We start from the raw sequence: 109,273 nt of genomic DNA on the forward strand, positions 1-109,273 counted from the left end.
TACTGATCGCCTTGTGGTCGAAGGTTTTTTTTGCATAAATTTTTCGACGAGGGACAGGTGGGGCGGAACGGTCCAACTGGACGGAGCGTTCTGTGGCAGTGTGGCCAGGCCCATCCTTCTCAACACCGGGGACAGGTAGAACCTCAGCACGTAGTGACACTTTGTGTTTGCGTACCAAGGGTCCACGCAAAGCTTGATGCAGCCGCACAGGAAAGTGGCCCTCAGGATGTGGGCCACGTTCGGCACGCCTTTCCCCCCTTTCTCCGGAGATTTGTACATCGTGTCCCTGCGGACACGGTCCATTTTTGATCTCCAGATAAAGCGGAAGATGGCTCGGGTGACTGTCACGGCGCAGGAGCGAGGTATGGGCCAGACCTGTGCCAAGTACAGCAACACTGAGAGCGCCTCGCACCTGATGACCAGGTTTTTGCCCACGATCGAGAGGGATCGTCAATCCCACAGTCCCAGTTTCTGCTTCACCTTGGCAATATGCTCCTTCCGGTTCTTGGTGCATGCCCCAGCACCCCCCGAACCAGATCCCCAGCACCTTCAGGTAATCCGACCTGACGGTGAAGGGGACAAAGGATCAGTCGGTGCAGTTCCCAAAGAACATGGCCTCGCTCTTGGTACGATTTACCCTGCCTGGCCCCCGAGGCCAGTTCTAATTGGTCGCAGATGCTCATCAATCTGCAGACCGACAGCTGATCCGAGCAAAAGAAGGTGACGTCGTCCATTTACAGGGAGGCCTTGACCTGAGTGCCTCCGCTGCCTGGGATCGTCATCCCTCTTATGCCCGCATCCCTCCTGATGGACTCAGCAAAGGGTTTGATGTAGCACACGAGCAAGACGGAGCAGAAAGGACAGCCCTGCCTGACTCCATATTTGATTGGAAAGCTTTCTGATTCCCGCCCGTTGATTGAAACGGCGCTACTGATGTTTGTGTAGAGCAGTTGGATCCAATTGCAGACTCCCTCCCCAAACCCCAATTTGGGGAGCACGTCCATCATGTACGTGTGGGATATTCTGTCAAAGGCCTTCTTCTGGTCCAGGCTGATCAGGCAGGTGTTCACCCCCCTGTCCTGTACGTAGGCAATCGTATCTCTGAGTAGCGCCAGGCTATCAGAGATCTTCCTGCCGGGTACAGCGCAGGTCTGATCGGGGTGAATCACCACCTCCAGGGCTGACTTGACCCGATTGGCGATGACCTTGGACAGAATTTTGTAGTCCACGTTAAGTTGTGAGATGGGTCGACAATTTTTGATTTCTTCCCTCTCCCCCTTCCGCTTGTAGATGAGGGTGATGATGCCTTTCCGCATGGAGTCTGACATGCGCCTTCTCTAACTTGGCGTGAAGTAGAAGGCCCAGGAATCCCGGGTTAAATTGGAGGCCCCGCAGCCTCCTTGAAAGCTTTTAGTGACCGACCCGCCTCCTAAGAGCGGGTTGGTCGCCTCTGTTAAAACCAGAAATGGGCAGGTTGAAGGCAGGTTTTAGATTTTAAAAATTTTTACTGTTCCCCCCCCCTGCCCCCAACCCACCCATTTTCCAAGTTAAAGTTTAGGCCTTCATGACTGATTTGTGCACCATTTGCATTAATCAGATTTAGACAATCATTCCCTTCCTCAACCATTTCTTACCTAAGCAGCAGTGTTAGCTCTTCAATCCCCTTACCTTTCATTCAGCAATTGAAAACCAGGCACTAATGTAAACAATCTACAAGACACAGACAGCATTAATATTCACAGTGCAATTAATATTCAGAACAGCTGGCATGTATTGTATGATGAATAGTGGTAATTCCTAAGAGAACAGCAATAAATTTACTTAGCAAAATGTAGGCAATTTATCAGCCCCACTGGCGCATGTACAATCACACAAAAAGGTTATGGATTGTTATCCATAAACAACTGTTCCCTATTCTCCATTGGTCATGCCGATGGCCAGTGCTGAAAAAGACAGCAGTATATTTGGAGTAAAGTCAGAATGTTCCTTTACATAAATTTGATACAAGAGCAGTGAAGTCTTAGACAGCATTCCTATATAAATCACAATTGTAATCTATGATTCAGCAACACTCCACATTATGTCAGGATTTTGATTATTCTTTTTTTTAAACACAGAATAGTACAAACACAGGAACCTGTTTCAATTGTGTAACAATCTTTGTATACAGGTGACATCATAGACCATGATCAAACAGCCAAAGTTCTGAAGTTTGAGCGCTTTATAAATGTTATTTGAACGTGACTTTCTACTGCACTTTAAAAACACTCCTATCTACGTCTTTATGTTATATGAAGTGTAGACACTGGATTTTAAAAGGAAATTGTTTTTTTCCCCATGTGGTTAGTGGGGAATCTGGCTGAAGAGGTAAAGAGAATCAGTGACAGTGTTGGGGTAGATTAATTGTTGGTATCCTGATAGGTGGCCCTTGCATGTGTACATTTGTTTTTATTGATTTACTTGGCGTCTTGCATAAACTCAACATCTAAAATAACCTGATATATTGCAAGGTCCTGCATCATTGCCCAATGTCCTGTGATATCTCACATTATGTGACATTAATCTACAATCGGAAAAAAAAATCCATTTTAAACAAAAGAATTGCTTATATTATAAAGCATTGGAAGCAGTAATCCAACTAGTGTTCAGCCAGTGATGAACAACCCACATAAGTTACGCATTAAGCTCAACCCAGTTGGGCTTTGCTCTCACCGTTGAGAACATTAGAACCTCATTGAACTAGTTATAATTCACTGTCAGCCATCGAGTACCTAGTTTCCTGTACTCAGCACATGCAGGTTTTGAAAAAGTTTTTTTCCCCACACACAGTCAGTCCTTCGCCATTTCCTTCTCAGTGAAACCTGTTCAATGTTTTGGGTAGTGTATAGTTTCTGTCACATTACAATTGATGAAGCAGAAATATTTACTGGATGTATTGTGCGACCTGTTGAAACAGGACTAAATATATGCATTGTCATGAACGCCCCCAGTATTCCATGCGGCCTAGCTGAACTGACTGCATCTCAATAAACTGCTTTTGTTTTATCCATCTAGATGCAGCATACCAGCTGAACTTGGTAACAAACAGGCAGCCTAGGAGGAAGGCTGTAAGACTTCTACATCATCAGGAACTTTCACAGAACCAGCATCAGTGTGAAGTGGCCACAGTGGCAGATGAAGCTGTCCCTCAATCTTATGATGCTAGTTATTTTAGAGCCTTCCCGCCATTGTATACCGTAGGGGCTGCAATCAGGGAAAAAAAACCCCGGGCAGAACGTAAAAATTCAAATTGCTATAATGTACCTGTAATGCACCTGTAATGAATCTGAAATCAATAATCTGTATTGAGTGTAATGCAATGAGGTACCCTAGAGTGTCATGAACTGTAATTATGTGCAATGTGTTCATTGAACTGTACTTGATTTAACCTGCAAATTGTATAATCTGTATTGTGTACAATTGGAATGTGATATGACAAATGTATTGTATGTTTTTGCTACAAATTTTATGAATAAAGTATATTTTTTGGAAAAAAGTGATAACATCTGGAGTTTTGTACCAGTGCAGCTGGCAAATTTGCTACGGAGCTGATCTGCTCACATAACTGTACCCAACTATTTGCATATTGCGATGTCTTTGTTTCGTTCTGGTCAGGCAGATTGCACAACATTAAGGACACAGGGCACTGGAAACGTTAAAGAAAGAACAAATTTCCATTTATATTAGGGCAATTATTTCTTGGTGACCGTGGTTCAACTAGCTAAGGGAACTCCTGACCTCTGTAGCTATGTGCCACTTCATGGGTTTTGAATTGCTCTTTAGATGACATCCTTTGAGGTATCTCTGTGGAAAAATCACAGGATGGAAATGATATCCTCTACGTACTTGCTCAGACTTTGAATCCGCAAAGCTGACAGATTTCATTACCATCTCTTTTTCTTAAGACTTAGGGCTCCTTTTGCTCCTCAGACAAAACAATGAATTCTTCATTCAAAGATTCAACCATTGTTTGGAATGTAGATAAATCATGTGTAGCTTTGAAGAATGGAAATATGAATCATGATTTTCTAATGCAGCTCTGCAAGCCGAGTGATTGAATGATCTTCCTGGCAGTCGTCTTGTCATCATTCTAGCACTCTGACATCCTGCCTAGTTCTTGTATTGTAATAGATTGTACTCAATCATTCTGCAGAGGCTTTGTATGCCTTTTTATGGCTGTAGAGTTTAATGAATTTGTGGTGGTCTCAAAGATGGAGGGCTTGGTGAAAACAGGGGTGATGGGTAGTTGGGCGAGAACAGAGACAGTGGCACTTCTAGTTTAGGGAGGCTGGCAAGCAGAGCATTGGAGAAATTTAGTCATGAGGTGATATAAGCATGGACTAAGGTTCAGTAATGGGGGGGGGGGGTGGGGAAGAGGGGTAGTGGCAAGGTGGGCAATGTTGCAGAAATGAAAGAACACAGTTTTAGTGTTGGATCATAACTGCAGGAGGAAGCTGAACTCAAACTTAAACAGTGCACCAAGATCCACATCTTAGTTTGAGGTGGCATCTGGGGAGATAACTGGAGTCTGTATTGTGATGCAAACTTCAAATTCAATCTCCTTTAGTACCTCCTCTCCAATCCACAGCTAAATATTTTTTTAAAAACTGGATTATCTTTAAAAAAGTCTTGCAAAACAGAATACCCACCGAGCCAATTTGATATTATGACAATCATAAAATCTGCCTTGAATTTTTTCAAAAACAGTCCCTCTATATGATCTGGAATATCAAGCTCCAGGCCTCTTCAATCTTGAATACCATCATTTAATTTCCAAGTTGATTCATTCTCTTTTATATTTAATATTTATTTTAATTTGTAGCATTTAGTAAAATAGAAAATCCCATCTCTTAGGACATATCAAGCCTGAACTTCAGAGACTACTGGGGGTTGTTCTATAGGCTGATACATCACTGGTTATTATTTTGAAACAGCTTTAAAAATATAATTTACTTAATTAAAAAAATAATCTTCAAACCCACAAGAAAAGTAACAGAGTGATTGCAATTTATAAACCAAAACCAAAAGATGTTTGGGTTCTAGCCAGGCAAATCACTGTTCTCATTGCTTAACTCCTGACTGACTGGAACTTTAATTATCCAGCTTAGGAGAGAGCTCTGTACATGCCTATACTGTGTAAACGTGTGCACAGGGCTCTCTCTAAACAGTTAGAAGTTTAGAGAGGGTGAGGGGAGAATCTCTGCACGTTAAATATTTAACTTAGAGTCAGATAGGTTTACACATTGTCTGACTGAGTACTTTTCCACTAGGTTTGACACTGCATTGGATTTAAACTGCAAGGGGGTAATTTTCACCTTCATCACTTGGGTGGCAAACTGGTGGAGCCAATGGCCCGTCTGTTATAGAACCCGCCCGATTGTGGAAATGAAAATCGAGCAAGTTCTATAACAAGCGGACGATCCGCTCCCCCATTTTACCTCCCAAGCAGTGAAGGTACAAATTACCCCCAAGTGGTAAGAGCAGGTCAGAGGCTGGGTATTCTGCGGCGAGTGACTCACCTCCTGACTCCCCAAAGCCTTTCCACCATCGACAAGGCACAAGTCAGGAGTGTGATGGAATACTCTCCACTTGCCTGGATGAGTGCAGCTCCAACAACACTCAAGAAGCTCGACACCATCCAAGATAAAGCAGCCCGCTTGATTGGCACCCCATCCACCACCCTAAACATTCACTCCCTTCACCACCGGCGCACTGTGGCTGCAGTGTGCACCATCCACAGGATGCACTGCAGCAACTCGCCAAGGCTTCTTCGACAGCACCTCCCAAACCCGCGACCTCTACCACCTAGAAGGACAAGAGCAGCAGGTACATGGGAACAACACCACCTGCACGTTCCCCTCCAAGTCACACACCATCCCGACTTGGAAATATATCGCCGTTCCTTCATTGTCGCTGGGTCAAAATCCTGGAACTCCCTTCCTAACAGCACTGTGGGAGAACCGTCACCACACGGACTGCAGCGGTTCAAGAAGGCGGCTCACCACCACCTTCTCAAGGGCAATTAGGGATGGGCAATAAATGCTGGCCTCACCAGCGACGCCCACATCCCGTGAACGAATAAAAAAAAAAAAATGGTTTGAGGCTGTCTTCTCTGTGGTTTACACCATCAGTTTATCATTGGTACAAAGCTAAAATTGCTTTTCACCACACTAAACTTCCAATGCAAATGCATTCTTATTAATTACAAATCTTTGTTCTTTTTAAAAGTACAGTTAAGCTCCCACTTTGGGCAAAAATGACATTTACATGTTATGATACATCCACATTGCTGGCATATCCAGTTTGTGGTAAGTAATTGACAACACTGATCATGTAACATCCTCCTGCGTAAAACAGATCAACTTCAACCACTCTTCCTTTTTAAACACAATTTTTCCAAACGTCATCTTTCATCAAATTTCCTGGACACCTCATACCTGAGCACATTTACTGAAGAACAAAGAAGCACCTGTAGTTGGAGGTGTCAAGCGTTTCCTATGACATTTATTAAATGACACTTAATGACATTCGATTACGGGGGAAAAGAGCAGCTGCGGTAGCAGACTGGGTAATCTCAGACTCTGCATTCCAAACAGTCACGAGCTGTCCAGGAGCCTTACTGCTGCAAAATGGAGTAAGTGACAATACTGGAGGCACCTTTTGATTTGAAATTCAACAAAAGGGCAATTAGCAAAACATTTGCCTTCTTCGCTCAGCCTTCTAAATCTGCCTTCCATCTGTCAAACTGCAGGTTTGCGCCAAGCACCTGACAACACTAATCTGTTCTGAAGAACCTTTGATGATTTGAACCCTCCTCCTGCTGTCACCACAGTGCTGGCTACAGATCTGTAGCTAATGTCCACCTATCACTGTCACCCACAAGGCACAAACAACCAGATTCTAAAATTGGAAGTGGATAGAGGGAGAAAATGGCATTTGAAAGTGCCTTTAAACTTGTATGTTCTCAAGATTAACTTGGTAATGAGATTGTCACACTGACTTGTTTGATTTTACGGTGCACTGGCAGATGAGATGAAAGATTAAACTTGCCAAATAACTTTACTATTTCCCCACAGACAATGAATGTTTTTGTTCTTGAAATATTTTATCTTATTTCTGGATTATACAGGAGTATATAGTCGACTACAGTAAAAGCAGTTTAAAGAAATTACAAGTAAGCCCTGTGATGGTTCTGTTGGTAATTGCAGTACCTAGTGCGGAACTGAGCCATATAAATGAAGGTCCCAGGTTGAGTCGCCCATCTGCCTTACGTTAGCCAGAACAGTGATAAGCATGCTACAATAAAAACAGAAAATGCTGGAAAAGCTCAGCAAGTGAGGCAGCATCTGTGGAGAAAGAAACAGTTAACATTTCAGGTCAAAGACCTTTCGTCAGAACTGACGTGAAACGTTAACTCTGTTTCTTTCTCCACAGATGCTGCCTGACTTGCTGAGCTTCTCCAGCATTTTCTGTTTTTATTTCAGATTTTCAGCATCCGCAGTATTTTGCTTTTGAAATGGTTTGCTTCTTTATGCATTACAGTTGTATTTCATTGCACTTCCCTGACATGAGAGTGAAATGATGCCATTTCATCACTGAATTGTCAGTTATATTTTCACCACTGTCTCATCAGATCTCAGACTAAGCCTTTAAGGGAATTAATGTCTTTGCCTCCACTGGCTGGACATGGAGCTAGATTAAATTTCATAATATTTCTGAAAGATTCTTCTAGATTTAGTAGCTATGTTCAAGCTCCCCTGTAACTTGTTCTCATGGTTTACTGTATGTACAGGCATGTTTAATTTACTTTTTTTTTTAAATGCTACTGGTTCGGGACTGTTTGACCTTCATTCTCTGTCTCCCTTTTTAACATTTCTGTCTGTGTATTGGATGGATACTGATGTAAGACCCGATTGCAGGTAAAATGCAAATGTCTAAAACTGACTATCCACGTTAAGTATGCTGGAAGAGGAGCTTTGATCTAATGGAAAATTTATAGAACCACATAATGTGTGTCTACAATGCTATTGTTACACTACAGATCCAGCTATTTATACTTAAGAATGCAGCTGAGGGTATCTGCAGTTCACTAACATAAGAGCTTTATACTTATAAATGAAAGGCATCATGATGTAGGGTACAGTAGAATCCACTTGTAGTGATCATGAAGATATAAGGTTCAAATCCTGGTTATCAAAACCTTTGTTAATCGGTTGTAGTGATTAACACAAGTCGATTACTCTGCCAAGCACTTTAAACATTAATTAACTGCCTTCTGATGTCATCCACTTCTCTTATTTAGGGAAATTAATTTAAGAGTAGTGATTTACTCCCATTCATTCAGTTTGAAACTGGCACTCTATACATATATAGTTGATAAACAGTCACATAACCACTAAATTGTTTACTATCCTTAACCTATTAACCAATGCATGTCCTCTAAGAATATAACTAGAGGCACTGCACTTTGAGATGTTGTAACCTGAAAATGTGCTATATAAATGTGAGCATTATTTATTATAATGGCACAACGACTCATTTAAACTGAGGTCCTTATATAAAAAAAACATTCCCTTTCTAACTCAAAATAAATTAATGTAAATTTCTTTAAAACTAAAAAGACTTTATAAAATATTTTGATGAGTTTCTGGTCATAGAGTTTAAGCAATTCAAAATGGAACATTTTCTATGAAGTTTTAGCATCAAGTGCTCCTAGGTTAGGAATGGTACGGTTATTGCAGGGTTAACTTCATTTAACTCTGCCCCAACAATGAAACCTCAGAGCAGCATTCCACACTCACCAATTTGCCATTTCCATTAGCTATGTGAGTCATTATTGTGGTCATAGTGCGACTGCCAATTTCATTACATACCTGACATGAAGAATCATATTGGGCTTGTTACCATCAACCTTTAGTAAACTGTACAAATTGCAGGCAAGCAACATCATCAGTAAAACCAAGGTCCAATTGTGTGACACCCTTGTTGTGTTAGTGCTACATTATGATAGTGGGATTGTTGGACACTGAAGAAAAATGCAAGCTAAAAATAAGGCATTTCGGCATTTATGGTTAGAAATGCATCCATGTTTACATTAATCATAGGGGCACATACTATAACTTTGCTTATAAGATAAATGTGCCCCTATGATTAATGTAAACATGGAGTAATTTCTAACCATTGCAATGTTAAGGAAACATGTTTCCATGAGGATGGTGACTAACTCTGAAAGCTAGTCCTCTTTTTGCTTATGTTGAAATAAAAAAGTGGAAACATAAATACTGCAGGGACAACGTATTAGATGATGTGCACAGAAGAGCAACATTCAACTTGGAATAAATGGGATATCAACCAGAGGCCTCATGACTGAGAAACAGAAATGTGCTGAATAATGAACCGTTGTGTGATGGATTCAAACCCATTGGACAACTAGGTTGAGACTGACCAAACTCATTTCACCTTGGATCCTTACAGCCAGACATCAGAAGGAGAAAATGACATATTATGAATACTTCTAGGATATGATTTATATTCTACGCGTGGCTAGCTTGACAGTTCAGAGTTATTCGCAGCACCACAAATGAGACACAAACCATCAGCTGTGGGTCTTTCAGGGCTGATCTGTTAAAATCAAATAGGTAAAATTAATTAGGTAAGCAAATGAAAAAAAACTATGTTTAATGGCACACTATATTACGTTGTGCTTTTGTTTCAGTTGGTGCCATTGCGAATCCTGATTAAGCCATTGCTGCGTGATGTGGATTGAGCATATTTATGGTTTGAACATTTGCTGTGAATGAATTTTTTTTTAAAAAAGTTCCAGAAATTTGATGTCAATTATCATGGGTTAAATATGAAAAAAAAACACTATGCTGTTTCCTCAGAATTTCTGCTGCTGTTACACCAGGATATAGGGAGAACCACTGTGGAAGTTCTACCCCGTTATGTTCTACTCGCTTGCATTATGCCCCTTTGTGTAGTTCTGTTGAAATGCCTACTTTACCATACTTTTAGGAGATCCCTTTTTGGTTCTTCTGAATCAATTGAAGATTTAAGACCTAATTAGTCACATTCATCCAAGCATTTGCAGGTAATGAACCATTGGGTTGACATTTATCTAACATAATCAAACAAAGGTAAAACATTATGGCTGACCTTTATCTCTATGCACAATAGTTATTAAAAGGTGTTAATGGAAACCTTAAATTCATGTCTAGCAATAAGCTCTATTTTTGAATACTTAATATTCACATTAAAGAACAGAAGTGCCTTTTTTCCCCCCGATGCCTCAGCAAATTTACACAGTGAGCAGCTGAGCTATACAGTACGGAAGATCCAAGTTTGGTCAGCAGCCTATAAAGGATTAGCTGATCTTAAACGGCAGGGGTATGAACACTACAGTGGGCTTCAGCCTCCAGTTACTTGGATAAAATAGAAATGCTGTTATGGTTTTGTTGCTGTATGAAGTGAGACAGAGTTTATTAAATAGCTGCATTCTTAAAGCAGAGAATCATTGTTTTAGTGGGGATAAAGAATTAAACCTATCTTGAGCAAATTAAGAAACGATTACCTAATATTGAAGTATTATATGAAACTATAAAATTGCGCTATTAGAGCCATAGTCGTCATAGCAACACCACCCACTGTTCTGAGTCATCCTCTATTCCTGTTCACTATAATGGTATCCAGTTTTCTAATGACATCTTGGCAACCGTGCATGAAGATTAATCTCCTTGTTTTGTGTTTTACTTAGAAACGGAACATGCAAGCACAACAGAGTTAGCAAAGAGCCAGGGAAGCATTCTTGCCTCTCCACTGTTGCAGATTGTGTAGACCACTCCATAATCCTGGCAGGTATATAGCTCCTCCCTCCTCCCCCACGCCCCCCCACCATACCATATGATGCCTTAGAATGTTCTTCAATGCCTCTATCAGATTTATTTTTCCCCGAGAACATTTTTCTCCCCCTCGAATTTAGTGGGTTCGGTGTTAGATCCTTATTGGTTTATTTATAATTTTTTTTAAATGCTTGCAATTGCCTACCATTCTTTCTATTATCACTTGACATTGAACTCCCAACAAAAAAGTGGAACTATATTTTGTGTGCTAACTTTGCAATGGATTTGGATACCATGCTGCATGGAAAATCTGTACCAAGTATTGTTTACCACATTGGAACTTTAAGAGGTGGAGGGGTTAGTATTTTATCTGTAGCTCTAATAAAAATACCGTACCAATTTACATTATTGTAATGATCCAGCACTGTGCTTGGTGCTTTCAAAATCACTGACGAAGAGAGAAATTAAGCATCATCTGAAAAGTAAAAATGGTACAGATAGAGACTATACAACTGTCTGCGCAACATGGAGGTTCCTCAGCTGCAGGGGCCATGGAAATGTCACAGCAAGGAAGGCTGGTCTAGGATGTATATGTGGAAGCCTTATTCCAGGGAGAACCGGGCAAAGATAGGGTTACAACATTGATCCAAGCTCCCTATGAGCATGGTTCCCCGCTGGAAGCATAGGATCACAGAATTAGCCCAAGTGTTCCAGTCCTTCTTAACTAGATTTTGGGATATTTTGCAAAGAAAGAGCTGTAACTTGATAGTTTAAATTTTAACCCCACTTTTAAGACTAGGATTTTGTGCCTTGTGTCCTACAGTATGAAGGATTAATCTACAGCATCTAATATTACCATATTCTGTACTGGGTTGCCCTCTGGAGGTTCAATAATGTAAAGCACCATATTCTTCCTTCAAATAAATTACAAACTCACGTAGGTGGTGTTGAACATACTCTAATAGAAAACATTTTAAGTATGCAATATTTCATGTCTGTCACATTTTGGATGTCAGGCAGACTTTAGAGGTCACAAACTTGTTTGTCACACTTTAAAAAAGTAAAAAGAACGGCGGTCATTTGCAACGCGGAAGAAAAATCTGGAGGAACATGCTGAAGTCACAATGTCTACAAGCTCCTCAATGACCTCTCCACGAACAAAGCCAGGGTTCCACCTCCAATTAACTTCAGAATGAACTAACCCAGTGTTTACTTACCAATTAGAATTTGTAGCCTACAAGAGACACACATTTTAGCAGTAGCAGAATACATTGTGTTTTACATGGTAAAATATTCCTATCCTTATAAAATAGATTAACCTCCAACTTACTGTGAGCAATGCCATGGGAGATTCACTAGTTTTTAAAAATGGTAATTCACACAAGATCTCAGAAAAAGCAATATTTGTGTTGACCTGTCCAATTATACAATCAAACCAAAATCCACAGTTGCTATTATGTTGTCTAAAGAATTCTAACAGAAGTGGAAAATGTACATTTATGTGGATACGTTGATATTCTCTCGACAAAGTGAATGGAACCTGAAGGATTTTTTTTCAGTATATGATGCTACTCAGTGATAAACTGTATGTAAATATAATCTATTAAAGGTCTCAGAGGTTTGACAAATTACCTGAACAACAGTGTTCTTAGAGATGTCAAAATGTTTGCTATTTGAGCAAATTCAGCCATTCTGCAAAAGCCCACTGCAGAGTAACTAAGCAGCTGATGAAGGTAGCAGTTCTGCGGCCAATGCTGGCAAATTGAAGAAAATACATGTGCAAGAAGGCTCTGCATGGGGAAAGACCAGATACGAGAACAAATGGAGCCCCTCTCCTGAGCTGATATTCAGACAGAACATGGAATTTACACTGCTGCTTGTGGCAATTGTTTCAAAAAAGATGCCATGGAGAGATGCATTACTTCTAGCAAAGAAGGAAATAAATATATATAAATCCCGCCCCATCCCCGGGCAAAAAACATATTTTTCATTCAACTTGTCCTCGGGAGAAGTGCTGAGCTATCCGCCTTTCCTTCTAAGAACAATCCCTACCTAGGACTTGTGGTTCTGAACAAGAGTCAGTCAACATCACAAATGGCAGCTCTTGGACTTTATTATTAACTGCTTATCTGGGATTTTCTACCACTAATTATAAGAAATTCTATCAATCTGTTATGTTAGCCATTTAGTAACTTTGAGGCTAAACTGTAACATTGCAGTATAGTCCTTTTAATTCAAAGGTTTTTTTTGCACTAAAAATACATTACTGGAGAATTTGAATTTGGTGACTGATTTCAAAGGACTAGCCTGTATTAAGGTCAATGATGGAAACCTGCACATTCTGACATCAAACAGGAGCTGTTTTTAATCCAGGAGCAGATAGCAGTTAATAAATACACCACTTTTCTAAAAGAGGAAATAAGTTAGTTTTGCTAACACTCCTCTCAACCATATCCTTTAATTAAAATAGCACCTATTGAGTGACAATGTACTGTAATACAAAAACTGACTAATGATTACTGACAACAGGGAAAGATGGACATGCTAATAGTTAGCTCCATTTCTATAAGTAAAATGAGGTTGCTTTGTGTACTTTTGCTTTAATGATGGCCTTAGTTCTGTCTCAATTACAGTATAATACAGCCTGGATCAGTGTGTGTAGAGAAACTTGAGTTGACAGATAAAAAGCTCCTTCCCAATGCAATGAAATCTATTAGATTGTTTTCATATCTAGTGCATATCTGTTCCTTGTTAGACAATCAGACACATCTATTCTGATATTGAAACCTTTTTGTAGCAAAACTCAAAATAAGGCTTTTTGAGGTTTGAGATATGTTCTTAGTCCCCAAAACAATGCACCCATGGCCTAATGGATAAGGATACTCCCCAATGTTACATCGAGTCTACAGCACAGAAACAGGCCATTCAGCCCAACTGGTCTATGCCAGCGTTTATGCTCCACTCAAGCCACCTCCCTCCCTACTTCAATGTAGTACTAACCCATAAAGATCAACAACAAATTGCATTTCCATAGCGCGTTTAATGTGGAAAAATGTCCAAAGCGCTTCACACAGACAATCAAAAAATGGATGCCGAGCCAAAGGAGATATTAGGATGGTGACAAAAAATGTCAAAAAGGTGGGTTTTAACAACTTGCATTTATATAGCACCTATTACATAGTAAAACATCCCAAGGTGCTTCACAGGACCGTAATCAGACAAAAATTGACACCGAGCAAAAGGAGATATTAGGAAAGGTGATTAAAAGCTTGGTCAAAGAGGTGGGTTTTAAGGAGGATTTTAAAGGAGGAGAGAGAGGTGGAAAGGCAGAGAGGTTTAGGGAGGGTCTTAAAAAGGAGAGGTGCTTTCATCTTTGGTTGTACTATTCACTTTCCCCCCATCTCAATTTATAAACTCAATTATGACAAAAGTTTAAACACTAGCATTCATGGCCTTGCCAACATTGCCCTCACCCCAAGAACAAACTTTTAAAAACTACGAACACTGGAGACAGGTGCATTCAGTGTGTCAGCCCTGGTTCAATGGGAGCACTCTCACCTCAAAATCAGAAGTATGTGGGTTCAAGTCCCACTCCAGAGACCCGAGCACAAAATCTAAGCTGACACTTCAGTGCAGTACTGAGGGAGTGCTACAGTATCATGAGACATTAAACCAAGGCCACATCTCAGGTGGATGTAAAACATCCCATGGCACTATTTTGAAGAAAAGCAGGGAAGTTCTCCCAGTGTCCTGTCCTATATTTATCCCTCAACTAACATCACAAATCGATTTTCTGATCATTATCTCATTGCTGTTTTTGGGATCCTGCTGTGTACAAATTGGCTGCCCGTTATCTACATTTCCACAGTGACTACACTTCAAAAGTACTTCATTGGCTGTAAAGCATTTTGCAACATCCCAAGGTCATGAATGGCACTATTATAAATGAAAGTTCTTTCTTTCTTTACACAGCCCAGGAGGTAATAGAGTTCAACACACACAAAATACAGCCAGCACCCATTAGCAGTCGTGCTCCAGCACTTTGCAGTGCTTATCTTTGCAAAGCCAATTCAGCAAATACCCTTCAAGGATGGGACAATAGCGAGAGTAATGCCGTCTACTGGCAAAGTTATTCAATGTACATTGTACATTGTACTGTCAGAAAGGAACTGTAGATCCCATTCAGGATTTCAAAAACAGTGAATTTTCCACAATTGAGACAGTGAAAAACAAATCACATATTCTACTAGTGAAATGACACCTATAGCTTCAGTACAAATATGAGTAAAATTGTCAGGATTAAATATTGCAATGTTCATGGGAACACCACCTGCACGTTCCCCACCAAGTCTCACACCATCCCGACTTGGAAATATATTACTGTTCCTTCATCGTCGCTGGGTCAAAATCCTGGAACTCCCTACCTAGCAGCACTGTGGGAAAACCTTCACCACACAGACTGCAGCGGTTCAAGAAGGGGGCTCACCACCACCTTCTCAAGGGCAATTAGGGATGGGCAATAAATGCTGGCCTCGCCAGCGACGCCCACATCCCATGAACGAATAAAAAAAAGTCAGGTGGGTGTGGATAACATGATCCTGAAGGTGGCGATGTAGCACAGTAAGGACGGACACCTAAACAGGTATGGCCTTTTCTGCCTTCAGTAATCCAATAATATGCAGTGAATGCGTTTAGACGATAGAGCAGAGTTAAACACCGGTTGAAAACAATTGTGGGAGTCAAGAGGAACTGAAATTTAAGTCAGGAAGAAAATGGGGCAAAACTGATTGCTAAAAACACCTATTACCTATGCTGAGCTAGCTGATTTCAGCCAGGACAGTACCTACATTCCAGAATGAGCTACGGCATACCTGGGTGATGAAAAAGAAAATCGGCTAAGTTATCTGCTCTTTTCCCTCCCTCATCCTTTCTCTTTCTTCACATTGACACACACCCAGGAACTGCCTGCAAATATTGACACACTCTTAACATTCCCAGAGGCCCCTGTCCTAACTTCTAATACCCAAGGAAAAGTGCTATATTTGCAAAAAAACATGTTTTCATTAGTATACAGCACCACAAATAATGTACCAGTAAGTCAGCAATTACAGAAATCTGATAAGATGGATAGAAATCTGATGATTTTGGACACAGACCAAACCACAGCCATGGATGATGGAAAGCCTGTTTATGTTGATGGGGAGGAAGGTTAAAGAATAACTGCAGCCTGTTTGCATGCTATAACCCCATTAACTGATTTGTAGATCTGTCAGGGAAGTTTACATCACAGTAACTAAAAATAATCAGAACTTCAAGCTGATTAGGGTCCAAATTCAAAATAAAGTAGCTGTAAAGGAAGTTTTGCTATGTACAGTTGCCGTTGGACTGTGTAAAACTGAGATCCCCTCCCACACTCCCTGGGAACCCGTCTGAAAACCATAAATTCAGACAATGCACTTATACAAGACTAACACTTCCACAGCCCTGCCTCCTACCTCCCAGCTGAACAGCAAATTAAAAACAATGAACTGGATGAACATTTGAGTGAGCTCTTCAGATTGTTTCACTGATTCTATATTGTCTTTTGAGAGTGGTTTTAAAAATACTGCGATTAAAATCTAATGCACATTCCAACTTTAAAATTGATCATAGCTTAGATACTCTAAGATGCATTTTTTTGCTTTGGATGTTGAATCTGAAACCCTAATCAGTTTGAAATTCTGATTATTTTAGCAATTAGGATGTAAAGTTTACCGTAATAATTTATGTGGAGATCAATAATGGAGTTATGGCATGGGAATGAGCTGCAATTAATCAACACTAATTAATTTTACATCATTCATCACTGCAGTCTGGTCTGCATCCAAGTCAAATCTATCATGACTAGTTGACAGGTCTCAATGCAGTTAGTAAAGAACTGGTAGGAGATATGACAGAACATTTTACTCAAAGTATCTAAAAGATATACGGAATTCTTGTTTCAATTTTCTCTACAAATCCAAAAACAAAATATTTGGTGTCCATTACCAGTATTTGATCTTAATCTTAGCTGGTGGGATGGGGGGGTGGGAACAGAAGGGAAGGGTGAGAGCACTGAGTGGAGGGTACTTAACACAGAAGAACAGACTGATGTATCATTGCAGTTTGGGAGATGCCACAAGAATTAATGGTTATTCAAAGCCTTGATGAAAGAGGCCTGAAAAGAAGTTGTTTGTCCATACTCAGCATGGGGTGAGGGTGAAACGGATATGTGGCATGGTGAGACCTAAGGCACAGATAGAAAGCAATTTAATCTTTCCCAGACCTCATAAAATAGTAATGAAGTGACATCATTTCTATCTAGGGCTTTTCTTGGCATCTCATTTGCATTGAGATCATGATCGCATAATATCTCAAAATTTTAGCTGTGCCACATAACTCAGCCCATCAAAGTGCCTTCTTCCCTGGGGTTGTTAGACCAACACATGCTTAGGTTAAATCTTAGGCTTTTGAATTCATGACCAATTACCAACAGTATCGCATCATTTCCACCACACAAAGCTTATTTTAACCTACTCTTCAGTCACTTGTATTTACCTTTGGATCTCCACATACATTTGATTTCGAGCTTTTGGAATTTCTGCTCAACTTTTCAGATTGTTCCAGCACTCTGCAAAACACTAACTGCAATGTTAGCGTTGCCTTCACCATCATCTTCAGAACTCCATAACTTGCTGAGTTTCCTGGAGCCGACTGCTGCTTTCCAAGGAAGATATTTCCTGATCATGTATGTCTCTATACAATTGTATTTCAACTCCCAGAACTGTAAAACTATCCATATATCAACTTATCAGCAGTTTGTTTCTTCATAAAATACATTCAAAAAGACGTGCGAAAGGGTGAGGTTAAAGTAACCAAAACAAATTAGGCAATGCCACTTCAAAAGAGCTAAAGAAACAATGAGGCAAATGCTAAATTTTAGTGCTTCCAGTGAGGAAATTCTCGTGTCAGGGGGTGCATATTGGGAATTTGGGTTGGAAGGTCATCCCACGTGAAACGTGACCCACATGACCATTCATTTTTGCGAGATCACTGAGGGCGTGGGGGCCAAAAAAAATTATCTCCAGCCGACACCGGGGTATACTTTTGGTTCAGGTGCGATATCAGCGATGAGCCCATGGCGCCTGCTCAAAGCGATGGTCAGGGGGCCCAAACTTCTTTCAGGTTCAAGCCCCTAACATTTTATCAGCGAGCTGCAGGCATCAAAAAGGCACACTGCTGCAACCCAGTTTCCTGAGGTGGCAGCAGGGGGTGGAGGGGGGTAGAAGCGGATGCTAGGTAGGGTGCAGAGAGAGGCTGGCAACATGCTGGAAGATTTTTGTGGAACTAGGAGTGCTCTTCCTGGGCCCACAAAAGTGTTTTTAAAAAATCATATCTATTGGGAAGCCTCCAGCAATCCCTTTAAAGATCAGTTAGGCCTCACAATGCGTGAAGAAATGGGGCAAGGATGCATTGTGCATACTGCGCCCATTTCTCCTTTAGAGTTTCTACAGGTATTCAAAAAGGAAAAGAGTAAGTAAAGTGAGTGTTGGTCCTCTAGAGAGTGTCTGGGGAATTAATAATGGAGACTAAGGAAACGGAGGATGAATTGAACAGATATTTTGCGTCTGTCTTCACTGTAGAGGATACAAATAACATGCCAGAAATAAATTGTGAATCAAGAGGGGAAAGGGAGGGAGGAACTTAAAACATTTACAATCACCAGGGAAAGGATTCTGAAAAAATTATTAGAACTAAAAGCTGACAAGTCCCCAGGTCCTGACAGGCTTCACCCTAGGGTCTTAAAAGAAGTGGCTGCAGTGATAGTAGATGCATTGGTATTAATTTTCCAAAATTCCCTAGATGCTGGAAGGGTCCCATCAGATTGGAAAACAGCAAATGTAACTCCTCTATTCAAGAAAGGAGGGAGACAGAAAGCAGGAAACTACAGGCCAGTTAGCTTAACATCTGTCATAGGGAAAATGCTAGAATCTATTAAGGAGGTTATAGCAGGGCACTTAGAAAATCACAATGCAATCAGGCAGAGTCAACAAGGATTTGTGAAAAGGAAATAGTGTTTGACTAATTTATTAGAGTTCTTTGAGGAAGTAACAAGCAACGTGAATAAAGGGAATCCTATGGATGTGGTGTACTTGGATTTCCAGAAGGCTTTTGACAAGGTGCCACATCAATGGCTACTACACAAAATAAGAGCTCATGGTGTACGGGGTAACATGGATAAAGGATTGGTTAGCTAACAGGAAACAGAGAGCAGGCATAAATGGGTCATTTTCAGGTTGGCAAGATGTAACGAGTGGAGTGCCACAGAGATCAGTGCTTGGGCCTCAACTATTTACAATCTATATCAATGACTTGGATGAAGGGACCGATTGTATGGTTGCTAAATTTGCTGATGACACAAAGGTAGGTAGGAAAGTAAGTTGTGAAGAGGACATATGTCTGCAAAGGGATATAGATAGGTTAAATGAGTGGGCAAAAAATTAGCAGATGGAGTATAATGTGGGAAAATGTGAACTTGTTCACTTTGGCAGGAGGAATAGAAAAGCAGTATATTATTTAAATGGAGATTGCAGAACTCTGAGGTACATAAGGATCTGGGTGTCCTTGTACATGAATCACAAAAAGTTAGTATGCAGGTACAGCAAGTGATTAGGAAGGCAAATGGAATGTTGTCATTTATTGCAAGGGGAATGGAATATAAATGTAGAGATGTTTTGCTACAGTTGCACAGGGCATTGGTGAGACCACATCTAGAATACTGTGCGCAGTTTTGGTCTCCTTACTTAAGGACGGACATAATTGCTGTGGAGGTGGTTCACTCGACTGATTCCTGGGATGAGGGGGATATCTTATGAGAAAAGGTTGGACAAGTTGGGCCTGAATATACTGGAGTTGAGAAGAATGAGAGGTGATCTTATTGAAACATAAGATCCTGAGGGGATTAGAAGGGGTAGATGCTGAGGGATGTTTCCCTTTGTGGGAGAGACTAGAACTCGGGGCCAGAATTTATAAATAAGGGGTCTCCCATTTACGGCAGAGATGAGGCGAAATTTTTTCTGAGGGTGGTGAGTTTGTGGAACTCCCTTCCCCAGAGAGCGGTGGCGGCAGGGTCATTGAATATTTTTAAGGCCGAGTTAGATAGATTCCTGATTAACAAGGGAGGCAAAGGTTATAGTAGATAGATGGGAAAGTAGGGTTGAGGTCACAATCAGATCAGCCATGATCTGATCAAATGGCGGAGCAGGCTCGAGGGGCCGAATGGCCTACTCCTGCTCTTAATTCGTATGTTTGTATGTAAAATTGTAATCAGGGTCCTACAACAGGCTCTGATTTGCATAACTATGAGGGGCACAGATAGGATGGATACTAAGGAGCTTTTTCCCTTCATTGAGGGTTCTATAACAAGGGGACATAGATTCAAGGTAAAAGGCGGGAGGTTTAGAGGGGATTTGAGAAAGAACTTTTTCACCCAGAGGGTGGTTGGAGTCTGGAACTCACTGCCTGAAAGGGTTGTGGAGGCAGGAACCCTCAACATTCAAGAAGCATTTGGATGAGCACTTGAAATGCCATAGCATACAAGGCTACGGACCAAATGCTGGAATATGGGATTAGAGTCGACAGGGCTTGATGGCCGGCGCGGACACGATGGGCCGAAGGGCCTCTATCCGTGCTGTATAACTCTATGACTCTAACTAAACAGCCTTCTGATGGCTTTTGGGTGGGAGCGCTGGGTGTCTACTTAAAGGCCTGCCTGAAATTTGATTCAGGCAGGCAAATGGACACACAAGGCCCCTACCAGACTTTTAACTGCCAGTCGCCCAGTTTTCAGGCGAGCAATGGGCAGCCAACAGTTAAAAGTCTCCCCCACTGTTTATGGTATTAGCTTCAGTAAAACTGGTTCTGCTTTCCCAACCAGCAACAGGAGATAGATATATTTCTTAATGCTAAAGGGATCAAGGGATATATGGGGAAAAAGCAGGAACAGGGTACTGGAGTTAGACAATTAGCCATGATCATTTTGAGTGGCGGAGCAGGCCCAAATGGCCTACTCTTGCTCCTATTTTCTATGTTTCTATAATGAAACTAGGGGATAAAAGAAAATAGGAGCTAACTCAATGTGTACATATAAACTAACTTCTACCTAATACAATGCTTACATGAGATAAATCAACATGCATTCTACTGTGGAACTAAGCAATTCAATCCCATCATGCAGACAGTGGTATTGTGGTGACTGAGGATAATCTTTTAAATAAATTTGCTCAGAATTAGCAGAGGTTAGGTACTTCTTGGACTAATCCTATTAAATAGTATTTTCTGTGGGAAAGGACATTACAACAGCCCTAATTATCTAACTTAAAGCATCACTTGTTTCCATTTTTTTTTACAAAAAAAGTTATATGCTTGTAAAGTTTATATATTTTCACTTACAGAACTTTTCCAGATCCATTTACCTCACATGAAGATGTTCATCCTATATAGTGATATCTTATTCAATGAAAGAGCTACACTCCTAATCTGAATGTAAATGCAAGGGATTAAAATCTATTCACTCCAATGGACATTTAGTGTTCTAAGCAAAATATGTTTGAACAGTCTATGTAAAGTTGCAGCTAGATAGGAGCACACAGTACATACATCCTTCACATTCTAGACAGTCAGTACAAACTCAGAAATCCTGCTTGGAGACACCCAGCACAGAGTAGAAAAGGAGGTAATTACTTATCTTTAGCTTGTGATCGTATTATCTTTAATGTTCTGAAAGCTATTTTGCACAGGTGTTGATAAGTATTTAGTTTCCATATAAAGACTTAGGTAGCCTTATTATCTTCGCTAATTCCCACTTAACAAGCATGTGTGCTATACGCATTATCTGGTCAAGGAGGCAAAAAGGAATATTGAAAATACTCTTCTCTGACTACAACATTATACATCTCCCGTCTGGTTAAACAGAGATGCAAATTCCTTATACCAAGCATTGCCTTCCCCTAATCAGAACACTAGCATTACTTTTCCATCATCTTATCTTTACCTCAGAACAGCTCTTGATTAACCCTTCAACAATTGAGTTTGATGAATGACTTTAAATCATTTGAAGCACTTGTTCTTTTACATACTTTACCCTTTTCTGGCCAAATTGAAAATGATCTTTGAGACTCTCATTCTTGGAGTAATTTCAACCTGCATAACTGAGTACGCACAATTACCAGAGCTCACTCTGCTAAGAAACGATGATCAATAAAGTTGAGGAGAGAAATACCATACTTGGAGAAGAAAGTACAGAACTTGTAAGTACACAAATCAAAATCAGACTCAGCAGTTCATACTGTGCAAGTGTAATAAATCAAGTTATGACATGTTACATTTATAAGTCATTGTCCGTGCAGTTACCTCATTTCTAGAGAATCTAACAATCTCTGTTGAAACAGAAACCAGTGTGAGGTCATCGAAATGATTTGACAAACCATACAAGGAACTGTTTAATGTACAGGTTTTGATCTCCTAGCAGTGTAAGGGGCAAAAATCAATCAAACCCTTTTATATAGGCAAAGTGATCACTCTCATTAAAACTACAAACCACATATCTTACATGACAAGTTATTTTAGGATTATACTGCTTTTAATTTACATTTTTGTAATGTAATTTAAGCTTCTTTCCAGAGACCAAAAAGAGTAGTTCATTTGCTTTTAGATAATCATTATTCTTCAGGTTAAAGTACACTTCGTATATACTCTGAATCAGGTAGCCTAACAAATGAGGCAAAAAGGACATGTCTGTCCCTTTAAAAACTTCAATCAGAAATCATGCGACCATCCATTCTGACACTCTTAAGAATATCACTTTGTTTTTGACCACAGATGGTATCACAACATAAAAGTTTAATAGGAATAATGTCCAGGGTCTATTCCAGTTTGGGAAAAAAACAAAAAAGATTTATTCAACTCTTTAAACAAAAATGTTTTTTTTTTAATAAAAATTGTTTAGCAATTTTTTTTTTTGGGGGGGGGGGGGGTGGGAAGAGACTAAGCAAATGTACATAAATCGAACTACACATCAGACCATGATTCATCTAAAAGAAAACCCCAAGTGAGGAACAGCAAGACAGGGAAATAGAACAAGAGGATTGCATTTCCATTCATAGATTGATGAGAACTGCTCTTAACACATACTCCACTTTTCATGAATACCTATTCTGTTACCATTCTACCTGTTACAGTAATTCAAGAGGAAACTGGAGGACAATGGAAGACAATTGAGTATGAGAGAGTAAAGGATGAAGACAAACTACATAACCTCTCTCTACCAGGAAGATTGTAAACAATTTTACAACACCAAGTTATAGTCCAGCAATTTTATTTTAAATTCACAAGCTTTCGGAGGCTACCGTTTTTCACATCGTTCACCTGAGGAAGGAGGTAGCCTCCGAAAGCTTGTGAATTTAAAATAAAATTGCTGGACTATAACTTGGTGTTGTAAAATTGTTTACAATTGTCAACCCCAGTCCATCACCGGCATCGCCACATCATGACTACCAGGAAGATGTGTCACAGTTGTGCTTGAAGGTGAAGAGTGCCTCAGAGTTGCTTTGCTCTTGAAGGTAGCACAGGTAGTGTCATAGAATGCCCCCAGGCTGATCAGGTATCTTGTGCTCTGCAAGCTGATACCAAAGGTGGAGGCAGTCCTTCAACTATTCTGTCTGGTTTGAAGGCCAAGTCATCAAAGAGTTTGTCAGAACAAAAATAACTTTTAAGTACTGTACTGATAGAATGTTTGTCTATTAAGTTAAATACAATTCTGACTGAATTCTGGTACAGGATTATAGGATGAGAGTCAAAGACAGAACTATTACCTTGTCATGAGATACAGTGGATCATCTATCAGTAGGTAAATCTGAGATCAGTGCAACAAACAGAGTTGCCAACTGGGACACATTGAAATTGATAGTGATCGTGATTCTGAAGGAGATTATGTCAGCTATACTAGGTTTAGATCCTGAGCCAAGAGGAGATCTGACAAGTGGGAGGCCTCGTCCATTAAATGATACTTTCCCAAATGATTCTTCCATCCACCATTTGATACAAGAGTTGGATTTTCCAACACATTAAAAAGTTAAAACAAGTACAGAATTTTCTTGACGTTTGCAGATTACGATCTGGTTTTTATTGGCCCAGAACTTGCTATAACAGTGCCCGCTGTTAGTTAGACTTGCCCGTACCTGTTTAATTTCCAAGAGATTTTGCACTGCAAGTTGCTGTAAGTGGGAGATGGAAACAGCGTGGTGCCCCATACAGGGCATCTGGGCCCTGAGTGAACAGAGCAAGCAACTGTGTATCTCCTTAACCAATCAGGTTGAAGGATTATTAAATGAACAGCGCAGAGGATGAACAAGGAAGTGTAAGTCAGAACAGTGAATTCAACGTCAAATCAGGTACAGAAAGAAAAATAATGGGAGGGAAAGAAAGATTGGATTGAGAAAAAAAAAGTAAAAAAATTTAATTTTTAAAAAAATCTCCAACAATTAAAACCTGAAGGAATGAGACTCTACACTTGTAGTAATTAATTTTCAGAACTGAGGGGTTGTTTGGCAGTAATTAACTCTTACTGTTAAAAAAGGTACTTAAACTGAAATGGACAAGCCCTAACTTTCTGTGGTGAGTGTAATTCATATCTACCATGCAAGTACAGGAACTTCACGCCATTCAATGCATTTCAATGGTGAGTCAGACAGCGAGATACCGTTTTTGCAAAGCTAACGGTACAGCAGCGCATCTGACAGCAATTTCTGGATTTTCACATGTAACTACGCATTTGCCCTTGTCTAAAGTTGCTGTGCGATTTGTGCATAAACAACGGTGAGCGCTGTTAGCTTCATTGTTATTTTGACAGCAAATTCTGGGCCATTATCTTTAAAAGCTAGAAGATACAGGTGGATTCTTAAATTTATAAAATGCAACTTTTTGGCAGTCAAAAGGTAATAAATGTGCACTTTAAAAAAATAGAAGCCTGTCCCTATAAAATCTCAAATTAAAGTTAAAATGAACCATTTTTTGGGTAAACTAACTAACTACATATTACTCTTCGATTGAATCACAGTAACGGTGGTGCTTGATCAAACAGTAGAATGGATTTGCCAAGTATGTAGAAGTAAAAATATATTTGGAAACAAGCTGTTTTATGCTTATAATAGGACAGCTGAAATAATTCAGAGTATGAGGTTTGCAGTGGCTAGATGATAGCAAAAACATGAACAATTAATAAATTCACATGTAATCCTTACCTCTCCAGGAAAATGTGTACATCTTGAGAACATTTTATCTTATGCCCTTTGAGGACTGAGGTTGCTTATTGAAGTAATGCTACCTAGATGCTAAAATAGTTCCATAATATAAATATATTTTAAAAAATCTTCCATTTCTTGTTGCAATTTTTGGTTATGCTTTAGTCAATATTTACCATTCCATGGTTGCTATGTCAACATTTCTCATTCAATTTTGCCGTGCCAATTGTCACAATGTAGTTCCAGGCTATGGCCAATAGGTGGCACCATGTAGCAAGTTTCTAAAGTTTGTCCCTCCCAATTCATCATCTTGTATATAGAAAAAGCGTTTATTAATCAAGTTACCATGGGTAAAGTCACAGGCAATTTAATTGTACCGAATAAAAATCCTAAACAAAAAATAAAGTTCTAAAACCATTACTTATGCCTCCCTCCATTTTTGCTTCCCTATTTCCTCTTCTATTTTAGTTTCCGTTACACCTGATCTGAGCACTCTTATTTCATTCTTTATTTTCTATTATTCCTCAAACTTACTTGCTTTCCTCTGTCTCCAGCGACTTAACTATCAAGTTCAGTGTCAGGTGTCCTTTGCTTAAAATCCACCTCTAATTGCCTGAAACATTGGACTGATTGAGTCAGCAGTGATCGGCTTTTTCTCATAATTTTTAATGGATATGGCAGAAATAAAGAATGATGTAATTCATCAGAGACCCACAACGAAGGAGGTGCAAAAATTGGTTATCCCATCAGTGGCAATGGAGATGTGGAGGGGGTAGCACTGCAGAATTATACAACTACAAATACCAATAATGGAACGCTATACAAAAAAGCTGAGGAAAGGAAGACAAATGGAAGGATGATCAAACAGTTTAGCCAGTCTGCTTATTTCAATTACCCTATATTGTACAGATGGCAAACATTAAAAAAAGCATGGAATGAAAAAATACGATTCAGTCCATCAAGTCTGCTAACTACACAAAGCTATCTAAATAATTGTGGACTCTTATCCCATCTCTGCCCAAGCTGTAAATTGAGGCTCTGAGACACATAGCACAGCAGGTCTGCTGAGGAATACAGGTAAGGACAACATGGGCTATATTATGAGTACACTTGATCTAAAGCAATCCTACAGGGCCCTGCCTCACTTTGTAAATACAGCAGAAAAGTGGAAAACTAACAAAGGTTGAGACAATTAAATTTGCTTTGCCACAAATCTTGTAATATTCATCTACCTTAATTTGAAGACTAACAACAATGACACCAGTATGTTGAGTAATGTACATTCATTACACTCTACAGAAACAAATGGAAGAAAATCCAGTCATCCCCGAACCAAAGCAAAATTAAGTACCACCACATCTTTTTACAGAAAGATGCAGCAAACTACAGGTGATGAAATTGTGTGGATTATTCCAAGCAATTGCATTGCCAGTTTGCAGTTCCCTTTGAGACCAATTGTTAAAAGTTGATCCAAGTCATGGCTTCCACTGTGAGTGACCATCATAATGTGAAGCTCAGACCCTGAGCGACATCAAAGGGCAATGCAATTTGCCAAAACATTATGCACGAACCAGTTTTTAAATTGGTCAACCTTGAACAGAAAGAACATGAACATTTGTTTCAAATATATTCATCGGGAAAGGTTTATATTTTTGATGGTTGACTACTTTTTCCTTACCTTTGCATATGGCGGCATGAAAGTAATCAATACATTTTAACTGGCAATTTTAGTGTTCTTTATTGGACAAAAAGTAAAGAAATGTCATCTCACAATTAGATTCAGAAATACAAAGCAAAAATTAGATTCATATTTGGCTTTTACAGAATTAATACTGTTCAAAACTTTTACTTGTACCATGTAGAGTCAGCTCAACTATTTTTATACAGTGATGTATTCAATCTGAGGGAGTTGTCTCAAACCATCAGCCAACTAAGTTTTCATTGAAACATAATTCAATTTGCAAGCGGTTCAATTCGTCCATTTATACATTAGGCCGACATCCAAGCTTAAATTGCCACACTGCATATTCTATTTGGCTCCAAATCTATATAAGCCTAGAATAATGACTGGTAAAAGTATTGTTCCAAGTAGCCATCTTGTAGGTGCAGAGATAACTTTCTTGAAATTAACTCAAGTATGTCATAGCTCTAGCCTAATCGCGTCCTCTGACTGATCAAACAATGCTTGACAAGATCATTCAAAAACAACATCGGGTGATCAAAGTGGGATGAGATCAAACCCTGAAGTAGAATCAATACTCAACTATATTGCATTTCAAACACACAATTTAAAGTAGTGGTATTTGAACAATGCAACCTACATAAATACTGAAATATGTAATTTTATGCAAGTCTGGGATTGTACTACTTAAGAACAGCCAGATCCAATGCTTTTTGCATTTTGCAAATGCATAAATTAGCATTCCAAATCAAAGACCTGATTTAAACAAAAGATTAAAGAAAAGCCTTTCTTAGTTTCCCAGACAGGCAGCTATTTTTGGATTTCTTTAAATAGACCCAAAGATTTTTTTTGTGTTTGTCACTACCCTTAAAAAGCGATTCCAAGATCTTTCACTCAAGGTACAACGGAAATTTGTTAAAAATAAATCAGGGTTTTTTTTTCAAAATGTACAGTTCTAGGAGGCAAATCTATGTAAAGATTTAGCAACCAATGTAAACACTCAGCCACCAACTTAGTTACAGTTCAGTGAGGAAAGATGACTTCTCACAGCTTAAACGTTAACTGTTTATTTTTTGAGGCAAGTCAGTGAAAAAAAAAATCGGACAGCAAAAAGGGTAGAAGATTTTCAAAATCTTTTTCTTCATGTAGGCTATAAAAAGTCAGAGAAACACACGAATTGTTGCTAATCGGGAAGGCTCATATTTGCATGAGTGCAAGTAGTAGGGTACTTAAGATCAGAATTTCTTTGCATATCACCCTGCCTTGCAGGGGCTCAGTGCTTTTTGCCTCGCTTGCAGCAGGCTGTTTATAAGGTAATACTGTAAACTACGATATTGAACAAAATTAAATCTGCACTCAAGGGGGAAGACTTTACTTGCCTATAAGCATATTAACTGCTGCATGTAAAACCCGTACCTAGCTGCATGCTGAACCCATCTTACACCAAGGATATTCCTGCATTAACCGTGTCTCTGTGCAGTGCCCAATTTATTGCTACATTGAAGCCCCGTTGGCACAGCACTTGCTTCCTCTGAAAAACTGAACCACTGCGGTTCACTGGGTTTGTCTTCAATTCCACCATAAGTGAATCCGAATGCAGCTGTTTAAGAATGCAAAGGAATATTTTTTGGGTATGAGAAAGCACTGAAGAATTTGCAATGGGTAAAGCTTTACCCTCCTCTCCCCAACCTACATGTGGTCTGTTACACCATGACATACCACAACATTCACTCTTGCAGTTATACTTTTAGCAGTGCAGCACTAACAGAATTATGTGGTGCAGCAGGAGCATACAGTCATATTGCCCATCTCTCAGCACTGTGGAGTGATGGCGACAGGTCTCCATAAATGCATGCCTACTATTGCGCACAACAGGCGAAATAGCTACCAAGAGATAGGAGCAGGAGTAGGCCATTTGGCCCTTCGAGCCTGCTCCGCCATTCAATGAGATCATGGCTGATCTGATTCTGGCCTCAACTCCACTTTCCCGCTTGTTCCCCATATCCTTTGACTCCTTTGCTGATCAAAAATTTGTCTAACTCAGCCTTGAATATATTCAATGACTCAGCCTCCACCGCTCTTTGAGGCAAAGAATTCCAAAGGTTCACAACCCTCAGAAGAAATTTCTCCTCATCTCCGTCTTAAATGGGCGATCAGTTATTCTGAGGCTATGCCCCCCTAGTTCTAATTCCCTTATGAGGGGAAGCATACTCTCAGCATTTACCCTGTCAAGCCCCCTCAGAAATAGCTCTTGAAAATCATTAAAAATAGAATGGCTGTACAGCAGGTCTCAGGTTTTGTACAATAAAAATGTAGGCTTCAGGCCAGCTTGTTGTACTGTCACTGATGTGATGTAAACCAGTGATGTAAAGTGGATACAAGACCTATCAGACAAATTCTTACATCAATAAGGGCTGGCCACAGTTGCTTTGTGTATTCAAATTTCCCATGAAATTACCATTTAAACAATAACTTAATGAGAAACAAACAAGATGAGAACTTTTAAGTATTAAAAACTTTATTATCCCACAGGTTTCATTGTAGAATGCTGTACATTTTAAATATACACAGCACTTTTTACATAAACTTCCCTCATTTAACAGATTAATTCTTATATGCACTTTACTTCATAGGTTGTAACCAATTATTTAATACGACACAAAACAACCTAATACCTTTTGTAAGGATGAGTGTTTTGCCAGTTCAGTTATAAGGGTAGGCTATATAAATACTTTCAACATCCAATGTTTATTTGTGAGCATTTACTACCACAAATCTGATTTCCATTGATGATTAATCTTTGTTTGATGGAGAAGCTTAAATGTTAACAGTTAAGCATTTATAACAATTTTCTTTACATAATCCCATGTTAATTGCATGTTTGAAAGAATCAATAAGTCAATGCAATATATTAGCTGACGGGGCAGACATTATACATGGGCCTACGAACACTGACACAGCTATTCATCATGTTATCATAATATAGCTTAACTACACAAACACTTAAGCCTGGACTTTCAGACAACATTCACAACAGCTTGGTACTTTAAGCGTACTATACAAGATGCTGGCATGCGCATGGATTTTCGAGCATCCAGAATATTTCCTGCAATATTAGTCATGCTGCCACATAATTTTCTATATAAGTGAAGTTAGACAAACTCCTAAAATAATCAGCAAATAAAAACGTCATTAAAGGGGGACATAAAAAGTTAAAATATTTTTAACTACTGCACGCACCTTTATCAGTGCGGGTTGGTATGGATTCCACAAACCATTAACACTTGGTGTAAGGAATGGTTCACATTTGTTTCCCCAATACCTAGTACTCCAGTACTCCATAGAATCCAACTTGCTTTACTGGAAATGTCTGCAGGCTTCACTATTTAATACATTAGGAGAACAAAACTGCAAAGAATCCAGATTTACAGATCTTTGGTTAAACAGTTATGACTATTGCCAACGAACATATTCCTTTCAGAACATAATCTGCAAGTGTTTTATTACTTTGCTCTAATAGAGTTTCCATTGATACAAAAATCATTTTGGTAATAAAATGCAGTTTGCAGCAAAAGGAGTACAGATGAATTTAAGAATTGCAAGTGGCTTTTTTGGCAGAAAGTCTGAAGAAATATCCCTGTGTTAAACCTTGATTTGAACTGGCCTCACCACAGAGCAATCATGTGGAAGAGCAACAGCTACCTGCAATGGCCATGGTTCAGTGCTGCACAGCATGGCCAAATCGGCAAAATAAATCTAAGTCCCAAGACAAACTTCATAGTAGTTTTTAGTTAATACAAAATTTTAAGAAAAAGTTTGTAAGTTTGTCTTAGTCCAGATACACTGGAACATTAAGTGCAGTACAAAAATGACACTTAACTGCACAACACACTACAATTTAGCACGATTTTCATTACAGTTTATAAAAGGTTAAAAAATACTTGACGTTGGGCACAGTGCAAATTTCAAGTCAAACATTTTTCCTGTCCTGGATATCTTAATATCTAACATATTTTCAAATCACAACATAGTTTGGTGCTACTCATGAGGTCCCCTGAAAAATTAAAGAGAAAAATGTGATGTTTGTGGGTAAAAATTATTACTAAATTACAATTACTGCTAGAACAGTGGAGGGGTTAAATTCCAGTCTTTTCCCTTCTACCCAGACAGCAAAAGTGTGAGAATGCCTTCACCTAGGCTTGGCAACGTGCCCAATGCATTGTAGTGGATCTTCCATAGGATGAAATACAGCACCAGGCAGGCACAGACTCCAGATTACCGTTAATATGCGTCTCGTTCGACTCGCTTTTTGCGAACTGTATTAAAATAAGAGAAATAACTTAATAGGCTTAAAATGGCAGTCAACAAGTAGTTTAGAATACATGTCAAACAGACACACATACACAGCACCCTCTTGGAAATCCAGAAATTTCCTCGCCCACTATAAATTTGGGAGCATGCATTCAAAGAACATCCAGTATTACAAGTTCTAACAGGCCAGACATTAGAAGAAAAGCAGTGAAGTAAATAAGATAAAGGCAAAACTCTGAAAACAGAAGTTAGTGCAATGCAGAAAGCTGGTGATAATTAGTTCAGCAGTTTCAGTTTTCCATGCTCATCACACTTAATACCGTTCAAAACTTCATGGCCGGACAGCTGGCAAGGTGTATGAAGAATTTACTCATACTCCAGACTGAAGAAGCAATATGACAGCAATTAGCAGGAATCAAAAACAACTCTAGCATGTAGCCTTGAAACTGAAATTACAGTAGTCAATGCTCTCAAACAGTTGCCTTGCGGCATTTGAGTGGATATCAAACATATAGTACAAGAAAAATCTAAAACTGAATGAACCAAAAATCCGAAAGGAAGATGGATAGTTGAAGCAGATATAAAACAGCAAAGAATCTTCACATCAAGAGGTTTCTCACTGAAGAAATCAGAACTAATGCTATTGTTACAAAGAAGCTCTAAATTTATAGCAATAAAAAGTTAAAAATCATGACTACAGTACTTTTTTTTTCTATTATAGGCATGTCAAGAAAGCTTCCATATTTTGAACTGGTTTAAGAGGTTTACCTTTAATCATTTTTCAGGAAGTAAACCATTTGTATTAAAGCAATGTTATCTGTTCTGCTATTCTGGCTCGGTGATTGGAAGCAATTGGGTCAGCAGTAATTACATAAACCATGTGCTCCTCACCGTCACTATTGGGACATCAACCTTGAGTTGAATTTTCTTCACATGGGACCCGTTTTAGTTCACACCTATACATGGAAATATCGGAGTTCTGCTGCATTAATTGAAGTGTCAATGCTTGCCAACACCTCGTTAATGTTTATTACAGTGGTTGGACAATTAATATTTCAATCAATGCCATAGGCCTGATCTGGTGGCAGAGAACATACAGAAATGCAAAAAATTGTGCAGGCAAGTGGGGGTGTGGGGGAAGGTCTACTCTAAACGCAAAAATAAAGGTGGGCAGGTCAAACCAAAGTCAAACCAGAATGAGATGCAATAATCAGATACTCTGTACTCCTAAAAATGAAGTGCATTACTTGCAATAAAAAGCAAGGATAACACACTTATCTAATTAAAAATAAACTTACAAAATAACAAATCTAACTTTTACCAGGGTGCAGATTATGGCTGTGTGGAGGGAGCAGTAAATATCTTGTTTGCCCATTTCTTCCTGAAGCTGCTGACTTGAACTGGGTTGTGGCTCCACAGGTGCCGACACCTCTCTGAAACCTCACCCGCTAGAGCAAGCATCAATATTCTAATGAGAGAAGGCACAAGTACCAAGCCTGATCCTATTCAGCTGACCTCATTACTCGTGCACTATTCAGCAAGGGTCACTGAATAATTAGAAGCAGAAACACGACTGACATTTTTCTCCTCCTCGTCCAGGGCACCTCAACTGCTGTTCCATCGGAGATCAGCTAACTTAACCTTGAATGTTCTGATCTGTATAGTTCAGTGCTTCACCACGTGACACATTTATCCAAGATATCGGGGGTGGAAACAGCCTGGTCTGTTATTTCCAATCGGAATTTAATTCTACTGCAATAGTCTGGAATACAATACCTATATGTGACTACTAAGTTTATCTTAAAAAAAAGTATTCCAATTGTTTCATATTTCACATCAAAATTGTAAAGGCTCATCTAAAACTTACAATACTTGGTTTTTACCAAATGCTATCAATATTTAAATTGCAACCATTAAAACTAAAAGTACTATTGTTAATATCCAGTTAAAAGACTGTGTGGTCAGCCTTTCCATGTTCAGCATCTTCCAGAGGCTTTTATGATTTTTTTTTTATTAGTGTAGTCTAAATGAAGCCTTGAAAATCCAAACATTCAGGATTCCCTGATGGCTCAGTGAGGTAGCAGGACGTGGCGTGGTGCTGAATTACACCAGAAAGTTCCAAGTTTGATTCCCTCTCTGTGTTAAGCTAGTTGATCTCAGCTGAAACAGTTGCAGGAGTGCCACAATTGGCCTCAGCAAGTAACTCAACTATACAGACTTGAAAAGTCCCAGCTTCAATCTCCGGTTTGTACAGAGTTAGCTGATATCAATAACGGCTGGCAATAGGGGTGCTACAGCTGACCTCCCCGGGGTGGGAGTGGGAAAGATGTAATCAAATTGGCCAAGACTCCCACTCCTAATGGTCAGTGACCCCGGTGTATGTGCACATAGAATGAAGACAGGATTGGCTTGGCTGTGATGTCCTGATGCCATGGCTGCTGTGCATGCCCCCTCCATCCTCAAAGTGGAATAGTCTGCTAACATTCACCAGCAAGGCTCACATAAACAATGATCACTTAGGCAAGATACTGGAGGGAGACTGGAGCCCTTGAAACTATATTCCAATAAGTCAGCACCTTCAGGGAGGGGATAAAATTGGTGAAGGGGAAATACAAAATTCTCTTTGGAAATTGGATTACTGGGACAAGACTGAAAGGAGTTGTAGATCTTACCTAAATCATTGTTCTTGGTTATGGCTGCAGCCGCTCTTGTTCGTGGTCCTTGTTGCGTGAACTGATATCCAATTTTCAAGACTGAGGTGTTTGTCTCCAGCATTTGAGCTATTTCCATTTCGACTGTGGCACCTAACTGTTGGCGCTGTGAGCAAAACACAATCAATGCACCCAATCTAGTGCAAGTTTACATTGCAACTTCCTTTTTGTCTTAAATCGTCAATTTGACAGATTCAAATAGAATTTGACTGGACATTTTTAGGGGATGGGGTGCTGAAGGAGGTTTTGGAAATCATTTATAAAGCACTTCAAGTGCAATAACTGCATGTAATTATTAATGCTTTTCAACTTTACAACAGATTAGCAGTTATTTTTCAGAACATTACATACACAATCAGTGAAGTTATTATACATTTTGTTCTTTCATACAGTATATAAAGCAGCATTCCAGAATAAGGCCTTATCTGCAAATATTTAAACTACACATTTTTTTGAAACTACACAAAGATGAGAGGGTTGTCATATGAGGAGAGATTGAGTAGAATGGGCCTATGTTCTCTGGAGTTTAGGAGAGGTGATCTCATTGAAACGTATAAAATTCTTAGAGGGTTTGACAGGGTAGATGCTGAGAGTCTGTTTCCCCTGGCTGAAGAGTCTAGAACTAGAGGTCATAGTCTCAAGATAAGGGGTCGGCCATTTAGGACAGAGATGAGGAAAAATTTCTTCACTTCGAGGGTTGTGAATCTTTGGAATTCTCTACCCCAGAGGGCTGTGGATGCTCAGTCGTATAGTACATTCAAGACTGTTGGGACTAAGGGAACCAAGGGATATGGGGATAGGGCGGGAAAGTGGAGTTGAGGTAAAAGTTCAGCCATAATCTTATTGAATGGCAGAGCAGGTTCGAGGGGCCGTATGGCCTACTCTTGCTCCTATTTCTTACGTTCTTAAAGATATGACGATGTGCATCCTTCCATATCTTCGTAACTTTAAATCAGTAGAATTAAGAACAAGGTATCTTGGGGGCTTCTTGGTAATAAATTTGAATACTTAAAAGATGTTAAAAAAGTTACACAGCAGAGAGATGTGTCACTAATTAAACAGAGCAGCAAAGGTACTGGGCGCTCAGACCACATGCAGACCTGTTTCAGGTTAATTCAATTAAGATGCAAGAGGACTCATACGACATTTCAGTGTCTTGGCCTGAGGGCTGTTTTATATCTAGAACATTAAACTGTTTCTAGTATCAGTGCCAAAGATAGACTAGTGGTGATTTACTAGATCATTTCAGGCACAATACAACTTACCTGATTATCAATCTTAATCTCCACTAAGGTTTCATTCTCTTTCAGTGCATCTACAATTGCCTGTATACCAACACCAGTAATGAAGTTCGATTCAATATTGAGACTCCTAAGTGTCGTATTTATTCGTAGCATTTCTGCAAAAGCCTTTAAAACAAAAACTTGATTTAAACGCGAATAGGTAATGTTTCCAAAATCAAGAATTTAAAAAAACTAATGATAATATGATGCAACACTGAAACAAAAGCAGAATTATTTAAATAGAGATCAATTCTGACATTTTCACAAGCCAACTGGCTGAAACACTTCTGTCAGAGGTGGATTTTAAAGAGGATCTTGAAGATGGAGGGAGTTGGACAGGCAGAGAGGTGTAGGTATGGAATTTCAGAACTTAGGACCGAGATGGCTGAAGGCAAGGCTGGCAATGGTGAGGGGAAAGGTATTTTGGGATACACAAGAGGCCATAGTTGGAGGGATGCAGAGCTCTTGGAAGGTCGTAGCACCGGAGATAATTACAGAGATAAGCAGAGGCGACGCCATGAACATATGGATAAGAATTTTAAATTTGAGGCGCTGGGGGATCAGGAGCAAATATAGGTCAGTGAGCATAGGGGTGATGGATGAGTGGGACTTGGTGTGGGATAAGATACGAGGGGAAGAGTTTTGGATGGGCTGGTGATTATGGAGTTGGAGGATGGGAGGCCGGCCAGGAGTGCATTGGAATAATCAAGTCTGGAGGTGACAGATGCATGGCTGGGTGTTTTGGCATCAGATGGGCGATATTAAAGGTAGAAGTACACAGGCTTCTTAATGGAGAGGATATGGGATTGGAAAGTCATCCCAGAGTCAAAAAAGACACGGATGCTTTTATATTCCTTTAATTCAAATTCTAGGAGCTTGGCATTCATGAACCAATTCCCCTTGTTTATGTTATTAAATCCACTTTCAAAGCCTGGCTGCAGACTTGGAAGCCCAGATAAAAGTGGGTCAAGTGAGTTTGCTGCCAGGCTACAGAAAATGGATTTAACAAATATCGTGAGCCGGCTCACAGATGCCACTCTCCCAGAATCTGATTAAAATATATTTAAAAAAAGCTTTACCCACAACTCAAGAATAATATTAAAGCAACAACTTTCATGTGCCCATCCATGATCAAATGACAATATGAACCAAACTGTGGCTATTTGAGTTTGGGTTTAACTCTCATCTGATCTCAATTAACACTTCATTGACTGAAGGATGATGGATACTACATTAAACCAGTATGCAGATTTTCAAAGAAATCCACCAACTCAGGAGGGAAAGTCACTAACAAAAGTTGTTTAAAAGCACGTGTCCCCCAAACTGCCGACACCACAATGTCAAATATTATCTTCCAAATGTCCAGGCCGACAAATTTCAAAAAACAGCAAACCAGCAGATAAGTGAGCACAAGTAGGACAGAGCTGCCTGGGTTTTGATGCCTTATTGCCAGGGGTGTACGGCTCACTGTTTTGATATTCCTGCTCTACCATAATTCCAAGTTAAAACACTCAAAAACAAAAAAGAACACTTCTCAAAAGACAGAATCAGAGCAAAATTAAACTTACAAGAGCTATGGGGTCATTGCTCCGAGACGCTGCCAAGCTAAATTTCTTCAGGTGAGTGTTTTTTTTCAAAGCTTCCGCAAAGTCTTTTAACATTGGAATTGGAATGTTCTGAGGACAAATTCAAGATAACAATAAGTGTACATTGGAACCCCAACTATCCCCTTCATGTGCTTCTACTAACCCCAAAGCAGTCACTAGTTTCCCATGTGCACCGTTGACTGACTCGCTTTTCTTCAAACAGCTTAACTGAGGTTAGAGCTTCCTATGTGGGAAACTGCAGGAAAGAACGTGTCCTATGGACTCTCAGGATCGCAACCAGATCTTTTGAACAAATCAATTTCCCCCATTTATTGACCACTTTTAAAGCTCTTTACCCCCTCTCCTTTTACAAGGTTCTGTAATTATAGTACCTGTACCAACCACTAGGAGGTGCAGGAGAGAAGATAGTCAATCCAATTTGCCTTCCTGCTGGAATGCAAAAATAGTCATAACCAAGATGCCTCAATTTGCTCCATTTTGCATTACCAAAGATACCTTGATGCGCGAAGCTTAAATAACTCTGACCTAGTCAAATCTATTATTCAGAGATTAAACTGCTGAAAAACTTGCCCTTGAAGCGACTTATATAATGAAGAAAAGTCCAATGGTGGCACAGTACAAAATACTAAAAGAGGTAAAGTATTAAAATTATAAATTAAAAGAGTGAATACAAGAAAAGGCAAGGTGGAGAGAATGGGGGAATAAAGAAGCGAAGAAGATTTTAAAACAGAATTTAAGTCTTAATTTGAGTAGCAGTTCATTACTATAAATGAGGCTATTGACCTCATGGCAGCGATAAGGGATTTTTAGCATCACAGATCATGAGCTGAAATCTTTCACTGGTCCTCCAGAAGTGGCAGAATTCCTTGCAACTGTTGATGCTAAGTATTTTGTTACACAAAGCACTTAGATTCTTTTAAAATGGTGCAAATATAATAAGGTTATGAAAGTTAATCAATCATACAAACGGAAAGTACCACTGAGCTAATCCAATGGTTGATTACAGAATGCAATAAAACAGCATTTAAATAAGACAACAGTATTCAATTAGAAGTCTTCTACCTTTATGTTATTAAGATTAACCTCCACAAGCCCAGGATCATTGGCTTTTATTCGCTGTAAACTCTCTTCTACATTTGTTGGGTTGGGAGGTTCATCGAAAACTGGTTTGACATTCTCGCCTTTGACGACATCTGGAAATTACCATTTACAGTAGTTAGCAACACCTTGCAGTAACAAATTATCCTGAATCTTCAAAAATATTAAAAGACATCTCTCAAGGAGCTTAAATCTACATGTAATATGTAATGTTATTAACACTCAGCTTTACCACAACTAGTTGAAGTAGCAACACTTGTGCTGAATTAGTGGTCAGCTTTCAGATATCAGCACTATTGACACGATATTTATACATGGTCGTAACATGTATTGGCTTAAGTCTCACTTCACTGAAGAAGCCAGTATGTGTGTTTAGCACTAAGTCAACATGTGGAAATGTAGTTTGAAAATGAACATATTTTAAGTGAAGCGCTAAGTGAAATTTCACCCTATTAAGCCAGACAATCTTAGTAAACAACAAATCTATATGCAATACTAAAGGCTGATCAATTCTCATTTTTAGTGCAACATACAAGTGCACTGCTAAAATAGCACTATCTTTTAGTTCAACTTGCCATTATCTAGAGGGGATGGGGGAAAAGGTTGGAAAGAGAAAGACACCACAGTTATTCGGCGTTGTTACCAGGATTTCAGTAAAACTTAAATGATGGACCAGTGAAAGTTTTGGTACCATGCCCGAAATACCTAGTCAGGAGAGAGCATTTTGAGCAGTACAACACCAGGGTGAAGTATTGGTGGTTACAGGTCTATCACCAATGATGGAAAAAATTGTTGTGAATCAAGAATGCCGTACAAAAAATACATTGGCTTAATACAAATTTTCCTTTCTCTACAGTGTACTGGTACCAACACAAAATAACCCTAGTAATTAACATGTTCCATAACATGGTGTTAACTTGTTACATAAAATATTAGTCCTCTAGCTATGATCTGAATACTTCAGTATACTTGCTCATTTTAGATTATAGAGAATCCCATCAACGAGAAGAACTCCTTTTAAACTAGTATCAGCCAACATGACCTTTATTTACTATTGCTGGTTTGCATGCATCTCTGGAATATGACTCAACAGATTACACATTTGAAAAAAGATCAGATTTTAACCTAACTGAACATATTAATCTCACGCTGACTAAATTCTTCAGTTTCAAGCATTTGACCCCCTCTCAAGTATACGTTTAAATGACTGATTTTCTGCCCAGGCAAATCAAAATCTTCACATTCACTCCACTCCCAGCCATCTTAATGTTAACAGCAGCAAAGTGAGCATTCATTAGCCTCAGAATGGCACTATTCCAGAAATAGATTGGTAGATAATATTTTCTAACATTTGAATGTAAAGAACTTTAATTATTTTCTTGAATAGAAAATGACAAACAGCAATGCTATTTCAACATGCCAGAGGATCACTTGGATCATACTTCTAATGAAGACATATTCGCAAAACAATCAAGTGAAATGCAATCATTGACATTTGGTAACTGATTTTCTCCAACTTACTGTTCAAACCTCCTTTGTTTCCAACTGAACCGAAGTGCTGCGTGTTGCTCACCAAGGTGTGCATTCCTAGAATGGCTGAAATTAGGAAGCAGTAAATTTTCAATAAAATCTTAAAAGCAGGTTTGCTAACCTCTCAGTCAAGTATATCTGCCTCAATTGAGAGTTAGTTCTTATCCAAGCTGCAAAACAAATACATGGATAAAAGAGGCATGTTGAAATCAGATTATTTAATTCATTTACTGCCAGTGATTTCCCCTCAAAAAGCCCCTGTAGCACTGAGGGGGACTATCAAGGTTAAAGGGTAGAACAGATATTCCATCTTAATTAAGATTAGATTATCACAAATGTTTCATGTATTTCTTGCGTTGCATCAAACATGGATTTTTCTAGAAATGTATAATCACTAAACAAAAACGCAGCCAACTGAAATTAGCTGTTATGAGTTTTTTTTTAAGATGAGAAATTTCTGGAATTCAGTATTTGCAAGTAACTTGTTACCAGCACTAAGTCCCTGCAGTGCTGTAAACAAACAGAGCTATTATCATGAGCGCAGTTTTGGAATCAAAATTCAAATCAGGTGTGTTGGGGGAAGAAATCAGATGACTATTTTAAGCAAACTACTTGAAGTATACACGCTGACATCCCAACCCTGCCTGAAAAAGACTTCGTTAAAATTATGGTACAGGGTTTAAGTTGTTGTTTGAGGGTATATTACCCCATTTCCTTGATTTATTCTGTTTGCTGGTTTCCACATGAACAATGAAACTCCCATTTCAGAGGGAAGGCAGGCACACTCCTCCCAGACCACTACCAATGATACTTGTTTAGCTAGGCAGCCAGGTGGAGGCTGCCTAGTGCATTTCTCTCTTTCCCCTTCTTCCTCCCCATCCCTCTCCCTCTCCCACCAGAGACATCTACTAGTAGTAGAATGGCCAAAAGGAGGAACAAGTAGAATTTAGGGGACCCAAGCTAAATCCTATTGCTCTGTGGCACTGGGTGCTGGTGTCCTAAACTTTGTAATGCATTACTTCTTTGACGGAGATCATCTGTAAGACTACATGAAGATCAATTGTGTCATACATAGATTGATGTTGTTTCCAGTAAATAGCATGCTCAATGATGCTCAGTAGTTAGCTCTGTAGACATCCATGGACAATTCCACAGAAGCAATGAATTAATGATTTCATGCAAATACAGTACCAGATCGATATGATGCAAATTATAAAACATATCCAAACGGGAGAGTTATAACACTGACAGAAGTTCTCATCAATCCATAAATTGTGGATAAAGTTCCCAGCCACTAAATTCCAAGTTGCAATTGTTAGAACAGCTGCCCCCTCTAAAATTATACTATTTCCTCAGAATTTTGCGCATACACTATGGAGTAGAGCCCTCGCAGTCTTCAGTTATTTTTGTCCAATTAAAGCTAATCACTCTACAGTGAAGAGTAAATAGAATCCCCCTACTTTAAAAGTTTCACACAATTCCCCCTCATCTCTCTCTTTACCTTTCCAGGACAAAAACAAATCAGAAGTGCACCAAAACAGACACATCAAGGAAATGCTGTGTTCACTGTGGTTTACCTGCAAGATCACAGAGTTCTGTGTCTGTCGCACTGGTCAAGGCTTCTTCCAGTTCTGGATCCAGGGTCACTTTTTCTTCCACATGCTGCTCCATAGGTTTCTTCTTGGGTGTCCATAACTTTCCTGTAACAAATTGTTTTTACATGATGCACCAAGGTTTTTCAATTACGCTTAAGAGTACTGTGCACAGTTCTGGTCTCCATATTACTAAACGGACATAGAGGCACTGGAGAAGATGTAAAAAAGATTTACAAAATATGCTACCAGAACTGAGAGATTACAACAATCAGGAATGATTGAACAGGCTGGGGCTCTTTTCTCTTTAAAAAAGGCCACGGGGTAATCTAATAGAGGTCTTGAAAATTATGAAGGGTTTTGATAGGGTAGATGTACAGATGATGTTTCCATTTGTGGGAGAGACCAAAACTAAGGGTCATAAATATGATAGTCACTAATAAATCCAATAAGGAATTCAGGAGAAACTTCTTTACCCAGAGAGTGGTTAGAATATGGAGTAGTTGAGGTGAATAGCATAGATGCATTTAAGGGGAAACTAGTTAAGTACATGAGAGAGATAGGAGTAGAAGGATAGGCTGGTGAGGCTTAGGGTGGGAGGAGATCTGTGTGGAGCATCAATGCCAGCATAGACTAGTGGGACCGAATGACCTGTTTTTGTGCTGTGAATTCTATGTAATCTATTTTCTTCGACCAGCTTCTATTTGACATTTGTATTAGGGGCTTAAAATCAACAAAACACTAATCTAGACTATAACAAAGATTTCTTATAAATCAGTCAAATTCAACACATAGGCCTAGAGTTTCCGCTTTGGGCACCATCAGGAAATTGCAACCAAATGGCACTTGAAATTGGGCTGCTTTTCCAGATTCGAAGTCATGGTCACTAAAGATATCCTAGAAAAAGGTGAGTACAGAGTTGTTTTTATGTAAGCAAAAATTAGTAGAGATTTGTCATGTTTACATTATACCATTACATTTTGTTCGAAAGAGCTGGAAGTGAGCCAGCAATGTAACACACCATTTGCTTCCCAAACAGAAAGTTGCAGGTTTGGAGCACAGCGGGGCTTGTGACTCAATAAGTCTGCCGTTTCAGCTAGTTTACTAGCTCAGAGCCTATGAGCTGTTAGCTGGAGGCATTTTGCAGTCCAGATTACTGCCCTGTTCAGTGGCAGCCATTAAAAGGAATTGGCAAAGAAAATATCCAGCAACAGAGTGCTGGGAAATTAGTAATAAGACCATGAGATTTGCTGACAAGTTCCTACCGAAAACCCTGCAAATTCTCACTGCAATTTCTCTTTCAAAGAGCTAGCACAGGCACAATGGGCTGAATGGCCTCATTCTATGCTGTATCATTCTATGAATACAGATTCTTCACTTTGATTTTATTGAATTATAACAAGTTTTACTGACAATTTCTTCAGCTACTCATTTCAAATTTTAGTTTTCAATTCATTTCTCCACCTTGAAATGCTATAATGTGTACATTAGAACAAAACTTTAAAAAAAACCTGAAAAAGTACTTAGCGAAATGGTCTTTTAAATTAGTGCCGGGCATATACGAAAGTAATGGATGCAAAACTAATTTAACTGAAGTCTAATAAAATTAAGAAAACTTAATTTAACATATTAAGATGTTAACTCAAATAGCCCATGCTACTGCTTAGGAAAATATTTCCTTATTTTAGATTTTTAACCTGTATATCAGGAAAATCAAATAAAATGCATTTAAATTTGTAGATCATACTACTAGAAACTGGGCAACAGGAAACTCAGCACAAAAACTAAAAGACAACCTTTGCTACATTACAATGGTGAATACACAATCATCTAAGGGCCTTAAAAACACACTTGTGCAAGGATTGCCTCAATTTCAGACAGGGATTCAAAGCAATATTCTATTATGCATTTCCTGTTTTTAGTAAAGCAGTTCAAGAAAATTGAGAAAGTGAGTGAGTGTCTGGCAATCTGGTGTGAAAATAATTCTACTCCTTTCAATACTAACTGGGAATATTTTTAGGACAATAGGGACTGGCACAAGGGACAGACTTTACCTAAACAAAGCAGAAACAATGAGACTGGCAAAGAACACTGTCTCTCTAAGAATCATTTAAATTAGATGGTGGGGTGAGACGGGAAGAAAAATTAAGTGGAACAAGAAATTGGATACCAAACTAGATTGATCAAAGAGCAGAAAGTAGCCAACCGTTGGATATGACTACAGTAACTCGTATCCATGAGCCAAATACCAGCAACAGGCAATAATGGGAGCCAAATCTACAAGTGTCAATATACATGAACTCTAGAAGCATTGGGAATAAGATGGCTGATATGGAAACTATTACAGTAGTAGGGAACTATGAGGTAGTAGGAAGATCAGAAACATAGCTGCCACCAGAGAATGGTAATGAATATAATCAATATACAAAGTATCTAGGAAAGTACAGATATCTCCGTAAGGGAGAAGGGACTGAGACCCCCTAGTCAGTGTATCCAGGAAAGCATAGGCAAGAAAGGGAATGGTTCAGCCCTATATACCAAGAACTTACATTTATATATCACCTTTAACGTAGCAAAACATCCTAAGTGCTTCACAGAAGCATAATCAGATAAATATTGATAATGAGCCAAAGACGATATTCGGGCAGTTGATCAGATGCTTGGTCAAAGAGGTAGGTTTTAAGCAGTCTCTTAAAGGAGGAGGTGGAGAGGGGAAGAGGTTTGGGATGGGAATTCCAGAGCTTAGGGCCTAGACAGCTGAAGGCACTGCCATCAATGGTGGGGCGAAGGAAGTGGGGGATGGTCAAGGGGCCAGAGTTGGACCCAGAAGGTTGAAGAAGTTGATCCCATTAGAGGTGGAAAGTTACACTGGTTGAAAAAGGTAAAGATAATACGAGGAGTATGTTATAAAGCACAAATTCAGAATGAGAGAGAGTTTGTTTCCACACTCCTTATTTGGATGTTATCATTTGTCAAGCTTCGAGGTGGCATATCAAAAGGATACCTCATTATTCAGTAAGCGGCTACCACCTGTTCAGTCACTTCTGCAGCTACACATTTACCAGTAGATAGAGCTTCAAACCTTCAAGTCTCCATTCCTAAAACACCATTATTCAGTCAGGTTTAGAACACATTGCCAACATTCCGATCTCCCTTCAGGATTACAGCAAGTTTGTAAAAGAAACTTCTCCATTTTTTCTTTCCTTGCTAGTTTTCTTTTCTATTTTTAAGTTTAATGTTTAAACAACTTTTTTTTAAAGTATTATTATTCATAAAACTTTGCCAGGTTGGGCCTCCAAGGCCCTCGCTTCTAGATAGGATTTGCCATAGTGTATTTTATTTTTCATAGAGACCCCTCCAGCATTTGCCTGTCTCAGAAGGTATTCCTGTGCAATAATTTAGTTCAAACACTGTGCAGAATTTTCATTAGCATTGCATCTGGAATGCATTCTAAGGGAAATTAGCTTTGTCTTGAATTTCCATGGACAAAGCCACAGAAGATGCACTAATATAGATAAAAAGGGTACGCAAAAGCTGGAAGTATTGTTTTAGTGGGGGATTTCAACACAGTAAAAAATTAGGAATATCCATGTGGTTCAAAGTCTGAATTATTAAACATGAATTCGGAAGCTTCCTCCAAAAACATGAGTTATTGTAACTTCATTTGAAAAGGTCAGTAATCCTTGAATACTTCCCCAATTCTGCATTTCAAGGTTAATCCTCAACTTTACAGAAAATCAGTGCTGCAGTTAGGATGATAGAAAAGTAGTGCATATATTCAAAAGGTTAAAAGTCTGTTCTAAAAAAAAAAATCATATTGAGGCAGTGCATTATAAAACCAGGTCAACATAGCATTTTAAATCATTATGGAACTGATAGCGAATCAAGTGCAAAATAAATAAGGATGTTCACAGGTTCCCCTGAACAAAAAGTATGATGTAATTAAAAAGCACATAACAAGTACAAAGAAGGTGAAAGATTGAAAGTTGACTATAGCTACAGGAAAACTGACGCAGATTGCGCAGTACAAGGATCAATAATGTAGGTGAGTTGGTAAGACATGAAAAGAACATAGGTTCTAAGTGGAGAACATACCTATGATGCATTATTTTTAATACAAAAATATTTATTATGTTATACTGTATATACCTCATTGAACTTAAGGTATCCTCCACAAACAAATTTGATTGTTTTCTAACTAGAAAGTGGCCCAAAATGTTCAAGGGATTAAGAACCTGCAGTGGGAAAATAATACAACCCTATTTCTATGTGGCACATCACCACCAGGTTAATGAAGATCCGAGGTTACCCAACAAGTTAATCTTTTTTGAAAATCACTAGTCCCTTTGCCTCTGATAAAGAACAGTCCATTATTATCCTACTTGTGGAAGAGGACATTGCAATAGTTTAATAAATTTTCCTCTTCACACACTAACCATCCTTGTAGTCTTAAGACTGCTGCTCCTACAGAAATATGGATTTGGGGCAGGCGGGGGATAAGAAGAAAGGTGAATTTAAACCTAGGTCCAGAGGTGAAAAGAACAATTTACGAATCCACAGTGGCAAATAATTCTTCAAAGCTGATATGTTTTTAAATTAAAAACATGCCTATACAAGCATTTCTGGTTTCAAGAAAATATAATATGCATTTGAGTTTTCCACAAAACTAAAAGTATCTTTTTCAAGCGAAGTCATTACAAGCAGCTACGTAGACTGTAACTTTCTTTAAGTCAGTGCATCAAGGTTTGTAAAGTTTTGAACTAGAAATGGGCCTTAAAAAAAAAGCAAAAACCATTCATGTGTCACAGAATTGAACATTTGCTGAACTATTTTCAATGTGTTTATTCTAGAACAATGAGGGAAACCCAGAACACTCCCATCTCAACTAGGGATTAACAATCTCCTTTCATTGAACAGATGACATGCTATACAGCTGGTTGGACGACTTTACGGAGAAATGGCACATGAGTAATTCTATTTGAAAAAATTAAGTTGCATGCCATGAGCTCTAAATTTCCTGGGATAAAGAAGGTTAAGGGGTGATTTGATTGAGGTTTTTAGAATTTTGAGAGGAACTGATAGGGTAGATAGAAAGAAACTTTTTCCGCTGGAGAGGGAGTGTAAGACAAGGGGACATAACCTTAAAATCAGAGCCAGGCCATTCAGGAGAGAAACTGCACCAAATTCAAAACTATTGAAGTAATTGTAAACATGTTTTTTTTATTAAACAAAGCTCCCTCAGCTACTAAGAGTTTATTCCAAGATCTGCACTTGGTTTATGTTTGCTTTTATTCTCGTCCATATTTATACACCATCAAGTCCTTAATAAGCATTGTGCTTAATATGATTATATCTGCACAGCCAGCTACATAAACACTCAACTTTGAGTGTATTCTCTTTAACCCCCAATTTTAATAATCTTGGCTTTCTTGCTTAAACAATTTCTGCAACAAGTTACTATCATCAATTGACATTTAGATGCAGGAAGAATCAGTTCTTCCAAACTTCCCCTAAGGTTCCCCCCTGCCCTAGCCATGAACTTGCATCTATCTCTAATTTCTCTCCTATCTCCCAGCTCATCTTGACCACGAGACCACCTCCTGCTCCCTCGACCATATTCGCACCAAACTGCTGACCACCCAACTTCCCTTCCTGGCTCCCATGCCTGCTGATACTTTTAATGGTTCCCTCTCCTCCGGTACTGTCCCCCTCCTCTTCAAATCTGCCATCATCACTACCCTCCTCAAAACTCCACCCTTGAGGCCTCTCTCCTTGCGAACCATCTCCAATCTCCCTTTTCTCTCCAAAGTCCTTGAACATGTCACTTCCCAAGTCCGTGCCCATCTTTCCCGCAACTCCAAGTTTGAATCTCTCCAATCAGGTTTCCGTCCCTGCCAGAGTACTGAAACAGCCCTTATCAAAGTCACAAATGACATCCCATGACCATGGTAAACTATCCCTCCTCATCCTTCTTGACCTGTCTGCAGCCACTGACATGGTTGACCACACCATCCTCCTCCAACGCCTCTCCTCAGTGTCCAGCTGGATGGGATGGCGCTCGCCTGGTTCCATCCCTATCTATCCAGTCATAGCCAGAGAATCACTTGCAGTGGCTTCTCTTCCCACTCCCGTACCATTGTCTCTGGAGTCCAAGGATCTATCCTTGGCCTCTTATTTCTCATCTACATGCTGCCCCTCGGCAACATCATCCAAAACCACAGCGTCAGATTTCACATATACGCTGACGACACCCAGCTCTACCTCACCACCACCACCTCTCTTGACCCTCCACCGTCTCTCATTTGTCACAATGCTTGTCCGACATCCAGTGCCAGGTGAGCAAAAATTTCCTCCAACTAAATATTGGGAAGACCGAAGCCACTGACTTTGGTCCCCGCCGCAAACTGCGTTCCCTAGGCACCGACTCCATCCCTTTCCCTGGCCACTGTATAAGGCTGAACCAGACCATTTGCAACCTTGGCGTCCTATTTAACCGTTTCTCATGAACACAATGGGCCGAATAGCCTCCTTCTGTGCCGTAAATTTTCTATGATTCTATGATTAATAAAAACAGTGCCAAATGAGAGCAAACATCAAGTCACCAATTCCATACCAAGTTCAAAGAATTATACATTTGTCAAATTATCTAGTAGTCCTGCAGTTACTGAACACAAGTGAAATAGAACTGGCATTAACCATAATATCCCTTCTAATTTGTATAAAATATCAAACAGCAGAGCACATATGATACGGACAGATACAGTAACCAGCTGGTGCAACATTCAACAATGTGCATTCTTCTCACCTGCACTTCAAATATTTAAATTTGAATTTTAAAGCAGGAACACTAATTTTAAACTTTTTAATGCTGAGGATGAAGCAACAGTAAACTTTTTTTTTCTTCTCATAATATGGGTGACACTGGCACTGCCACATTTATTGCCCATCCCAAGTTCCCAAGAAGGTGGTCAGCCTTCCTCTTGAGTGATTAATTTTACAACCAAATTGCTTGCTAGACCACATCAGAGGACAATAGCATCAACTACGTAGCATGGGTCTACAGTCAAAGTCAAATGTAGGCCAGACTGGGTGGGAGTAGCAGCTTCTCTCCCTGCAGGACATTAGTGAACTGGATGTGTTTATATAACAAAAAATGCAGTATTTATGGTCATTTTCTAGTGCCAGCTCACAAACTGACAGAATTAATTGAATTCCAGCTTCACAACTTGTCATGGCAGGGTTTGAACTTTCAACACTTCCATGCCCCTTAAATGCTTGAAGTGCAAGAATGGAATGCACAGTTAAATGCACTACCACCGGCAGCAACTTGCACTCAGTAAACAAACTAGGAGATACCGTGCAGACACAGTTATCGATACAGTAACTGCAGGAACACTAGACAATGACAAACTTAAACATTTACAAAACAAAAAAATATAATTTTACTTCTGGATATTTTATAATTAAAAAGATATCTTGGCATCTGACAAGGGTACAGTTTAAGCAAGGCAATGGAGTTTGATTACTACTACAAAGTTTATACCATTTGGATTCAGAGCAACAGGGAATTGTGTTAGCAAGTGTAATTATAATGGAAAATGACTGGTAATCAGACAAACTTGTTCAGATCCCCAGACATTTGGGGTAATGAGTTTTGGATAAACTAGGTCTGACTGTACCACGACCATGTGCACGCAATCTTCAGTTATCTTTTGCTGCATCTATCCCAACTAGCAATGTTTCTGGGATGGGGAGGGATGTGAAGGAATAAAAGTAGTACAATAGTTAGGAATTAATTGCCATGGCATGCCATTATTCCAAAACGATTGTAAAATATAAAAAGGTTGTGAACAATTTTCAAATAGCACAATCTATAGTAACTTAACAGTTCTATGCTACAATTATGAAAATATGGAATTATATCCTAAAACTGAAGTGATTGATAGATGTTTGATTCTTTGGTACAAAATTTCCTATTAAAAAAGAATGGGAAATGGAGCACAGCCCAAATGTTAGGAAACAAAGAAAGTAGAACAGTAGTGGTGGGGGGGAAATGCCAGTACTGTACAGGTCAATGAGCACCTGAAGCAGAAAGATAGGTTTCGCATCCATCAGAACTGATGGTTTTGTGTTGTGAGCATTCATGAGAAACAAACTGTCTCTTTCAGACCTACAAATGCACAGCACTTAGATCACCATTTGTGTTTTTATAGCCGTAAATGACTGCATTTTAAGAGTCTAAATTCGGAAGCACGCTACTCAAACTGACCTGATGGACAATTCTTTCAGTTCAGGAAGCTTGTAAATCTGGAGTAATTCCTTTCTCTCTCAAAATATCAATCTTAAGTGTACGTATATGGTTATCCAACTGATTCTGCTCAAAAAGGATTTTAAAACATTGGCCCATTGTACAATTCTAACCTCAACATTTTCCACTGGAAAATGACAAAACATCAGAAAACCAGCCCTGAAGGCTCCCACCAAAGTCCAGATACACAGGAACTCTTAGCTGATTTTATATAATCAAACCAGATAAGACTAATGAAGCCTCAGCCTTTATGGTTTCCACAGTTAAGCTTTAGCCAAAAACACTGATTTCCAACAGCTCATCCTCATTTACAAATCCCAAGGTGGGGCGAGTACTCTGCACCGTTATTTAGCTCCATGTCCCAGCTCATGCCCTCCACTCCCTATTCTGGCCTCCTGTGCACCCCCCTCCCAAACAACAATTAAAGGCAGAGTTTTCAACATTCTATGACCTACACTCTAGCTCTTCTCTCACCTCCTCAAAAATATCATCTCCCCTCGATTCTACGACGACTGGGTCCCCATTTCTCCTGTGAAATACTTTGGCACACCCAACAGTTTAAATACCACAACTTGCTAATCAGCCTGCCCTACATCCTTTTGTGTTGGAGTTCAATTTCCCCACAATCCTGTTTGAATATTTTAGAGCTGTTTGAGAAAATATGTACTTTATATTCTCTAACATAGAGATATTTTATATTTTAAAAAACGCACTTTCAAAATTAAACTACTAGAAGAGGATGAAATGCAGTTCAGTCCTGCACTGATGATTTGCTAATTTCAGCCACAGTGCTTTGGGGCCAAAAAAAGTGGACCTTGACTGTTATACACCCAGCAAATGGCACAGAGCATTGGCAGAGACCCGGCAGCATGTCACCTAAGCACCTAGCGCATGGTCCAAGAAAATTGGATAAAGGTAGACTGTTCATATCCACATTCTGTAAATAACAAAATAACTAATTTCAATATCACAGTAATGAAATGTAACAGCATGTGTAAAGCTGGAATGGTTTCTCCCTACAATTACCAATTATAGTCCACATCAGGAGTTCAAAAGCATCTCAACATCACTTCAGCCTTTTTGCCTTCCATCACTTCAGAATTTTAATATTCTATTATGTTTTTCCAATGATTAACTAGTAGTTTTAAGACATTTCTCAAATGGTTTCAAAAACCTTGGCTCTCCCTACAAGGCATAGGTACTGTATTAACAACCTCAAGCTAGTGAACCTAGGTCCCTATTATAGTTAGCATTTTCGAATTTCAACGTAATTTAAAAGGGATAACTAAGCTAAGGCAAGTCATGGCAGCAGACCTCGCACCCGTGATATGCCCCTCCTGCAAGATGTGGGAAGTCATGGACACTGCCAGTGTCCCTGCCGACCATGTGTGCAGGAAGTGTGTCCACCTGCAGCTACTGACCGATCGTATCTCGGAGCTGGAGCTGCGGGTGGATTCACTGTGGAGCATCCGCGATGCAGAGAAACTCGTGGATAGCACGTTTAGTGAGTTGGTCACACCGCAGGTAAAGGGAGTACAGGCAGGAAATGAATGGGTGACCACCAGGCAGAGTAAGAGGTGCAGGCAGGTAGTGCAGGGGTCCCCTGTGGCCATCCCCCTCTCAAACAGGTATACCGTTTTGGATGCTGTTGGGGGAGATGGCTCACCAGGGGAAGGTGACAGCGGCCAGCTTCATGGCACCATGGCTGGCTCTGCTGCACAGGAGGGCAGGAAAAAGAGTGGCAGAGCTATAGTGATAGGGGACTCGATTGTAAGGGGAATAGACAGGCGTTTCTGCGGACGCAACCGAGACTCCAGGATGGTATGTTGCCTCCCTGGTGCAAGGGTCAGGGATGTCAGAGCGGCTGCAGGACATTCTGGAGGGGGAGGGTGAACAGCCAGTTGTCGTGGTGCATATAGGTACCAACGATATAGGTAAAAAACAGGATGAGGTCCTACAAGCTGAATTTAGGGAGTTAGGAGTTAAACTAAAAAGTAGGACCTCAAAGGTAGTAATCTCAGGATTGCTACCAGTGCCACGGGCTAGTCAGAGTAGGAATGACAGGATAGCTTGGATGAACACGTGGCTTGAGAAATGGTGCAAGAGGGAGGGATTCAAATTCCTGGGTCATTGGAACTGGTTCTGGGAGAGGTGGGACCAGTACAAATTGGACGGTCTGCATCTGGGCAGGACTGGAACCAATGTCCTAGGGGGAGTGTTTGCTAGTGCTGTTGGGGAGGGTTTAAACTAATGTGACAGGGGGATGGGAACCGATGCAGGAAGTCAGTGGGAAGTAAAGTGGTGACAGAAACAAAAGGCAGTAAGGGAGAGTGTACAAAACATGACCGGACAGATGGTCTGAGAAAGCAGGGCAAAGACCAAGGGAAGTCTAGATTAAACTGCATTTATTTCAATGCAAGAAGTCTGATGGGCAAGGCAGATGAACTCAGGGCATGGATGGGTACATGGAACTGGGATGTTATAGCTATTACTGAAACATGGCTAAGGGAGGGGCAGGACTGGCAGCTCAATGTTCCAGGGTACAGATGCTATAGGAAAGATAGAGCAGGAGGTAAGAGAGGAGGGGGAGTTGCGTTCTTGATTAGGGAGAACATCATGGCAGTAGTGAGAGGGGATATATCCGAGGGATCGCCCACTGAGTCTATATGGGTAGAACTGAAAAATAAGATGGGAGAGATCACTTTGATAGGATTGTACTACAGACCCCCAAATAGTCAACGGGAAATTGAGGAGCAAATATGTAAGGAGATTACAGACAGCTGCAAGAAAAATAGGATGGTAATTGTAGGGGACTTTAACTTTCCCAACATTGACTGGGACAGCCATAGCATTAGGGGCTTGGATGGAGAGAAATTTGTTGAGTGTATTCAGGAGGAATTTCTCATTCAGTATGTGGATGGCCTGACTAGAGAGGGGGCAAAACTTGACCTCCTCTTGGGAAATAAGGAAGGGCAGGTGACAGAAGTGTTAGTGAGGGATCACTTTGGGACCAGTGATCATAATTCCATTAGTTTTAAGATAGCTATGGAGAATGATAGATCTGGCCCAAAAGTTAAAATTCTAAATTGGGGAAAGGCCAATTTTGATGGTATTAGACAGGAACTTTCAGAAGTTGATTGGGAGAGTCTGTTGGCAGGCAAATGGACGTCTGGTAAGTGGGAGGCTTTCAAAAGTGTGTTAACCAGGATTCAGGGTAAGCACATTCCTTATAAAGTGAAGGGCAAGGCTGGTAGAAGTAGGGAACCTTGGATGACTCGGGAGATTGAGGCCCTAGTCAAAAAGAAGAAGGAGGCATATGACATGCATAGGCAGCTGGGATCAAGTGGATCCCTTGAAGAGTATAGAGATTGCCGGAGTAGAGTTAAGAGAGAAATCAGGAGGGCAAAAAGGGGACATGAGATTGCTTTGGTAGATAAGGCAAAGGAGAACCCAAAGAGCTTCTACAAATACATAAAGGGCAAAAGAGTAACTAGGGAGAGAGTAGGGCCTCTTAAGGATCAACAAGGTCATCTAAGTGCGGAACCACAAGAGATGGGTGAGATCCTGAATGAATATTTCACATCGGTATTTACGGTTGAGAAAGGCATGGATGTTAGGGAACTTGGGGAAATAAATAGTGATGTCTTGAGGAGTGTACATATTACAGAGAGGGAGGTGCTGGACATCTTAACACGCATCAAGGTAGATAAATCTCCGGGACCTGATGAAATGTATCCCAGGACGTTATGGGAGGTTAGGGAGGAAATTACGGGTCCTCTAGCAGAGATTTTTGAATTATCGACAGCTAGAGGTGAGGTGCCTGAAGATTGGAGGGTAGCAAATGTTATGCCTTTGTTTAAAAAGGGCGGCAGGGAAAAGCCTGGGAACTACAGACCGGTGAGCCTGACATCTGTAGTGGGTAAGTTGTTAGAGGGTATTCTGAGAGACAGGATCTACAGGCATTTGGAGAGGCAGGGACTGATTGGAAACAGTCAGCATGGTTTTGAGAGGAAAATCATGTCTCACGAATTTGATTGAGTTTTTTGAAGGGGTAACCAAGAAGATAGATGAGGGCTGTGCAGTAGACATGGTCTACATGGACTTTAGCAAAGCCTTTGACAAGGTACCGCATGGTAGGTTGTTACATAAGGTTAAATCTCACGGGATCCAAGGTGAGGTAGCCAATTGGATACAAAATTGGATTGACGACAGAAGACAGAGGGTGGTTGTAGAGGGTTGTTTTTCAAACTGGAGGCCTGTGACCAGCGGTGTGCCTCAGGGATCGGTGCTGGGTCTGTTATTTGTTATTTATATTAATGATTTGGATGAGAATTTAGGAGGCATGGTTAGTAAGTTTGCAGATGACACCAAGATTGGTGGCATTGTGGACAGTGAAGAAGGTTATCTAGGATTGCAACGGGATCTTGATAAATTGGGCCAGTGGGCCGATGAATGGCAGATGGAGTTTAATTTAGATAAATGTGAGGTGATGCATTTTGGTAGATCGAATCGGGCCAGGACCTACTCCGTTAATGGTAGGGCGTTGGGGAGAGTTATAGAACAAAGAGATCTGGGAGTACAGGTTCATAGCTCCTTGAAAGTGGAGTCACAGGTGGATAGGGTGGTGAAAAAGGCATTCGGTATGCTTGGTTTCATTGGTCAGAACACTGAATACAGGAGTTGGGATGTTTTGTTGAAGTTGTACAAGACATTAGTTAGGCCACACTTGGAATACTGTGTACAGTTCTGGTCACCCTATTATAGAAAGGATATTATTAAACTAGAAAGAGTGCAGAAAAGATTTACTAGGATGCTACCGGGACTTGATGGTTTGACTTATAGGGAAAGGTTAGATAGACTGGGACTTTTTTCCCTGGAGAGTAGGAGGTTTAGGGGTGATCTTATAGAAGTCTATAAAATAATGAGGGGCATAGATAAGGTAGATAGTCAAAATCTTTTCCCAAAGGTAGGGGAGTCTATAATGAGGGGACATAGATTTAAGGTGAGAGGGGAGAGATACAAAAGGGTCCAGAGGGGCAATTTTTTCACTCAAAGGGTGGTGAGTGTCTGGAACGAGCTGCCAGAGGCAGTAGTAGAGGCGGGTACAATTTTGTCTTTTAAAAAGCAGTTGGACAGTTACATGGGTAAGATGGGTATAGAGGGATATGGGCCAAGTGCAGGGAATTGGGACTAGCTTAGTGGTATAAACTGGGCGACATGGACATGTTGGGCCGAAGGGCCTGTTTCCATGTTGTAAACTTCTATGACTCTATACCGGTTTTTACTTTTGCAGGTATGCACAGTTTCAACAAATAAATTGATTAAATATTACCTGGTAAAATGTGATCATATTTGTAAAAGAAAAAGAAATCCAGAAAATGCAGACCACATTCTGTGGAATGCAAACCTTTCACATACACGCCATTCAACATTAAGGTCAATCTATAGACATAATCCAGACATCAATACTGCAACTCCGATCAGCTCAAATATTTGAACATTGCTCCAAAATATTATCTTTTCCCTCTCCCATAGCTGATTAGGGTAAGACTAACTATATTTTATCTCTTCCTCCCCCCACTCCTGCAAACACACAAATACAAGCATCAGTTATAGCTGGGATTGAAACTGGTTCTCTCAACTGAGAATTCAGCCTTTTGCATTCTGTTTAATAGTCTGGTTAAAATCTAGTTTAAGCTAATTTTGTAGATTTTTTTCTCAATTGTTGTACATTATACATTTTCATTTTAACGATCTCCAGAAAATAGCCAAATACTGTGCTGTGCGTCAAGGAGTATTACTAATTTAGCAGAATACTACCAACAAACAGAATATTACTACTTTCTTTGCTAATATTTCTGGAAGCTGGAAGTCTTCACAGTGACATTTATGTTACAGAAAGGATAAGCAAAATAGTTCCAACCTGTACGGGGATAGGGGGCACAACAGTGAAATGCATTGAAAACTGGTGCTCATTATTAACATAATCCAGACCTTGAATTTGTTGGTAAATTAGGTACTTGCTTAGTTGATGACATTGTCACTAACTTTTAGATTGAGCTTTATTATAAAGACACAATGCTTATTTGTAATCTATAAATCCTTGGCTAGACTCAAAATTTTACTGTTCTTTGATTTACCACATTCAGAATCTAACTAATCTTACAAAGTTTAATTAAATATCTGGATTTTAAAATCTTTAAGCACTCAACTTATAAAGACTGTATTACAAACCAATTAGTCTGAAGTCTTTGTGCTGTAATGCAATAGTCCTAAACTCCTTAAATATTTGAAAGTTATAAAATGTGTACAAGGAATTTTAGTACAATACCTCAATTTTCCCTCCAGCATTTGGTAAGAACTAGTCACACCATCAATTTAATAGCAAGGTGTAGAAATAGAGGCACATAGGGAGTATTCTCCCTTCTGTCTTTCCCGATATCCCCATTCCAACAGGCAACCTAGTCAAACCAGTGACACTGGCCCTCAAAGAATCTCAACCATGACCATCAGCTAAGATCAGGATTCAAACTCAGGTTTCCTAGTCAAAAGTTCTAATATTGTACCTACAAAACCAATACCAGAGAGGCAAATACTCAAAGGCCATGCTGAAAATACTGCTTTCTGCCTGCAGTGCAGAATAACTATTGCAGACAGCCAACTTAGCATTCTTTTCAAATTTTATTAGGCTACATTACATTAAGATACAAAAAACTTGCTGAAAGCATCGGCCCTATATCCCAATATTAAATTTCAAGCTGCAAGTATAGTAAGAGTGGTTTCAAATCACTAGCATATTATGTTGATGACACAAGACAAATTTCATGCCAAATCCCATCAGCATTCTAACTACAAACATATGGGACTGTTGAATAATTTTCCCATTCTAGCTTGGTTTAGGCCATTGAGTATGTTAAGGGTAAATGAGGCAGTAAAATTAGATCCAGACTATTGATAATGCTAACAATTAATCAGATAAAATACCACACTCTGAACAACCCACAGACAAAAATGGTGAAAAAGATGGTAGGGGATGGGGCAAGACAGGAAAATAAAAACAGATAGAATCATTCAGGGAACTTCCCTATACCATTATCAGTACCTCACATCTGCGACCAGTTCAAACTGGCCTCGGGGGCCAGGGTAAATCGTAGCAAGAGCGAGGCCATGTTCTTTGGCAACTGAACTGACTGATCCTTTGTCCCCTTCACCGTCAGGTCGGATAACCTGAAGGCGCTGGGGATCTGGTTCGGGGGGGCTGGGGCGTGCACCAAAAACCGGGAGGAGCGTATTTCCAAGGTTAAGCAGAAACTGGGACTGTGGGATCGACTATCTCTCTCGATCGTGGGCAAGAACCTGGTCATCAGGTGCGAGGTGCTCTCGGTGTTGCTGTACGTGGCGCAGGTCTGGCCCATACCTCGCTCGTGCGCCGCGACAGTCACTCGAGCCATCTTCCACTTTGTCTGGAGATCAAAAATGGACCGTGTCCGCAGGGTCACGATGTACAAATCTCCGGAGAAAGGGGGGAAAGGCGTGCCCAACGTGGCCCTCATCCTGATGGCCACTTTTGTGTGCAGCTGCATCAAGCTGTGCATAGGCTCTCGGTACGCAAACACAAAGTGTCACTACGTGCTGAGGTTCTACCTGTCCCCGGTGTTGAGAAGGATGGGCCTGGCCACACTGCCATGGAACGCTCCGTCCAGTTGGACCGTTCCGCCCCACCTGTCCTTCGTGGAAAAGTTTGTGCAGAAAAACACCTTTGACCACAAGGCAATCAGCAAGTGGTCCGCACGTAACGTCCTCGAGACCCTGAGGGAAAAGGAGATGGTGGATCCTGTCAGTTGGTTCCCCGAGCAGACTGTCAATGTTATTTGGCAGAACGCCTCATCGCCAGAGCTTTCAAACAAGCACCAAGACCTAGCTTGGCTGGTGGTTAGAAGGGCCCTTCCAGTCAGATCCTTCATGCACTCCCGGACTCTCAGTGCCACCGCGTGCTGTCCCCGAGGAAGATGCACTGGAGACGAGACCGTCAGCCATCTCCTTCTGGAATGTGCCTTTGCAAAGGTGGTCTGGAGAGAGATGCAGTGGTATCTGTCCAGGTTCGTCCCGAGCAGTTCCGTAACACAGGATTCTGTGTTCTATGGGCTGTTCCCGGGGACGCACACTGAGACGGACATCAACTGCTGCTGGAAGACCATCAACTCGGTGAAAGACGCCCTTTGGTCTGCCCGAAACTTGCTGGTCTTCCAGTGCAAGGAGCTGTCTTCGACCAAGTGTTGCAGACTGGCACATTCCAAGGTCCAGGACTACGTGCTTAGGGACGCACTGAGGATGGGTGCGGCCGCCGCAAAGGCTCTGTGGGGAAAGGCAACCGTTTAGAGCCTTCCTGCCATTGTATACCGAGGGGCTGCAATCAGGGAAAAACCCCCTCGGGCAGAATGTAAAACTCAAATTGACGTAATGTACCCGTAATAAATCTGTAATGAATCACCTGTATTGATTGTGATGCAATGAGGCACCCTAGAGTGTCATGAACTGTAATTATGTCACATGTGTTTCATTGAACTGTAGTTGATGTAACCTGCAAATTGCATAATCTATATTGTGTACGTTTGGAATGTGATATGACAACTGTATTGTATGTACTGCTGCAAATTTTATGAATAAAGTATATTTTTTGAAAAAAAATCAGTACCTCACCAACTCTATGTGCCAATTCAGCTCAATTGCAATGTCAGACTCAGCCAATGCCTCCAAACTAGTTCCACAAACAAGGTAATTTTTACTTCATTTAAAACAAAAAAAAGTAGTTACAGAAATTTTTTATGGTGCGATTTAAGAAAATTAGTGATGTATGTGTTTTCTGTTTAAGCTCAACTATATTACCAATAACTGAAGTTTAACCCTTGGACATTAAAATGGACAGCTAAAAGCAATCATGAGTTGGTAGTGGTGTCACATTCTAACAAGAAAAAGGTGGTGATAAGTAGGGGTGGGGGGGCGCAAGGGGAGAAATAAATGATCAGAAACAAAATCTTTCAACTGAGGGAAGTCTCACCTGAGGCAGTAGCAGCTGCTGCTCCTGTGGTTGGCATTAGGATGAGCAGCAGAGAGCACTGGTTAGCAAAATACAGAAACCCAGCAAAAAAAGGACAAGACAGCATGTAGAGAAATAGCACAGGCATGCCAAGGTTTCCAAAACAAAGGCTACTTTTAATCAAACAGTAAATTTAAATGCAACACAAGGGGGATATTTAACCGTCCATGCAGCATCATCATAATCCATGCAAAAGAAAAAGCACTAGAATATAAATGTGACCAAGCCAAACAGCACCATTCTAAACAGATACTGCATGCATGACATGTTCCTTTATTTAGTACATGCAACTAAATTTCTGTAATTCAGGGAGGGTCTATTAGATGATTTCTTCTGCATAATACAATCTCCGGTTACCCTTGTTTCACGCAGAGAGAGAAAATAGATGCAGAACTGATACTGGAAGAAAAAACATGCCCTTTCCAATTAATTAACTACTGTAGGTCAGGAAGAACAGAGGAGAGATTGCTAGATATTCCAGCTTACATTCCAGTGGGTAGATGGAGTTAAGATACTGATCAGCCATGATCTAATTGAATGGCGGTACAGGCTCGAGGGGCTGAATGGCCTACTCCTAAATTAAATGAATTAGAAAAGATTCACAAGCACCATTTAAAGCCAGTTTTCAAAACAGCACAGATAAATCATCCATGTCTTCTATAGTTACAATACTTAACTCAAAAATTAGACATTTGCTAATCATTAAATCCTTAACAGTCCTATGAAATAAATGAGCTAGAAGAATTATTCCATACAATTTGCGTTTTAATGGGCTATGAAAGAACACTGGAGAAACTGCAGTTTTTCTAACTATTAAAAAGAGCTACAAAGGGTATCTTGTAATAGATATATAAGCTATTAAATGGAAAATAGAAAAGTGACATCCAGACTACTGCAAGATAAGCTATAGCAGGAAGGCATAGGCTCAAATTTTTGATATGCAAATTTGGAATGTCAGAAAAAATAACCAATACTTGGGACAGTCTCTGCATAGGGCACTGCAGGTAAAAACAGAGTAAGTTGCTGAAATGGAGACGCTAGTTCTTTCCTTCTGGATGGATCTTCTAATCTGAATTTCTCTTATGAACTAGGTTTTAGCTAGCTGCCCCAGTGGTCTAATAGATCAAGGCACCATCTAGTGCAACAGTACTGACCAGAATGTCTTGGTGCCAAGGAACCGTCCTTGAGCAAGTGTCAGACGCATAATTAGAAAGAAAGAACTTGCCTTTATAACACGTCTTTCATGTCTTCAGGACATCTCAAGGTACTTTTTTTTTTATTTGTTCATGGGATGTGGGCGTCGCTGGCAAGGCCAGCATTTATTGCCCTTGAGAAGGTGGTGGCGAGCCGCCTTCTTGAACCGCTGCAGTCCGTGTGGTGACGGTTCTCCCACAGTGCTGTTAGGAAGGAAGTTCCAGGATTTTGAACCAGCGACGATGAAGGAACGGCGATATATTTCCAAGTCGGGATGGTGTGTGACTTGGAGGGGAACGTGCAGGTGGTGTTGTTCCCATGTGCCTGCTGCTCTTGTCCTTCTAGGTGGTAGAGGTTGCGGGTTTGGGAGGTGCTGTCAAAGAAGCCTTGGCGAGTTGCTGCAGTGCATCCTGTGGATGGTACACTGCAGCCACAGTGCGCCGGTGGTGAAGGGAGTGAATGTTTAGGGTGGTGGATGGGTACTTCACAGCCAATGAATAATTTTGAAGTGTAGTCACTTGTTACGTAGGTATATGTTGCAGCTAATTTACACATTGCAGGGTCCCATGAACAGTAGTGTCCCACAAACAGTAATAAAATGAATGGTGTTTGAAATTTGAAATGTTGGCCGGGACACTAGGAGAAGCCCCCTCCTTCCACCACCTGCACTTCTTTGAATAGTACCATGGAATCTTTTACATCCACTTGATCAGGTTTAACATCTCCTCCAAAAGAGAGCACCTCCAACAATGCATGATTCGCTCAGTACTGCACTGAAGTTCTGTTTAAATTACATGCTCAAGTCCCTGGATTAGGGCTTTAACCCGTGGTCTTCTGACTCATAGGAGTGCTATGACTGAGCCAAGTTGAAAACAGAAGGGAAAAATAAAATGTCTGATAAAGCTAAATAATCTGGTCGTTATGTACCCTTGTAACCACCTAATTCTACAACATCACTTATAAGACCGGGGTGGGGGGTGCGGAGACTGTCCAATGCATCTTTGCAATTTTCTAATTTATATTTAATTCATCTGTCAAAATTCTTATCAAAAATTTCTAAAGAATACTATTGTCATGGCAGCAAATGTATACCAAATGAAGTTTTACTGCACCCTTAATGCTGAACCCAGTAAGAAAGTGCCAGATTATCTAGTATAGACACAACAATCAGCCAGAAAAAAAGCAATTAGTATGTGAACCAGTTAATAGCTACACCAGTCCTAATCAGCAGGATGTCTATTAGCATATTAAGAAATAAGCAAGGCAAGTTGAAATTATACTTCATGCTTCAGGAGTTTCTTCAGTACTTCAGTGGATAGTGGTACTGAACCACGTACGTTAAGGCGTTTGAGGTTCAATCCCTATTCTGTTCTACATTTCCCTGTGTTAAGATGGCCTGGGTTAAGGAAGCTAGGGAAGAAGGGGAGAGGTAAAGAAGGGCGAAGATTCCATACTGAACCACTGTCTACTAAAGCCAACAGCAAAAGTTTTTATAAATATATTGAGAGAGTGGTAAAGGGGAATGTGGACCCATTAAAGATGGATACAGGCGAGACTATAATGGATAATAAGAAAATAGCAGATTTGTTAGATGATTGTATCTGTTTTCATGGTGGAGGAAGAGGACAAAATACCATGGTACAAGGAAACCTAAAAATACATCAAGGGGAGTTACTTAGTGGATTTAATATCAATTTTAAATTTGGAAATGAAGAAAAATCTCTAGGGCTTAATGTTTCCACCCTAGGGTATTAAAAGAAATAGATGAGGAAATCACAGATGCATCATTCAATTTTCCAAAGTGCTCTAGATTCAGAAACTGTGCCTTTGGATTGGAAAATTCAAATGTCACTCCACTGCTTTTCACCATATAGATACTAATGACTCAGATGAAGGAATGTCAAGTTTGCAGATGACACGAAGTTAGGAGGCACAGTAAGTTGTGTAGATGGGAGCAGCAAGTTACAAAGGGACATAGACAGACTAAGTGAATGGGCAAAACTATGGCAGATGGAGTTCAATGTGGAGAAGTGTGAGGTCATCCACTTTGGATCTGAGAAAGACAACTCAAAATATTTTCTTAATGGTGAGACACTAGGAGCTGTGGAGGAGCAAAGGGATTTAGGTGTCCATGTACACAAATCATTAAAAGCTAGTGCACAGGTACAAAAAGTAATCAAAAAGGCTAATGGTATGTTAGGCTTTATTTCAAGGAGTTTGGAATTCAAAAGTGAGGATGTGATGCTTCAGTTGGTCAGATCCCATCTGGAGTACTGCATTCAGATTTGGGCACCAAATCTCAGAAAAAGAAAAACTGGCCTTGGAAAGGGTACAGCCCAGATTCACCAGAATGATACCTGGACAAGCTAGTTTTAACAGTATTAAACTAGTTTGTTTAAAGGGTCGAATCATGAGGGCAAGTTGCATAAACTTGCCTTTTGTTTCTTTAGAAGGTTGAGCGGCGATTTAACTGAGGTTTTCAACATTAAGGGATTCAATAGGGTAGATACCGAGAAACTATTTCCTCTGGTGGGGGAATCCAGCACAAGGGGGTGCAATCTGAAAATTAGAACGAGGCCATTTAGGAGTGAAATCAGGAAGCACTTCTTCTCACAATAGGTAGTGGAAATCTGGAATTTGCTCCCCCAAAAGGCTGATGCTGGGACAATTGAAATTTTCAAGACTGAAATAGATAGATTTTTGTTAAATAATCAGTATCAAGGGATTATGGAACTAAGGCAAGTAATGTAGTTGAGGTACAGATCAGCCATGATCTGATTGAATGGCAGAACAGGCTAGAGGGGCTGAAAGGCCTACTCCTGCTCCAATGTTCCGATAAATACATCCATATGTACATAATTTGGGGTAGTACTGGACTTATCTGGTATGCAAGTATTGCAGTTAACATTCACAATCTAGTTTCCTACTTCATTCCCTTTTCACCATAAAAATTTCCTTTCAGATCATTTGTTTGGTACTCAACACTTTCCAACCCTCAACCCATCTCTGAAAATTTAATCTTAGTGAATGCCAATTTTGAACATATTGAATCCAGCTATTTGTACCTTGGTGAACTGCACAAAGTCCTGAATGCAAGAATGCAGCAAAATGTGAATAGAGAACAAGCTTTGTACGCAATTATGGTAATGGCTGCACAAAATATCGAGTTCAAACCCATTTTCTTGGAACAAAATTGAACGAAACAGTACAACATGGAAAGCACTAAGGTACAAGTCAAAATTAATCATTTAAAGAAGGCAACATTCGGTTACTGTAGGTTTATAAAAATAGGTGCATTAGATAATGTAGTATGTTAAAATATAGAAATATAGAAAACAAGAGCAGGAGTAGGCCATTCGAGCCTGCTCCACCATTCAACATGATCATGGCTGATTATCTATCTCAATACCATATTCCCGTTCGCTTCCCCCATACCCTTTGACGCCTTGTGTCTAGAAATCTATCTAGTTCCTCCTTAAATATATTCAGTGACTTGGCCTCCACAGTCTTCTGTGGCAGAGAATACCACAGGTTCACCACCCTCAGTGAAGACATTTCTCATCACAGTCCTAAATGTCTTACCCCATATCCAGAGACTGTGACCCCTCATTCTGGAAAACCCCCCAAAGCCAGGGAAAATATCCTCCCTGCATCCAGTCTGTCCAGCCCTGTCAGAATTTTATACGTTTCAATGAGATCCCCTCTCATTCTTCTAAACTCAAGTGAATACAGGCCGAGTCGACCCAATCTCTCCTCATACGACAGTCTGGCCATCCCAGGAATCAGTCTGGTGAACCTTCGCTGCACTCCCACTAGGGCAAGTATATCCTTAGGTAAGGAGACCAAAACTGCACACAATACTCCAGGTGTGATCTCACCAAGGCCCTGTATAACTGCAGTAAGACATCCTTGCTCCTGTACTCAAATCCTCTTGCAATGAAGGACAACATACCATTTGCCTTCCTAACTGCTCGCTGCACCTGCATGTTTGCTTTCAGTGACTGGAGTACAAGTATGCCCAGGTCCCTTTGTACATCAACATTCCCCAATCTATCATTTAAATAATACTCTGCCTTTCTGTTTTTCCTTCCGAAGTGGATAACTTCACATTTATCCACGTACTTGCCCACTCACTCAACTGGTCTATATCACCTTGAAGTCTCTTTGCATCCTCCTCACAACTCACGATCCCATCTAGTTTTGTGTCATCAGCAAACTTGGAAATATTACATTTGGTTCCCTCATCCAAATCATTGATATATAGTGAATAGCTGGGGCCCAAGCACTGATGCCTGCAGTACCCCACTAGTCAACACCTGCCACCCTAAAAAAGACCCATTTATTCCTACTCTGTTTCCTGTCTGTTAACTAATTTTCAATCCATGCCAGTATATTACTGCCAATCCCATATGCTTTAATTTTGCACACTAACCTCTTATGTGGGACTTTATTGAAGGCCTTCTTAAAATCCAAATACACATCCACTGGTTCTCCCTTATCTATTCTACCAGTTACATCCTCAAAAAACTCCAGTAGGTTTGTCAAACATGATTTCCCTTTCATAAATCCATGTTGACTTTGTCTAATCCCATTGATATTTTTTAAGTGTCCTGTTATCACATCCTTTATAATAGACTCTAGCATTTTCCCTACTACTGATAGTCGTTCCCTGTTTTCTCTCCTTTTTAAAAAAAAAAGTGGGGTTACATTTGCCACCCTCCAATCTGCAGGAACTGTTCCATAATCAATAGAATTTTGGAAGACGACAACTAATGCATCCACTATTTCCATGGCTACCTCTTAGTATTCTGGGATGCAAATTATCAGGCCCTGGGGATTTATCGGCTTTCAGTCCCATTAATTTCTCCAGCACTTTTTTTTTACGAATTCTAATTTCCTTTAATTCCTCATTCTCACTAGACCCTTGGTTCCCTTGCATTTCCTAGAAGTTATTTGCGTCCTCTTCCGCAAAGTCAGAACCAAAGTATTTGTTTAATTGCTCTGCCATTTCCTTGTTCCCCGTTATAAATTCTCCCGTTTCTGACTGTAAGGGACCTATATCTGTCTTCATTAATCTTTTTCTTTTTACATACTTGTAGAAGCTTTTACACTTATGTTCCTTGCAAGTTTACTCTCACACTCTATATTTCCCCTCTTAAATCAATCTCTTGGTCCTTTTTTGCTGAATTCTAAACTGATCCCAATCCTCAGGCTTGCTACTTTTTCTGGCAACTTTATATGACTCCTCTTTGGATCTAATACTATCTTTAATTTCTTACATTAGCCATGGTTGGGCCGCATTTCCTTTTGTGTTTTTGCGCCAGAAAGGAATGTATAACTGTTGCAATTCATGCATTCGTTCCTTAAATGTTAGCCATTGCCTATCCACCGTTATGCCTTTTAAAGAAGCTTGCCAATCTATCATAGCCAACTCACTCCTCATACCTTCGTAGTTTCCTTTGTTTAGATTTAGAACCCGAGTTTCAGGTTGGCCTACTTCACTTCCCATCTTAATGAAGAATTCTATCATGTTATGGTCACTCTTCCCTAAAGGACCCCGCACAACAAGATTATTAATTAACCCCTTCTCATTGCACAACACCCAATCTAGGATAGCCTGTTCCCTGGTTGGCTCCGCAACGTACCGATCTAAAAAAAATCTCGGACACACTCCAGGAATTCATCCTCCACAGTATTATTGCTAATTTGGTTTGGCCAGTCTATATGCAGATTAATTTCACCCATGATTACTGTAGTACCCTACGTATGTTCATTAATATGCTGCATTGCTAGCTGCAACGATTCTGGAATGGTCCTTGTGACATTATCTAATGTGGATTAACGCCAGGGATAGTAACTTTCATAGTGACTAATATAAATTTTATTTTTCCATCAAATATATTCCTATGCATTCTTGCTTTCTCTACCCAAGAGGCCATAGTTCAGGTTTTATTCGTAAGGACATCCAAACCAATATTTAAATATAATTTTATTTCTCTTCTGCAGATCACAATTGCTTTCTAAAAAGGCAATACAATTCTGATTAACATAATGCACATTACACAAAAGGAAGCCCCATCCAGTTACATTTCACATCTTACACTAGAGAAGGAATCAGTTACATACCCAACTGAAAAGCAGTATAGATAATGGGAAATAAATTCCACACATTGAATTACTGGGCATCTATTCTACAATAAGTTATTTGTGTTCAGAATAATCGGCAGTTCAAATATACTGTCAAGCATGGACTGTTTGGATACTACAAATGGCAATCTGGACTGTGTTGCCAACATCAGTTGCCCAGCAGTATTTTGCCATAAGCGACACTATTTCTGTGAACTGTTGTCACAGAAGTTAGAACAGCACTGCAGGCCCTTTTGACCGTTTTATTTGATGATGCAGTTTCCCCAGCACAACTGGAAACCTGCAATGAAAATTTGGTAAACGTTATACCCCATTGAGTCTAGAATTTCAAAGTCTTTACCTGAGAGTTTGCAAATCCTGAAGTGCTTTTCCAGTACTGAATTACACTGGTATTAGATAACTATCTCTGCAGAGAAACTTATAGTGTAATTTGACTGGATTTCAGGGGGAATAAAATAGTTTTGTCAATTCATTAAGTACATGAGGGGAGTTCAGACCTTTAGTTATACTTGGCCTCATAATGATGTAAGGAATCTTACAACACCAGGTTATAGTCCAACAATTTTATTTTAAAATCGCAAGCTTTCGGAGATTATCCCCTTCGTCAGGTGAATGAGTGGAAGGTTCTCAAATCGCATATCTTATATTAGGCTGGGACAGCATCACACCAATCAAAAGGTGTCGTTGTTGTTCAAACAGGCCAGTCACAGAGAACAGCACGTCCCAGTACACTGGATATACATTGTGTCAATTACACAGACAGAAAGAAAGAGACCCAAATGGCAGAGAGAGAGAGAGAGAGAGAGAGAGAGAGAGAGAATATTAAAACACAACTTTTTTTTCCCCCTTTTTGCTGGTGGGGTTACATGTAGCGTGACATGAACCCAAGATCCCGGTTGAGGCCGTCCTCATGGGTGCGGAACTTGGTTACCAACTTCTGCTCGACGATTTTGCGTTGTCGTGTGTCTCGAAGGCCGCCTTGGAGAACGCTGACCCGAAGATCGGTGGCTGAATGTCCTTGACTGCTAAAGTGTTCCCCGACTGGGAGGGAACCCTCCTGTCTGGCGATTGTTGCGCGGTGTCCGTTCATCCGTTGTCGCAGTGTCTGCACGGTCTCGCCAATGTACCATGCTCCGGGTCATCCTTTCCTGCAACGTATGAGGTAGACAACGTTGGCCGAGTCACAGGAGTATGAACCATGTACCTGGTGGGTGGTGTCCTCTCGTGTGATGGTGGTATCCGTGTCGATGATCTGGCATGTCTTGCAGAGGTTGCCGTGGCAGGGTTGTGTGGTGTCGTGGACGCTGTTCTCCTGAAAGCTGGGTAATTTGCTGCGAACGATGGTCTGTTTGAGGTTGGGTGGCTGTTTGAAGGCGAGTAGTGGAGGCGTGGGGATGGCCTTAGCGAGGTGTTCGTCGTCATCGATGACATGTTGAAGGCTGTGGAGAACATGGTGTAGTTTCTCCGCTCCGGGGAAGTACTGGACGACGAAGGGTACTCTGTTGGTTACGTCGAGCAGAAATTGATAGCCAAGTTCCGCACCCATGAGGACGGCCTCAACCGGGATCTTGGGTTCATGTCACGCTACACGTTACCCCACCAGCAAAAAGGGAAAAAAAAAGTTATGTGTTTTAATATTCTCTCTCTCTCTCTCTGCCATTTGGGTCTCTTTCTTTCTGTCTGTGTAATTGACAGTGTATATCCAGTGTACTGGGACGTGCTGTTCTCCGTGATTGGCCTGTTTGAACAACGACACCTTTTGATTGGTGTGATGCTGTCCCAGCCTAATATAAGATATGCGATTTGAGAACCTTCCACTCATTCACCTGACGAAGGGGATAATCTCCGAAAGCTTGTGATTTTAAAATAAAATTGTTGGACTATAACCTGGTGTTGTAAGATTCCTTACATTTGTCCACCCCAGTCCATCACATCATATAATGATGGCATTGGGATGGATGGACAATTGGTCAATATTTAATCATGTGTAGGACTCCATGATTGACAACAGGTTAAAACCACTTGCTAGTTGCAATCTAAAAAGGCAAGGTTTACAACAGGACTGTAGTATTCAATACCTAACTCTATAATGCACATTTCACCTCCAGTAAAGGCAAATTTATTAAGACTCACATTCCTGACATATCTATCAGTGAGGAGTCTCTTCTACATAGAAAGTGAAATCAACATAACCTCTCTGACAGTACCAACTATGCCCAATGTTAGAGCTTAGAAATTTTTGGTCTGGGAGGCTGTATGATTAAGAATTTTGAAGCCTTACTAGGTCAGCCACAAGGCTCCATTTGTGCAGCTGGGTATCAGGTCTTTTATTTTGTCTAAGCTCTGCTATCTTAGCAATTATCTTTCTCAAACATGGGAATTAACTGTCATGGATAACAAGACTCTGATAAGCTGCAGTACAACTAGCTGCAGCTGAACTATGCATTAACCTTGTGTGGTGTGCACACTTTAGGAGAGATCATTTACCAGGTTGGGCATACTAGTATGCCATAGATAATAGTGTACAATTCTACCTCAGATGTCAGAGGCACAATAATGACAATTAATTTAATGCTTCAACAACATTTTTTTTTATTACACAAGTCTGTTACAATACCTTCAGATTCCAGAAATTTGAGTACGCCTTACACAAAGTATAATGATGGTCAAGAGAAGGCTCCAAAAGCAAGTAGGCTTGGTTGCTTGCAACATAAGCATTTTTTGAATTTATGCAGAACTTTGAAGGAACCACCACTGGATTTTAGGTAGTTCTCATGACAGATGCAATCTGACCAATAAAAACAGAAGGAACAGAACTACGGGATGCTTTGTATGGTACAGGACATTGTTTCAGAAGATCGTCCCAAATGGAAGTCTTCAAGGCATCCACTGGAATGAGATCTACTCAGTCAAGTGCCATGTTTTCGGGGGGAAAAAAGCTTTCATTTAATAGCTTTTTAAGTTTCATTCGATCCCTATCTTCAGACCTGAAAGGGTTGAATTCATCAGTAAAACATCCATGAAAGCTTAAGAAAATGCAAGAACAGTCATTACAATAAATAAATGGTACTAACGTGCTGGGCACAAAAAGTTACAAGACTTCCACCCAAAGCTCTTTATAGGCCCATTATCATGATTACTGGAACTTGGTTTGGTGGGGGGAAGATACAAAGTATAACCACGTATTCAAATAATATTTTATACAATTACAGAATTGTGGCATCCTTGTATGCTGGTCGGTAGAAAAGTATTTTTAAAAGGTGTTATTTATATTCTTCAAATCGGGCAAGACATGTGCAAGTAAAAAAGTGATCCAAGTGGTCTTAAAACTCATGTTTAGATGCAGGTTAATAAAAAAATAATCAGCAGAAAAAAACCCAAAACATTGTAAAAACTTGCACCTACAAATCACAACAACGTGTAGCTATACACATACTTCTCATTTCAGGAGTCTAACATTATACAAATATAGACTTTTGATAAATTGTTGTTCAGTAAAAACATGCCTTTAATCTCAAGTTTGGGGACTCTCCATTCTTGTCAGATTATATTAATTATGTTCTTAAAAGAAAGCACTCAAAAAACAACAAAGACAGGAACCTGGATCCAATCATCCCAGCAGCTTTGTAATGAGGAAGATTTTGAATTTTAACATGTTTAGGAAATTTTACTTGCCACTTTTGGGATCGTGAGGCTATCTTTAAAAACTACGCACTGTAGACTTGTTTACAAACTCGCAAAAAAGAACTGGTTATTGCCATGGGAAGCTTACTCTCAGTACTCAAAACTGAGGAAAATACTTAATTTGGCACTGTTACTGGTTGGAAATGCCAGTGCAATGAAACAGTCAAGAAAAATTATTTGGAATAGGAGATGCATGAGAGCATTAAGTGTGCATTTAATAGCTATGTTTTGGCATTTCCCCACTTCAAGCATTCTCCTAATGGGGTTAAAGTTACTTCTGCGCAAACTCATCTCAGAGCTAAATACATGCCTCCAACTAGTACTAACACTTCTCGTCAACAGGAAAAAAAGATGGTAACCACACTAAGTCCCATTATGCTATTAAAAAAATCTGCTTCTCCTCAGTTACAACACATTTAAATACTGTAATTAGCATTGCTGATGCATGGCAGGAATGTTTCAACCCCTCTCATGTGGATTTTATTACAATGTAACTGAATCTTTGCATATTAGCAGCAATTCCCATTAACGCAAAATGTTTCTAGATGATTTTACCCTTCCTGTAATCAAACTTCAGATTGCTCCTACTTTAGGGGATTTCTTTGACTGGTAAATGCCTTAATAAAAACCAAATGTTTGCCATTCCATGGTCTAAACACCATGTTTACACTGCATTAACATAGAAACTCTCATCTAAAATGGAGGGCAACCTTTTCTATTCATAATGAATTGCATACCATTGGAAGTAATGAACCTTAGAAGACTACTTTAATAATGTCAAGAAATTTTAACATTTAAATTATACACAATGTTCATATTAAATATAAGAATTTTCAGCTACAAATATGCTGAACTTTGACATTAAAAATAACCCAATGAAGTTTGATATTTTTGAAATGAAATGCTGAACAGTGTCATAATGAATGCACAATTTTAAAAAAATATATTTATAAGTCAGCAGTAATAAAACTGCTATGTATTTGCATGTGGTTTCATTTCTCTGCTTTTGCCTAATTTACAAGTCGAAGACAGAAAACTGAGGTAGATTTCGAATTCACCATTTGTTAACTCCCTCCCCAAAGACAGAAACATGCAAGAGAATAATGAGAGCCTGCGGCCCCAAGTAAAGCTATTACAGTACCTTTTTTCTCCCCTGTGAAAGGCACAACATCCTCCCTGTCCTTATACTCCAAGGCCTCCTTCTCTAAGAATGTGAGAAGCCGATCTCTATCAAAGGGGCCTGTTGGGGTTTTGACAGTATGGTCCTTCTGACGAAAGCCTGCTGGCAGGAGTGCATTCTAAGACAGCGAAGAAAACACTATTTTAGAAGCCTGAATAGAATACAGCAAACACCATTTTGACGTGTAGACACACACAAACAAAAAAAAAGCTGTTATACTTTTCAAAAAAGTCTCAAGCTTTAGAAATACCACGATTAACGCCAACCATCTTGCTAAATATACATTAACTTGTAGAAATAATGATACAGAATATGAAAATAGCTTAAATTCAGGATGTTAAAAACCATGCAGCTTCCCCTGAACACCTGGAGATTAGAACAATATGATCAATGCCACAAGATGCAAATGGTACAAATGTAGAAATGAGCCTGGTTCTGCCTTTCTTTTTTCTTCCTTGCCCGCCACAATGATTAGCATATCAACCTTATTTTAAAGCGTGTGTATCAATGTTACAGTGCAGATATCCAAATCTTAATGAACTGATGAGGATACAAGTGAATGAAGGTTTTATTTTTTTTTGGGGGGTGGGGGAAGAGGAAGAGAAGGAGGAAAAAGGAGAAATGAGAAATGAGAAATGGCTATTTGCATTATGACAGTCTCCAGAAATCAGAGACATGCAGAAAGAGCTAGAATTCCAAGTTCTGTAGCAGAGTAATAAGAATGTTTACAATATAAATATACACATACATATACTTACACACTATTTACAGACACACAAAGTTTGAAATTGTTTGCCAGGTCCAGTTTTTTTTGGGGGGTTGGGGGGGGGGCGAAATCAGAACGAGACCCATTTCTACATTTGTACCACTCCCAATTAAGCTTAGTCTATTGATTATTGAAGTTGTCCACAGTTTGCCTAATAGACATCACCACTATACTGAGAAAGGAATCAAGCTTTAGTGAACCAACGTCGTTTCAAGGAGTGCCATCGCACGTCTATTTTGCTAAAGGTGCTATGTAAAAGCAAATTGTTGTTGAAAGTTAAAATGCATATGTGCCATTTTTCCCCATCTCCCCATAACATTATTTATCTGTAACACCATCCCCAAGCACCATAGGTGGAATACATTGAATTTCTACTAATTATATTTTCCCTCATGAACAAAAGAAGTTTTTTTTCTTAAAAAAAACTTAATTTTTTCCTTGCATGTTATACAATATGCAGTGTACTTCACTAATCTCCATCACTCCAGCATTGGTTTAACTTCGGTGCCCAAACGTTTCAGGGCCTGTAGTGCATGAAATTCGAGACTTTTCCTCCCCTCCCTGTTCCTCTAACTCCATCCCACTACATACAAAAGCCCCTCAAAACTGGTGAAATGAACAAGAGCAGAGGCATGTGCGTGTTTCTAAATTGAACATTTGCAAGAAGAGATTGCTCAGAGCAGATTTTGGGAAAATGGCCAAATTTAAATGTACAAACCTCAAACTAAAAAAAAATTGGATCTCATCCACAATCTGCAAGATTTAATTAAGATCTAGAGTTTTGAAAGACTGAGCATTAACTTGCACCAAATCTCCGACACATCGGCAGATGCATGGGACAAGATCGTTCTATGTATCACTACAAAATCATAACCAACCAAGTTAAGACTGTAGCTCATGTAAGATGATCATATAATTTCATTTCTAGCAGCACAATACTTTTGTGCAATTAAGTGCAGCATCATTGTAATTGCTGGGTGGTGAAGGGAGGAACACTAGTTCAATCTTCCATGTCGCTGAATTGTTGATCACAGTTATGTTGCTGTGGGAAAATGCCAAAAATCACAGATTTAAGGGGAAGAAAGCAACCTTGGGGTGGTAGGAGGGTTAGAAAATGGTAGAGTAGGAAAGGAGTGTTAGGAATATTTATATGGTGCTCCCATGTAACAATTCAAGCTCATTTTACATAACAGCACAATGTATAGGTGATAATGTGCTTCCAGTGCAGAGTTTAAAGTTGCTTAGAGCATCATCCAATAGTTTAACATAGATTTGTATCTTAATAAAAACTTGTAAAAAGAATTATGAATTAACGAGACCTGGGTGTCCTTGTACACCAGTCACAAAGCGAGCATTCAGGTGCAGCAAGCAGTTAGGAAAGCGAATGGTACACGTTGGCCTTCAGTGCAAGAGGATTTGAATACAGGAGCAGGGATGTCTTACTGCAGTTATACAGAGCCTTGGTGAGACCACATGTGGAGTATTGTATGCAGTTTTGGCCTCCTTATCTGAGGAAGAATGTTCTTACCATGGAGGGAGTGCAACGGAGGTTTACCAGACTAATTCCTGGGATGGAAGGACTGACGTATGAGAGATTGGGTCGACTAGGCCTGTATTCACTCAAGTTTAGAAGAATGAGGGGTGATCTCATCGAAACATAAAATTCTAACGGACTAGACAGACTAGATGCAGGGAGGATGTTCCCGATGGCTGGGGAGTCCAGAAACAAGGGTCACAGTCTCAGGATACTGGGGTATGCCATTTAGAACCGAGATGAGGAGAACTTTCTTCACTCAGAGGGTGGTAACCCTGTGGAATTCTCTACCACAGACGGCAGTGGAGGCCAAGTCATTAGATATATTCAAGGAGGAGATAGATATATTTCTTAATGCTAAAGGGATCAAGGGATAAGGGGAAAAAGCGGGAACAGGGTACTGAGTTAGACGATCAGCCATGATCATTTTGAATGGCGGAGCAGGCCCGTAGGGCTGAATGGCCTACTCTTGCTCCTATTTTCTATGTTTCTAAATATTTCTATTAACCAGTCTCAGATGATTACCACCTGCTTCACATTAACTTTTCCAGAAACACATGTTAAATAGCTATAATTTTTTTTTGGAGGCACCAAGTCCAAACACACTACAATATCTCTGAAAAAGTGATCAAAAATTTCAACCCCCACCTCTGGATCCAGCTCCTCGAGGGCATTTTCCAGCTGTTTCAATTCCTCCTCGCTCAGTTTGTCAAGCAGCTCATCCTCATCAATATCCCTGTACTTCTCCAGGTCCTTTTTGAATGGCAGCGCCATCTCTTCAGCAACAGTGTCACTTTATTCCGTGGCAATCTCTCAACAATTCAATCCTTAACCAGACGTGTAGCTTTCTGCCGAAGAAAAGTACAAATAAATATTTTACACCAGTGCAAACCTTTCCCAGAACACATTCTGATGCTGGAAAAGAGGATTCAGGTTTATGAAATATAAATCCGTAGCAAGGCTAAACGAAATGCCAACATTTTACCAAACATATGATAATTTGAAGAAAATTAAAGAACAAGCAGATAGCATTGTATCTACTTATCAGATAATGTCAAGTTACACAACCCGAATGATTATGTAGTTAGCAATATGAAGCCTCAGGTGTCAGCTTCGACTCTGGTAGCATTTTCTCCTCCCAGCCAAAAGGTCGTAGGTTCAAGCCCTACCTCAGACTTGAATACATAATCTAGGCTGATACTTCAGAGCAGTATTGAGGGAATGCTGCGCTGTGAGTTGCTGTCTTTCAGATGAGATGTTAAACTGAGGCCCCGTCTGTCCCCTCAGGTGGATGTAGAGGATCCCATGGCACTATTCAAAGTGTGAATTATAAAGTTCCATTATATTTGACTTTCTAATGTATTGCTTTTATTGAAAAGTCTAGTGATTGTGGAACTGGTTACTGTCAATTTATGGTAATGTCAGAATAGGGTGGTAAACTTATTTTCCCATCCAAAATATGAAACTTCATGTTTCATAGCTCTGTCAAACAGGAAAGTCAAATTAACAATCTGGCTCCAAAAGAGCCTCTTTAAAAGGTTTGTGTAGAGTGTTAATTTAATCTCACAATTAGTTAGAAATTGAAGAACTGCCAGTACTTTAATACTGCAACATTGAACAAGGCATAGCCTACAAATAATTAAATCTTTATGCTACCCAACCCCAGCACCCTGGTATCTGCCATTACATGATATCACACACCATAGCCAACTCTCTTCACCTTCTCTCTCCCCACCAAACAAAAAAGGGTCATGCTACAGGTTACAAGTGAATACAAGTTTGGGTATTATTTAACAGTGCTGCCTCAAAAATATTTTTTTTTGGTAGAGGACATAAGAAAAAAGGGGGTAAGCTATTTCACTTTGAAAAAAGAATTGAATACCTTACTACCATCCCTCTCTATGCCTAACTGTACAAAAATCAAAACTATTTTCATTTTGCACCTACTTCTTACTGTTAGAGCTCTTTGCTGAACACTTCAGTCCTAAGTTACATTTAGACATGCAAATAATTCAAATATATACAAACACTGCATGTTCAGTAATAAACAGGCAGGGATACTCATGCTTTATTTAAAAGGTGATCAAAATTAGATTTCATCAATACCAGAACTTCACTAACAGTACATTATATGAAGTTTCATGAACCAACCTGACTGATTAGTCCGTATTGAAAAACAGCAAGAACTCCTGGGAAGGTAGTGGATGTCATGGTATTGCTCTAACTGGAGAGATAGACTACAACAGGATTAAACAACTATTTGGATAATGAGCCAAGCCAGAAAGTTGAGTTAGCTGAGTTACAGGCATTGGTTTACCATAATTGGTTTATCATAATTGGAACAGAAATTATATACAGTGCTTTTCAACATTTATCTCAGACACAAGACAATTCCTATTCTTATTTAGCAAGTCGAACAATCTCCAAAGTGATTGCATATACAGTCTATGAAGAACTTCAGTACATCTCTTAGTTACAAATTCAAAACTAGATTCACTCAGCCCTGAAGGCATGAAACATCCCTCACTTTGTCAGAACAACCATTCGTTCGCCGCTCACAGCAAAATCTGGCCCATTGTTTACATAATTATATACTGGTATAAAAATAATTGCACCATCTTTACATAATGATGTCATTTTCATGCAAACATGTACACTATATTAAAATGATCCTTTCGAGCAATTTCATTTATCAGAAGGTTCAGAGGAAGCCTCAAGTCTTGATCAGGTTTACTGCCAAACATTTACAATGTATTAGTCTTACAACCACAAGCCTTTCTGCCAACTCACATGATCAAAGATTTTAAATTATTTCATTTAACAAGGTTTTGGTGTTCACATCAGGTTTGAAGCTTTGTTACTATCTCCTTTTTATGCGGCTTTGATCGTTTCCTAGTTCAATTCACATTTCCCTAGTTTGAAAAAAACAGCCGTTCAAAGATTTTGGACCTATTCTGGCCCAAGGCACAAAAAGATAGGGTTTGGTGGATTTTAAACTAATTTTTACTTTCTAGTAGTACAGTACCTAAAAAGCAAATACAATGGATTCACAGACAGATGGCATTAATTCAGCGCTACTTGTAAATTATGTAGACTTCCTGAACAAAGCTACTCAATGGCCATTCTAACATTGTATTTGATAAACAAAATTATATCCATTATTGTAATTATACTTCATATAGTAACGCTGGAACTCTGTACTCAGACTTGCATTTCCGCACAACAGTTATGCAGAAGTTCCAGCACAACTAAAGTTTAAACTATTTGAAAACCAGCAAATACCGGAGGTCAACAAGTTGCAAGTGACTGATCCTTAATCTGTGTGCATTAGTTTCCATTACCAACCAGCAGAATAGCAGAATTCAGTTTCAAAAAGTTACAAGATCAAGTTAAATATTAAACAGTACTGTACAAGATTAGAGTACAGCATGTTCACCCTACACCTGCTGTACAGCCCCACGTAAAAGTTAGCGATGAAGTGGATAAAGCAAAGTAACCAGGACCTAAAATATGAAGACTGGAAGGTCGAGCACTAAGTGGTAAGTTCAGATATAGGCACAACTTAAATGCCAACATCCCACAAAAGAAATGACTGGTACAATTTTTTGGGAAAGGACAGGAAGGGGGAAAAAAGCTTGAATTTGAGATTGGCCGATTTCATTGCACTTAAACGGCTACATATCACAGGTACAGAGAAAATTGTTTAACAGTATGCACAGTCGACACTGCATTACATTGTTGATATCCAACACGTGGCCCTATGGCCAAATCTCGCGCACAAGCTCCTGTCATCTGGCCCCCACCACTTCTCACATTAAGCATGCAAAGCCCTTTCAATTACACATCAGCTGCAGCCCTTCAAACTTCCAGGTTCTGGAGGATTGGTCAAACAGGGACAACATTCTTGCAACAATACATCCTTCCGTTCAGAAAACTTAGAGTTGAGGCCGAAGCTTGCTGGTTTTTAAGCTTTGGAGGAAGAGGAGAGGAAGAATAAGAGAAAGGATTAAAGGAGGTAGGGTAAAAGGTTGAAAGTGAGGGGGGGAGGTTATGAAGAGAAGAGGCGAAGAGGACGGCGTGAGGACTTAAATTGTGTGTATTGGAGCGTGGAAATTTGTGCAGGGATCTCACTTTTCGGAAAGGGCAGTCTGTGTTTGTGTGTGGGAGTTGGTTTTTGTGCATGAGCAGTTTAGCATTGTGCACTGGGGTTGCATTTTTTTTGCGTATGGGGGTATTTCAATTTTTTGTGTCTGTGGGAGTCTTTCAATTGAAGGTTTGAACTTTTGTGTAACAAGGCTTGCATTTCTGGGTAATCACGCAGCCCACTCTGATTTTGATAAGTATCTGGCACCAGACTCCAAAATGTTAGACATCCCCGATTTAAGCTATGCATCCATTTAGTACTTGAAGCATAAATGTGTCAGGTAGCTAGTATGAGAGAGACTGCAAATTAGATTCCTCTTTGCAGTTTGACTTGATGCCAATAACCAAAAATGAACCCAAATGACCACATAACCAGCCTTGAAACTGATGTGGGGAATAACGAAACTCAATAAAATAGCACAATGGTGAACTATTAAAACTAAGACTATGAGCTTTCACAATTTTAAAAAAAACTTAAGAACCACAAAATGGACAATAGTGCTAGGGATCGTATGGAACTCTTTATATTCAGTAGACCAAAGCAGTTTGATAGCAGAAAGCAGAGATTTCAGTTCTGGGAATGTTCAGTTGAACAGATGTTACAGTTAAAGAAAGCATAGAAACTAAACAATAAAAAAAAATGGGAGTTGCATGCATCAGGTTCCAAATGGGAGTTTGTTCCTGGCCAGAAACATGATCTAACAATCCCACCCAACATTTTTGTTTAGAGAAGAATCTGTTGGCCTGAAGTTAAACAGTGATCTTCCACTTTTGATAGTGCAATTTCCAGCCACTTTTTTTGCAATATATAAAATACAATCAACTGATCAATTCACCGCCCTTCCCAAAAGTTTGCTTTTAGTGGCTAACATCATTTTCTGATGTTACTGTACGCATATCTATTAAGGAAATCTCTGAAGAGGGAACGTACCACAAATGCTGCAAGAACCAGACTTCACATTTGCAATAGGGTTTAACTCTTCGTGTACTGGCACAAAGTCAATGCATTTGCAGTTATCAGAGGTATAAACTAACAGCTTCATCCATGTCTAGACAACAAAAAAGGTAACAAAGCAAACTGAGCCATGAGACACCATTTACACCACAAAGGTGAATATTGAAGTTGAGTAAGTTATGGTCAGCACCACAACTGAATATAGGCAGTAGCCCTCAGCTCATTGTGTACTTCATTTATAAACATTTAAGTTCAACTTAAATGTGAATTTTAAACGTAACTATAGTGATTACACATTGCAGAGATTTGATAAACTTTTTCCATAGTGCACTCGAGTCTTAATTGTGATATCCACTACAGACAAAAATATGAAGAGAGTTGCGGACTATAGTTTAAACCACTTGTGAATAAGCACATAAGAAATAGGAGCAGGAGTAGGTCAATCGGCCCCTTGAGCCTGCTCCGCCATTCAATAAGATCATGGCTGATCTGATCCTAACCTCAAATCTAAATTCATGTCCAATTTCCTGCCCGCTCCCCGTCACCCCCAATTCCCTTTACTTCTAGGAAACTGTCTATTTCTGTTTTAAATTTATTTAATGATGTAACTTCCACAGCTTCCTCGGGCAGCAAATTCCACAGACCTACTACCCTGAAAGAAGAAGTTTCTCCTCATCTCAGTTTTGAAAAAGCAGCCCCTTATTCTAAGATTATGCCCCCTAGTTCTAGTTTCACCCATCCTTGGGAACATCCTTACCGCATCCACCCGATCAAGCCCCTTCACAATCTTACATGTTTCAATAAGATCGCCTCTCATTCTTCTGAACTCCAATGAGTAGAGTCCCAATCTACTCAACCTCTCCTCATATGTCCGCCCCCTCATCCCCGGGATTAACCGAGTGAACCTTCTTTGTACTGCCTCGAGAGCAAGTATGTCTTTTCTGAAGTATGGACACCAAAACTGTATGCAGTATTCCAGGTGCGGTCTCACCAATACCTTATATAACTGCAGCAATACCTCCCTGTTTTTATATTCTATCCCCCTAGCAATAAAAGCCAACATTCCGTTGGCCTTCTTGATCACCTGCTGCACCTGCATACTAATTTTTTGATTTTCTTGCACTAGGACCCCCAGATCCCTTTGTAATGCAGTACCTTCCGGTTTATCGCCATTAAGATAATAACTTGCTCTCTGATTTTTCCTGCCAAAGTGCATAACCTCACATTTTCCAATATTGTATTGCATCTGCCAAATCTCCGCCCACTCACCCAGCCTGTCTATATCCCCTTGTAGGTTTTTTATGTCCTCCTCACTCTCTACTTTCCCTCCCACCTTTGTATCATCTGCAAACTTTGATATGTTACACTCGGTCCCCGCCTCCAAATCATTAATATAGATTGTAAAGAGTTGGGGACCCAGCACCGACTCCTGCGGAACACCACTGGCTACTGGTTGCCAGTCCGAGAATGAACCATTTATCCCAACTCTCTGCTTCCTGTTAAATAACCAATCCTCCACCCATGCCAGAATATTACCCCCAATCCAGTGATTCTTTATCTTGAGCAATAATTTATGCGGCACCTTGTCGAATGCCTTCTGGAAGTCTAAATACACTACATCCACTGGTTCCCCTTTATCCACCCTGTACGTTATGTCCTCAAAGAACTCAAGCAAATTTGTCAGACATGACTTCCCCTTCATAAAGCCATGCTGACTTTGTCCTATTAAATTATGTTTATCCAAATGTTCCGCTACTGTCTCCTTAATAATAGACTCCAAAATTTTACCCACCACAGATGTTAGGCTAACTGGTCTATAATTTCCAGCCTTCTGCCTACTACCCTTTTTAAATAAGGGTGTTACATTAGCAGTTTTCCAATCTGCCGGGACCTTTGCCGAGTCCAGAGAATTTTGGAAAATTATTACCAAAGCATCCACAATCCCTACTGCCACTTCCCTCAAGACCCTAGGATGTAAGCCATCAGGTCCAGGGGTTTTATTCGCCTTGAGTCCCATTAATTTACTGAGTACCAATTCCTTAGTGATTTTAATCGTATTTAGCTCCTCCCCCCCTAGAGCCCCCTGTTTGTCCAGTGTTGGGATATTCTCAGTGTCCTCTACCGTAAAGACTGAAACAAAATATTTGTTCAGCATTTTTGCCACCTCCATGTTTCCCACCATTAATTTCCCGGTCTCATCCTCTAAGGGACCTACGTTTGCCTTAGCCACCCTTTTTCTTTTTATATAACTGTAGAAACTCTTGCTATCTGTTTTTATATTTTTTGCTAATTTATTTTCATAATCTATCTTCCCTTTCTTAATCAATCCTTTAGTTATTTTTTGCTTTCTTTTGAAGACTTCCCAATCTTCTATCCTCCCACTAAGTTTGGCTACCTTATATGTCCTTGTTTTCAGTCGGATACTATCCTTGATTTCTTTACTTAGCCACGGATGGCTGTCATTTCTTTCACACCCTTTTTTCCCTCAGTGGAATATATTATTTTTGAAAGTTGTAAAATAACTCCTTAACTGAACACCACTGTTCATGTACCATCTTACCCTTTAATCTATTTTCCCAGTCCACTTTAATCAATTCCGCTCTCATACCATCATAGTCTCCTTTATTCAAGCTCAGTATGCTTGTTTGAGAACCAACCTTCTCACCCTCTAATTGGATATGGAATGTAACCATGTTATGGTCACTCATTCCAAGGGGATCCTTAACTAGGAGATTATTAATTAACCCTGGCTCATTACACAGGACCAGGTCCAAGGCTGCCTGCCCCCTTGTAGGATCAGTTACATACTGCTCAAGAAATCCATCCCTAATACACTCAATAAACACTTCCTCAAGGCTGCCCTGCCCAATTTGATTTGTCCAGTTAATATGATAGTTAAAATCCCCCATAATTATAGCTGTTCCCTTATTACATGCCCCGACTATTTCCTGATTAATACTTCTTCCAGCAGAGTTGCAACTATTAGGAGGCCTATATACTACGCCCACGAGTGTTTTTTCCCCTTATTATTCCTCATCTCTACCCAAACTGTTTCATTATCCTGATCCTTTGTCCCAATATCATTTCTCTGTATCAGTGATTCCTTCCTTTATTAAAATAGCCACCCCACCTCCCCTTCCTTCCTGCCTGTCCTTCCTGATTATTAAATACCCTGGCATATTTAATTCCCAGTCGTTGTCACCCTGCAGCCATGTTTCTGTAATGGCCACAAGATCATACCCATACGTAGTTATTTGTGCCGCTAACTCGTCCATTTTGTTACGAATGCTACGTGCATTCAGATAAAGAACTTTCAAATATGTTTTGTGACACTTAGTTCCTGCTTTTTCCTTTTTTTAACACTACCTCTTACTCCCTACCTTCTTCTGTCCCTTCCTGACACGCTTTCCTCTGTCTCCCTGCTCAGGTTCCCAACCCCCTGCCACAGCTTTGATGCTGGGTTAATCGCCTTACGCCTTCTAGTTTTTATTTTATCTGTCGTGCCTAAAGTACACTTTCTTTCCGCTGCTCTACGCTTTTCCCTTTCACTTGTTCTTGAACAACTATTTGTATTGTAGATTTCCACTGGGTCTTCCCCTCTCTTGCTGCTCTCAACTTTATTCCCTTCTGACTCCCCGCTCAGGTTCCCATCCCCCTGCGACCCTTGTTTAAACCTTCCCCAACAGCACTAGCAAACACCCCCACGAGGACATTGGTCCTGGTCCTGCTCGGGTGTAACGCGTCACGCTTGTACAGGTCCCACCTTCCCCCAGGAATCTAAATCCCTCCTTCCTACACCATCCCTGCAGCCACACATTCATCCTGTCTATTCTCCTGTTCCTATACTCACTAGCATGTGGCACCGGTAGTAATCCTGAGATCACTACCTTTGAAGTCCTGCTTTTTAATTTATCTCCTAACTCCTTAAATTCACCTTGCAGGGCCCCATCCCTTTTTTTACCTATGTCGTTGGTACCAATATGGACCACGACTACTGGCTGTTCACCCTCCCCCTCCAGAATGCCCTGCAGCCGCTCCATGACATCCTTGACCCTAGCACCAGGGAGGCAACATACCATCCTGGAGTCACGTTTCGGCTGCAGAAACGCCTATCTGTTCCCCTTACAATTGAATCCCCTATCACTATAGCCCTGCCACTCCTCTTCCTCCCCTCCTGTGCAGCAGAGCCACCCGTGGTGCCCCGAACCTGGCTCTTGCTGCTTTCCCCTGATAAGCCATCTCCCCCAACATCTAAAGCAGAATATCTGGTAACATATCAAAGTTTGCAGATGATACAAAGATGGGAGGGAAAGTAGAGTGAGGAGGACATAAAAAACCTACAAGGGGATATAGACAGGCTGGGTGAGTGGGCAGAGATTTGGCAGATGTAATACAATATTGGAAAATGTGAGGTTATGCACTTTGGCAGGAAAAATCAGAGCAAGTTATTATCTTAATGGCGAGAAACTGGAAAGTACTGCATTACAAAGGGATCTGGGGGTCCTAGTGCAAGAAAATCAAAAAATTAGTATGCAGGTGCAGCAGGTGATCAAGGCGGCCAACAGAATGTTGCCATTTATTGCTAGGGGGATAGAATATAAAAACAGGGAGGTATTGCTGCAGTTATATAAGGTATTGGTGAGACCACACCTGGAATACTGCATACAGTTTTGGTGTCCATACTTCAGAAAAGACATACTTGCTCTCGAGGCAGTACAAAGAAGGTTCACTCGGTTAATCCCGGGGATGAGGGGGCAGACATATGAGGAGAGGTTGAGTAGATTGGGACTCTACTCATTGGAGTTCAGAAGAATGAGAGGCGATCTTATTGAAACATATAAGATTGTGAAGGGTGGATGCGATAAGGATGTTCCGAAGGATGGGTGAAACTAGAACTAGGGGACATAATCTTAGAATAAGGGGCTGCTCTTTCAAAACTGAGATGAGGAGAAACTTCTTCACTCAGAGGGTGGTAGGTCTGTGGAATTTGCTGCCCCAGGAAGCTGTGGAAGTTACATCATTAAATAAATTTAAAACAGAAATAGACAGTTTCCTAGAAGTAAAGGGAATTAGGGGTTACGGGGAGCAGGCAGGAAATTGGACATGAATTTAGATTTGAGGTTAGGATCAGATCAGCCATGATCTTATTGAATGGCAGAGCAGGCTCGAGGGGCCGTTTGGCCTACTCCTGCTCCTATTTCTTATGTTCTTATGAGAGGGAGATGGCCCCAGGGGACTCCTGCTCTACCTGCCTAGTCCTTTTACTCTGCCTGGAGGTCACCCATTTCCTTTCTGCCTGCGTAATCTTTACCTGCGGTGTGACCACCTCACTGAACGTGCTATCCACGATAGTCTCAGCATCGCGGACGCTCCACAGTGAATCCACCCGCAGCTCCAGCTCCGAAAGACTGTTAGCCAGTAGCTGCAGCTGGACACACTTCCTGCACACATGGTCGCCAGGGACACTGGTAGTGTCCATGACTTCCCACATAGTGCAGGAGGAGCATATCACGGGTGCGAGCTGTGCTGCCATGACTTGCCTTAGACTCTCAGACTCTCCTCGCGCTCTAGGGGTCTCCTTTAATACTGTGCTCACCTCTCGGACTCTCCTGCCTCACCTGTGATGTCGCACAGTAGTTGTCTCTCGTTGCAGCTCTGCTGCTGCTTTTATTCCCCAATCTCAGTCTTCTACTCTCAGGTCCACTGCCGCTCTGGGGAAAAAGTTAGGAAAAGCAAGGCAAAGCAGCACCTCCTTCCCCCACTGCACCAAACTCTCACACGTACCAAACTCTCAGCAGTTCACACTGTGCTGTCCGCACTGACAGGCCCCTGTATTGCTACAGTTTGTGACTCAGATGAGTCAGGCCTGCCCCACCTTCAAGTACCAGTTTAATCTAGCTAACCAATTAACTTGCTACAGCAGCTCCCACCACTGAAGCCTGACACAAACTTAAAAATTTAAACTTTAAAATTGAACTTAAACAGTTGAAAGCAATATGCACTAGATTTTAGAGATTAACCCTTAAACTCCCACACGTACCAACTCAGTAACTAAATACAATTTCAGGAACTATTCAATCGTGAATCACAGTTTTCAACAGCACTAAGATCAGAATCGAAAGGTTTTAGATCTTTGTCTCAAACACTTGTTATTTAAGAAATTCCTTTCAGATGTCAATATACCACTGAAGGCAAAAGTTGCCCTCCAAGACAATTTGGAGAGAAGGGGGGGGCAATTAGACCAGCCTACATACAATTCCCATTTAAGGAAAAGTTTTTAAATTATTAAACTCGTGATATTTCATTCATTAAACTGGACAAGCTAATTTAATTTGTCTTCATGAGTACAATGTACGGTGGGCATGAAGATAAAGTGAAAGTCAGTTAGATGATCCTTAACTCACTGTTCTCCAAGGATGACTCACACTTAGTGGCCCATCTTCATGCAAATACCTGTGCACTCATTACACCACACTAAGTACACATACACAGATCTGGCCACACAGCTTTCATCAGTAATTTAGAAGGGCAAGTTAACCTAAAACAATTCAGAAAATTGTTTACAGTATAATTATTGGGCAAAGTTACAGAAGGGGATGATGCTGAACAAACTTCAGTCTTTCATTAAAAGATATTGTAGCAAACCTGGTTATCTAAATCTGGAACTCAAAACTCCATCTGAAAGGAAAAAGTAGAAAAGCATGCCAGAGTTTGTAGTCAGTGGAAATATTCTACCACTCCTACATATTGAATCTAGGGATATACTGCAGCTCCAATCCTCAAATCATTTCATTTCAGAATTAGCTACTGTAGAAAGATTTGTTGACCTCTTAAGCAATGTTAATTAAACGACTAAACATATGGATTAAAGAGTAATCCTTCCAAACATTTACAGTAACATTCAAAATACTTTTGGCACAAAAAATCCTCCTCCTCTTGAAAGTATTAATCACTATTAAGCACAACTGGAAATTATACTATAGGCATTTTGAGACCAGTACCAGATGAAAAGAGCACAGGATCAGCAGATCAGTTATACTGCCAGCACCTGATCAAATGGAGCCCTTCTTACGTACACACGAGTGGAGCTCTACACCTGCACGAGTTAAATTTGAACATTAAAGCACTGACTGTCCTCATCAGCTCCTACATTAAAAATTATGATTAAAAAGTTCCCGGAGTCTACTGGGTAGCCTGGGAGCTTTAAACTTCACTTCACACCATCTGCAATTATACTGCACACCCAAATTACACTGCATAGATTACATCAATGCAAAGTTGAAATCAGTTCCTGTCAACAAACTATATAGTATATCTGGCCTTTTTGATTCATACCAGGGATCGTTCACAACAGTATTTAATGTAAAATGCATCAAGTATCCTGCACCTGATATTGTAGAAGAAACATATTTTGCAGTCTGTCAAATTCTTCAAATGATACTGCTGCTTTAGTTTTTCAATATTAACCAAAACTATGAAGTTTTGGCTTAGAGCTTCCTTAGATTTACATGAATCTTATGTTTCCACTGTACTCAAGGGAACTTGCTACAAGCTTAAAGCTAAAATACTTCAAAATTTAGCAGGACATCAGTCAGGACCCAAGACTTTTCCAGATTGTAAACAGTTAGCAAATAGTCCTCTGGACTGCACCAGCCTCAGCACATGTATCTGCAATTCCACCTGAAATGAGTTATTGCACAGGAAAAGGTGTACACGTTGCTGAATTCAGTAACAAAAACAGATTTCAAATATTTCCAAAAATGGCCATTATTTAAAATTGGTAAGTTTGGTTTGATGTATTATTTGAGTGAGAAGTTTGTCTTTTATTGGGTTCAGTGCACACAGCTGCAGCCACTCCCTCAACAAGGTCAGATGCCAAATAAAAGCAAAACAACCTCGATAGAGTTAGAACAAAAATCCACTTGGTAACATAACAATCTGATCAGGATTATTTTAAAAATTTGCTGTTAGGCTTGTTGGTGACAAAATATACTAGTTATAACAAGATACAAAATCTCACTCTAGCCTAATGGATGTTTAAATGCCCAGATTCAGCAACTGAATTTCTGCATCCAAGACAATGAAATCCAGGCAACAGTACACAGACACACAAGAGCTGTGAATGAAGCTTTGCCACTGACACTGCATGCTGATTTTTTTTTATGATGTGGAGATGCCGGTGATGGACTGGGGTTGACAATTGTAAACAATTTTACAACACCAAGTTATAGTCCAGCAATTTTATTTGAAATTCACAAGCTTTCGGAGGCTACCTCCTTCCTCAGGTGAACGATGTGGAAAGCTTTCGGAGGCTACCTCCGTCCTCAGGTGAACATTTCCACATCGTTCACCTGAGGAAGGAGGTAGCCTCCGAAAGCTTGTGAATTTCAAATAAAATTGCTGGACTATAACTTGGTGTTGTAAAATTGTTTACGATTTTTTTTTTTAAGGTGAATAGCAAACAATGTCCAGCCGCAGCAGCTCTTGAATTCCTGGCCTCAACGTTCTTGTGCTGCTGTTTTGTTCATGATCTTGAGCATGGTTAATGACTGAGCCACCTATTATATAAATTTTGTGGAGGATATAGCGTGTAGAGTAAACGATTCCTACCTAGTCCACTAGCCTGTATGGGTTTGTTAGGAGGAACCAAGATCAGGACAGACCAAAGAAAATCCTGAACTACTGTGATCCCTTGACAGTCCAAGAAAAATAATGGGTTTATCTTAGGGAGATAATATAACTGATAGGCAGGAGCACGAGGAAAGGGAATCATCAATCTATTAAGGTAATTTCTGATTGGCAGATTCCTTTATATTGCTGACAACTAATTCAGCCAACCTGGAACAAAGACAATGCAGAGGTAATATAGCCCATATAAACAGTGAATGGTTTCCCAACAACATAGAAGAGTAGCACAAGCCCCAAATTCCTTTCCCCTTGCCAATTTTTCTCCGAGGATTTCCCAATAGGGTTTTCTTCTTTGTGGTGTCCGAATGACACTATCCATCGAAAACCTGGATTAATCACAACATATACAGATTCAAACATTCTCTGCAGCTTCAACAAAATGGCTCCTCTTCTCCCTCTCCCCCACCATCCACTACATGATGTTAGCTAACTAGGTACAGAGCAGAGATCCAACCGGGAACTTTCTGGTCTGTATGGATTAGTATCACAAGGCAGTGAATTATAACCCCATGGAAGAGACTAACTTTCTTTTTTAAAAAAAGAGTAGGAGACCAAACACTTATTTGCAAAGCAGCCTCTTTTACAGACCCCCATCAACTTCAAGCTTGGAAAACTATAGATATGGTTACATCTGATGCCATCTAAGCAAGTTAACAACTACTAACACTTATGCATCTATATGTTTACATACATGACAAATGTCCATGGAACCTATTTTGATTAGCCAGTTTTAGATGACTGTTGAGCTCACATGGCTCTATTAAATTAATTTAAGCATGATAAATGCCAATCTCCATTTCAGCTTGGAATTGAAACTACTCTGCATGCTTGTGCTCGACATCTCTTACCTTCATTAAGAGTCATGTGTGTGCATTGTGACTGAAATCAAAAGTCAATTCTCCACTCGTGTTGAATAGGTTAGCTTTTCCCAGACAAGAACACAGTAAATATTACTGACACTAAAGCAGCATAACTTATTCCAGAGCCACAGCCAGCACCTGCTTGGTTTGGTTAACCCACTGTATTACACAAACTCATTAATGGAATAGCCATTTGAATTGTAAAGTTACTTTTATTGCAAGGCTGCAGTCCCCTATTCAGTCAGGAAACAGGAACTCATAAAAAGGTGCACATTGCACAGATCACCTGATGTCCAAATGTGCACTTCCCGTACTGAATCGCTGCATAGCGGTCAGAAGCAGGAACCCAGTCTGATTTTCCCTATCAGTCAAGATCAACTACCTCAGCACTGGCTGGAGATCAAATGTTTGACTTCTTGTTCTGTATGGATGAGCTACTTACAAAAGCTGGACAACTGGCAGAAACAAGTATCTGATATGTCTTTAAGACTACAACTCCCCAGAACTGCTCATATCAGGTAGTTATTTTAGCCAGTAAGAATACTTCAGCTTTTGTACAGTTAGATACCAGACAACTAGCTGGTAAATTGTCCTAGAAATCCATGAGCCTTAAAGTTGTATTCCAAAATGGAATTATTACAAACAAGAACCTGCAGTGAATAGTTTGACTACAGCAGAGTACTGACACACACCTCTAGTCCAGGACCATGATATTGAAAATGGGCATTTCATCTAGCTATCCTAAGAAACATGCTGCTGAAGTTGGCCAGCAACGTTAATGCTAAAGATGGCCATTTTTAAAATGCACGGAGTGCAAGTTTTTCAAAATCTAGCTGCCTTAACACACAAAACAAAGTTTCATTCAGCTGATTTATCCAGTACCTTGAATTAACACCACTACTAGCTCAAAACAAAAACAGAAGAGGATAGGATACTCTACACTCCCCAACGACAAGAAAATTACATTTCAGGGATCGTTGAATGCATTTTGCATTTGCACATACTGCTGAAATGTCTCAGTTGTTTTAATATGATACATCACCAGGAACCAGAGACAGAATTTTCACACCTAGAAGTTATTCCCAGGACAACACGCATTGGACACAACTTGCCAACACTGCAACGATATCAGATGGACAATTTCTTATAACAAACAGAAGTGAATTACAAACTCATTAGGAGACTGTCAGAATAATCAGATCTGCAAAGTACATAAATGACCAGAAAAGTTTTTTTTTGGGAACATGGTGCCCCCATCCTTTAAGTTTGCATCGTTTAAAACACTGGCGCACACCCGCAGGGGTCAGATGAATTCTGCTATCAATCACTGTTTCGTACACAATTAGGCTATTCCAATTGTCTGGTAACATTCAGAATATCCCTAAACTATTCCAGATAAGAGCTCAAGTTACAACTCCCCTTCTCTCAAGCTCCCCCTCCTACAAATATTTTAATAGCCCCTTTAGAGATTCCTTAATTCTTTGCACTGTTAGCAGAGTCAATATTCCAACACTTTTCAGTCAAATAGCGACTATTTGTTTTAATGAAATGGTTACTAAAGTAAACAGATAAAAGGACAACAAGTGAAGCATTGCTAAATTGCATTGTCCCATGGGATTGTCTTGCAGCAATAAAGAGCATTCCCAGTTGTACTGCAAGGCAACATGATTCAACCAGGTAGTTGGGCAGATTTATTTGGAAGGTCCTCAAGATGGACTATTCAACATCTATGGTTCAATTGAAGCAGGTTTCCATCCATGCCAGAGTTAACCACTGACCTCTGAAACCAAGCCTATATGAAGATAATTTGCTCACTGGTTATGAATAATGCGGGAAAGAAGGAGTCATTAAAGGAATTAAAACAAAAAGTAAGATTACAATGGAAATTACGCTGAGAGATAAATACTAAATAATGCTTCAATAACTTGTAGTTACTCTAATGTCCCAACTGTATTACCTGGCATGACTGTAATCTTAAGAAATGGAAAAAGCAGGAATCCAAGAACAGCTGGACTGCCTCTTCCCGAGACACTCATTATTCACAAGATGTGCCCAAGTGACTAAATGTTACATGTTTACACACCCTCTAGTCCATTTTACAAACAGAGAAGCTAAACTTTTTTTTTCAGGCTTTACTGAGACATTTCTCTTGCACTCAGTGCCAAAGACCAGTCCCGTAATCAAGCCCACACTAACTACAAATAGAGTGCAACATAATACACCCAATATCTGGTCTTGTAGCATTGTCCAGGGGCCAAACAGAAATCCTTGCTATTGTAACAAAAACAGAAAACAGTCTTGTGTCCCTCTGGACTTCAGATAGCAGAAAAACAAACTTTCAGCAAGTGATTTAAACTATAAACTACAGAAAAGGTTTATTAAAAGTAAACAAACAGTAGCTGGAGATAACATAGCAGCTTGCACTATTTTTACAGAACTTTTAACTCGTGCTCCTTTCTTGGGTGCAAAAATAATAAATGACAATACCCTTTACTAAACCCACCAATAATACTAAATCTCGACTTGAGTCTATACTGTCACTCCTATACATGAGTATTTGTAATGGCCAATGGAACTTTGCAGGGATCACCTTCACATAAGGTGAAGTACAGTGATTCAAGAAGAACTGGCAGACAGGGATTCCCTTTAGAATTATAATCCAGCTTGTCCCCATCGATCTCAGGAGACCAGAGAGTAATTGACAGAACTATCATACAAATTTGAATACAGCTATCTAGAAAAAGATTTTTTTTTTAAGTACATATCTATAGACTGATAGCTAAACAGCATCAGGAAACTGAACAATGATGGCCATCTAGACTTCTCCTAGTGCAATTCATCATTCACAGAACAAAGCAAGAAACAAGGTCAAGTATCACATCAAAACATGAAGCATTCCATCCCACCAGAGCTGATTTCTTGATTGTGCAAAATCACCAGACATTCAGCTAGACTAACAACTGCAGTAAGAAATTTAAAGTGCTTAGCCAGCTTATAGACTATGATTCAAAACGTGACAAAACTCCCCATTTGTCACACTAAGCAGCACTGCCACCAGTTAATATCAAACACACTTGAGAAGTCTTACTGCATACAGATTCAAAGCAGCTGATGCTAAAATCAAGCACCATGAGAATATGATGTGCATCAATTAAGTACTTTAACTCTGGCGCTCATACCTTCCTTTTATATTTTTTTTATTCGTTCACGGGATGTGAGCGTCGCTGGCAAGGCCAGCATTTATTGCCCATCCCTAATTGCCCTCGAGAAGGTGGTGGCGAGCCGCCTTCTTGAACCGCTGCAGTCCGTGTGGTGACGGTTCTCCCACAGTGCTGTTAGGAAGGGAGTTCCAGGATTTTGACCCAGCGACAATGAAGGAACGGCGATATATTTCCAAGTCGGGATGGTGTGTGACTTGGAGGGGAACGTGCAGGTGGTGTTGTTCCCATGCGCCTGCTGCCCTTGTCCTTCTAGGTGGTAGAGGTCGCGGGTTTGGGAGGTGCTGTCGAAGAAGCCTTGGCGAGTTGCTGCAGTGCATCCTGTGGATGGTGCACACTGCAGCCACAGTGCGCCGGTGGTGAAGGGAGTGAATGTTTAGTGTGGTGGATGGGGTGCCAATCAAGCGGGTTGCTTTATCTTGGATGGTGTCGAGCTTCTTGAGTGTTGTTGGAGCTGCACTCATCCAAGCAAGTGGAGAGTATGCCATCACACTCCTGACTTGTGCCTTGTAGATGGTGGAAAGGCTTTGGGGAGTCACTCGCCGCAGAATACCCAGCCTCTGACCTGCTCTCGTAGCCACAGTATTTATATGGCTGGTCCAGTTAAGTTTCTGGTCAATGGTGACCCCCAGGATGTTGATGGTGGGGGATTCGGTGATGGTAATGCCGTTGAATATCATGGGGAGGTGGTTAGACTCTCTTGTTGGAGATGGTCATTGCCTGGCACTTATCTGGCGCGAATGTTACTTGCCACTTATGAGCCCAAGCCTGGATGTTGTCCAGGTCTTGCTGCATGCGGGCTCGGACTGCTTCATTATTTGAGGGGTTGCGAATGGAACTGAACACTGTGCAGTCATCAGCGAACATCCCCATTTCTGACCTTATGATGGAGGGAAGGTCATTGATGAAGCAGCTGAAGATGGTTGGGCCTAGGACACTGTCCTGAGGAACTCCTGCAGCAATGTCCTGGGGCTGAGATGATTGGCCTCCAACAACCACTACCATCTTCCTTTGTGCTAGGTATGACTCCAGCCATTGGAGAGTTTTCCCCCTGATTCCCATTGACTTCAATTTTACTGGGGCTCCTTGGTGCCACACTCGGTCAAATGCTGCCTTGATGTCAAGGGCAGTCACTCTCACCTATAAAACGATACTGCCGTCAGAGTCACCAAGACTCTTCTTGAAAAAGGGGGTTTTTCCTGGTGTCTTCAATTATCTAGTGCCATTTTCAAATATAACAGCAGCACTAAAATCAGGTCCGCCATCTTAAGTTTAGCCCGACGCATCCTAGAAAGTCAGTCAGCCCTTACACACACTAATGGAACATATGTAATTCTGTCAAAAGTCAAGTTTGCAACTTCAGAGCAACTGAATACAGACTTAGCCACTGTTGCTAAATCTGGCCAGTATATACAGTCGACTCAATTTCAAGTTAGCTAATTCAAATTATTGGATAATTCAATTTCTTGTGCAAAAATAATGACTTCATATTATCAAGAAAAGGCTGTAAACAGGATATATTCTGAAATGAGAATTTAGTACCTAACAGAAATGCTTTCAATGCACTAGAAACCAATGCTCGTTTTCCACATCTGCTGTCCACTCTCAGGTTCCAGGTGCCTAAGGCACAGAATTTGCTTAAGTCAGGCAATTTTACATTATTGACAGAGTGCCATCAACAGTAGGTATAAGCAGGTACTCCTACCATCAACTGCACTCTATTATGAAGGACCTGATCTCCACAATCCAACAGCTCATATTTTCCAGAGATTAGCAAGCTACTACTAGATTCCACACCTTGCTGTGCATCTGCCTGTCGCCTTTTAAAAATTCTCTGTTGTTTCATTAATCATGAGCAGAGCAATTACAAAGTTCACAAAACTACTGAAACATAGGATTTTTATTCTCAGATCTGCCCTAAACTTGACTTGCGGAATAGCGAAATGCAGGAGGTCACACTTTAGAAAAAGAACTCCACTGGGCATACAATTAGACCCAGACAGATCATAAGGTAAATCAGAGAAGGTACTGCAGAGATCACAAGTCTCCATTTGAGCACTAATGTCTTGATGCCCCAGTACAAGAACCAATAGTGTGTCAGTGACAGGAGCTCAGAGCTGCTGCTGGCACAATATTAATACAAACATATGTTGCAGCACTGAGTCAGAGGGAAGGCTTGTAGTCCTGTTTATACTGCAACACAAATTAACATTAATTGCAATTTTGTAGATATAGCAACTGGCTTTGCATGAATAGTATGAATAGTTACTGCATTTATTCTGATTGGAATTCAGAACAGAAACTTCCACTTTCATTTCAGTTTTGCCTGACACTAAAAAGCAGGAGGTCCTCACTTTGCTTATTTTTTTTGTTCATTCCCAAGATGTGGGCATCACTGGCAAGGCTGGCATTTAGTTCCCATCCTTAGTTGCCCTGAGAAGCTGATGGTGGACCTTCTGTTTGATACAACTGAGTAGCTTGCTAGGCCACATCAGAGGGCAGTTAAGAATCAACTATGGTGGTCTGGGACTGGAGTCACATATAGGCCAACCAGGTAAAGATGGCAGGTTTCCTTCCCTAAAGGGTATTGGTGAACCAGTTGGGGTTACAACAGCAACATCATGGTCACTTTTACTAATACCAGCTTTATTATTTCTAGATTTTTTAAAACTGCATTCACATTCTCAAACTGCCTTGGATTATTAGTCCAGGCTTTGGATTACTGGTCCAGTAACATAACCACCATAATTACCATACCCTGTATTAGACTAATGCAAAACTCTTGTCTGGTTCAACCAAAAAGTTGTACTGGGCAGGATGGCTATAAACAAATTCTGCAAAAATCATCCAACGACATATCTCTTAACCCCTCCAGACAGCTTGTCTGACAGTCTTGAATGAATCACAATTTCCTCCAGTTAAACAGTAGGAAGACCAAAGCCATCATCTTTGGGCCCCACCACAAACTCTGTACACTTGCCACGGTCTCGGGTTCAACTAGACTGTTCACAACTTTAACGTCCTATTTGACCCTGAACTGAGCTACCAACCACATATCCTCTCCACCACATAGACCACTTACTTCCGCAACACTGCCTGCATCAGCATCTAATAATTCTCGTCTGTACCTCCGTCACCTCCAAACTCGACTATTCCAACGCTCTTCTGTCCGGCCTTCCAACCCCACTCAATTTCAGCTCATCCAAAAATCTGCTGCCTCTATCCTATCCCACACCAAGTCCCACTCCTCCATCACTCCTGTCCTTGCTGACCCACATTGGCTCCCAGTTCCCTAATGCCCGAAATTTAAAATTCTCATTCTCATGTTTACATGCCTTCGCCCCTCCCTATCTCTGTATCCTCTCTAGCCCTACAACTCTGCCAGAACTCTGTTCCTCCGATGCTGGCCTCTTGTGCATCACCCACTTCCTTTGCCCCAACATTGACAGCTTGGGGGTCACACTTTGCTTACAAAGTATTTGATTATTCATGAAGCACTTTGGCAATTTCTGTCGATGTGATAAGGTGGTGTATAAATCTCAGTCGTTTCTTTCACAGGGAAGACTAGGTTGGTATAGTCTAAAATGCATCTACTGATCACTTTTAATCAGTTGCCGAGGAATGCAGAAGAATAATCTTTACAACAAGTAGAAATAAAACACCTTCAGCATAAAAAAGTTCCAAGGCACTTCACTGAGGCATAATCATAAAAAATGGATGCTGAATAAAATGAGATACTGGGAGGGGTGATCAAAAGCTTGGTCAAAGAGGTGGGTTTTAAGGTCTGAAAGGAGGAGAGGAAGGTGGAGGGTTTTAGGGAGGTAATTCCAAAGTGTGGCCAGACTGATCTAGTCTATGTATGGCGTAGGATACGATACCTACCTTATTGTAAAGAATGATCAAGTTTCTACCGCGTGAAATAGAACAATTTGAAACCACAACAGGGTAGGTAAATTCTGGCTCTTTTAAGCATACATTAGTCAAGTTTGAGGAATAACCAAGCCAAGCTCATGGTAAGTTATCACTAACTCTACATAATTTTGCCAATCACTATTACTTCAGCTGTGCTACAATCTTTATGATGAAATTTTAACTGGAATAATTAAAATTAACACTTGCTGTATGTCTGTCAAGGATAGGTACTGCATGGGTAGTTATTTTGCCCCGACTTGCTGTCTTGTAGATGTGGCAATGAAAAAAAGCAATGCTTCTTGGCCTTGACTGTAAGCAAGCCTCTTCATATCTCTTACTATAGATTAGCATGGTTTGTTTTCCTAGCAAAGCTGTGATATTCTTTGGTGTAGGCTTACGGACTTTAGATCAAAAGATGATGTGTCCACAAAGCAAGAAAATTAGACACTTAAAACAGAAAACAAAAGCAACCAAGTGCATGAAAGACAACCACAATACAGATATGACAAATTACACAATTGATTTGTTGAAACACCAGTTATTAAAAAATTGTTTCAATTAGCTAAGCTAATGAACTGCACATCAGTGGTAAAATTAAATAGAAAGTGGCCGAATTCAGCATATTAAAACTATTTTATAAAATGCTGAATGTGCAGTTAAACTATTCTAGGATACCAGCCCACACAATCTTATCAAGTTTCTAAAACAAACTTCTCAGTCAGAGTGGTCATTCTTTCTGTGGTTCTAGAGGCTAGGCACTGAAATATGATATTCTCAGCTCCTAATCACCAAGATTCAGTTACTGCACTCTACCTCAATCAGCCGATCCTTAAAACAACAACTCGTATTTGTATAGCGCCTTTGACGCAGTAAAACGTCCCAAGGCACTTCATAGTAACGTTATCAAACAAAATTTGACACCGAGCCACATAAGGAGATATTAGGACAGGTGACCAAAAGCTTGGTCAAAGAGGTAGGTTTTAAGGAGAGTCTTAAAAGGAGAGAGACATGGAGATGCAGAGAAGACTAGGGAGGGAATTCCAGAGCTTAGGGCATAGGCAGCTGAAGGCACGACCGCCAATGGTGGAGCAGTGAAAATCAGGGATGTGCAAGAGGCCAGAGTTGGAAGAGCACAGAGATCTCAGAGGGTTATAGGATGTTAGAGATAGGAAGAGGCAAGGCCATGGAGGGATTTGAAAACAAAGATGAGAATTTTAAAATCGAGACGTTGCTAGCCCAGAAGCCAGTGTAGGTCAGAGAGCACAGGGGTGATGGGTGAATGGGACTTGGTGGGAGCTAGGATACGTGAAGCAGAGTTTTGGATGAGCTCAAGTTTACGGAGGGTACAAAGTAGGCGGCCAACTAGGAGAGCATTAAAATAAAAACATTAGCTGGGTAAGCATTATTACACTGACTTAAGCTGCAAACAAACAGCAGATCCCCCCTCTCCGATCAAAGAGGAGGTCTTTAACATTTTCACGGTATCTAAAATTTGGATTAAGAAAGTTCTTGTTGGGCATAGGATTTGAGGGCTACGGGTCAAAATTTCAAGTTAGGGGTGAATGGAAATAGGCAATTCAGGCAACACTTTTTTTTAAATGAGGTGGTGATAGAACTGTGGAATAGATTACTAGTGGCGATGAGGATAATCATGGCAGGTTTATAGATTTATTTTTTAAAAATCGGATGAATTTTTATTAAGAAAGGGAATACCGGACTATCAGCTCCAAAATCTCAGTAAGGAAACTGATGGGAGGCTTGGAAGAATAGTCTCTACGGAGCAATAGTTTTATCCCACCCAAACCATTACCATGTTATTATGTAGGTGATTGTTATACAGGCTTGGCATTCATCATATGACTGAAAGGTAGCATATAATAAAGGGAGGACAGCATTTTAGAACAGAAAACAAAACAAACAAGCCAGTTTCAGCCCAAACAACCTATTAACGGCCATCTCTATTGCCTAACAGTTTCTAAAGTTGACAGTGCTTAATTTCCATCCTGTGACAGAAAAAGAGGTTTCATTGGACAAGATCAGACAACTTGAATGAACATTTATGTAATTGCAAGTGGATTTTTAAACCTGCTCCATCAATTTAAAAACCCTCTCACAATATCACTGTTTACACACCAACGTTAGCATCACGGCAAAACAATTTCCATCTAATTTACACAACAGTGATCCACCCAAGCAATCTAATGAAGATCACACTAGAGCAGTTGAGGGTTTTATACCTGAACTGCAGATCCCAGACACAGTTTGGGTTCAAAAGTGTACAGTAGTAAAGGGTCGATTCCTACAATGTCAGGACGTGGCTTCATACCAATTTAAAGCTAATAAGTTAAATTGGGTTTGGAAGAACTGGTATAACAAATAATTGAGCTTGGGAGCAATTCACTCTAAGGTCACTTTGTGAAGTATAAATGCATCCTCAGAAACCAGGACTTGTTAAGCCTACCAGAGGAAAAACAAACAAAAGAACCCACTCGGGTTAATTAAAGGCTGTAAAATTCAAAATTTATCCACAATACTGTATGCACATATTACACATTGATCTGGTTCATAAGTGGCCAATAAGGGATAAAATATAAGTAATGCAAGAGTCATAATCTCAAGTATATACGTGTTCATTCCTGGTAGATCTATTACATCCATGATTATGCAGCCAGATTCAATAATTTTGAAGACATTTCAAAGCCTGGTTTCCTGTTCCTCGAGCTGGAGCTACTGAAACATAAATACTCAAGAGAAAATAAGCAGTTCTTTCCACAGTGAAAACTCAAACCCACCTATTCCAGTCGCACAAAAATCAAAACTAGATAAGTCAAGGGCTGTCCTTCAAATTTATTTTTCGACAATTGTTTTTTTTAAAACTCCTTCCCAAATGCATACATGCAATATTTAAAATGTGAAGCAGATGGAGCATACCCTCTGCAAAAAAATCTCTTGTAAAGATAATTATGGATAGCCAGCCCCAAGTTGCATCTTTTAGAAAAAATATTTAAAATATTCCATGTATAGAATACAACATTTAAGAGCAATTTTAATGTAGAGACAAGTCGAATGAATGGTGTGGGTTTTATATATCAGACTTCCACCGAGAAGCACTGAATCCATCCATCATGAAGTGGATGCACTGGGATGACAAAGAGGCAATGAGATTCCCATGCAGCAAGTCGATTCAATAACCTCGAGAACAACAACTGGTGATAGACACTCAGGCACTTCCTTCCTGTTGCTACCAAGCAGTTTGTTACATTTTTGCAACTGAACCAACGGAAATAAACAAAAAAAGATTAAAAAATACGTGGGCCTGAATTCCTATACTGTCCTTTCACCTCTAGATTTAAATCCAGCCCAGACCGGCTTGAGGAAATGTGTTTTTTCTGCTGGTTGCAAGCTACTTCACTACACAGTAATAACTGTCAGGGAGGAAATTAAAAGAATTCAGAATTATGTAGTGGGGGGAGGGGGGTACTTTTAGGTCAATGCACATTGTTGGGCCAGAATTAAAAAAATTAGTATGATAATTTGCTGAATCCAACATCCTTTGGAATATAAAACGGTCCAATCTCAAAGTAGAACTGAACTCTGTTTCTTTGCTCAGTCTCGCTGTTCTGGTTAGTTATTTAAGGATGCGACTTTCAGTTACTTACATACCCAAGTAATCAAAGAGATTAATCTAATTAGAGGAGATCTAACATCAGTTGTCCAAACATGTGAACTCCAATATTAGAGACTTTGGGTCACATTGGCATTTATTAATGAAATAGTCTGCAATCACAAAAAAAAATTGAAAACAAAGAACTTAGATAATATTATAAACCACACCAGCAAACTTCACCTGAGCCTAGAAATATGTTAACATGACATTATAAAGCACAACAGCAAACTTCACCAAACCAAGAGATGCACTACATCCTTGAAACACAATAACATTTCCATCATGGTGTTCATTTCCACATCGTTCACCTGAGGAAGGAGGTAGCCTCCGAAAGCTTGTGAATTTAAAATAAAATTGCTGGACTATAACTTGGTGTTGTAAAATTGTTTACAATTGTCATTGTAGGAGGCATTTTTTGTTAGCTACATGCATCATGTTGACATCAAAACAGAAAACTCACCATCAAATCATTGCCATACCATGCAAATTTGATCTAAAATACTGGCAAGATTTGACCAGAATAACTTAAAAAAGCATTTTTTTAAAAAATTTGCAGCTGTTAGTATAGGGGGCAACCATGGTGCTTTCCATGTCAACATACATGGCACTGACATGATTCTACTCACATGTTGCAAGATATTACATTTCCAATTGTTCTTCCACCTGCATCAACGCCATCACCTCCAGTGCATCCCCAGGCTCCAAGCTCATTCCCTTCCTCAACATTATAAGCAACCGTCACCAATAGTATCTATAGGCACAGGGTCAGCTTCCATGCAAAGGCTAATAGCCAGCTTTACCTCTCCAACTCCATCGATCCCAAGGCTGCTGCTGCACTTTCCAGCTGCCTTCCCACGTTTAAATTCCAAACAAGCCTAGATTTTATCCTGCTAATATTGGCAAAACCAATGCCAATATTCTTGCCAACTCATCTCTGGCCTTGTACCCATCCATCGCCACAGCTACCACTGCAGGCTGAGCCTGTAGGTGCAGAAACATAGAACACTGTTCAATCCCAAGCTGAGCTTCCTACCCCACACCCAATCTATGACCATCACATGCCTCCTCCCCTATCTTTCCCTAATCCACAGCTTTCTCACAAGGCTCAACATCTCCAAATCTCTCCTAGCCAGCCTCTGCAAATTACAGTTCATTCAGAAAGTTGAAGCCTTGTCCTCATCCACACAAGTACCCACACGACCATTACCCCATCCTTGCCAACAATTGGACTTATATAGCACCTATCATGTACAGAACTGTCACAAGGCACATTAAGGTGGAGGGATGGAAATGATCACAGAGCAGGAGTTGGGAGGAGTCAGGGAGGTGACTGAAGGATAGCTGAAGAGAAAGCTGCTGGAAATGGGGAGAAATGTAGCAAGGCAGAAAGGATTGAGATATGAAATCCATGTCCTAGCGATTGACTTCAAGATCATTATTCCTTGCTTTTAATTCCCTCCATGTCTTGTCCCAACTTATCAGCAATCTCCTTCAGTACATCCCTACATGCAACCTTTACTCCTCTGGTACATCTCCTCCAACATCAGTTTACACCTTGCTCCTTGCCCCAGCATCAGTAGTTGCTCATTCAACCCCTGTCCACTAGGACACTCATTTAATTCCTCTGTTTTACCACCTTCCATCTTGTTTTCTAAAGTCTTCACTGAAAACCCTTATCAACTACGCTTTCAGCAACTCAACTTCAAATTTCTTAAAGTTTTCCTCTGCTTTATAAAATGCTGTGATGCACCTTTGTATAGAAATATAAATTGTTATTCACATCCTTCATCCTGAAGTAACTGGTTACCAGACAGGTCCCTGTGCAACATATACAAGGCACATCAGAGAAAAATGATAACATCAGGAGTTAGAAGGCAGATTTAAAGCATTAAACTCCATGCACCTGGACTTTCAAAATTTATATAATACAAGAATTATAATTTTGAAAGCACACAATCTTAAATATCTCATTTGTGGTTTTCAAATTCCAAGTGACAGCCAGCAGCACAAATTGTAACCTTGAAGCTTATGACCATCCACACGTATTAATGCCCGAGCATTAACTAATTTTAATTCTGAAAAAGCTGGGAACAGGTCAATCAGCATCTGTGGAGAAAACAGCCGGTGCTTCAGGTTTTTTTTGCCCTCCTTTAAAACCCACAAAGTGTCAATTGTCCGTTTCATCTACAGATGCTGATGGTAAATGCTGTGTTTTCGGCATTTTCTGTTCTTGTCACAAATCTAGCTCAATTCAAGTCCCTTCCAGCACCAACCAGCATTGACAGTATTTTTTTTATTAATTCTGCTAGCTCTATTGAATCCTGAAACACGACTCAACATAAAGGTCAACATTGTCTGTTTAAATGCCAAAATTCATGTCCCCACCCTACATGTACAATTAAGCTGTTAGCGATAAAAGGTTTTATTGATGGATCAAGGGCATAAACTATATACATATTTATGAGGGTTTCAGCCTACACTGGTGGCCGTTCTTACAGCGAGACTGTTATGACCAAGCCTCAAAAAGATAAAGGACATGGCTGAAACCTGCAGAGAAACAGCAGGGCTGGGGCGCACCAGGGGCTCTTTAAAAGGCAGCCAGGAACAGTGGGGCGTGGGGCCTAAGCGGAGCCGTTCCCCCCCTCCCTGGCTCCACACCGCGCCCTGACAGCCGCTGCATGAAGAGGACAAGCGGCGGCACATCACAATATCCGGCCCGGGACCCGATCTCTATCCCGGAGATGGAGCCAAGATATTTCCGGGCAGTTGGGTTGCCCGGTCCTGAAGATGTTGGGTGTCGGAGCCGGCATCACTTACCGGTGGCTGCTGGGCGAGGTGCGTCCTTCTCCGGCTGAACTGAGCACTCGGTGTCCGCCGGCCGATCCCTCCCCGCCCCGCCCCGAGTGGAGAGACAAGCCTCGCTCTCGCCCTGACAAAAGGGGGCGTCACCGCCCCGAGAAGCCCGCCGCCAACCGCCACGCCAGGCGGTGACGCGAGCCCGCCGACGTCACGCGATTGGCATCCGCATCCACCAATCCAACTAATCGTTTGGCCTCCCGCCTCCCGCCTCCCCGACCCGATGAGAGCCAATCAGCGCAGGTTGACAGAGGCGTTGGCTCGGGATGGCGTGAGAGGTGCGGAGTGCGCAGTCGCACTGCGGTTGGTATTGCGCAAGAGTTGGGAGTGCTTTTCCCTGCGGTGGGGCCTGTACTCAGGGGCGCCCTCTGTAGGCTGCATGGTAGAATTAAAGATAACTTTTCAACAAGAAACAAAAAAAATTGCAAACTGATGAAGGCTCCTCATAGTTGCCTTTTCCAAATAACCAGTAAGAGTTTCCCCGATGTCATCAAACAAAAATTTACTAGAATAGTTCCAGGGATGATGTGGAGATGCCGGTGATGGACTGGGGTTGACAATTGTAAACAATTTTACAACACCAAGTTATAGTCCAACAAATTTATTTTAAATTCCACAAGCTTTCGGAGGCTTCCTCCTTCCTCAGGTGAATGGTGTGGAAATGAAATTTTCGAATCCTTCGCATTTGAAAATCACAGAACAATGCCTGGTGATTACTGCCCGTTGCCTTGGCATTGTTCGGGTAAGCGTTCTCCAAGGCGGCCTTCGAGACACACGACAACGCAAAATCGTCGAGCAGAAGTTGATAGCCAAGTTCCGCACCCATGAGGACGGCCTCAACCGGGATCTTGGGTTCATGTCACGCTACACATAACCCCACCAGCAAAAAGGGGGGAAAAAATTATATGTTTTTTAAAATTCTCTCTCTCTCTCTCTGCCATTTTGAGTTTCTTTCTGCCTGCCTGTGTAATAGACACAATGTATATCTAGTGTACTGGGACGTGCTGTTCTCCGTGACTGGCCTGTTTGAATAACAACGACACCTTTTGATTGGTGTGATGCTGTCCCAACATAGTATAAGATATGCGATTTGAGAACCTTTTCATTCATTCATCTGACGAAGGAGATAATCTCCGAAAGCTTGTGATTGTAAAATAAATTTTTTGGACTATAACCTGGTGTTGTAAGATTCCTTACATTTGTCCACCCCAGTCCATCACCGGCATCTCCACTCCATAGAGTAGAGAAGGCTGAGAGGAGATTTGATAGAAGTGTTTGAAATCATGAAGGGTTTAGATAAAGTAAATAAAGAGAAACTGTTCCCATTGGCAGAAGGGTCAAGAAGCAGAGGACACAGATTTAAGGTGATTGGCAAAAGAACCAGAGGTGACCTGAGGAAAAACTTTTTTACACAGCGAGTAGTTATGATCTGGAAAGCGCTGCCTGAAAGGGTGGTGGATGTAGATTCAATTGTTCAAAAAGGAATTGGATAAATATTTGAAGAGCAACAATTTGCAGGGCTATGGGGAAAAAGCGGGGGAATGGGACTTACTGGATTGCTCTCCCTGGCACATGCTTGTTGGGCCGAATGGCCTGTGCTGTAATAATTCTATGATTCTATGAGAAATCAAACAAAAGTGCCCCCTTTGTAGAAGGGCACAACTAATAAAGAACGAAACCATAAAACAAAGGAAACTTATAAAATTAAATCATAATATCGGTCCGGATTTTGCCAATGAATGGCCAGCCGATCATTAGACTTACACTTGCCCATATCTTTCTATGGGGTTTTCAAGTTACTGTAAGTAAGAGCTTGTCGCAGCGCCCTCTACAGGCCAGCTGGGACCTGTGTGAACAGGGCAAGTAACTGTGTATCTCCTTAACCAATCAGATTGAAGAATCGTTAATGAGCAGTGGAGAGTCTGATCCAGGAAGTATAAGTTAGAATAGTGAATTCAATGTCAAATCAGGTACGGAAAGCAAAATAAAGAGAGGGAAAGAAAGATTGGATTAAGAGAGATAAACAAGACAGAAAGAAAAAGTTTAAAAAATTATTTACATTTTTTTAAAATCTCCCAACAATAATTAAAAGCTGAAGGAATAAAACTCTACACTTGTAAAAGTTAATTTTTAGTGCCAGAGAGGTTGTTTGGCAGTAATTAAGACTCACTACGCTGCTAAAAGGGTACTTAGACAGGAATCGACAAGCCCTAACTTTTTATGGCCAGTTTAGTCGTTATCTATCACGTTAGTACAGGAACTTCACCCCATATGGGGAGCCAGAAGGCGAGATGCCGTTTTTGCGCAGCTCACGGAGGAACACCGCATATCGGATAGCAACTTCCAGATTTTCGTGTTTAGCTGCACATGTGTGCTCGCTGGAAATTGCTGTCCGAATTGCGAATAAATAGCATTGAGTACTGTTGGCCTCACCATTATTTTACACAGCAAAATCCGTCCCATTACACCGTGTATCCATTATGCCCTCCAGTATCTGCAATGCCCACCGGTCGCGGAAGGCCTCAAGCGTGCCGGTGGACTCCACGTGCTCCTTCTCCAGGGCCACCTGGGCACGGACGCGACCGCGGAAGAGAGGCAGGCAACCAGAGCGACCACCCCCATGGGCCACGTCCATCCTGGACCTGTAAATGGCCACCTTAGCCAGGCCCAAGAGCAGACCCATGCCTCCTCACAGATGCTAATGGACCTGCTGAGTATTTCCAGCATTTTCTGTTTTTATTTTAAATAAGTGGTTTTGAAACTTTTTGGTGCGGTGGACCCCTGGGAATGTTAACATTTTGCAGGTGACCCACTGGAAACGTTGGTTTTCGCTGTTTCTCCAGGAATTCCGCAGAACTTCCACCAAAGTGGAGAATTCCCATGGAAATTCAACCCCACTCTGTCAGCTTCTGAAAGGAAAACACTGCTCATTCACTACTCAAGTTGGAGACAACTTCTTTATGAGTATTCATATGCAGCAATGGAAATAATGTCCTGGTAAATCAATAAGTACTGTGCTGAAAAGTTCAGAATCTGATGACATTGGGGTAGCCTAGGTTCCAGGGACCCTAGTTTGAAAACCTATGGTTTAAAACAAATTACAATAAACTGGTCTGAATTAAGTAATATGAGGCAAATAAGTAATGTCCCTATATAACTAATGGAATATAGTCTGCATGACATCAGTTAAGTCTTCAGTATTCCAGGCCCTCAAAGCACTCCGTCCTCCTACTTTCTCAAGATTTGGGTTGGGGGGGCTCCCGACACTCTTAAGTAAAAGCAAATATGACCTTTTCCTTTTGAAAAGTCCTGTGAAGCAGTCATATCATCCTTCAGATGTCAGCTGTGTTTTGCTCCTTAGATGTTGCGTACCATTTCACAATGCCAGTCGTGCTCACCCCATCCTCTTCCTTCTTATCATTCTCCTCAGCCACCACGATGGTGGTTTCAGATGTGGTTTTGAAGCTGGTTGAAACAATTTTGAACATATGTCTTTCGATCAGGCTTCAGCTAAGAAAGTGTTTATTAAGAATGTAGCATAAGTCATCAACCATGTGTTTACCCTGAAAACATAGTGGAATGCTGATGAAACTTTATATGTGTGTATCGTAGCTCTGTTTTTTTGCATTCATATCTTGTCATCAGTTGTCTTTTCAATATTTTAAAACGATGAATGCCATGTAACATGAAGAAAAAACTTAATAGATTTAGAGAAAGGATTGGATGTGTTATCTGTCATGAACAGTATGGCCACTTTCTGCAGGAAAAAAATCATTTTTGAATAGCCCAACTTCCTGTTTGATCTTACTTATTGTCTATTGTCAGTTTCCTTCTCCCTTCTGAGTCATTAATATGAGTCATTCCGTCATCCTCTAAAAAGGAAAGAACTTATATTTACATAGTACTTTACCACATTTTTCAGAAACATTCCAAAGAGCTTCACATAGAATAAATTATTTTCTTTTGATGAACAGCCACTATTGTTATGTAGGCAAATGCGGTAGCCATTTTGTTTACACACCACAGTGAGATGAATGACCAGTTAATCTTTTTTAGGCGGTGTGGGTTGAGAGAAGCGTGTTGGCCATGGCACAGGAAAATTCCCTGTTCGTCTCTGTATATTGCTGTGACATCTTTGATGCCCATCTGATCAGGCAGACGGGTGCCGGTCTTAATGTCTCATCGGAAGTATGTCATCTCTGAAATGCAGCACTCTTTCAGTGCCACACTGAAATGTCAGCCTAGATTAGTGTGCTCAAGTCCTGGAGTGACTTTCGAATCAGAGGCCAGCGCGCTACCAACTGAGCCAAACTATCTCTAGATTCCCTCTTAGTGTGTCAAACGACTTTTGTAACGTCATCCTGATACACATTGAAGCTGACCTTCTATTGCATAATTGCTCTTGTTACTAATCTGAATTTTAGTAAGTCCACAGCCCCTAAAAAACAACAGTTGTGTTTTGTTTCACAATTTTCCCTCTGCTAACTACCAGTACAAAAAAGTCTGAGTCATTAACAAAGATCAAGTGGTTCATTTCCTCTCATTAAACAGATCCATCTGTATGATCACATTTAATATAAAAACAGAAAATGCCAGAAATACTCAGCAGGTCAGGCAGCATCTGTGGAGAAAGAAACAGAGTTAATGTTTCAGGTCGATGACCTTTCGTCAGATTACATTTATTCTTTGATTGGATGGCTTAGCTAATTTGCAGCAGTAAAACACCATGGTTTAATTTTCACTGGTTATGCACCTTTTGACAAGCCACATAAATCTCCTCCTGCAATATCTAACACACTTGTTGACTTGTTTATTTAAAATGATATATAAAGAAAGCATTAACCAATATGCTACTGGAGACAATTAAACCTCATGAAAGTGACAAGCAGACTGACAACACAGAAGCAATGGAGGGGTCAAGAGAGGTGGTGGAGAGGTAGAGTTGGGTGTCATCAGCATACATGTTGAACTTGTCTTTAGATGATGTCGCCAAGGGGCAGCATGTAAATGAGGAAGAGAAGGGGGCCAAGGATAGAACCTTGGGGGACTGCAGAGGTAGTGATGTGGGGGCGGGAAGAGAAACCATTGCTGGAAATCCTCTGGCTACAGTTGAATAGGTAAGAGCTGGACAATGGATGAGAGGCGTTGGAGGAGGATAGTGTGGTCAACTGTGTCAAAGACTGCAGAAGGGTTGAGAAGGGTAGAGCTCCATGGCCACCGTTACAAAGGATGTCATTTGTGACTTTGATTAGGCCTGTTTCAGTGCTGGGGCTGGGGTGGAATCCTAATTGAAGAGCTTCAGATATGGAATTGTGGAAAAGATGGGCACAGATGTGAGAGGCAGCAGGAGGCTGGAGATGGCGCAGAAGTTTGCAAGGACAGAGAGGTGGGTTTTTTGAGGATGGTTGATGATGTCAGTTTTGAAAGGAAGGGGAGGGTCATACCTGATGAGAGGGAACCATTTGCAACGTCAGCCAGCACGGGGGCCATGAAGAGAAGTTGGGTGGTTAGCAGTTTAGCAGGAATGGGGCTGAGAGAGCAGGAGGTGGGTGTCAGGGACAAGATGAACTCTGGGAGTGCATGAGGGTAGATAGTTGAGAAAATAGAGAATAATGCAAGTTCAGGGCTGGCGCAGGGGGTAACCTTGAGGGAAGTTTAGCTTGGTGGGCAAAGGGAAGGAGGGGATGCGGCAGAGGCAGCTGAACAGATGGTCTCAATCTTAGTGATAAATATTATTGGAGGTGAGGGTGGAGGGGCAAGGGAAGTAGTTTAAGGAGACGATTGTTAGTGGAGAACAGGAGCCAAGGGTTATCTTTGCTTCCAGGATGATCCTGGAGTACAAAGCGGTTTTGGCAGAGGAGAGCAAGGCTGGATAGTGGTTGATGTGCTCCAACCAGATCAGCGATGGATGGTTAAACCAGTTGTGTGCCAGGTATGCTCAAGTCTGCACCCCTTGACCTTGAGGGAGTGAAGATGGGGGCCATACCAGGGGGAACAGCTAGGCTGGATAAGAGTTATACTTGGGACATTGGCATCAAAGGTGGAGGTGATGGAGTGGTTGAGCAGATCAACAACCATAGAAGTATTGTGGGGAATTAGAGGGCCAAAGGTTACAAAGGTGGGAGTTTGGAAGTGCAGTTGTAAGTGATTTGCAAGAGAGTTTTGTGAACGCAGAACAAAGTGTGGTTGGAAGGGGGTAGAGGGATGTGGGTGGTGAGGGATACAAGGAAGTGGTCAGAGATAACCTTGTCAGTGATTGTGACAATGGGAGTAGAGAGGCCACGTGAGACGGCAAGGTTGAGGGGGTGATGGCGAATGCGGGTGAGAGAGTTTATTTGTGGAGAGCGAGCAATGAACTCAGGGGAGAAGGGACAAGGTGAATTGAGATAGAGATTGAAATAACCAAAAATGAGGAGTCACTCAATACAGAGGTTGAGGGAGGAAAGGAGGGAGGATAATTCGGTGAGAAACTCGGGGTGGGGCTTGGGAGATGGTAGCGAACGAGGATTTTAAAGGAGAGCCGAGAGGGGTGAAATAAGGTGAGGTCCTTGAAGGTACCAGAGGAGTCGGGAGAAAGACCAAGGTGTGATTTGGTGATAACGGCCACACTGCCACCACAGTGGTTTGGGCGGAGCAAGTGGTAGAAAGAATAGCTAGGCGGGGAAGCTTCAATAAAAGGAAAGGTGTCACCACCTATGAACCAAGTTTTCGTCAAAGCCATGCTGTCAATGCAATAATTCACAATTAGGCCATGGATAGCAAGGGCCTTGTTCACGAGTAGACGGACATTCTGGAGGGAGATATGGAGGGGGCGATGATTGATCCACAGGCATAGTCTGAAGGGAAAAGGGAGGTAGGGTGAGTAGGACAAGAAGGAGGTTGGCATGGTTAGCCCCCAGCGGGTACACTGGACCAGAAGGTCAGCAAGTAAGGAGGATGAGGCAGTTGGGATTGCTACTTTGAAGGAAGTAGCGACAGGTGCTTCGCTGAGTCCTTTGAAGAATGCCAAGAGAAGCACAGAGGGTATCTGTGGGCCTATCCAAGAGGGGTTAAAGCCTGGAACGGTGGAAGCAGCATGGGAAGGCAGAGGCGTAGTGATGGATTTGGGTAGGGATTGGGGGAGGCAAAGTACCAGGAGGGGAGAAAAGATAGGTGACATGACTGGATGACAGGAAGAGGAGGAGATAGGAGAGAAGGGCCCAAGAGGAACCAAGAGAGAAAGAAAGGGGGATAAATGTATTGGAATGTCTTCACTTCAAAGTACGTCTAAGATTTACTGTTAAAACCGTTCTAGCCATACCCATTTTGAATTTCAACCAAAATAATTGACAAATGACTTCAGAGGTCACCCTTTGATTTTGGAGATGGGCCCCATAGAGGATAAGCCTCCTTTGTTTTCGTGGGAGAGTGATTCATGACTATTGCAGCTGTATGTTAGGGTTATGGTTATAAAAGTCTAAAAGTAAATCTTAAGCCTGCTTTGAGGGCTTAGTCTTAATTTTGGCATTTGCATTACTTTGCTACACTCAAGAGTACGTTGGTGAAAAAATCACAAACAATTTAGCAGGATTGAAAACCTGAAAAATCATCAGGCTGTGTTTGTCAGCTTATTCCTTTTGTTGCCATAATGCCTTTATTCTGTATTGTTTTACTTCCTCGGTAATCTGGCATTTCTAGAGTGCCCCCTTTGATAGCTCGGGGTAAGTGTATATTCTTTAGCCTTGTAATTATTAACTATCAGCAATTGAATATTTAACACATTTTTGTGTCTGCTATTTTAGTGGAATAATTAACCCATTTGTATCTTCTCTTAGCTGCTTTTCATGATTGTCTCAATGGTGTCATGAGGCAAAGCTGAAGAGGGTTGTCTTGATCTACTAGAAACCATTCGTGCTGTTTGCCTTCTCCTTCAAATAGCTTTGACATATTCTTAAAATTAAGGAATCATGACTGCTACCCAGGCTTTCATCTCCATGATCCCGTGCTGCTGGCTGCGGACTACATGAGAGATTGGAACACTTGGGGTTCATGAAGGCCAGGACAGCCACATGAATGC

At 40.6% G+C, this 109,273-nt stretch overlaps 1 protein-coding gene across 1 annotated transcript; it reads right to left on the minus strand.

The window, feature by feature from the left end:
* Nucleotides 1-26,907: 26,907 nt before the first annotated feature.
* tmod2 (tropomodulin 2) lies at nt 26,908-101,281 on the minus strand. The gene is made up of 10 exons (XM_067971443.1): nt 101,179-101,281; nt 73,567-73,766; nt 70,580-70,736; nt 40,994-41,116; nt 39,408-39,482; nt 37,851-37,981; nt 36,750-36,857; nt 35,164-35,307; nt 33,860-34,004; nt 26,908-31,192 (listed from the first exon to the last, which is right to left on the minus strand). Exons 2-10 carry the CDS (start codon nt 73,690-73,692, stop codon nt 31,158-31,160), a joined length of 1,044 nt encoding a protein of 347 aa, XP_067827544.1. The 5' UTR covers nt 73,693-73,766; nt 101,179-101,281; the 3' UTR covers nt 26,908-31,157.
* Nucleotides 101,282-109,273: the final 7,992 nt, after the last annotated feature.

Source organism: Heptranchias perlo, chromosome 34 (assembly GCF_035084215.1).
Source record: "Heptranchias perlo isolate sHepPer1 chromosome 34, sHepPer1.hap1, whole genome shotgun sequence".
NCBI classification, from domain to species: Eukaryota; Metazoa; Chordata; class Chondrichthyes; order Hexanchiformes; family Hexanchidae; genus Heptranchias; species Heptranchias perlo.

Coding starts and splice junctions, on each gene's coding strand:
- tmod2 (XM_067971443.1), bottom strand. CDS start 73,692: ATGGCGCTGCCATTCAAAAAGGACCTGGAGAAGTACAGGGATATTGAT. Junction 41,117..70,579: donor TTTCACAGGGGAGAAAAAAG/GTACTGTAATAG, acceptor AATTTGTTACAG/GAAAGTTATGGACACCCAAG. Junction 35,308..36,749: donor GCAATGACCCCATAGCTCTT/GTAAGTTTAATT, acceptor TTTGTTTTAAAG/GCTTTTGCAGAAATGCTACG.